Source organism: Mixophyes fleayi, chromosome 2 (assembly GCF_038048845.1).
Source record: "Mixophyes fleayi isolate aMixFle1 chromosome 2, aMixFle1.hap1, whole genome shotgun sequence".
NCBI lineage: Eukaryota > Metazoa > Chordata > Amphibia > Anura > Limnodynastidae > Mixophyes > Mixophyes fleayi.
This window is the reverse complement of record NC_134403.1, coordinates 251,430,215-251,574,393: the sequence shown is the minus strand read 5'-3', so window position 1 is coordinate 251,574,393 and position 144,179 is coordinate 251,430,215. Positions and strand designations below refer to the sequence as shown.

The 144,179-nt window shown below is 40.6% G+C and overlaps 1 protein-coding gene across 2 annotated transcripts; it reads right to left on the bottom strand.

Annotated features, from left to right (window-relative positions):
* Positions 1-44,928: 44,928 nt before the first annotated feature.
* Positions 44,929-90,634, bottom strand: LOC142138838 (arf-GAP with SH3 domain, ANK repeat and PH domain-containing protein 3-like). 2 transcript variants are annotated; one of them, XM_075195845.1, is made up of 25 exons: positions 89,835-90,634; positions 88,586-88,658; positions 88,188-88,333; positions 87,391-87,465; positions 87,244-87,293; positions 85,691-85,787; positions 85,481-85,566; positions 85,096-85,171; positions 84,870-84,956; positions 84,557-84,660; positions 83,807-83,876; positions 74,796-74,883; positions 74,133-74,181; positions 73,510-73,670; positions 73,131-73,264; positions 72,954-73,045; positions 70,253-70,433; positions 70,068-70,153; positions 69,850-69,965; positions 62,853-62,920; positions 62,670-62,771; positions 54,752-54,947; positions 47,591-47,765; positions 47,392-47,513; positions 44,929-47,128 (listed from the first exon to the last, which is right to left on the bottom strand). In XM_075195845.1, the coding sequence occupies exons 1-25, from the start codon at positions 89,982-89,984 to the stop codon at positions 47,064-47,066; spliced, it is 2,649 nt and encodes an 882-aa protein (XP_075051946.1). In that variant the 5' UTR covers positions 89,985-90,634; the 3' UTR covers positions 44,929-47,063. The 2 variants fall into 2 exon arrangements, with proteins under 2 accessions (XP_075051946.1, XP_075051945.1); XM_075195844.1 differs by having other exon boundaries at positions 47,392-47,516; positions 89,835-90,633.
* Between the last annotated feature and the right edge of the window lie 53,545 nt (positions 90,635-144,179).

Sequence of the window (144,179 nt, the reverse complement as noted above, 5' to 3'; positions counted from 1 at the left end):
CATAGCTTGCACTTCCCTCCAGCCACCTACCATCCACCCTTACATAAAGTGTGCAACACTAACTGGTTCACACAGCATGTAAGTAAAGTGAAGAGTGGAAATACGTCCCAGCTGTTCCTCATGCTGGGACAAGCTCTAAAATCAGGGCTATCCTGATGGAATCAGTTGAGAGGTAAAGGTATGTTATTTTATTGACCATTGATGACAAAAATGCAATGGTGGATTATTTTTATTTATAAAGTGCTTTTTTTTCATCAATGATTTTTATTGAAGTTTTTGCTAAATATTTGGGGTACAGAAAAAAAAGGAAGGGAATCAACAAGGGGGATACAGGGGGAACCCCCTTGCAGAGGTGGGGGTGGAGGCTCAATGAGTATTACAACAAATATAAATCCACACATTTTGAAAATAGAAAAGTCACAACAAAATAAAAAAACCTATGCAAAACACATCATAGAAACATAGAACATCCAAAATGTGCCGTGGGGGGGGAACCACTAATCCTCCTGGCGGGAATTAGGTAAAGCCAGGAGCGAGTGGGTGGGAGAGGAGGAAGATTACCCACTACTCCCTCTGTAACGTATACATGTCACTTGAACCACTTAATGATAAGGTCCAAAGCAAAAGGGGAGTATGGCATGTCTATCATCTCTATTTCAAAGCTGTACTATATTTTAGAAATAATACGAGCCAGCGTAGGGAATTTATAAAGTACTTTAACAGAAACATACATGAAAAATGCTCATTTTCAGGTTTTTGACACTGAACAAAATACAGGGTGCTGAAAACTTAAGAAAATGAACAAGAAAATTAAACTTGAATCTAAGAATAAATATATATAAAAAAAACACTGTCTATTGTGAGAAATGTGATTTTGCTAAGCTGACACCATCTTGTTGCCTTATAGCCATTTTGTTCTGTTATAGCTTAAATACAATTAGATGCACCTATTTTGTAGGAGTAATTCATTATTTGCAAGCCTATGCTTATAACCTTGGACATACCAGACAGGAGATAAGCCAGCCCCCCCCCCCCCCCTGGGGAGTTCTAGTGTGGATAATGAGAAAATATACTAACATCTGTGTGAAGGGAACATGAGTGGTTAAAACCTTTTGGAGCGTAGTTTTCTGCAATACGTGATTTTTGCTATATAGATAGGAACTTGTAACTAATAAAGCAGAGTTTATTTGTACACTCAAACCATGCAGTGTATTTAATTCTCTCCAGCTGATGGGCTCATAACTGATAAACTGACACTTACAGGTGAACAATCTGATTTAGATTCGACAATTGTATATATCTATATTGATCACACGCTTTCTTTCTGCAAACAACCTATTGGATCCTCTTTAGTCAGGCTTTCGCTCTCAACACTCCACAGAGTGTTCACTCCACACTCCCTGACCAAGGTTGTCAATGATTTGATCACAGCTAAAACTAGGCCATTACTCTCTTCTAATTCTCCTGGATCTCTCTGCTGCATTTGACACTGTTGACCACTCTCTCCTCATACAAATGCTAAAATCCCTAGGTCTTCAAGACACTGTCCTATCCTGGTTCTCATCCTACCTATTTAATCGCTCTTTCAGTGTTAATTTCTCTGGATCCACCACCGCTCCACTTCCTTTATCAGTTGGAGTACCACAAGGTTCAGTCCTAGGTCCTCTGCTATTCTCTATCTATACCACTTCTCTTGAAAAACTAATAATATAATTTCAGTATCATCTCTATGCAGATGATACACAAATTTATCTATCCTCTCCTGATCTCTCACCATCTGTGTCTTGCGTTACTGACTGTCTTTCTGTCATTTCATCTTGGATGTCCTCACGCTAACTCAAACTCAATCTTTTGAAAACAGAATTGATAATATTCCCACACACCAACATAAACGTCTTGCCTGACATTTCTATCTCTGTTGATAATACGACCATAAATCCCACCCCGCAAGCTCGCTGCCCAGGTGTAATCCTTGACTCGCAACTATCCTTTGTTTCCCACATCAACTCTATATCTAAATCATGTTACATACATCTAAAAAACATTTCCAAAAAACATACATATCTCACATAGAACACTGCAAAAACTTTAATTCATGCACTCATCATCTCCTGCATTGACTATTACAATTCCCTCCTTACTGATCTTCCCAAAATCAGACTGAAACCCCTGCAACCTATTTTGGATGCAGCGGATAGATTGATTGACCTTGCAAACAGTCCTTCCTCTGCTGAACCACTCTGTCAATCTCTACATGGTTGCCTGTACTTCAATGAATCCAATATAAAATTCTTCTCTTAGCATTTAAGGCATCAACAAAATTGCACCAACATACATCCCCTCACTTGTCTCAAAATATTTCCCAACTTGACACCTCTGTTCTGCACAAGATCTGCGTCTCTCTTCCACTCTCATCACATCCTCCCATTCTCGATTACAGGACTTTTTCGTGCTGCACTCACCTCTACACTTCAAACCTTCAAGTGTTTTCTGTAAACCTATCTCTTCAGACAAACATATAATATTCCTCAATTACCCTCTTGATCTCCCTAGGTTACCATATTACCACCCTCTACACAGCTAACACAAGATGAAAAACCTATGACCAACATAGTTGTGTGACTGATCATACAGCCCACTAAATAATTTTCACCTCTGCATTCTAGCTGGACCAATATGCAATATGATGATGGAGCACTTACCCATGTGTATCAAACTCCCATTGTCCCATAGATTGTAAGCTTGCGAGCAGGGTCCTCTTACCTCTGTATATATGAACCAGTAATGTAGTAATGTGTTATTACTGATTGTTCCCAATTTTAAAGTGCTACGGAATCTGCTGGTGGTAAATAATTATTATATATATATATATATATATATATATATATATATATATATATTAGAGATGAGTGCACTCGGATTTTGTGAATCCGAGCCCACCCGAACCTTTCCGATCCGAGTCGGATCCAAGACAGATCCGGGTATTGGCGCCAAATGAAAACTTGAAACCGAGGCTCTGAGTCATAATCCTGCTGTCGGATCTCGCGATACTCGGATCCTATAAATTCCCCGCTAGTCGCCGCCATCTTCACTCGGGCATTGATCAGGGTAGAGGGAGGGTGTGTTAGGTGGTCCTCTGTCCTGCTATATCTCGTGCTGTGCTGTTTAGTTCTGTGCTGTGCTGTGTTCTGCAGTATCAGTCCAGTGGTGCTGGTGCTGTGTGCTGTGCTCTGTCAATTTTGAGTTCAGTGGTGCTGCTGGGTCCTGTGCTGTGTCCTGTTCAGTCCAGTGGTGCTGTGTCCTGTGCTCTGTGCTTCTAAGGGCATAGTTATTATTTCCCCATTATTCCCAAGTGTTTTAAAAAATAAAAAAAAGTTATAAAAAAATACAAAAAAATAATTACAAAAAAAATTAATTACAACAAAATTTGCAAAACCAATCCTGCAGTATAAGCCCATTGGTACTGCAATATTAAATTACAAAGTTCACTTATTCAGCAGTGTATAAGTCTAGTGGTACTGCTATTACAAAGTTCACTGATTCAGAAGTGTATAAGTCCAGTGGTACTGCTATTACAAAGTTCACTGATTCAGTAGTGTATAAGTCCAGTGGTACTGCTATTACAAAGTTCACTGATTCAGCAGTATAAGTCCAGTGGTACTGCTATTACAAAGTTCACTGATTCAGCAGTGTATAAGTCCAGTGGTACTGCTATTACAAAGTTCACTGATTCAGCAGTGTATAAGTCCAGTGGTACTGCTATTACAAAGTTCACTGATTCAGCAGTGTATAAGTCCAGTGGTACTGCTATTACAAAGTTCACTGATTCAGCAGTGTATAAGTCCAGTGGTACTGCTATTACAAAGTTCACTGATTCAGCAGTGTATAAGTCCAGTGGTACTGCTATTACAAAGTTCACTGATTCAGCAGTGTATAAGTCCAGTGGTACTGCTATTACAAAGTTCACTGATTCAGCAGTGTATAAGTCCAGTGGTACTGCTATTACAAAGTTCACTGATTCAGCAGTATAAGTCCAGTGGTACTGCTTTTACAAAGTTCACTGATTCAGCAGTATAAGTCCAGTGGTACTGCTATTACAAAGTTCACTGATTCAGCAGTATAAGTCCAGTGGTACTGCTATTACAAAGTTCACTGATTCAGCAGTATAAGTCCAGTGGTACTGCTATTACAAAGTTCACTGATTCAGCAGTATAAGTCCAATGCTACTCTCCTGTGCCGCATATAATTTTTAAAGGCTTTGCCGAGTGTGTGTGGCTTAGGGGTACGCTCTCTTGTGCTACATATAATGGAAAACCAAAATTTGGAGGATAAAGTAGGGAAAGATCAAGACCCACTTCCTCCTAATGCTGAAGCTGCTGCCACTAGTCATGACATAGACGATGAAATGCCATCAACATCGTCTGGCAAGCCTGATGCCCAATCTCCTAGTACAGGGCATGTAAAATCCAAAAAGCCCAAGTTCTCAAAAAATAGCAAAAAGAGAAACTTAAAATCATCTGAGGAGAAACATAAAGTTAGCAATATGCCATTTACAGCCCGTGTTCATGACTAGTGGTCCAGCTTCACCCAAGGATCTAAGCCAGGGGTAGGCAACCTGCGGCTCTCCAGGTGTTGTGAAACTACAAGTCCTAGCATGCTTTGCCAGTAGATAACCAGCAGAGAGGTGGCAAGGCATGCTGGGATTTGTAGTTTCACAACACCTGGAGAGCCACAGGTTCCCTACCCCGATCTAAGCCCTCCTCCTCCACAGTCTGTGCAGCCTGCTTTTTTTATCTTCAAAGTATTTATATTTACAAGCCTTGCAATCTAAATTAACTAGAGGTAGTGACGTGGTAGAACTCCAAAAGGCAGTTTGGAAGCCCCTGTACAAACTGGCTCTATTTTTTAACTGAGTTGTCCCCCCTCCAGTGTGTACTCAGAAAGAGTTTTTAGTGCAGCGGGGAACCTGGTCAGTGAGCGGCGAAGGAGGTTGCTTCCTCACAACGTTGAAAAAATGATGTTTATAAAAATGAATAATCAATTCCTCAATGAAGTACAGCACTGCCCTCCAGACAGTACAGAGGGACCTGTGGTTGTGGAGTCCAGCGGGGACGAATTGATAATGTGTGAGGAGGAGGAAGTACACACTGTAGGGGGAGAGGATTCAGAGGTTGAGGATGAGGACAACATCTTTCCTCAGTAGAGCCTGTTTAGTTTGTACAGGGAGAGATGAATTGTTTTATTGGTGTGGGGGCCCAAACAAACCAATCATTTCAGCCACAGTTATTTGGTAGGCCCTGTCGCTGAAATGATTGGTTTGTTAAAGTGTGCATGTCCTATTTCAACAACATAAGGGTGGGTGGGAGGGCCCAAGGACAATTCCATCTTGCAACTTTTTTTTTGGCATTATGTGACCATTCAACAGTCGTTTGCCATGTTCAAAAAGTAAAAGAAAATGCCAACAAATTCAATAAATTAAATAAAAAGTTAAATGCCCTGTCATTATTTAAAACAAGAGGTTTTGACGTGCTAGAATTAGTGTAGTGTTAATATGTTATAAACACTACACTTGGAACTTGGAGGAGGTATTGTGGCCCCGGTATCAAATTGGGTACCGGGGCCACCCCACTACGCAGCCCAGATACTTGTTTGGTGGAATTCAGACCAGTTGAGGGTGTATTTATTTTATTGTGGCCCCGGTATCAAATTGGGTACCGGGGCCACCCCACTACGCAGTCCAGATACTTGTTTGGTGGAATTCAGACCAGTTGAGGGTGTATTTATTTGATTGTGGCCCCGGTATTTAATTGGGTACCGGGGCCACCCCACTACGCAGTCCAGATACTTGTTTGGTGGAATTCAGACCAGTTGAGGGTGTATTTATTTTATTGTGGCCCCGGTACCAAATTGGGTACCGGGGCCACTCCAATATGCAGTCCAGATAGAGGTGTATCAGATATTAAACAACATTGACTGTTGCTGCAAAATTTTTAAATAATATTGTGGGGAACACTACACTACGCAGTCCATAAACTTTTTGGGTGGAATTCAGACCCGTGTAGGGTTTTTTAATAATATTGTGGTGACCCACTCCTCTACGCAGTCCAGGTACATTATTCGGTGCGAAACATACAAGTTCAGGGTTTTTAATTCATATTGTGGTGACCTACTCCTCTACGCAGTCCAGGTACATTTTTTGGTGCGATTAAGACCAGTTGATGGTTTTCTTATTATATTGTGGGGACCACTCCACTACGCAGTCCAGAAACATACCTCGTTGCAACGTTTTGGACTAATAACTATATTGTGAGGTGTTCAGAATACACGGTAAATTAGTGGAAATGCTTGTTATTGAATGTTATTGAGGTTAATAATAGCATAGGAGTGAAAATAAGCCCAAAAACTTGATTTTTGAACTTTTTATGCTTTTTTCAAAAAAAATCCGAATCCAAAACCTTAAATCCGAACCAAAACCCTTCGGCAGGTGTTTTGCGAAACAAATCCGAACCCAAAACATTGCGGAAATCCGAATCCAAAACACAAAACACGAGACACCAAAAGTCGCCAGTGCACATCCCTAATATATATATATATATATATATATATATATATATATATATATATATATATATATATATATCCCAATTGTAAAGTGCTACGGAATTTGCTGGAGCTATATAAATAAATGTTGATGATATATATATATATATATATATATATATATATATATATATATATACACATATACATTCACTGTTTACTTAGGTTTACCTGCTAGTTAATGCAAATATCTAATCAGCCGTTTATGTGGAAAAAAACATGCAGGCATGGTCAAAAATTGCAAATATTGCAGACCAAACACCAGAATAGAGGAGAAATGTGATCTAAGTGACTTTTACTGTGGAATGATTGTTAGTGCCATATGAGTTGTTTAAGTACCTCAGAAACTGTTGATCTCTTGGGATTTTTTCAAACAACAGTCTCTACAGTTTACAGACAACGATGCTCAAAAACAAAACACTTACCATCCAGTGAGCGTCAGTTCAGTGGGTGGAAACACCTTAATGAGAGACGTCAGAAGAGAATGGCCAGCCTGGTTCCAGCTGATAGGAAGGTGACAGTAACTCAATTAACCATGGGTGGTATAAAGAAGAGCATCTCTGAATTCACAGCACATCTAACCTTGAAGTGGATGTGCTACAGCAGCAGAAAACCACACAGCACCCTTGTGGCCGCCACACAATACACAGCACCCTTGTGACCGCTATACAACACATAGCACCTTTGTCACGGCCACACAATACAGAGGGCAACCTTGTGACTGCTAAACAATACATTGGGAAGCCATGAGACCGCCACCCAATAAAGAAAACAAAGTATGATATTTATTGATGCAAACAAACTGTGCAATTAATATGTGAGAATGTGATTATCAGTTGTTGTCATTTTTATACCTCCTAACACTTCAAATGGCCAAAGGGGAATGTATAAGATTTGTTAGATAGAACTATTCTTTCTTCAAGTGTTTATACATCTGAGCAGACTTCAAAATACAAATAGTCAAACACAGTTAACTATTAGTGGCACCAGGGCATAATCTCCATTGAGAAAGTTGATAATTTTGTTGTAGGAAAGGGAACTGATCCCTATGTTAATGTCACAACCATATTGCGTACCTGCTATTGTTGGTGCAACTCAGAGGAAGGTGCGGAATCTAACGTACCCCTGGTATTCAACAAGGACCCCTGCAAGGAGTTATGGACTCCGCTGCAGAGACACACAGGTCGTGGTCCTTCCACGAGTCAACAGCGAGATACAAGAAGAGGGTGTCAGACAGGTCGGGTTGGTAACGTTCTGGTAATAAGAAGTACACAGGGATATCCGGAGGGATGGTGAGACAAGCCGGGTCTGTAAGGTTCAGGTAGCGCAGTACAAGGGGAGATTCGAAAAGGAGTGGTCAAACGGTCCAGGTCAGAAAGGTCACAGGCAAACGAGCAAAGTCAGGAACAATGCTGGAACTGGTAACACAGAAAACGCTGGAGGCAATAAGACCTGATACTCTGGCACTGGTGAGGTAACAGGTAGTGCCTTATAAAGTTTAGGGAGCCAATAGGAAATGTTGTGGGCGGCAGAGCTGTTCTTAGCTGACGCCGAGACTATGAGCAACGTCCAGTTGCCTAGCAACAGGACGCGCATGCGCAGAAGGCCGCGCCTGTGCGGCCGGAACTTCCGCGTCTGGTTGCCAGGCAACCAGATGCGCTGGGCAGAGACACAGGCAGCCATCCCAAGGAGACAGCGGGACAGCACCTGACAGTTAATACACATGGGCCATTGACACAGGCATATTATATTTTCACATATTCCTTGTTGGGCCTGTTTTCACATATCCCCTGTTGTCATATATCCCCTGATAAAAACAAATTGTTCCTACCTGTTTTGTTGAATGCCACTGACCTCCGTCTGGGACTGGGTGAAAGTTGGTACAACACGAATCACACAGCACGAGTCACAAACAGCCTCTGTAGACGCAGCCCCCACCCCACTCAGCAACACGAAGCCTTGTGATTGGCTGCCTGTTGATTTCCAAAGTCAGGACTGCCCCCAACCAGGGAAGCATCACCACCCTCCCCACACCAGGTACCCTCACAAAAAAAATTTTTTTTTACTCCTGGCTGGCCTGAGTTTATTTCTGTGGAGAGGCCTGGCGCTGCAGCCCCATCAGGCCCATTGTTAATCTGGCCCTGCCTGTTACAGTGCTCCTGTGTGCTAGTGATTTAAATTTCTGTGTATCTATGTCATCCTGTTACTGATATTTCTTGAGTTCTACTTCTCCTGCCCTACAAAAGATTTGTACTGCTGACTATCACTCAATATTTTCTCCCTTTTCCATGCTTCAGTTTTCTTTGTCTACTCTCTCTTGTAAATATCTGGAACTATGTGCACTAAACTATTTATATATACACTACATGGACAAAAATATTTGGACCCTTGACCATTACACCAACAGGGACTGTAATGACATTGTATTCAAATACATATACTTTTATATGGAGTATTTCCCCCTTTTGCAGCACGGTGGCGAAGTGGTTAGCACTTCTGCCTCACACCGCAGGGGTCATGAGTTTAATTCCCGACCATGGCCTTATCTGTGTGGAGTTTGTATGTTCTCCCCGTGTTTGCGTGGGTTTCCTTTTTCTGTTTGTTTAGTTTCAGGTCTCTTTTGTGTGTGTCCCCTTTCAATTTTTCTCCCCTCTCTCCTGCTTCTTTTGTCCTCCCCTTTCTCTCATTTCCCGGCACGGCCTCCGTGCTTTCCCATACCCCCCCAACCCCCACCCCTTTTATCCTTCTTTATTCTTTTTCCCCAGGCTTTCTTACCTGGTAGTAGAATTATGTCCCGTCCTAGCCGGGTACGGAGCGCCCAGGTGAGATACAGGGAGACGGCCACAGAAGTCCGGTCTTGTCCGGCTGATGCTTCTTCCCCTTTGGCGCCTGTGCGTCCCCGCATGTCAGCGGTCTGCATGCTGGGGGGATCCGCAGAGCGTCTCTGTCCCCTGGTCCCCGCGCCTCCCCTTCATCCAGGGGCCGTTGTGTGAAGAGCACCGCTGTTGGTACTAAAGTTTCTAGGGTAGCTTCGGTGGCGGCAGCTAAGCAGGCCGCCGCGGGGGGGGGGGGGGGCCAGCGGAGGTGATCCGGAAGTGGTCGCGCGTAGGTCCTCTCCTCACTTAGCGGCAGCTCATCCTTCTCTTCCAGTCCCGGAGGGCGGAGGCATTTTTAGGGCCCGGGAGTCTCAGGCCCGGAGTGATTCAGCATCAGGGATGGGGCAGAGGGTAGTACCCCCGTATAGAGGGTTGGGGCCAATTATATGGGACTTTTTTTGTGCCGGGGAGGGGGCTTACCCATCAGCAGAATAGTAAGCGCTCTGGGGGGAGGGGTGTTGGTTTGTTTGGGCCCGATCAGTGTTTCATTCCGGGTGCTAGGGGCGGGAGTGGGGCGATCGAGGCAGTGGCCAGTAGGGGTAGTTGGCAGTTTAACTCTGCGGTGCCTCCGGTCCGAGGCGGGGTGAGTATGGAGCTTGGTAGAGATGCGGCGCCCTTGTTGTGGGGGTCTGATGTTAGCTCTCACGCTGCCTTTCAGGTAGGCGGGGGGCCCATGTCATATGTGTTATATTCCTCCAATCCAGGATGGGGTGGATCTGTGGCAGATTTCGGGTTATCGCAGTCGGGCATCCGCATGTCGGTTGGGGAGACTTGGAATTTGCCCTACCCTCCCTCAGGGGGGAGTTCATCCCTGGTTGGCACGTGGGGGGCCGCTACTCCTTACCCCACCCCGTCGGGTACTTATATGCATTCGTATCCGGTCCCTTTCCTACAGGGTGATGGTCGTAGTACTGGGTCAAGTCTATACCCCCCTCCCAGGTTTAGTCAGCCCTTGGCAGGGGCAAGCGGACGGTGGGGCGGTGGGTGCAGGGGTAGGACTCCCTAGGGGTGGTATTCAGGTTTGTTCTGTTTCTAACGTGCCTCTGTTTGCAGATACACAAGTGCCTTTGGACAGGTCTTCAGCGCAGGCATCGCTCCCGGTCATGATCAGGTCAGGGTCCGAGGGCCGACCAGACGGTAGGTATAGTCCCGAAAAAAGTGCCAGGTAAATTTCGGTTAATACAGCACATGTCACATCCCACAGGCAATTCGGTCAATGATGCCATAGACCAGGACATAAGTCCTGTCGTTTATCAATCATTCGAGGAGGCTTTAATGCTCATACGGCAGTTTGGGGCTGGGGCACTTATGGCCAAATTGGATATTGAATCAGCGTTCAGGCTGCTTCCCCTTCACCCAGACTCATTTCGCTACATGGGATTTAAGATCAAGGACAAATATTACATCGGCAGATGCCTTTCCATGGGGTGTTCCCTCTCATGTGCCTTCTTTGAATCCTTTAGCTCTTTTCTACACTGGGCTATTCAGGCGGGGTACAGGTCACGAGGGCATCGCGCATTATCTGGATGATTTTCTGTTGGTAGGACCGGCTAGCTCCACATTGTGCTCGGATACGCTGTATTCGGCGCAAGCACTTTTCTTGGTTATGGGGGTACCGGTAGCCAAAGATAAAACGGAGGGCCCAACAACTTGCTTGATAGAAATAGATTCGGTCGCAGGCTGTTGTCGTTTGCCAGCGGATAAAAAAGCAAAAATGGAGAGTTTGATATCCAGCACTCTGGCCTCTCCTTCTCGTACGCTTAGGCAGGTTCAAGCTTTGCTAGGATCGTTTAATTTTGTATGTAGGGTCATACCCATGGGTAGAATTTTTTGTAGGAAATTACAGTTGGCCACAGCGCATAAGAGCAGACCCCACGCTTTAATTAAGCTAAGTGACGAGATAAGGGAGGACTTGGCAGTATGGCTAACATTCCTCAAGAGATTTAATGGTTCCAGGATTTGGCCTTCCCCGCCCATTTCCACGTTAGAGTTAGATCTGTTCACTGACGCCGCAGGTGCTAGAGGATTTGGTGCTTTTTTTCAGGGACAGTGGTGCGCTTCCCCGTGGCCTCAGTCTTGGATTGAGAATGGTCTGACAAAGAATTTATTGGTTCTAGAGCTTTTTCCCATCATCGAGTCTCTAGAGTTGTGGGCCCCTCAGCTTAGTGGACGCAATGTGTCCTTTTGGTGTGATAATTTGGGTGTGGTTCAGGCAATAAACCGTCAGAGCGCTTCCTCTAAACCGGCAGTAAATCTGTCGCGCGTTCTGCTGCTTCGTTGCTTGGATTATGACATAAATTTTCGCAACAAATATGTTCCAGGTATAGACAATTGTATAGCAGACTTTCTTTCCTGATTTGAGTGGGAGCGCTTTAGGTCTCTTGCTCCCCTTGCTGACTCCGTGGGTACAGCCTGTCCATCTTATGTTTGGCAGATGGTCGGGCCGGCTTAAGATTCTTGGCAGAAGCTTCTCTAGCTCTGTCCACATGGAAGGCCTATCGGTCAGCTTGGAAAAGATGGGAAAGCTTTCTGTTGTCCGGTTCCGCTCGTGCCCTGGGGGACTCTCACAGTATTGTCGATTTTATGTGGGGGTGTTATCAGGAAGGGATTAGTAAAGCATCGATGGCAGCTACACTAGCGGGTATATCATTCATGGCTAGATTACAAGGTCTCCCGGACCCCACTAAATCATTCATTAGCAAAGCTTTAAAAGGGTGGTCAAGGATGCACCCCTCCACTAAAGATAACAGAAGGCCTATAAATCCCGCATTATTGTCCCGTATGATTTTAATTTTGCCAGAAGTGACATTAAACCATTTCGAAGCTTCATTGTTTGCTACAGCGTTTTTTATGGCTTTTCACAGCGCTCTGCAAGTTAGTGAGATAGTTGCGCAGTCCAAAAACAGGTTGGAGTCAGCTATTTTAGCTAAGCATGTGGTATTTTCGGACGACAACATTCAAGTTAAAATTAGACGTTCCAAAACAGATCAAACAGGAGTGGGGCACTGGTTTACCCTTAATAAGCAGCAAGATCAATTTATATGTCCGGTTAGGCTTTGTCATCATTTAGCCGTGTGCCACCACATAAAGCAGAAATTTGGCTAGTTCATTATGATGGCTCCCCCCTTACCAAATTTCAATTTCATTCGGTTATGTGCAGCGCTTTGAATGCTCTAGGCTTACCAGCATCAGAATTGGGTACACATTCTTTTCAGATTGGAGCGGCCACGGCGGCTGCAACAAGTGGGGCTTCCGTAGCTTCAATACAGTTGCTAGGAAGATGGAAGTCAGACTGTTATAAATCTTATATACGTTCTGATGTTTAATTATGTTTTTTCCCTTTACGCAGCCCTTCTTTACCTTTTTCTTTCTCTCCTAAGCTAGTTAACCCACGTCGCTTTGCTGCTCGCCACTATTTGCGGGGGCGTGAAGGGATTTTTTTCCTCATGGGTTTTTACCTTCACTTGGGTTGCTGCTTTTCCTTTTCGTTCTGTTAGGTTTAAGGTTGGAATTAATGTTATATACCCCAACCCCCCCCCCCTCCCTCCCTCTTTTCATTCAGCATGGTTCTAGTTATGTTAGGGATAGGCATGTTCCTTTTAGTTTGGTTGACATTGTGTAAAGGGTTAGGAGTAGCATAAGGTATTTGTGTTCCTTGGTAGTTGTTTGTAGTTTGTTTCGGTGGTCCTCTGTTACGTTGTTGACTCATATTTTTATTTTGTTGTAGGAGTGAAAAATTCGAAGATTGCTGTTTGGGTGTTGGGTCACTCTTACGTTTATTGGGTGAATAGACATGCATTATCACGAAGATGCCCCTGGTTAGCCGAGATCATTTCCATGAGATGGATAGGGAAGAGAGGCTTGAAGTGGGAAGAGTTTTTTCCTTTTCTTTCTGAAGAAATTGCTCGACTTGGTGTTCCTGACGTTCTGGTTGTTCACATTGGTGGTAATGATGTGGGTAAATCCCTAGAGCTTATCATTAGAAATCGGGAAGACATGACAGTTGTTTCAAGTAGATGGCCAAACCTGAAGTTGTACTGGTCTTACATTGTTCCTAGACGGCAGTGAAGATCTTCTATTTCTGCTGTTAACATAGCGGTGGTTGTCCAAAAATTAAATCAGGTAGCTAGTAAACTTTTTCGAGCGCTAGGTGGTTCTGTGATAAATCACCATTTGTTGAAGGCAGAGTTTGCTTACTTGTACAGAGTAGACGGTTTTCACTTGTCGGATGAAGGTGTTTTTTACTTTATAGACCAGTTATGTTGGAGATTAAGAGGTGCTGTTAGGTCTGTAGTTGGCGGGCCACATGTATAGTTATGCATGCGGGGTGGTAGGAGATCAGTGCAGTCGGTAACTGTGCATATGGTGCTCGGCTGATCTTGTCATAGGTCACTACCCCTCTGTGGTTATGGTGTCATACTATGGTTGGTCCGCCTGTGAGGAGGATCCTTGGGCCGGTATTGTCTGGTTTATACTGGCGGTTATAAAAGGGGGCGTATTCTTGCCGTTGGACTTGATTTTAGCGCCGGCCAATAGCTAAGGTATGATCCTGGGTTGGTGGTAATATGGTCTGACCTTTCCACCTTTATTGGTTTTGCGTTTGCCGACTGCCCTGCTCTCGTCTGCCTTACAGTCCTCTTTAGTTTAAAGTTCATATTCCAAATTAATAAATACTGTCATTCATCCCAACTTTAATTTTGGTGTCTGTGTCGTTATTGGGTATGGTAAAAGGTTATGTCACATGGTGTTGTGATTTAGGGGAAAACTTCCCCGCTATGCATTTTAAGTGACCTGTGAGTTTCTTATACTCTTAAATGCTAAGGAAGAGTGGAACTCATACTTAGCACTGTAGGTGTTCATGTGGAGTCCCACTTGTGTGTCATGTGTTTTATTTGTGTATGAACAACACGCAAATCATTAATGCCTAATATTACATAACATAACTGCTTTGGGTCTTATCTCTTAGTTATATTTGGTATTTATAATTAACATACCATCTGGTGATAATGCACAATTATTATTATTATTATCATTGATTTGTTAAGCATCACAGTGCTTCACCACCCTGGATAGTGGGGAAAACATAATGTGAATAAACTAGGATAAACCACGTTCAAAACTCAGTTTAGTAGAGCAGCAAAAAATTCACAAGGTATCTCTCCTTTATTAAACACTTATATGATAGAACGAACTGCGCTCATACTAAACATAATTAAGTAATAATTATAATATATGATGCATTAAAAACCATATAATAATAATATCTATAAATGTCAGATTAAGGCTTGTAATCTATGATAAATACATACATGGAAAGATAAATATCAAATGAAATAAGATGGACCATCCATCATGTAACATACATGACCAAATATATGAGAAGGGTTAAAGAAATTATGCCAATGGTTTAAAGAAAAAAACATGGCCTTATCTAGCTAAATAAATCCTAGAACAGTCTCAAGTAAATCTGTATACACAGTGTCTGTGTCTCACAATTAATTGACATACCAATCAATGGTTATACCAAAAATGTTCAATATCTTGTTATGCCTTTTATCAAGAGTTCGTTTGCAGTAATGTAAGACATTTCGAGTCTTGAACGGCTGGGGTTGATCAAAATACTACCACAATTGTTGTACTTAAACTTTGTATAGCAAACCAGGCCTAAATGTTCATATTATCAATCCTAGATTTATGTCTTGTTGTATTCCTGCAGTCTTTTTTTCTATCAGAAAGGTTTCTATAGGTGATGTTCCAAGTATTGTCACTGCTATTATTCACTGTGTAGTTTCAGGTAAGTGCCTGTGGGTGTCCTTCCCCATAGTATCTCAAACTATTTATTTATTTATTCTTGTTTTTAAATAATAAATTGAGCCAGGAAAGATTTGAAATGTTTTACATCCGTCAAGAACACAAACAAACTCTTACCAGGGCTTATTCTCTAGACAACTGAGTGACAATTAATGGAACGGCAAGTAGCCATTCTGAAGGAGGCTTACCAGGACTTACCTAACTTGAGACAGCTAGAGGCATTAACCCCATAGTGCAAAAGCTACCTTACAATCTGCATGAACAGTGGATCACCCAGGGCTCCAAATACAAACAGCGGACCAAGGTTCCATTTCCCCCATTCTCTGTTTTTGCAGACTTTGTACACCAGCTAGCCAAGAGCAGGAATGATCCTTGTTTTGCCTTTACCATGTCAGGTGCTACCCCAATGCTACCTAACTTATACAAAATGTCAGTTACAGTTCACAAGACTAATGTATATCCTCCAGATTTCTTCCACAGGTCTGCCAGACATATCAACCAATAGACTTGAACAAAGATCCTGGCAAACAGTATCCCCTGCATTGGAGACCACATTCTCTCCTGAAATGCAGATCCTTTAGAAAGAAGTCTCTGGAGAACTGCAAAGTCTTCCTACGAGAAAATGACATCTGCTACAAGTGCTGCTCTTCAACATCTCACTTTGCCAAGGACTGTAAGGTCAGTGTCAACTGCACAGAGTGCAACAGCACAAATCACAACACAGCTTTACACCTTGGGCCTCACTAACGGACTTTAGTTCACAGTCACAGTGACACAGAGCATTGTGGGGAGCACAGTGGAGAGGGAAGAAACTCTACTGCAGTCAACCCAGAGATTACTTCCCAATGTACTGAATATTGTAAAGAAGCCATAAGTGGCATATCTTGTTCCAAAATCTGTTGTTTTCTCAGAGTCTATGCAGAGAACCAGCTAGACAAAGCTGTAAAACTTTATGCAATCCTAGACGAAAGTAACAAGTCTCTAGCTAGATCAACCTTTTATGAGATCTTTAGTATCAAAGATCCCAACATTCGTTGCTCCTTAAAGACTTGCACAGGGAGTTTCAAGACAACTGGGAGGAGACCTAGAAGCCAGCCTAGTATCAGCTTAACTGAACACTCCAGTCTCTGTAGTTAGTTCTCAATGCACCTTGGGTAAATGACAGGAGGTCACCATCTTAGTTCTAATATGGTAAGCTAGAAATGCCGTATATTCTTCTCCTTAGCACAGCATCGATGGTAAGATTTCTGTCAAGTTATGCAGTTATGCCATGTTTTCATGTTTGCATTGCATTATATCTGTACATATTGCGATGGCATTCTATTATTTCTTTATTACAGTTTTACCACTTGAATTCACATGATCTTTACTACTAAAATAAGCACAATTCTTCAGATCTTCACATCTAGACTGGATTATTAAAGCGGTGGTAGTCACTTCGGCCACTACAGTAAATCCAAAATTAAGGTGGTCAGTTAAGGAAGCTCCGCCTCTACAATGTTTAGTCTACATTGTAGAGGCAGCAGTTCCTTAACTGACCACCTTAATAGCAAGAATGTCTAGGTCGCACTTTAACCTGACATGATTTGCAGGCGCCGGGATGTTCATTCGGCATAATTGTTTGTAACAGTCATTTTAAGCAGTCGTTCTCTCCTCCAGGTAGGACACCTGAAAACACCTTTCCTATTGCTCAAACTGTTGTCGGATTTACTACAGCCAATAATTGGTACCAAACCCTATTAAAGTAGAAGTGGCTATGCAGGCTGTCTGATTATATATATATATATATATATATATATATATATATATATATATATATATATATATATATATGAGATGAGCTGTTCAGGTTATGTGAAATCTGATGAAATCCAACGTTGGGGATTGCACTTCCGGGTGTCGCAGCGCGCGCATGTGCAGTATGCCCACATCCAGTTGCTAGGGACACCTCACTCCTCCGACATGTCAGCGGTCAGGTGCATCTGACCGCCGAAATCTCCCTTATGGTATATCATCATCATTATCATTTATTTATATAGCGCCAACATATTCCGTAACGCTTTACAATTGGGACAAACATAATAAACTGGGTAAAACAGACAAAGAGGTGAGAAGGCCCTGCTTGCAAGCTTACAATCTATGGGACAATGGGAGATTGACACATGAGGTTAAGTCTACATTTTGCATTTTGGCCCAGCCAGACTGCAAAGGTAAAAGTGACTCATAAGCTAAATGATCCCGTCACACAACAATGTTGGTCAGGGGGTGGTTGTCTTGTGTGAAATTGTGTAACAGGCTAAAGGTAGCGAGGTTAAGAGAGTGGCTGAGGAATATTATAAGCTTGTCTGAAGAGGTAGGTTTTCAGAGAACGCTTGAAAGTTTGTAGACCAGAGGAGAGTCTTACTGTGCGAGGAAGAGAATTCCATAGAGTGGGTGCAGCCCAAAAAAAGTCCTGTAACCGGGAATGGGAGGATATCTCCTCCCAACAATCTGGTGCCAGAGTATTGGTTCTCCAGTCTCCAGCATTCCAGTGTTCTGTTTGCTTATTTCCATTGCTGACTTTTGGCTTGTTTCCTGACTATCCCTTGGCTTTGTGATTCGGTACCTCTAGTTCAGCAAGTTCCTGACCTCGGCTTTCCCTGACCATTCTCCTTGCAATTCCCTTTTGTACCTCGTCTCGGCTGTCTTCCACTCGCTAACCTGCCATCCTGTGTGCTCTCCATTGCACTGGTGACTATTTGGGAGAACCACGACCTCACACCTCATGCAGCCAAGCCCATACTTCCTTGCGGGGGTCCCTGGTGAATACCAGGAGTGTGTTAGACTCTGCGCCTCCCAATCTATTTGTGTCAGTGGCTTCTTCAGTGCTACTAAAGTGACAGGCAGTTCAGAAGAGACAGTGAATAGGGAGGAGGTTAGCTGCAGTGCTCTGCTCAGAAAATTGCGTTCAGGGTAAACCAGGGACATAGGAAAGCAACAGAGTCTGGTCATCATTGTAAAGCAGTTCTGTAGAGAATAGTCATCTACAATAGTTTGCTGATCTATTGCTATTAATTTCAATCTTAATACACTTTATATAGACTAGTGGCTACTGGCTGCTGTTAATGCATTGCATATATCTAATAGTAATAGACAGTATATACAAACCGAGTTAGATAGATATCATTCTGAACTAACTAGTATATTCTTTGACAAAAACAGTGCTTTTGCTGTCAGACTATTAGCAGCAGGATCCAAAAAACAAACAGGTTTCTTTCTTTTAAGAGTTTTTCTAGTGAAAGTAATCTTCTGTGGGGCAGTGAATTCAATTTAATAGCAGCCTTATGTGCTGTAATGCTGCCCTTCTGAATTAAACTCGGGGACTTGTAAACATTTATGTGGGAGGGAGGGTGGAAAAATCATTGCCCTGGGGTAAGCTTCGTCCAACCCCGAGGTAATGGGGACTACCCAAGATTTGCAGGCGAGGCGGTCCCCAAGAAGGGGTGTACTCAATCTGACATCAGGGCAACCAGGAAGCCCGACACTGCTGCTGCATTGCATCCCGGGTAGTGACAGACACCCGGGGCGTGCAGCTTTAATTAAATTATTGTTGCCTCTTGAGTGGAAGTGGGGGGCGTGCTGTTGGCCCCATTTCTCTGTGCTACCAATTCCTGCTCATAAGCTTTTACTACATTGAGTTAAGTCCTGGGGTATCCGAGTACCTGTGAGTGCCTCCAACTCTATGGGAAAGGCGGCTGCTATAAGTGAAGACCTCCCCTGCTAGTTCTAAAAGCTTATGACAGTTACTTGGAAGCTGTAACATTGTAAAGGTTTATATCCTGGGACCAGTGGTGTAATAGCAATCTGACGTTCCACTGTTTGGTTTTGCTATTAGTTCTTAGCTGACTCGCATTGCTCTCTATGTCACCATTTTTGTTTAAATAAAAACTGTGATCTTTTGCCAAATTTACATTGCTGCCCCTGTGGTTATTTATTTACTCTATTACAGTAATAGTAAGTCTGAAAATGTGAAAGGGGTTTGGGTGCAATAAAAGGGAAATGTTAACACTATTCAGATTATTATTTTTTTAATTGAATCAGAGAAAGTAAATTCAATGAGACAAAGTTTCAAAATCCTTCATTAAGACAGCTCACTATAGACTTTTTCAAACATTGGTGAAAATTTGGAATGTTGTGAAGGGATCATTAGAAAATAGACTGTAAATGACTGGACATGAATGTTAATGCTATAAATAGTAATAAAGGAGAAAAAAAAAAAAAATGACCTCATTTTACCTATTTTTCACAATTTTCAATTAAATCCAGATACAAAACCAAAATCTTTCACGTATGTTCCACTAAACTAGTAGGAAAGGCAAAACACAAAGTTGGGATAAAACCGACACTGGTTTTGAAAATCCATTTTAATTGCACTTAAGAAGTTCTCCAAACACTTAGGAAAAAAGGTTTGGGAATGGCAGGGGAATGGGCAGAGATCTGTACTGAGTTAAGAAGAGTAGGTGTTTACCTCCGGATTCGTCAGTGAGTTAAGAAGAAATGCTCAGAGTTTCTTAACTTCCTGCTTAAAGTTAAGGAAGCTCAGGGTCATATTTAAGTCCAAAGCAGCTATAGCAGCAGCACTGAATAACAACACTAAACTCTTCCAAAAGCATTGTTCGTTTAAAACACTCACAACGAAATACAAAATGTTATATTTTTATTAAACATTAAACAATGTGTACTTTTTTTAAAAAAAACAACCTTTTTTTATTACACCCACAGTCGTAATAAATTGCAATATAAAGTGGTTGATGTGTCTAATACTTTGTAGATATTTGTTAAAAACGGCTAATAATATGCTAATAATAATATGAAAGCACGACAGCTTAATTTGTAAAAATTGTACGGATAAATTTGGCAAACTTAAACCAAGCGTGCTCTTGCATAAGGGAAATGCACACAAACATGGAGGAGGATATAAAATCCAGAGGATTCGAACTCAGGTCTCCACTGTTGAAAGGTGGATCATCTAACCACTAAGCCAACGTGCAAGTGGAAACAATATGTGCATGATATAGACTAGAAGGAAAAGCTGAGCATGAACTTCTCTCATAACAAACTTTTTTACTTTTGTAATTTTTATTATTGTCAATAATTATCCAATGATATATTATACCCCTAAATCTTTGGTAGATGCAGAGTTTAAATAATTTGCTATGAAAATTCATTTATGTATTATATAATAATAATAATAATAATAATAATAATAATAATAAGACTTAAAATTGTCATTTTTGCTTTCTGTTTTTTTGGGGGGGTACTTAGGTTTTTTCTTTTATTTGTGTTTTTTTCTATTTGTTTGGATTCACTTTCACTTTATTTGGAACAGGTGTTTGTCTGTGTTGAAGCTTAGCACAAATTTCAGCATGCAATATAGGCATATTCCACAAAATGGGTCAGGAATCGAACTCATGACCCCACTGATGAAAAGTGGATTGTCTAACTACATAACTTAACACATACAAGCCGTAGATGGAGAAAAATCAAGTTTTCAAGACAATTCTGCATTTTAGTTCAAGAAAGTCCCTTCAACATCAAGGCAACCCCCTCTGAGTCTTAGGCCATTCATAGTAATAGATGTCAGCATGCACATAATAATGTGAATGTGACCTGTGGGGCATAATCCGTTTTGAAAGTAAAACATTGTATGAAATAAAAAATACATCTTGCTCTAAGAAAGTTGCATTTGAGGGGGATATGCATCTAAAATCTGAGGACAGATTTATCATTGTGGTAGAGCGTGTAGTCGATAACGTTTGAATGATACAGTAAAAATCAAGCTAACAAGTGTTTCTGTGATACTAAAAAATAAACCATTACTTTCTTTACTAACTAAATACTATCCTAATACTAGCCTTTGCAAAAAGCAAAACATAGGCTGGTTTGGTCAAAGTTGCTCGTGTTCCTTTCATTAATGAATAAAGGCCACATGCTGCACACAGTCGCTATGGCCATGCTTATTATAAGCATTTGAACTCCTGACACTAGTGTTGTGAGCCAGAAGTGCTAACCACTAAGGTACTCATGCAGATCTTAACTGGTATATATTTGTAGGTAATAAGGAAGAGTACTATTGTGTAGCACACATGCTGTATTGTTGTGCTTCTCGCTGTATTCTATAGAATGTATTTATATTTTCAACTGAATGTTGCCTTAGTGGTTAGCCAATCCACCTTCCAAGAATGGAGTCATGCGCTCGATTCCTGACTCATATCTTTACTTGTGTGGAGGTTGTATGTAATCGATAATGGAAAAGTACGCTACGCATTATTTATTTATTTTTTAACGTCAATGATATAAATTTTAAAAATACACTAATATTTATTGTATTATGCATGATTAGGTATGCTAGCGAATTATTCAGAGATGATATTGCATCCAAATTCTTAGTTCAAATCTTATTAACTTTTATATAGGTGTATTACTTTAGCAGATTAAACTGCAAACTCATTTGTCCCAGGTTATATCAATATGTAAGTCTTACAAGGAATAAAAAAGTAACAACAGTACTGCATAATACACTCCGAATGTGTTTTTACATTTGTAAACAAACCGTTCGCACCTCCCACATTAGCCGCTGCGCAATACTTTCATATTTAATTAAGCAGCCGATCTTAAGAAGCTAATCTTAAAATGGACTTAACAGCTTAAGATCCGTTGCATCTTATATTCCGTTACATAAAATACTAAAGGTGGGCGTGTTTTTCAACTTTCCGCTACTTATTGAATTGCAAATTCCTTATCTCCCCATTTGTTCTTAAAATATGCATTGCAACTTCCGCAACAGATCCATTCGCTAATGAATCAGGCCCAGTTCAACAGAATATTCTGTTGAACAGCCCCTGTTCAACAGAATATTTTCAAACTGTTTGAATTTACCATGTTGTATCTTCTTAGGCAGTTGAGCTGAGACTACACAAGTTATGTCCTTCCGATTGTTGATAACAAGTGATTTCTGATCTTTGCTAAACATGCTTGTGTTCCCTGTTGTGGAGGTCCTCCCCCTCCCCTTATATGTATTCATCCTTAACTAAGGGTCTCGCTCTCATTGACATAACATGATGCTACCCTGGTGTAAACAACTACCATTCCTTCACTATTCCGTTAATATCCCCTTATCCCTGTGACAGGATGGCCTGCCTAAGCCATCCTGTCTGTTGTTGCTGGGAACCGGCTGGGCATACTGTGCCACCGTTCCCTTTCTTTATCCCAAATGCGCCATCTAACTGCTGTAGGAGGGGCTTAAGCTGCTGCCACCACTAGACTCCTTACTGGCATCCAGAACCAGGTTCCTTCTGGGTAACTGTTGCTGCTAGTGTACTTGGGCTGGTACCCCTGACTTCTTACTATGGATCAGGGTTGCTGTGGATGGATCCCCCCGGCCTCTCACACTGGCCAGAGCTGCTGGGTAGCGGGCAGAGCGATGGTACCAGAAAGCTGGGTCCAAACCTCAGAACAGCCGGGAACTAATTAGAGTTCGGTCTAATCTGTAGGTCACAGGAATTTCAGCATGGAAAAGTTGTCAAGCAGGTCTTTGAAGCAAGTGATGTTTATTTGCTCAAGAAGTCCTAAGAAGGACAGATCACATGCCAGTCTGTGATACTAGCTATCTTTCCAGAAGTATAGATGGTACAAGAATGATACATTGCATGCTCAAACAACTCACTTTTTATACAGTCCTGACCTAACTCCTGGCAGGGGGTAAACCAGCCCCCTGATTTGAGATGGTTCTGCAATGTCTGAGCTATTTTTATTATTAGGATACGATATATGTTTCCCAAACATGAATTTACATGCAATGCAAAGATAACAATATTTACACTTATCTGTGATATCCTAAAACTTGCTGTTAGATGTATAAAACAGGATACAGGAAATAACAGCAAGTCTAATTAAACCTTCCTGTGCCTTCAGGGGTGTTGGACACTCACATATCAAAAGGTCTAATAAACATGAGATTAACATGGGTCCTTTCTTCAGACAGTTGCAGAATACACAGTTTCTCCAATCAATTGCTAACTTGAGAATTCCCAAGAATAGTTACAAAACCCCAAACAAGTCATTTCCCTACAGAACACATCCCACTGTAACATTTCTAGAATAAATTATTATCTACATGTGCAGTAGGTGTGCGTCCTCGTTGCTAGGCAACGGGACACTGGCTGTTTGGCGGCCAGCTGTTCTGCCCTATTCACTGTCACCATTCTGTTATAGTATAGTCTTCCAAATGTTTTAGAGGCTTAAACTTGTCCTGGATGAGGTCAATTTCTTCCTCAATGTTTTTCAAAGAGTTTTCTCTATCTGAAATGATTAGTTTCATAAGTGATACTGAACAGGATTCTAAAGTGTTGTTCTATGCTTTCATAAATTGTGTGTTGTCTTGATTAAATGTGGGGGGTTTCTTAATCCGTAGTCCTCTAGGGATAATTTTTCTTTCTATGTATTAGTTTTTGGACAAGCCTTAGCCTCGGCCTCCCCTCTCTGGGAATGAGTTGATCCCCTAAAAACAAAAACAAAAAAAAAACCCTATATGGCGCCAATGTATAAAAACTGCTGAATAAATAAATAATCTGGACAGAGGTTAAGCTGCTGCAAATACACAGGTGGCTGCAACCACCCGAAAACACAGAAATGTAAAAAACAAAAAAATGCAGCGCTATAAACCTATCTGACACAATGGAAAAATATGGTCTGGGTCACGAATAATCTGACAATATATTTATTCATTTAATAAAACATATAAAAACCTATAATGCTACACGTCATAAAATATAAATGAAACTACCCCACAATAGATAAATCACAGTGCACTGTGATATATATAAATATATATAGAGCTCATAAAATAAGATGGTAGCGCTACTATATCACCGAATGTATACGACAGCTGTCTCCAATGTAGCTAAATATATCAAAATGAGCATATGGAGTAGTTCCGTGTTGTAGAATCAATCCAATGCCACAGATATCCGTGGTGGATATAGAGCCACACTGAAAATAGTCAATGGTATCCAAATGTCCGGATAAAAGTATTACAATCCTGTGGTTCACAGATAAATGATATGCATAAATGTTCAGACTTGTTTATCAATGTGCAAGAGCAAATATCTTATAAATTCGCATCTATATTCTCTAAGGGGCGTATTCAATTGTTAGCGTTAACAAACGAGCGCTCGAAAAATCTTACCGTTAATACAGTAATTACTCGCGGAATTTCAGCTCGCCGCTCCCTGAACGGCGAGATGAAATTCCGTGAGTAAACTACCGTATTAATGCTTTTCGCGCGCAATATTACCGTATAAACGGTAATATTTTACGAGCGCTCGTTTTGCAGCGTTAACGCTCACAATTGAATACGCCCCTAAGATTCTTATAGTATGCAGCTCCCACGTAGGCATCAATATAACATATATTCGCTGTTGTTAATTGTATAGTAAAGGAATAACCGGAACCATTCCCCACGGCTATAATCTTTCACCTGCCGTTAGATCAATAATGGAGAATATGGAACCTCAATGTTATTTATTGTAACTATAGGGATATCCGTATTATCCCATATAAAAAGGCAGACTTATCTGTATGTAGGCGAAGTATAGGAATTGTGGAGCCGGCGTACTCAAGGTCTTCGGCTGTATGTGAGGCCGTCCCTGTATGTAGCTCTTGGTAAGACCGAAGTATTTAAAATCGTAAAGCCGACGTGATCCGCGGCTCTCAGCTGCAAGTACGGTCGTCCTTGTGTGCCGCTCTCAGTGGAATGCTAACTCGTGTCAAGCAATCAGTTGCACAGATACTATGTATCGCTTTTGAAGCTCCCCCCCTTCAGAGTATGAGCTTGATAATTATAGCGGCTTCTATATCCTTCCAAGGAATCCACAATAGGCAAAGTTATAAATTGTCCATGTAGCCATTAGCAAAGGTTGATAATAAAAACAATTAGATACTTGTCATAATACCTCTAACGCGTTTCGTTACTGAGTGTAACTTCATCAGAGGGAAATATTAGGATCTCTTTGGGAGCTCTTGAAAGCCTTATATTTAACTTTTAATTAACCAATCAAGGGTAATAACACACACTCCCGGTTATTCTTAACCACTCTTCTATGACCCTTGATTATTCGTGACCACATAAATCAGAGTATACTCAGAGGCAAATTCCACCATAGAAAAATCACATTAAAACCATATATAAACTTTATAAACATATCTTGAGATGATCCACTGTTGCGAAACTCCTCCTCCTTCATTGAAGCCATTCACAAGAGCAACTGTTAGCCGTTTTTCCCCACATCTGGCTCCTCATTTTCACAACCCGCCTTTACTGCCTGAGGAACCTAGGCAAATTGGGTGGTCTAGTCTGTCTCTTGAAGAACGTGAGAGACTTATCAACAAAACCTTTGTTTGTTCTGTGGGGAATCTGGTCATCCGATTTCCAAATGTGTTAAGAGATCGGGAAACGCTTCCTCCAAGCTGGTGTCAGGGAGGCCAATCTAGGAGTCAAATGTATCACTCTCTACACTTCCACCAGACCTGACTTTTCCATGGCTATTTCTTTGAAGTGCCCTAGTGGGCATTTTTAGACCTATGTCTTTGTGGATTCCAGCTCTGCCGGAAATTTCTTCTCTGCCACTCTGACATCACAACTCCATATGTCTACCAGGACCCTGTCACGACCCCTATTGCTATCTGCGGTAGATGGCAATCGCATCTCTAGCGGTACTATATCCCAGGTTACTGTTCTTCTTCGACTGACTGTTGGTGTATTAAATTCTGATTGGTTTGAATTCCTGGTCCTTCCGGAATCTGTAAATTCAGTCATCTTGGGACTTCCCTGGCTCAGAATTCATGCAGTTTGATTGGGAGTTTGTGGGGCCCACAATGTCACAAAGGATGTCTGTCCTCCATGAAACCTGTTTCTACAGCTGTTCCCTGCCACATGCTCTCCTTTCATCCATCTCTTCCTGCATCCTATGCTGCTTTTTAAGATGTTTTTTGTAAATCTGCTTCCAAGGTTCTGCCTCTTCATTGGCCCTGGGATTGTTCCATTAATCTAATTCCAGGTAAACCTATTCCTAAAGGCAGGATTTATTCTCTCTTTGTTCCAGAGAACCGTGCCATGTCTCAATACATCTCAGAAAACCTGCAACGAGGGTTCATTAGGAAGTCATCTTCGCCAGCAGGGGCTGGATTTCTTTTTGTGAAGAAGGCTGTGGCTGCCTTTCAGGCTCTAAAGAAGGCTTTTATGTGAGCTCCAGTTCTTATTCAACCCGATCAGGACAAACCCTTCTTTGTGGAGGTAGATGCCTCCTCTGTCGGAGTAGGAGCTGTAATTTCCCATGAGTCGGCCTCTGGAGACCTTTGCCCCTACGGAATTTTCTCTAAAAGTTTGCTCTCCTGAATACAACTATGGGATCGGAGACAAAGAATTACTGGCGATCAAACTGGCTTAAGAAGAATGGTGTCACCGCTTGGAGTGTGCAGTCCATCCTGTTACCATTTTTACTGATCACAAAAATCTTATTTATCTCAGAGACGCCCGTCGTCTTAAGCCACACCAGGCCTGGTGGTTATCTTTCTTTTCTTGGTTTGATCTTAGACTCCCCTATCAATTCGGCTCCAAGAATGTCCGGGCTGATGCTCTATCTCGATCTTTTGAGGACTCCAATTTATGTCTCACTCCGGTGCCTCTACCTATGTTTGAGCCATCCAGCATTGTCACTTTAACCAGAACCTCTTCCAGGACTCCTCCAGTTGGCTGCTCCTGTCTTGATCCTCCTTTTCTTCTCAAGACACTTTGCTGGTGCCATAGTACCAAATGTGCGGGATATGCCGGGGTTAAAAAAACCTATGCTCTTCTCTCTCAGTATTTTTGGTAGCCCACACTTGTGCCGATATTCAATAGTATGTAACCTCTTACTGGTCTGTGCTCAGAATAAGACGGCTAGGAGTTCTCCTGCTGGGTTACTCATGCCTCTTCCCGTCCTGGAACGCCCTTGGCTTAGTGTTTCTATGGATTTTGTCACCAACCTACCTCCCAGTAATGAATTCAATACTATCTCGGTGGTTGTGGACAGAAAAATTGTTCACTTTGTTCCATTAAAAGGGCTCCCTTCGGCACCAAAACTGATTCAAGTCTTTATTAAAGAGATTGGGTGACTCCAGGAAATTATTTCGGATCACGGTGCCCAATTTGTCTCACGCTTTTGGAAATCTACCTGTAAAGATTTGGGAATAGGCCTAAAATTCTCATTGCGCCCGATTTTAAATTTTCTCCTCCTTCTTCAGTTCCGGCTGCCAATGCCCTTGATCTGTCCCATATGTGGAATTCTACCAAAGACAAATTACTAAAATCTGCTCAACAATACAAATGGGCTGCTGACCTCCACCTTAGGACTGTTCCTATTCTCCAACCTGGAGCCAAGGTATGGCTTTCCACCAGGAATCAGGCTTCAAGTACCGTCCATGAATTTGGCTCCAAGATTTATTGGTCCTTTTCCTATTACCCAAGTCACCAACTCCGTGACCTACAGGCTCCGTCTTCTCCCCACTTAAGATTCATAATACATTTCCTATATCACTACTCAAACCTTTGGTACTTAACACAGTTTCAAGTACCATCCATCCACCTGCTGCAGTATCCGCCTCTGACGAGTTTGAGATTAGTCACATCCTGGACACTCACCAGTTTCATGGTCGCCCCCAATATCTTGTTCATTGGAAAGGATATGGTCCTGAAGAGAGATCATGGGTTTATGAGGAAGATATCCATGCCCCTCGGCTACTAGCCCACTTTCTTAAGGAGCGATCATCGAGTGAACATTCTTCCAGAAGAGAGGAGGGGTTCTGTCAGGCGCCGTCCTCGCACATTTACCCAGTGCCAGGGATGGACACCTTCCTCTGTTGCAGCCTCGATGCTAGGCAACGGGACGCTGGCTCTTCGGTCAGCTGTTCTGCCACCCCATTCACTGCCACCAATAAGAGAGCAGTATGGTCTATTTAAAGGAGGCTGTGGTGCCATTCTGGTGCCAGAGTATCAAGGTCGCCTTATGCTCCAGCATTCCTGTTTGCTCCCTAGCATCCTGCCCTACTCCTCAACTTCAGACTTGGCTTTCCCTGACCTCCCTTTTGGATCTCCTTCTGGCATTGATAGATTCCCTGGCTTGTCCTCCAGCTTCTTGACTACGCTCCTGTCTGACCCTGTTGTACCTTTCTGCTCGCAGCACCTGACCTTGGATTGCTTGATTGCACTTATTCTCCTATTACTTCACTGGTGGCTAACTAGGAGGGCCGCGACCTGCGTGTCTTCTGCAGCTACCCCTAAACTTCCTTGTGGGGGTCCCTGGCGAAGACCAAAGGCACGTTTAGACTCCGCGCCTCCTTGTATAGTATTGCTAATACCAGTAAGTAGGCCTCAGTTTTCTTCTATCCGTGACAGTGAGAATGTGAGCATGGGTTGGACAATAGAGCATGTGTTTGAGGAGGAGTGTGTGTTTGCATGTGTTTGAGGAGGAGCATGTGTATTTGTGAAGGAAAGAATGTTAGCAAGTGTTAGACATGAGAGCATATGCGAGGAGAACATGGAGAGAGTTGCCAGATTTGCCTCCAAAACATGAGGGGTATGGTTAATATAAATAGTACATTAAAACAATTGCAGAATTAGGGCTATTGTTGTAGGCGTAGCAATTGTAGACATTGGAAAGTTAAAATAGTTTACTGCAGCTCAGATAGTGTAGATATAGTTTATGGTTAATAAATATATAGCTGTGGTTAAATAGTATTAATAGATAATAGTTTGCAGGGCAATATAGTGAAATACTTCATGCAGAGTACCTGGACGATAACGGGGCAGCCTGGAAACAGGTAGGTGTTTCTGTAATGTAGTGGCAGAGAGATGGAATTAGATTGGCTTAAGTAGCTTAGAACCATTTTCCCAGCATGCCCTGTAACCATGTGTGGACAGTGACCTTGACCTGTTCCCATAACTGCACACTACCAGAAGAGATTATTCATTATTCCTGCCTGTGATAATGTATCCTTTTATGTATGGGCTTACGGCCTGTGAACAGGTTTCTGGTGTATGCACAGGCCACGCCATTATGGGAATATCTCTGGGATTCCCATGGCATAAGCTTTGCCCCCCAAAAAACATAATTGCAGGGTGGTTGACGAGACACAGGAGCAAGTTATTCAGAGCTCCTTCACATCCTTTCATTGTATTCCACAGTGGCGGAACCAGGGACAGGGGGAGGTCATGATTGAGGCAATCACATCCCCTAACAGGGGATGTACGTGCAGCCTGCCAACGTACAGTGTTAGCAGTTCCGTGTCTGCAAACATGCAGAGCGGCCGAGCAGCATACTCTGCCTGTCTGCTGACACAAACCTGCTTATACTGTGCAGCCGCAGGCAGCCCTTTTCTGACAGATATAAAAAAGGGGCAGAGACTAAATCACCCATCCCCCTAATAAAATATAGATCCGCCACTGGTATTTCATATTGCTATATTTTCTTGCACTTACAGACAGACCTTGCGGATCACCAGGTATGTTATCCAGCCTTAGTTGTTTCTGGGTCCATGGGAAATATCATTGATTGATTTCATTGATAGATTTGTTCAACAACATCAGAGAGACTGTGTATTTGTTGCTGAAAATTTCAGAGAGGCATAAAGAATTACTAGTGTTCTAAATATCAAGGGGTCCTTGGAAATCCTTAGCTCACCACAAATAACCCACCTATCAATTGGGTTACTAAAAAATGATTATTTACATCGGAATTTTACAGACGTTTGGCGTTCAATTCCGCAGGAAAGGATGTCATTGTAAGTTTTATTTCTCCAAGTACCTTGGAAATTCCTTACCAACATCAAGAATTTAAAAGACATATTTGAAAAAAAGACCAACTGTTTCTGTCTCCACAGTTTTTATGATTTTCCTTTTGATCTTGTGCTTAAGGGTGTCAGTTACTTTTGGACATATATACTATTTGTTGGAACCTGAAATTGTCACATTAAAGCATTCATCTGACCTTCTACCGCACCAGCTGGTGTTCTCTTTTTCTTTGTGGGCAAGAGAGATGGAGGTCTTCATCTATGTGTGGACTATCAGGCTTTAAATCAGGGTTGTCCAACACGCGGCTCAGCACGCCTGCAAATGTGGCCCAGAAGGAGTTTTGGTTGTGGCAAGGGGGCAGCGCTCTTAATGGAAAAAAAATATCCTGCAAAAAAAAAAAAGAAAAAAAAGAAAAGAAACTACTTACCTTGCGGTCACATCAGCTGGTACTCCGGCTCCCTCCCTTGTCTCCTCCTCCGTGCGGCACTCGCAGAGAATATCATCACGCCCAACATCCATTGCGGAGCGCAGCACAGAGCAGACACCCGTGCGAGAAGAACAATAAGCAGCACAGAATTGGAGAAAAGAAGAGGACAGGAGAACAAGCCGATTAAAAGGTAAGTTAAGGGGGATTTTTTTTATTATTTCAAGAGACGCTGACAAGTGAATAAAAGTCACCTGGTCCTGGAGCATCATGGACCTTATCTCCCTGCTACATACTTCTACTTGTAATACTAATGGGGCATTATATATTATTCTCTTTGGCCCATTATAAGTTGTTATCCCTTAACTAACATAGTGGTGTAATTATCAAAACGGGTCACAATTTGGGGTCACAGTGGTGTAAATGTCAGGTACCGCAGGCTTGGTCAGGGCACCCTGATATACAATGCATGGCTTAAATGATATTGCATCGAAACAATACAAAAAGTGATTATAGTATAATAACTAGAGAGGATTTTTTGAACAGGGCGATTGAAAGGTAAGTATAATGGGATTTGAAAAAAAAGTGATGTTGTTTTCTATGGTTTTTTGGATGATCAGCTATCGTTATTGTTAGCGTATCTTATGTGCGGCCCAAACTAACTCGTCGTCTGCCAATGTGGCCCAGGGAAGCTAAAAGGTTGGACACCCCTACTTTAAATGCTGTGAGGAAACCATAGATCAGATTAATGGACTTATAAAGCCCTCCACTCCTCCACTACCATTGGACTTTGATTTAAATGGTGCCTCTAAGCACAGGACTTTTGGCCATAACTAGTGCCCACATTATAGAATGGTTCAATGTGGTTTAATGCTGCACATGTTTTAAAATTGCATTACGAATGTTATAATTATTATCTTTTATTTGTATGGCACCACAAAGGGTCCACCGTGCCATACATAGAGCTTAGCGTAACAGTACAGGGTGACAAAACATGGCATACAGGTAGTACAAAACAGAGTGCAGTAAGCAAAGTGTAATAAATATAGACAAAGAGCAATATGTATAAACAAGTACCAATTTAGCAGAGAGAAGTACATAGGGCAAAGAGGTAAAGTGAATTTCAATGTATAGATAGGAAGGGAAGGAGAGAGGTGGGGGAGTGAATAAAGGGATGCGCCTGTGCCCTGTAGAGTGGGCAACACTTACAGGATCAGGGCAGAGATGAAGAGGAGGCACAGAAGAAGTTGGGGCAGAAGTCAAGTGACAAAATGGAGAGAAGGGGCAGAGGGCTAAGGGCAATGGAAAACAAGAGCAGGACACGAGGAAAGAGAGCCCTGCTCAAGGGAGCTTACAATCCAAACGTTGCTATATATTGTTAATATACATTAGGCCAATGTTATGATATATTTCTAAGGTAATTACTAACAGTTATGTCATACTTGCCTACTCTCCTGGAATGTCCAGGAGACTCCCAAAATGACGCGTTTCAGTCATTGGGTCATGGGGAAGGGGCCAAAATAACACAATTCATCTGACCCCGCCTCCACCCGGATCTCCTGCAGACCAACTTTAAAAGTTGGCAAGTAAGAATTATGTACTTGAAAAAATGTATTCAAAACTTTGCTAGTGTAGTAGTTATGGTATTTTCCTTTTATTAAAAAACAATATGGAGTCTATAATTGATTTCTATGTGTCTCTTTATGAACAGATACTAAGGCTTGGTACACACTGGAACATTATCGTCCAATAATCAGGCAAATCAGTCGAAATGCGACCGTTCGGTCATTAGTTGGGTTAGTGTGTATAGTGACACGATGGTCTAATGTTGTTCCAAAGGATCGATTGTTGGCACATTTGGTTGGTCGCACTGTTTAATAAGATGGATTGGTCGGAAAATATTATTTTGTTTCCAATCGATCCACGAACAACTGCCGATAGTTCCTTGAGCTGCAACTCCTTTGGGGGCCTGTGTATGTTAATTGCTGATGTCTGTACCAGTCACACGTGGTGCGGTGTCCGCACGTCACTCATTTGGTAATTAAGTGCTTCTAGCGGTAAAGCAATAGCAGGTGTTTACTGCATTAATGCGCACAGCATATTGCTGCTACTTTAATTAGAAACCTTTGTCAGTGTAGTGTTGTAAAAAAACATTTAATTTATGTGTATTGCTTATGTCTGCCTCCTTAATTATAGCTACGTGTCACTTTATTCAACACTCAATACCCATTAATAAAAATGCACAATATGTTTATTACATTTGTCTGCATGAATAATTATATACATTTATGGATATAACACGGTTTTGTGTTGTTCCCGTATCTACTGCATCAAGGACATATGAGATAATAAGTCTCTCCTCTTGAACCACTCTTTGGTCCATCAAGATCTATTCTTTCTACTTCTTTCCCTTTGGGTCTGTACTTGAAGTCTTCTTGCCACAGCGAGCAGAAAAAGAGCAGTTGCTGGTTGTTCTTCACCCGTATCCATATTAGTAAAAAAAATATTGCTTATTTGTGGTTGCGAACAAACATACACTGTACACATGCTAACGAATGTATGAAGAAAATGTGTTACCTTTGCTTTTTTAGGAGGTTTGGGGTGGGTACTATTGAACATGCTCTGCCCTTTTTTTAAATTTATTGGGGATATTGTTACATGGACCTCAGAAGTCGCTTCAGTCTGTACAAAATTCTAATCTTTGCTCACGACAATATGTATGTGAAAACTCGCTGCCCGGATGGTCAGTTTTTCGTTAATCGTCTAAACGTGACTAGTGTGTACACATTAATCGTCCGAGCGATCAGACCTTCGGTCTAAAGGTAAAGTCATTGTAGACAACATGTCGGTCGAAAAATTCTTCAGTGTGTACCTAGCCTAGGTTTGTGATGTTTCTTCACATTATTTACTTGTCTTTTATGACCATGTTATCCCTAAAACAGTGCAGTGGACTATGTCCTGCAAACTCAGCTCTTTAAGTAATTTAGAAATCAGAGTGACAATGATTATTTACCAACACAAGGTATTGTTGATTTTACAACAGGCAGAGATAGAAGTGTTTGTGTATTCTTAACTATACTTTGTAATGTTTGTTTATAATCCAACAGTCCACAACCACCAGGAGGAAGGACACTTATCATTTCCCACCTATCACAAATTGGTTACTGCCCCTAATCCGTCCAACACTGTGGGAATATTGAAGGGGAGATACTTGGGTTTTTAACTATTTGAAGAAGCCTTTGATTAGTGACTAGGAACTGCTCTTCCGTTACATGGCTATGATCTGCTCGTGGATTAGTGACTAAGAACTAGAGATGAGCGGCCTCGGATATCTGAAATCAGAGCCCACCCGAACATTGCCGATCCGAGCCGGATCCGAGACAGATCCGGGTATTCCCGCCAATTGCAAAACTAAAACCGAGGCTCTGAGTCATAATCCCGCTGTCGGATCTCGCGATACTCGGATCCTATAAATTCCCCGCTAGTCGCCGCCATCTTCACTCGGGCATTGATCAGGGTAGAGGGAGGTTGTGTTAGGTGGTCCTCTGTCCTGCTTTATCTCGTGCTGTGCTGTGCGGTGTTCTGCTCAGTCCAGTGGTGCTGTGTCCTGTGCTCTGTCCTTCTGAGTTCAGTGGTGCTGCTGGGTCCTGTGCTCTGTCCTTCTAAGGGCATTGTAATTTCCCCATTATTCCCAAATTAAATTTTTTTTTAAAAAAAGTTATAAAAAAAAAAATTAAAAATAAAAAAAATATCCAAAAACAATCCTGCAGTATAAGTCCATTGGTACTGCAATATTACAAAGTTCACTGATTCAGCAGTATAATTCCAGTGGTACTGCTATATTACAAAGTTCACTGATTCAGCAGTATAAGTCCAGTGGTACTGCCATATTACAAAGTTCACTTATTCAGCAGTATAAGTCCAGTGGTACTGCTATATTACAAAGTTCACTGATTCAGCAATATAAGTCCAGTGGCACTGCTATATTACAAAGTTCACTGATTCAGCAGTATAAGTCCAGTGGTACTCTCCTGTGCCGCATATAATTGTTAAAGGCTTTGCCGAGTGTGTGTGGCTTAGGGGTACGCTCTCTTGTGCTACATATAATGGAAAACCAAAATTTGGAGGATAAAGTAGGGAAAGATCAAGACCCACTTCCTCCTAATGCTGAAGCTGCTGCCACTAGTCATGACATAGACGATGAAATGCCATCAACATCGTCTGGCAAGCCTGATGCCCAATCTCCTAGTACAGGGCATGTAAAATCCAAAAAGCCCAAGTTCTCAAAAAATAGCAAAAAGAGAAACTTAAAATCATCTGAGGAGAAACATAAAGTTGGCAATATGCCATTTACAGCCCGTGTTCATGACTAGTGGTCCAGCTTCACCCAAGGATCTAAGCCCTCCTCCTCCACAGTCTGTGCAGCCTGCTTTTTTTTTATCTTCAAAGTATCAAAACGTAGCAAAAAGAGAAACTTAAAAACATCTGAGGAGAAACGTAAAGTTGGCAATATACCATTTACGACACGTAGTGGCAAGGAACGGCTTAGGCCCTGGCCCGTGTTCATGACTAGTGGTCCAGCTTCACCCAAGGATCTAAGCCCTCCTCCTCCCCCCCTACAAAAAATTTAAGAGAGTTATGCTGTCAGCAACAACAACAAAACAGCAAAGAACTCTGCCTTCTAAACAGATGACATCACAAATCCCCAAGGCGAGTCCAAGGGTGTTGGTGGTTGTGAAGCCTGACCTTCCCATCACTGTACGGGAAGAGGTGACTCCATCCAGCATTTGCAGCACACCCTCTGCATATGTTGGAAGGATCACCCACAGTGTAAATCCAGATTTGGATAATCAAGGTGTCAATGTTGCACACTGGGAGGTGGCTATTGATGTAGCTGGCGCTGTGGAGGAACTTGATGATGATGGAGTTATTTTTATCCAAATCCGGACAACCAATGTATGGCCATATGTAGCTTATGTAAAGCTCAAATAAGCAGGGGTAAGGATCTTGCCCACCTAGGGACATCCTCCCTTATACGTCACCTGAATAACCTTCATAGTTCAGTGGTTAGTTCAGGAACTGGGCCTAGGACCGTCATCAGTACAGGGACACCTAAATCCCTTGGTCCTATTGGATACACACCACCAACACCCTTCTCGTCAACTTCCTCCACGATCTCCATCAGATTTAGAACTGCAGGCCATGTCACCAGCCAGACTGAGTCCTCTTCAATACGGGATTCATCCAAGGAATCCTGCAGCGGTACGCCTACTACTGCCACTGCTGCCGTTGCTGCTGTTAGTCGGTCATCTTCCCAGAGGGGAAGTCGTAAGGCCGCTACGTCTTTCAAAAAACAATTTACCGTCCAACAGTCATTTGCCATGACCACAAAATACGATAGTAGTCACCCTATTGCAAAGCGTATAACTGCGGCTGTAACTGCTATGTTGGCGTTAGACGTGCGTCCGGTGTCCGCCATCAGTGGAGTGGGATTTAGAGGGTTGATGGAGGTATTGTGTCCCCGGTACCAAATCCCGTCGAGATTCCACTTCACTAGGCAGGCGATACCAAAGATGTACAGAGAAGTACGAGCAAGTGTCCTCAGTTCTCTTAAAAATGCGGTTGTACCCACTGTCCACTTAACCACGGACATGTGGACAAGTGGTTCTGGGCAAACAAAGGACTATATGACTGACAGCCCACTGGGTAGATGCATCCCCTTCCGCAGCAACAGCAGCAGCTGCATAAGTAGCAGCATCTACACAACATCTGCTCCTGCCAAGGCAGGCAACATTGTGTATTACAGGCTTTAATAAGAGGCACAACGCTGACAACCTATTAGAGAAAATGAGGGAAATTATTTCGCAGTGGCTTACCCCACTTAGACTTTCCTGGGGATTTCTGGTGTCAGACAACGCCAGTAACATTGTGCGGGCATTGCATATGGGCAATTTCCAGCACGTCCCATGTTTTGCCCACACCGTTAATTTGGTGGTGCAGCATTACCTCAAGAGTGACAGGGGTGTGCAGGAGATGCTTGCGGTGGCCCACAAAATTGCTGGACACTTTCGGCATTCTGCCAGTGCCTACCGCAGGCTCGAGGCACATCAAAAAAGCATGAACCTGCCCTGCCATCACCTCAAACAAGAGGTTGTGACGTGCTGGAACTCCACCCTCTATATGCTGCAGAGGATGGAGGAGCAGCAAAAGGCCATTCAGGCCTACACCGCCACCTACGACATAGGCAAAGGAGTGGGGATGCGCCTGAGTCAAGCGCAGTGGAGACTGATTTGCGTGTTGTGCAAGGTTCTCCAGACGTTTGAACTTGCCACACGAGAAGTCAGTTCCGACACTGCCAGCTTGAGTCAGGTCATTCCCCTGATCAGGCTGTTGCAGAAGCAGCTGGAGAAAGTGAGGGAGGAGCTGGTAAACCATTGCGATTCCACCAAGCATGTAGCTCTTGTGGATGAAGCCCTTTGTACGCTTTGCCAGGATCCGAGGGTGGTCATTCTTTTAAAGTCAGAGGAATACATTCTGGCCACCGTTCTCGATCCTCGGTTTAAAGCGTATGTTTTGTCTCTGTTTCCGGCGGACACAAGTCTGCAGCGGTGCAAAGACCTGCTGGTCAGGAGATTGTCCTCTGAAGAGGACCGTGACATGCCAACAGCTCCATCCTCATTTTCTTCCACATCTGTGGCTGCGAGGGAAAAGTTCAGTTTTCCTAAAAGAGCCGCTGGCGGGGATGCTGATAACATCTGGGCCGGACTGAAGGACCTGCCAACCATTGCAGACATGTCTACTGTTGCTGCATTGGATGCTGTCACAATAGAAAAAATGGTGGAGGATTATTTTGCTGACACCATCCAAATAGACATGTCAGACAGTCCATATTGTTACTGGCAGGAAAAAAAGGCAGTTTGGAAGCCCCTGTACAAACTGGCTCTATTTTACCTGAGTTGTCCCCCCTCCAGTGTGTACTCGGAAAGAGTTTTTAGTGCAGCGGGGAACCTGGTCAGTGAGCGGCGAAGGAGGTTGCTTCCTCAAAACGTTGAAAAAATTATGTTCATAAAAATGAATTATCAATTCCTCAATCAAGTACAGCACTGCCCTCCAGATAGTACAGAGGGACCTGTGGTTGTGGAGTCCAGCGGGGACGAATTGATAATGTGTGAGGAGGAGGAAGTACACACTGTAGGGGGAGAGGAATCAGAGGTTGAGGATGAGGACGACATCTTGCCTCAGTAGAGCCTGTTTATTTTGTACAGGGAGAGATGAATAGCTTTTTTGGTGTGGGGGCCCAAACAAACCAATCATTTCAGCCACAGTTGTTTGGTAGGCCCTGTCGCTGAAATGATTGGTTTGTTAAAGTGTGCATGTCCTATTTCAACAACATAAGGGTGGGTGGGAGGGCCCAAGGACAATTCCATCTTGCAACTCTTTTTTTGGCATTATGTGACCATTCAACAGTCGTTTGCCATGAGCACAAAGTAAAACAAAATTAAAACAAATTCAACAAATTAAACCAAAAGTAAAATGCCCTGTCATAATCAAAAACAAGAGGTATTGACTGTAGTGTTTATAAGTTATAAACACTACACTTGAAAGCTTGAACCTTTAATAGAAAAAGTCACTCTTCATTGCACCAATATTTGCAACAGGAACAGTTTTTTGGTTAACAAAGTCAACAAATAACACTTCGACCCTGTCTGTCTTTCACATACTTGATGGGATCTCAATGATGAATGCTTTGTACAATGGTCGTCTAAAACAAGAGGTATTGACGTGCTTGAACTACTGTAGTTTTTATAAATTATAAACACTACACTTGAAAGTTGGAGGAGGTATTGTGGCCCCGGTACCAAATTGGGTACCGGGGCCACTCCACTATGCAGTCCAGATAGAGGCGTATCAGATATTAAACAACGTTGACTGTTGCTGCCAAATCATAAATTAATGAAAATGACCTGTCATCGTCAAAAACAAAAAAGGTATTGACACGCTCGAACTACACCCTGTATATGCTGCAGAGGATGTAGGAGCAGGCAGCGGAATTCAGACCATTTGAAGGCGGAAGTATTGTGGCCCCGGTACCAAATTGTGTACCGGGACCACTGCACTATGCAGTCCAGAAAGCTACCTCTGTGAAATGTTTTGGACTAAAAACAATATTGTGAGGTGTGAGGTGTTCAGAAATTGATATAGGCACTTTGCATATTTAGTCATTTGGGCTTGTTAATGCCCTAGCCACATTCCTGCATTTTGTTAGTGTATTTTGAACCTAATACTTTAATTAGATGACATACTCATGAACCTGTATGTGCTCAAACAAAGCTACCACATTTGGGTGCAGCCGGTCCTTCTACCTATACCTTCAGACCCTTGGAAAGAGATTCCCATGGATTAAATAACCCTATTCACAAAGCTTTACTACACTAGCAGTTGTGGATTATTTTATAAAAATGGCACAGCACATACCCCCTTTTTGTTTGCACCTCAAACAGTTAATCGGGTATAGAACTAGTATTTAACTAACTGCAGTATCTAACTACTATACGGCCACAAGCCACTAGGTTCCACCTTTATGCATAAGTATACTACTACTATGTTGCAATGACCATGACAGTAGCTTTCAAAGTCAGGTCTATGAGGGAGAAAGATAAGAACACAGTTGATGGCAAAGTGGTGTGAGGGGTTAGAATACAGGATGAATATTACAGAAGTGAAGTAGGTTTGCTTGTCATGTAAAAGGGCAGTGTTGTAAAAGTGGAAGATGATTTTATAGTGAAGGAATGCAAGACCTTTTGCAGCACTATTGAAGGCAGCCAGTGTGCCAGGTTTGAGGTGAGAAGTAGTGAAAGGGAAATAATGAGTGAGGGATATCTAGGGTGGTGGATAGAAGATGAGTTTGGAGAGAATTATTGTGAAAGTGAGTAGAACAGATAAGGTGAAGTGAGCAGGTATACAGTGGAGTGATGTGTGAAAGATGTGAATGAAGTTGGATTTGTTGGCTATGTATTAAAAGAGTGGAGAGAAGAAACTGATCCATATCGTGCAGGGCAGTGGACGTTCCTCCTCTAGTTAGGATAATGGCATAGGCACCCTCCTTTGCTTGATTTGCGGCCCAGGACACTCAGATGGGCTCAGCAGATGCATTAGCTAAACAGAGACAGGAACAGCAATGACAGTTTTGGATGTTGCAGCGTTTTCAACCTAACTCACCTCTCCAAAGGAGCTTAATCAATATTGAATTTTAATAGAGTGTAAAATATGAAGTTAACAAGAGTATTCGTGAACACATTCTATTGTATATTTTTTTTTAAATTTTTAACATAAGAGTTAATTTGTTGCACAAAAAAATTTCCGCAAAACAAAAAAAATAAAAATCTATATTGTTGCCAATTAACTTTGTGTTACAAAAATCTGTTTTGCTATACATAAGTTTTATGTGGTACAATATACATTTTGAATCTCACAAATTGATTTTGCGGTCAACATAACTTTGTAGTACACAAAATTAAATTTGTACCAAAAATGAATTCCAACATCACTGTCACAAGTGGTCCGGGTGACATGTATGTTTACTGTGAATGGTTCCACAGGATTTTAGCTCCCAATCTTGAACTCACATCACACAGGTTACAGATCTCACTGTCCCCCTAAACAGTTCTCTCACATCACAAACCTAATCACTGTAATCACCTATGGTATTAGGGATAATACATAAAACACTGTATATGTTAGCACACTATGCTCCTCTTTAGCAAAAGCTTTAACAATTCACACACCAGCAATCAAAGACATAACACAGGTAAGCACTCGGAAGATTAACGGTTAATACAATGCTTCTCTTCATAAAAGGCTTATGGTTACGTTTAAAATTTTATATTTAATATAAAAAAAAAAAAAAAAAAAGTACAGGACATTGGGTATACAAAACACATAATAAATGTCATACAAAAATAAATGCATTAACAGTTATAATACACATGGTATAAAAATTACAGAAGATATTACTCTTACACAGTATAATCTATATGCTGGAAAAAGATCAAAAGTAGGTCAGTTCTCATTTGTAATGATCCCGAAGAAGACTGACAATTTTTCATAACATGAAGGGGTTTTATGGACCTGTTCTCCTGGAAGGTCCCTCAGAGGGGCATTCTATATGCTAAGTGGGGAGGAGATACCCCCCTGAGTGTGAATCATAACTTGTTTAGAAAACAGTCCAAAATCTTTATCCTTCCACGGCTTTCTCTTGGCATGTCACATATCATACGTAATTCCAGAGACAGGTCATTACCTACCACACAAATATATATCATATATGATAGTATTGACAGACGCAAGTCTCATTCCATAAGATATGAATGCTTTACGATTTCTTTAGTATTTAATATAAAATCTGAATATGTGTCTACACATTTGATTTTGTGCTACAAAATCATGCTATATTAATTTCACAAAATTGATTTCATAGCTAAAAAATTATTCTGGATACAGTTAATATAATTATAAAAATGAGCTGTTATCTGCCATAATGTTTTCTTTATATAACGGATTTAGTAGATGCAATATACTGTTCACAAATGGCATCCCATATTCCTGTATCTCCACACAGCTTGTCTCATCCCAACTCCAATTTCATTTCTCACTGTAGGTTTTGTGCATTTCTGTTCTCCCCCCCCCCCCCCCCCCCTTCCCCCTTCCCCCTTCCCTTCTTTACCTTTGGATGGCCCTCAATTTATGCCGTCTGCTTGACATTAAACTTTGGCTAACATTCAACTCTTTCATTAACCACACCGATGCAGGCAGTAAAGGCCTCTCACACAAATCCTTTCCCAGTGTTTTTAAGACACCAATGTGGTTTTGTGTACGTAATGTGGTCTAGTTTTTCAACCCTCTAGGACCCTATATAGGAATAGTCTAGAGAAACACATTTTAAGGGAGGTTCTAACTTTTGATAAATTGCTTTGTAGTAAATAGCTTTTTCTTTACAGCCCCCCCCCCCCCCCCCATCCCCCAGAGCTTATCAGTCCTCTCTATTATATGTGCAGACAGAAATGTTTTTTTTTCATTGCCCTGTGAATTGACACATCTCTGCTATGCTCTCTGCAATGTAAATAGCAGTTTTGTTCTCTATTGCAGCACTACCAAAGTAAGGCCATCTGATAACAAAGATATGGCTGAAGGAAGCTAAACAGACAAAGAATGTATGTGGTAAAAGTTGCAAGAAAGGCTCTGTAAATCAGTAGATTTTTTACATAATTGCCTATTGTCCCAAAACAAAGTGGGGCAGGACCGTGATGACACAAATCACATCCCCACAGCCCTGCACTTTCAACTGAGGCCTCCCCTCCTGGGTCTCCCAGAGCGGAGGTAACAAAAAAGTTGTCCAGTATTTTTTAGCACTAGCTCTAGCAATGGCATCTCTGTTACACAGGGCAGCTGTTATCAGTTATGTTTAGTCTTATTTCTAGGTTTTGCTTATCCATTATTACATTTTCCTGAGTATGTGAGGTATTTTATGTACTTCAAATATAGTTGACAACTGTCCCCAATTTCCAGGGACAATCCCAGGTTGTAAATATTTGTATCCAGAACAGTTTGACCTTTTTGTACAAGATCTTATTTTTCTGAAGGGCTGATGCAATTCTTACCATTTATGCTCGGGGCTTTAGGAATGAACTTTTCTTGAAAATGAGTGTTCAAGGGGCCAAATAAAACTTAGGAGTGGTACTGAATTACCTTTTACACAATATATACAGAAGCCTAGTGCTGGATGCTCTAATTTTTGCCCCATATCTTCTGCTCAATTGTCACACACACACTTACTAAGACGGTCCACATACTGCAACACTGTAAATACAATAAAGGATTATTAACCAAGCTGCAAACATGTGGATGCATAATGCACAAATGCTACTTTTTATCTGCACACACATAAGTGCACATACATAAGTGCAGGTGCCCTCTCTATGGTCACCTCCTCTCCTCTCTGTGAATGAGGGCTAATAGTAAGGTAGGATTTGAGCTAGTAAGTAATAATTTATAATAGGCTGTTTGGAGAGATAATGGTAAAAAGATGATCGGTATTAGTGTGGATCAGTTACAGCAACATTATGTTATTTTCTGTAAAGTAAGGATACTAATACAGTCTTAATTGAGCAAAGGCTAAATTACTATAAGTGCAACCAACCTGCCCTTAGAGGCAATACCATGTGCTGCCAGCCATTAAGGGATCAAATCTCTGTTGCAAAAGTTATGCTCTGCTGTGATAATATAGGCTGCAATTTAGATACTGGAACACTATATGCTGTTGGAAGCTATCTATCTTGTATTAATCTATCTTCTATCTACCTACCAAACTAACCTAACCTAATAACTAAGTATTAGTGCATCCGCATTAAGTTCAGCAGCTACCTGCCAACCAGGGACTGCCCCTGTAAATTTGCCCTCTCTATCCCTTGAGTTTCATTTAAACATTTTATTCCAAAAAATAAAACTCATTTTTACATTTGGGTGTAATACAAACAGAATTCATGCACACTGCCTGCATTTAACTTGAAATGTCCCACTGTACAGATCTTCCTCTAGAAGATGTAAGATGTGGCCAAATTGATGCACAGATCCATATGCTTCCCATAGAATAGCAGAAAACCACAAAACAGGCACATGACATCACAAGTGGCCTATGCTTAACGGGGATGTATTTTTGCAGTTTCCTAATATCTTAAACGCTCATATTTACCCTCTACACTGATCCCTCCCTCAATTTACACAAACCAATTATCACTGTGTAAGAACTTCATATTTGGCTGTAAAAAAAAAACTGGCTTATTCAGAAATCATTACTGTATATGTAATCCTAATCTACAATATGAACTTTTTCTTCTACACAAACAATACACACCATTTCTAACATATAATAGTTTTACCTATTTATATTTGTTTGTGAAATGCTATATTCAGTTACACAAATAATATTTAAAAAGCCATACATGTTACATGTCAACAGTTACAATAAAATAGTACCACAGAACTGCAAGTCTAACCTTGGGTTGTGTCAGAAAGATAGCGTGCTACACAAGTACACAAATATAAGTGATTCTATAGCAAAATAAATGTTTTGGTAGAGATTTCATGTGCAAAGAAGTAAAAAAAAGTCCTATGGAGTTACACAACATTGAGAAAATGGCAGTAATTGACAAAATTCAATGACAGTCATTTCAAATAAACATTGAGCAACTGTCACAAAAGAGGTCCAACAAATGTCATTACAACTTCAAAAGTGTCCTTTTCATATTTGCCTATACTTTTATATACCTTTAGTACCTCAGTATGACAAGTGATAAGACACTACTGACTGGTAATGTTGCAATTAATAAAAGTTCACTCACATTACCTGCAAAGTGGGAGATCCTTCTGGGGAATTCCCTGATGAAATCAGGCCTACAAGTATTTTGTTTGCAGGGCTAAAAAGTATTCATGATAACCAACCTATCAATACAATAGTGGCTACTTCATATTAGTCAGCCCACATGAATAAATGCTTCTTTCAGATGTATGTATCAATATGTAGTTGAATATGTAGTGTTTCTGCTCGTCATTGCAGTAAGGTTTGCCACGCATTAGAATGTGGACAAACAACAGGATTTGCCATAGGAAATGAGGTTTAAGTAAGGCAAGAATGTGCTAAGCATACATCCAGCCACATATACACATTGGCTACATTTTTATGAAGATTGATTCAGTCCACAAAATTTCTGCCTCCGGTATTTATGAGCGAAAAGTGCTCTGTGATATTTCTCTACAAACTGGCATACACAATAAACCATGAGCAATAACAAAATACATTTTATTACAAACATCCCCATTCAACCAATATTCAATATACTCACATGCTCCAAAGTTTGTCAAGAATACAGACATGTAATTTTGTATAGAAATGACCCTGTGCCCAAAAAATGGTAAAATGAATAGAATAGTTCACATACATGATAAATAGCACTGTTTTTTGAGCTGATGCATATGTGCACGGTTTAGATAGAAAAATGACCTTGTACGACTGCCAGCTCTGTGGCATTTCAAGCTTCCTTGACTTTCTGCAAATGTTTGTGGCTAGTCTGTAAAGGCCATATGTTTGCTCATTTATCAAATTGTAGACAACCTTGTATAAACATTGTCTGCCATTGTACATTCCACTTTGCCTGAACCTGCAGTGGCAGAATTTAGAAGGGGAGGATAATGGACAGGGAAGGGTTCATAAACACTCCCTAAGTTACCACATGAGCTTAAAGTAATCAGGCAATTTGAGCATTTCTAAAAAGTACAGTATTTTGCAAATTAATAACAACAAAAAATTGCACATTTATTAAATAGAGTGCAAAGCAATTGTTTACGTACTGGCCCCTGTGATTTGGCGAGACAAACAGATGGAGCTAAATTACACGTGGCACATAAAATTTTGGACTTGTAAGAATATGTTGAAGACACTAATTGGGGGACAGTAGTTTCTTTTCTTATATTTGTAGGGTAATACGTCGCTCCTGCACTATTCTTGCAGTTTTTCTCTGCAACTATTTTTCTAAAGTTCCCTCAGCCTTTTCCAAACCCCCTACTTAAGTGGATTACTTTTTCAGTTCAATGCACCCTTAGTGCCTCCATAATTTTTTCAAGGTACCCCTAATCCAAAATAATTACCAAGTAGTCCCCCGCCTTGCTTACCACTGGCCCTGGCCGAGGCACCCTTGTGAGATCACCGAGAGTCCCCAGGGAGCCTAGGCACACAGTTTGGGAACCACTGCCCTACTTTATAACCATAACCCCAGTGCATACACCCCAAATGTCCCGATTTAGGCAAGGCTTTCTTAATTTGAAGGGGTTCATCCTGTCTTGACCATCAGCCCTTTTGTCACAAGGGTCATAATGTTGGAAGATATGTTCAATTCACTGCTGTTCTGCTGCACAATAAAACATGGGAGTATTTAGGGCAGGGCTGTAAGGGACGGTCTAGCAGATCAGAAGCGTTACACATGCACCCATTGGGACTTGATAATGCCCTATTATGACTAAATGTGTGCGCTGCCATGCAGTACTATATCTCTATTCGATAAGTACAAAAGCTGGGTGTGTGATTGTGTGGTCGGTCTTAGCCGCAGTCTACTTGGATACCAAAAGTTTGATATTGTCAGTCAACTAATGTTTGTTACTCTTACAACCACGCACTTAGAGAAAACTAACAGTGGTGGTGTTAGGTATTACTGTGACAAATATACCAAAACCAGTCAGAACGAGCCACGCCCCCAGCTGTTGTTGTGTATTACTGTGATGTTAATCACTGCTTCTGACAATCATTGGCGAGTCAGAAAGTAGTTACCATCCGTGGCCAGGTATATGAGAGCCCCACTAAGACAAAACTGTGTGGGTCCACTGGCGATAGGATTTCTGAGGAAAAACAACAGCCCAACGGAAGATAAAAGAATGGTAAAATAGGCAATATAAAAACAAGCTACAGGAAAACTAGCTGCAAAAGAATATGAAATTATTGGAGAATTGTTGTGTCAACTATGTTCACAAAGAAAAAGCCTTGTAATGAAGCAAAAAGCCATTTTGAATGTTAAGAGAACATGACTCACACACAACTAAAGTGTTAACCAACATGTTACATACAATTTACACTAAACAGCAATTGTGCAAACATTCCTATAAAGGTGAGAAAGGAAGCATATTCTACGCTATGGGTTGCTTTATTTCTGTACACTTAACTTGTCATATTGCCAACACATGTCATTGAGCTCTAGTACTAATAATAACAATGAAAAAAATAGATTTTTCTAAAATATACTTTTCCCCACAAAGAAAGCACAAGCCAGCAGAAACATCTCCATTTCTGCCAATGAGACAAGTTCATTGTGTGTTTGTGGTTTTCAGTTATGGCAGCTACCAAACAATGTAATGGCAGCAGTGGGTCCAATGTAGTCTAAATGAGTAGTTTTCATGTTGTAGGACATAAAGGTCATATTTTTAATATATATTAATGTATAACATAAAAAGTCTAGGTGACCGCTTCATTGATTCCTTCATTCAATTGACTAGTGGGGCACACTTGGTAAATCCAATGGGCAGTCTAAACTAATAGAAACCATGCACACCACAGATGACACCCTACTCAATTATGAACATATTTAGGATCCTGTATTGACCACCTTAAGCCCAGTAAAAGATCCGTCTGCGATTGCATTAAGTTACAATCACGAGTTTCAACCACAGTAAAGTAACACAAAGGCCCTGATATTGCGTCTTCCATGCACATTTAAAAACAATAGGGGAATGCATGATAATGGAGGAAAAATAGAATAGTATTATAAATTTTATGAGTCTACTGAGCAATCCTTATCCAATGGCTGATAAATATTTTGGCAATATATAAAAAGGATAATAACTGATATTTTTACTCTGTTTTGGAGCAAAGTCTGTTGGTGGAATATTACTGTGGGGAAGGTGAGTGCTGCTGATTATCTTCACGATGAAATCTAGCTCTAGAAATTCCACCTAAAATCAGAGAGAAAAAAAAAAGAAGGTTGTTAAAAGGACTAGAAAAACAAAGAAAGATGCAGTAATGTTGTAATATATCCTGTCTAATTATGGTTTCATCCCAAAATTCCTTTCCACTGTAAATTCTTCCATTACTTCTCCACTGCAGATGTTTCCGATATTCAAAGTTTCCTTTCTATACAATTGCTATTCGCTTTCTTTCTTTGATTTTCTAAATGCCTGACCCCCTCCTCCTCTATTCTTTTTTTTACTCCACACACCTGGGATATTCTCCAAGGTACTGGGAGCAGATGACGCCCAGAGTAACGGAGGTCTTCCTGGTGTTGAACTTTCCATATTTTGGGAATATCTTACCCTCCTATAGGACCGCACTCCATCCATGCTGCTAAAAAAAGAAGCGTGGAATTACTTTGAAATCGTACAATAATCAAATCAGGATCCTTAACCGTATCAGCTTACCTATACTGTGCCTGAGTGGGATAATGGTCAGCTGTATAGCGAGGGGGCTCAGATGCCCGACGCTGTAGTCCCACTTCACAAACTCCCTCCCATTCCTGTCCAGTAGGAGAGCATGAGGATGTACTGAGCGGTCGGTCCAGAGTGACAGGTGGGTGAGAACAAGAGTCATGACCTCCTGGACAGAACGGAAGAAAATAATCATTAGTTGTGAGGAAACATACAATTCGAAGGAATGTAAAATTATATTATATATATATATATATATATATATATATATATATATATATATATATATATATATATATATATATATATATATATATATATATATATATAGTGGCAAGCGCCCGCTACTGACCGTTAATTTAAAATGAAGGATTGAGTCTGGGGGGATTTTCACAATTGAAACAGATTGGCGGTTGCTTACTCTGGATTAATTTCAAATATAAGTGCAGGATCGCAGGAGATCCAAAATAGGTTGAACTTGATGGACTGGTGTCTTTTTTTAACCTTATCAACTATGTTACTGCAGAAGCACACGCGTACAACTTCTTCCTTTTTATGGTTCTTTATTGTCAGGATGGTAATAATTGTTTGACACCGTATACTTGCACAGCAATTATGGAGACCCTAAACGCTTACTATAAATAATCCAGCTCTCTGTCAAGATCAGCCAGCTATCCCAGCGTTGATCTCCCTGAACAATAAAACAAGCAGGGTTTTATACCTGACACTCCTCCCACCTTGATGGACAGGTGACACACCCATCCCTGGCTCTGTTTAGACTTTCAGATACACCCTGTCTGTTTGCTGAGAGGAAGCAGCTTTTTAAATTTTGTATGTAAACCAACTTTTACTACACATATGTTTTTACCTGGTTTAATCTCCACCTAGGCACATAACTGTGCCAATGTTTTACTCTACTTCCCTGCTTTCTCTGCATATTGCCAGCTAAATGCCTCCTTTTGTTTATATATATATATATATATATATATATATATATATATATATATATATATATATACACATATATATATATATATATACATATATATATACATATATATATATACATACATATATACATACATATATACATACATACACATATATACATACATACACACACACACACACACTGAGTGATTGAGTGACTGGGTTGATGCTGAATGGCAGATATCCATGTTTTGAATGGTGGTAGTCTCTTTGCCGATGCTGATAAATCCGACGCTGAGGGCACCTAGAAAAGGAAACCGATTTGAGAAGAAAACGACAAGAATATACACAGACTTACCTGATCAGCGACTGTCCACATATCCGATCTTCGAGAACGCTGATAGGAGCTTCTTCCGAATGCACAGGTGTCTGCCAGTAGTGTCTGACGTCAGTGCACCCTCAATGAATCTTTATTTAAAGCGGCAATGTCGGGACCACGCAGGTTAACTGTTAAGAGAGGGGTCCCGACATTGCCGCTTTAAATAAAAATTCATTGAGGGCGCACGGACGTCGGACACTACTGCCAGACAACTGTGCATTCTGAAGAAGCTCCTGTCAGAGTTCTGCTAGGATCGGATATGTGGACAGTCGCTGATCAGGTAAGTCTGTGTATATTCTTGTCGTTTTCTTCTCAAATCGGTTTCCTTTTCTAGGTGCCCTCAGCGTCGGATTTATCAGCAACGCATACCCCACCCATTTTGAAGGCAAAGGGTGGTCACACCAAATATTGGTTTTATTTAGATTTCTCTTCTGTTCATTAACTTTGCATTTTGTTAAGTGATAAAAGTAAAACTATTAACACTTCTATATTTGAAAACATTCTTTGTTTTTAAAATCAAATAATTTTATTTAATTTTTAGACAATACAGAAAGAAAAAACAAAAAAAACAAACAAAAGTAAAACAAGACATTTACCAAGTGCGGTTTGAACTGTACAACAAGACATATCAATCAATATAAAATAGGCTACTATCCACAGATCAGTGATGCAATGCATTAAATGACCTATATAGGTTTACCACACTTGTCCTCATCTCTCTAGGGGAAGGCAGTAAACCGTTGGAAAGTTAGTGAAGTAAGTGTCTCCGATCAGCGGCTGCTAAGAATCAACACTCAGTTATATGTGAAGGGAAGGAGAGGGGGAGAGACTCCTCAGCCAGGATCAAAATCAGCAGCTAAGGACTGCACTGCATATTGCGACTTCGCCCATTTGGACCACACCTTGAAGCATTTAGGCATAGCATCTCAAGATTAATATGTGAATCTCTGATGCTCCACAGCCTCAATAACCAGGACCACCCATCTATTAAAGTCAGGACCTTAGCCAATGCAAGGAGATTGAGAACATCTGGTCGCACTCCTCCCCAAAAGCAGATCAACTGCCAAAACAAACAAGTCTTGGGAAACAATAGTGGAACCCCAATAACCATAACTTGTATGCCCGACACCACCAGTGACCTAAAATTCTCGACTACAGGATAGCTCCACAGCAGGTGCGAGAAGGTAGCAGGCCACCTTTACATTTTGGGCAATTAGCATCTGATCTGGCACCCATCCGGAACAGCCTGTGTAGAGAAAAATATACTCTCTGCAGGATATATAGCTTAATTTGTTTATAGCAGGTACCGGAGGTAGCCTCTCTAGTACTGCCCAACATAAAACTCCAGACCTCAGTCACAGGACCCAGGTCCGACCCCCAACCCAGGCGTATACTTTCCAAATTATCAGGGCTGAGAAGAGAGAGAACATTAGCATAAAGTATGGATATGTTGGAGAAGCGAGCGAAGAGGGTCCGGCATAAAAATAAGGGGAGTGCTGCCAAACTGTGCAAATAAAGCATGGAGAAGCTGGAGGCAAGTACAAAAGATGTAGGTCGTTATAGGGAAGTCCATCTGTAGCTGAGCAGAATATTTGAGGATACCGTTAAAATATACCTGTCCGAGAAAGGTAATCCACGTAGCTCGCCAATTGCTTTAGCTTAAAGAGCTCAGGGAGGGCAGAATTAACACAAAGCAGAGTGTTAGAGACTGCAGGTCTGGAACCTAACATCCCACTCACTATATTCCATACCAACAAGGCCTGTCTAAGCAACGGTGGGACTGTTCTCGTAGCCCAGGTACCCAACAGGGCTTGTATGGGGTGGTCTATAAAATCCCATCCATCTTGCTAAGAGGCCCAGCAAATTAGGCATTGGGGAACCTCCCAACCATCATCATAGATGTGCCAACTGTGCAGCAAAGTAATAGGCTTTTAAGTCTGGCAGAACTAGGCCCCCAGACACACGGGAGCAGCAAAACGATGACAACCTAATTCTAGCCCACTGCTCCCCCCAGACCAGAGAGGACAGATGCCTGTTAATTTTAGTAAAAAGGCATCTCAGGAGGTAGGGGAGTGTTGCAGTGTGTACAGGAATTTGGGTTGGAGGATCAATTTAATGAGGTTCACCCTGCCCAACATGGGCCAAGATCTCTTCTCTTGTCTGAGGGTAACTGATCACTGGGTCTATATTCAGTGAAACATAAATCAGTGACGGAATTTTTGACCCATATTCCAAAGTATTTAAAATTTCAGCGTTCACTGAAGTGGTTGGGTTTCCACCAGCAATTGCCGGAAGACCCCTACCAATAGGGAAAATATTATACTTACACCAGTTAATCTTTAACCTAACAGCAGACAGCCGTGCTGCCAAATTAACACTCTCCAAATATTGACTCCTCTGCCCTGGAAAATCTTTTTTGCCCCTCCACCCTATGAACCAGGGTACCCTGGAGGAATGCCTTAAAGGCGACCCAAAAGGACTGGTGGTTGGACTGTAGTGACATTATCTGAGAAAAATTCCTCCCAGTCAGTTACCCGATCACTACTTGCTCACATAAGCACCAACCAAAACAAGTTAAGCTTCCAAAACCAGATTCCGGCGTTCGGGACAAGGTCAGCGACCAGCAGCAATGGAGTGATCAGATATTCCCCTAGGAAGATAACTGGTCTCCCGAACTAGTGGGGTGAGTCTAATAGAAATCAATGCTAAATCAATTCTGGAGAAGGTATGGCGGGATGTAGAAAAATAGGAAAATAGCCCCTGTAAAGGGAATCACGCTCTCCAAATATCAATTAACACCATGTCAGCTACCAATTTAGCGAAGGCCTTTTTAAGCACCTCAGCGGTATATATCTCCCATGCTTTCAACTCGAAGAATAATATAGGAGAGTTGTCAATCAAAGCCCTAAGAAATACATAGCGACCATATGGGTCCAGCTGAACCTCAAGTAGATTCCACAAACCGTAGATTCTTCTTAACCAGCATGAAACGCCCATCCCACCCAATTTTTCAGGCCCAACACACGGCCCCCCACCATCTGAGTCTCCATCAGACACGCTATATCAGGATTATACTTTATAGTTTGCTTAAGTACTAAGGAACTGTTAACCCGGTCATTGAGCCCCCATACATTCCAGTCCATTGCCTCCCTGGGTGTAGGAAAAAAAAATAAAAAATGAGTGCGGTCATCCACCACCACACGGAATCGAGCAAAAAACTGCATGGCATACGGGAGCTGCAGATCTCGAAGCTGACCTTATAACTTGTACAAATTGGGCTCTACTTTCCTGAACTTTCAGAGCAAAAATCGGGGAAAACTGATACAGGTTTGTTTTCATACTGTAGCGCAGGGGTAGGGAACCTGTGGCTCTCCAGGTGTTGTGAAACTACAAATCCCAGCATGCCTTGCCACCTATCTGCTGGTTATCTACTGGCAAAGCATGCTGGGACTTGTAGTTTCACAACACCTGGAGAGCCACAGGTTCCCTACCCCTGCTGTAGCGGGTCCTTGATCCGAGCCAATCGACACTACATCTTTATCACAATAACAGCAGCTTGGCGATAAAAGTCTGAGCCGGAACCCTCAGCTGCGGAGACTGAGGAGGGAATCAGTGAGTCCGCACAAACGTGAACTACACAGTAAAGGCCTCTTTCCCAAACACAGATGATAGTCAGGATTCAAGGAAAGCCTCCGGGACCCTCCGCTCTTTCAGGGAGAACAAAGCATAGACTATTTTGGCACAAGCACCCTTCCAAATCAGACCTTTTTTGCTTACAGATGTTAACTTGGGTAGTCAATACGGCCATATCCCAGTTCATGGGTGCGGTAGTGTCCTCTATCGTAGACATTCACTGCTCAGCTTCACCCACCTGCTTCCTCATCTTTTGCATGTTCTGGCGGATGAGAGACCTCTCAAATACAATCTGCAAGTCTTTTTTCTTAGGGTGTAATGGCTTGCAGGATCTGCTGAATAGGGGGAGGGGAGTTAGTGCTGCAAGGGGCCTGCGGGCTCCAGCAGCCTCCATAGATGCAGAAGTAGAGGAGCCACAAACGTATTTCTCAAGTTTTGCAGCTGCAGCAGCGGTGTTCGTTTTCCCCATGACCGCAACTTCGAGGAATAAAATAAGAAGGCACCAAAAAGGCTGGAGAGCTTTATGTAGAGGACTGGGCAGAGATTTGTGCAACAGTCCACAAGTCCAGCAATGAGCAACACACCCGCAGCCCAGATGAAAAGGTGAGTAGGACTATATGCAGCAATCTCAGACACTGGTACCGCAATTCCACAATGCACCAGCAGGGGGTAGCACAACTCCTCGCCCACGATGCAGAGGGAATTTACAGAAAGGCAACTGAGGCCAGTGATGTCGACAGCAATGGTAGTTAAGCACTATAGGATTAAAACCATAGCATTCCTGTAGCTACCAATCCAGCTCCACATCCCCATCCCTAAGGAGCTTACATTTGTAGAAAATGAAAGTGTCCAGGAACCTCCCAGTGTCAACAGGGTTTTAGGTGCAATGTAGTAGAATGCTGTATTATCAATATATCTGGGGAGTGACAGCCTGTAAACGATCAGAGCCTGAAGCACCACAATATATGTCAGAGATCACAGCTCACACTCACAGCCCGGCAACGGTGGTGTAAACAGGGCATCTTTGCTCAATATGAGTCACGGAGAGGGCACAGTCAATCATGAGGCAGGATTACAATGGTGTGGGCAGTAACTTCCGACTCACAGCCCATGGAGGCAGTCACCCACCACACACCTAATCTAATGAATGAAGGGGAAGTGTTCACGGTTAGGACCACAGTGGGAAGCTGAGCAAGACACTGGTAACCAAATTTAGTGTAAGCACAGAGTACACAAACTAGTCTGTGCACCTCCGGTCACTTCCAGGTCCTTCTCTCCGGAAAGAAGGTAAGATGGCCGCTTCCCACCACACAGCGCTCTGGACACCGGGAGAATGGGGGAGGGACGGGGAGAGACGTGCCCCCAGGAAAATGTCAGATCCCCGACCAGGACTCCTCCACTGCAAGGTACAGCTGCAACCACCAACAGCGGGTCACACTGCACCGGGGCCTTAGAGGGTGAGCAACAGTCAAGATCTGCTCCCAAGGGAGCTCAACAGCAGTCGCGGGTCTTCTCTCGGTCACGCTCCACAACAGACAGTCCAAGCCAGATATCAGCTAGTGTAGGGTTACCGGGATTTGTAGCAAGTTATACGTTTTTTCAGTGCGGGAGGAAGCGATAGATAGATATATGAATGACATGCCATATTAACAAGGATGCAGGATGAGCAAGTCTTTGGAAATAAAAAGTGTCAAAGCGCCCACTGTCTAAAATTAAAGGTAAATACTAGTATCTGTAGGAGAGAAACAGAAAAGACAACTATCAGGACTGTTGCTAACATTCAGCCTGATGAGAATCTTATCTTGTGCGGTAGAATTGTAGGAATGACTTATTTCACCATCCCACAGCAACTCCTGCTTCCCCTCCCTGTTCCTTCCTTTCAAGTGATGACTTATCACAGTGTTCTTCCTCCTATAGTGACCCAAATGGAAGCATGCTGGCCATTGACTGAATACAGGAGGTACAAAGAGGCAAATATCTCCCCACCCTATACATCCTACACCCACCATCAGTCACTGGCATACTCCTCAATCACTGAAGAAGTCCCCCATAAATGATAAGTGGAAATAAGGTTCAATGACAGTAGGTATATGGATGAAAGGAAACAGCTTCCCTTACAGAAGATTAACAATCTAGTATAAGAGTAAGTACTGCAGTTTTTACAGATGGACACTAGCTTTGACACTTTTATAATGATATTCATCTTTACTCACTGCGACTGTGTGTTTTGGCAGGTAGAGGAGGTGGCATGTCTTCACTAGGCAATCTCTGCATAGGTGGTGCTTTTGAGGGCATTACAAATGTCTCGTATGTCCTGTTGCTGATGTCCAGACCCAAGGAAGTTTGCCTGTGGAAGGACTTCAATGAGGAGGGTAACAAATGATTCTGGGAGAGTGACAATGGGCTCACCTGAAAGGAGTAATGACAGACTCATAAGTGTGCAAATCAATTCCCAAATCATAGCATCCACACAACATCGGTTTCCAGACCGTTACACACAAGACCATTTAAAACACAGCAATTTCTAATTCCCCACTCATTTTACTGCACAACATTCAACTAGAAATACTTGTTGATATTTTTCTCTTTTTATAATTAGGACATCTGCAAGGTAAACAAGCTAGAGCCAAAACTAAAAGTAAGAGTTTATGGAATTATAGAACTGGGGGTGTGGACTGGTTGTTATACTGATAATGCAGTGCTTTTTAGAGTTAAGATGACAGAACCACCTCAATAGTCGGATGAATCCCTGTCTCTTGTCCTAAAGCAGGGGCTGAATAACCTTTTTCAGGCAACAGTGGCAGACTGCAGTCACTTGAAGGTGCCGCAATAAAAATTGCGTAAAAAAAATGTAAACCATGAGAGCAACCTTAGTATTTAGAGATCCTTAAAACATGATGCTGTTAGCAGTAAAATATATTATCTCTATTTATCAATTACAATGCTGGTAATGCATCAGAAACTTAAGGCAGTGCGGTAACTTAGTGGTTAGCACTTCTGCCTCAGCACTGGGGTCACGAGTTAAATTCCCAAGCATGGCTTTATCTGTGTATAGTTTGTAGGTTCTCCCTGTGTTTGTGTGGGTTTCCTCTGGGTGCTCAGGTTTCCTCCCACACTACAAAAACATACTGGTGGGTTAATTGGCTGCAATTAAATTGACCTTAGTCTCTCTTGGTCTGTGTGTGTATGTTAGGGAATTATGACTGTAGGCTCCAATGGGGCAGGGACTGATGTGAGTTTGCTGTACAGCACTGCATAATTAGTCGCTATATAAATAAATGATGATTATGAAATACACAAACCTGCCAAATACAATTGTACATAAAGTCTACATTTATTGCTATTATACCAATTTATTAAAATAATTACAGTTGTTCTACATACTGAGTTTACCCTGGAAGCAGTGACTTGGAAAGTATTGCAAAACTCCCAATAAAAAATACTTTTTATCTTATAAATAAGTATGTTTTAACAATAAAAACATATAACAATGCAAATTTTATACTGCTCTAAACTAGAGATGAGCAGGCTCGGATATCTGAAATCCGAGCCCACCCGAACGTTGCCGATCCGAGCCAGATCCGGGTATTCCCGCCAATTGCAAAACTGAAACCGAGGCTCTGAGTCATAATCCCGCTGTCGGATCTCGCGATACTCGTATTCTATAAATTCCCCGCTAGCCGCCGCCATCTTCACACGGGCATTGATCAGGGTAGAGGGAGGTTGTGTTAGGTGGTCCTCTGTCCTGCTATATCTCGTGCTGTGCTGTGCTGTGCCGTGTCCTTCTGAGTTCAGTGGTGCTGCTGGGTCCTGTGCTGTGTCCTTCTAAGGGCATTGTTATTTCCCCATTATTCCCAAGTCATAAAAAATGTAAAAAAAAATTATAAAAAAAGAAATAAAAAAAAAATATCCAAAAACAATCCTGCAGTATAAGTCCAGTGGTACTGCTATATTACTGCAGGCAGCTGTGCAGTGGAATTCAGACCATTTGAACGCAGAGGTATTGTGGCCCCGGTACCAAATTGTGTACCAGGACCACTGCACTATGCAGTCCAGAAAGCTACCTCGGTGAAACGTATTGGACTAAAAACAATATTGTGAGGTGTGAGGTGTTCAGAATAGACTGGGAATTAGTGGAAATGATTGTTATTGAATGTTATTGAGGTTAATAATAGCGTAGGAGTGAAAATAAACAAAAAAAAAACTTGATTTTAACACTTTTTATGTTTTTTTCAAAATAAATCCGAATCCAAAACCTTAAATCCGAACCAAAACCTTTTCGTCAGGTGTTTTGCGAAAGAAATCCGAACCCAAAACCTCAAGCAAATCCGAATCCAAAACACGAGACACCAAAAGTGTCCGGTGCACATACCTACTCTAAACTACTTAGTACAGCCTGCAGCTCAATTCTATTGTCTCACATGACGACTACTGTGACCCTCTACATTTCTCTTCTCCCAAATTAAAAATAAAGTAGTGTGTGTGTGAAGAGTTGAGGGAGTCAATTGCAAATGGATCTGATTGGAACTAGTGTATGAATCCTAGCACAGAGGTAGGGGAGATATAGATACTCCTCTCAGCTAATCTTATTCCCTACTTACAGAAAAACTCATAGGTTTATTCACATGTGCCAAGTACAATTTAACACAAAAAAAAGTGATGTTATTAGAATTTTAGCATATTTTGTGCTGATTTAACAGTTTTTATTATTGCAATTGGGGAAAATATGACCAACTCTGTTCAGAGAGACTGACTTGTCTTGGAATGTGGCTTACATCTGGTTCTAGTAAGCTCAGCTTTATGAGGTCTTAGCTTTATTCATATTAAACATTCACAGAGATTCAATGGTGCCTTTTAATATCATAATATTATTCTTATTATCATCATCAGTTATTTATATAGCGCCACTAATTCCGCAGCGCTGTACAGAGAATTCACTTACCCATTGGAGCTTTCAGTCTAAATTCCCTAACATACACACACACACACACACACACACAGACACACAGACACAGACTAGGGTCAATTTTTTATAGCAGCCAATTAACCTAGTAGTATGTTTTTGGAGTGTGGGAGGAAACCGGAGCACTCGGAGGAAACCTACGAAAACACGGGGAGAACATACAAACTCCACACAGATAAGGCTATGGTCAGGAATCGAACTCATGACCCCAGTGCTATGAGGCAGAAGTGCTAACCACTAGGCCACTATTCATTAAAGGAGCTGTCCATCCAAAGAATATTAGACATATTTAATTTGTGTGTGGCAGAAGACTCAATAGGCTGTAGTTACCTTCTATCTCCCTGTGTTCTCAGTAGCTGTACGTTATTTAGTAGTCCCCTGTTATGGTGCAGGGGAGATGTTTTGGTTACTATGTATGGCAACCTAACAAAGATTATAGATCACATGTGGCATGTAGAGTCGTTGTTAGTAGCAGAGTGTGAAACCACAATGAATAGAAAGCCAAGGCATGCTACAGGTGACATCTAGTTTTTTTGCAAGTTGCTTTGCAGGCCCTTCTGAAAAGTACTCCAGCTATTCTCCATGACAGGAGGACCACTGGGGGGGCAAGTGACTGAAAAGCTGCAAAAAACAGGTGAATACAATAGAAGTATCTTGAAACAATAAAAACACCCCACATCTGATAGGTATTGGTGGAGATCCTCTTTAAAGAGATGTGATAATAATATAGGGTGACTACTTACTCTCTATGCTATTACGGCAGATATATCTGGTGGATTCGTGTTTAAAGTGAGATTGCTAAACATGAGGCCTACTTATTCCACACAGATGAGGAAAAAATATGGAAAATTACAAAGACTACATTGACCCCTCTGTGAGAATCCCAGAGTTGCTGGAAGTGAGAAGCAACATATCAATTTTAACAATTCTTTTCAGAGACAAAATAGACTTTCCAAAGCTGTTAATTCACGTTATAATTTGTGAGCTGTTTCTCCTGTCCAGTACACAGGTTGGTTCACACACATATCGTTCACCAACTGAGGTGCCTATGCATCCCTACTGTTGGCTGCACATTTTCCAATACAATGAAATTAAATTGACCAACATGCAAGAATGCAGCGTGTTTCCAAAGTTCAAGATTTCATGAACATAGACCATCCTCTACTAATGCACACATAGAAATTTATATAGCAACTTCAATCGAAAGGTTCAATTATGTACTAAACTATAGCACCCAAATAAGACATTTGTTTTCCTTGTCTAACTTGTCAATGTCAGATAAAAGTAAATTGCTAATTTGTTCATATAGATTACTGTACATTTACACACCTCTGAGCAACGTTGGCAAATAATTACTCAGGGAGTTGCTTAAAAGTCAACCAAAATAAATAAATAAAAATATAGACAAAAGTAAAGAAATACCCACACCTTTACATTATTTGCACAAGGAAACTAAAAATGAAGTGAAGAAATATACACATATTAGACCTGGGCTCATTAAATATTTTCTATGAGCCAACCTTAAATATTAGGAGCCATGTAAAATTTGAAAAGATTTTTATATGGTATCGGCGAACACAGAGGAGAATATAAACATAGACGTCACTCTCACTCAGTCTCCTACGTCTTGTCACAGCAGTGCACGGCTCCCCAAGAGTTAAGCAAAACTGTACAATTTTTAGGTAACATGGTGACCTAGCACCTGGGGCTTGTCAAATCCTGTAGAAGACATAAAATAGCAGTTCCTTGAAAAAGTAGTCACTAACCACCCTTTTTCATCATTCATCTTCAACGAGGCCTCCCAAAAACAAAGATAATGGCAAACCATAAAGCAATAAAGAAAAAAATTCATATTAAATATTGATATTTTAATTTAAGTATTCATCCTTGGCCAATAGTTGACTTTCCTCTGGCAGCTATTACAGCCAGTAATGATTTTGGATAAGTTTTTATTAAAACTTATCCAAAGTATAAGTCACTGTATAAGAAGCTAATTCTGCAGTGTCATGTCACTACCATGGCGACCAGTCACATAGCACACAATGTAATGAACAGGCCTTGTACGCCCCTCTACATTGTGCCCTGTAAAATCCTCCTCCTCCCCCATCTGCCATCATATGACATACTGAAAGGTGCCCTACAAAAATCATCATCAAGTACAGAATGGCTACAACACAAGCAATTAGTATCCCATTAAATTAGGAACCATAATTGTCCCACTGTTATCAGGGCCTGATCAACCATTAGGCTGATCAGGCTGCAGCCTGGGGTGCTGGGTCCCTAATGGGCGCTTTGCCGGCAATCTTTTACAAGATTGTTCCGCCCCCCCCCCCATCCGATGCTGTTAGCTGCCCTGTCAGTGGAGCTGCGATGCGAGATGATCACATGACCACACTAGTCACTGTGCCCATGCTGCACTGATAGGGCAGCTATCAGTGCATCGTGGGTCATGTGATTAAGTCCCAGAGCCTGGAGAGAAGAGGAGCAGAGCAAGGTAAGTGCAGTTTGTTAAATATCCAGGAGGAGGTGACTGGGGGAGGGTTAATGAATTGGCTAGAGTGAAGGAGTTAATTGGCTAGGGGGGGGGGGATTAATGAATTGGGTGGTGGGGGGAGGTGATAAAATAGGTTGTGGGGGACATTATCTCTGTATTGTGTAGCAGTGACATGGATGTTTTCTGTGGTCTCAGCGGTCACGAGAATGTTAAATACTAGACAGACGGGGATGATAGATGGTAGTATATGATTAGAAATAATTTTTATATATTTTATTGTCTATATATGCCTGTACTAGGGGTTTGTTTTATTTCGTCACAATGGAGTTTTGTGCATGTACCATTCAAGGTTTGTCAACAATTTGCATTTAAATAAAATTTTTGCACATTTTCAATTCAGGACCCCAAGTGTGTGTGGTTTTTTTTTAAGCGATCGATTGGAAGCGATGATGGACAGCATGTCTGAAGTCTTGCAATATATATTTGATTGGTTTAAGAGCAACACTCCGAGATCGTGCTGTTGAAAGAAACTTAGCCCTCAGTGTCAGCATAACGTAGCAGTGCTTTGTATATAATGTGTACCATTAATGTTAGTATAAATCATGTGGCTTAAAAGCACCCTGCCATACTTTATAGTGGGAATGGTGTAAAAATGTTGCTGTGCAGTGTTTCATTTGTGAGTTACACCTTCATATAGAGGTAAAATGTTCCACTCTAGCTTTAGTCAGACCACCCATTAGGTTTGAAATAGTAATTTGTAAAATTCTTTGCAGGCAAGGATAGGTTTGGTTTTTTTTAAGCCATGGCTTCTTCCTTTAGACACTGTCATGAAGGCCCTTTATGTTGCATGTCTTAGAAATTGTTGACCCATATATATTATTTTCCATGGCAGTCACTGAATTTTGTAGTTTAATGTCACAGTTGCCCTGTAGCCTCTTTGAAATGCACTCTTCTTCTCTGGCAACAGAGCCGAGGAGGGTATGACCTAATTTAGAATGTGTGGCTGTAGTTTTAAACGTCTGTACAATTGACTGCACTAAGCTCTGAGAAATGTTCAATGCCTTGGCCTGTAGCCATCCCCAGATTCGTAGCTCTCTAATAATCTCTGAGCTGGTTGGAATGCGCCATTTAAAAATATTTATTTTAGGAAAGTCTACCACTTTCTTTGGGCTTCATGATTAAGTGATCAAATTTTTTAGGAAGTGTATAGTGTCTGTGCAAAATTAAGCTAGTAATTACCGTATATACTAGAGTATAAGCCGAGTTTTTCAGCACATTTTTTGTGCTGAAAAAGCCCCCCTCGGCTTATACTCGAGTGATGCTTGGGGTGAGGTAGCTGAGCGGCATCCCTAGTGGGGAGAGAAGGTGCCGTACTTAGTGCAAGGCAGGCTGCAGCAGAGCGGGCAAGGTGGGTGGTGCAGGAAAAGCTGAGCACTCACTCAGACGCTGCCCGGCATTAGACTGTGCATGCGCAGAAGTTCTCCCGGGTCCCGTTGCAGACTGCTGTGCCTGATAGTCTGCGTCTTGGGCTCCGGGTGGTGCCAGGAAAATGTCCACCTTTCACTGCAACTGCGGCTTCCAGATAGACCCAAAAGGTGAGTGCAGTGCCTGGGACACATCATCCTTTATTCCCCAGGCACGGAGCGCTTACTTATACGGGGGGAGGGGGGGGGGGGCTTAACAAACTTTATTCACTCACACTTTTATTTGGATTCATACTTTTTGCAATTGAATACAGATAAGGGACTGCAATGTATGGATTTACATTACCATTTACTCTAGAGATGGTTCTCTCTCAGTATAACTAAACTTAGGAAGACACTTTATAAAGGAATTACAGAACAATTCCTGTGTTCTCATAATAACGTCCCCTCTTTATGTATGATGTCCAGACACTATTAAGGGCAGAATTCTGTAAGCTGTCATGGAGGCATTTATCAGGTGTAGAGAACTTGTAGCACCTGTTGTACAAGTTTCAGCCTGTGGCAGCTGCTTATGGTCCAGAAGAACTGGAGAGCTGAAGGTTGCCCAAACCTGGAACATAGGCTACAGCTCATTGATTAGCAAATTGGCATAATAATGGTGTACCAGGTAGCCATTAGCCTAATGTGGTGCAATCTAGGTAAAGTTACACAGTATAAAAAAAAAATATAAAAAGTAATCAAAATGGAACTGTTAATTCTATTTTTATTTTTGAAATTTACCAGTAGCCGCTGCATTTCCCACCCTAGGCTTATACTCGAGTCAATACGTTTTCCCAGTTTTTTGAGGTAAAATTAGGTGCCTCGGCTTATATTCGGGTCGACTTATACTCGAGTATATACGGTATATTAATTCATCAATTGTGCAAGTTCTTTTAGCGATTAATAATTCAGTTTTTTCAATTTTAGTAATTTGTGGAAACGTTTTGTAATATTAACTTTGATTTAATAGATAGTCAGTGCTTGGTGAACCAGTGCCAAAAAAACAGACTTCAACCTAACAAACCATAAATAATAGAAATAAATTCATGTTTTGGGACGGATTACTCTTTCCAGGTAGTGTGTATACATTTTGTATTAACTTAACTGATTAATCAATTAAAAAACACAACAAAAAAAAAAAACCACACATTTAAAAATTTACCATGTATTGAATTTGGTGCATAGCAGCAAACCTCCGCACTACTCCTTACCTTTTCTCCATCCTCCTCATCACTATTGCTTACTTCTTCCTCTAGATGGAACCAGTCAAAATCAAATTCGGGGCCAAAAATTCCATCTCCTGCTTTTTCCAGCTGTGACCAATTAAAAATAAGACACTGTAAGGCGAGCCACATCCCAGGACATATTAAGGAATCAGCTTTGTGACAACTTACCAGCTCTTCACATTCTATATGCTTAAGACTCTGAGCCAACATCAAAGGGGTTAATCCTGCATGGTTAACTGCCAAGAGACAGGACACAACTGTTTTAACTGGAGTGGTTAAGGGTACATCAATACTGATGCCTATATATTATTAGTATGCGAGATGTGCATTAACAGAAGCCAGCATATTAACAGGTATTCCTTAGTCGCCCCTCTTTTTTATGGCCTACAATCCCACCAGCACTATAATTACACTAATAACCAAGCCATCACCAGTTCTGAGCGTAAAATCACAACAGAGGTTCAGAGGTGGTACAAGTCATTAGCTACCCACCACTAGGGCTATACCTGATCACCCACAAATCCCTCAGCTCTCCAATTATAGTTACTGACCGATCACACCTATAAATATATACTTTATAAGATAGATATATACACTTATGTACTATATACCCATTGGAGCTATAGGCCAGCAGGTCTATAGCTCAATCTCCACCACTATATTTGCTTGAACTGGCTGGAGAACAATTCTTGAACTGTTCGATGAATCAATACCAAAATTGAGTCACCGGCACTTCAAAAGGTTTGATCGGTTGGCTTTTGTTTGAAAAACAGGTTCAAACATGTTTACGCCAGGTTGAATATGTTTGACCCAGTTTGAACATGTGCAAACCGGCTTGAACTCATTTGAGCTTAAATTGAAATTTTTAATTGATTTTAGTGAACGCAAAGTCTAAATCAGTACAAATTGGAAAAAATATGTAAAAAAATAAAAATAAAATAAAAAAAGTTTACAATTTTAAATATTGTGTTTCCAAATAGAGATATTTAAAAACACAAGTTTTAACGTGAATAGCAGACTTTAAAGCCCAGACAACAAGCAGCAAACCTTTTAGCTGAGCTGCAAGTTTCGTACTGCAAGAATGAGCAGTCTATAGATGATTGAACATGTTCTGGGCCTTCGAACCAATGAAGTTTGATTGAATTTTGAACTGGTTTCAAATTTTCGAGCATCTCTACCCACCACTAAATGATGGATCATCTATCCATCATTTGAACTCATCAGTTACACACCAAGATATATAGTAAATGGCACACCCACTATTAAAAGACTGTTCACCAAAACACCTGACCACTACAAGGACAGCATCTAAGACTAACTCTGTCCCCACTGAGCAAGAAATATAAACATCGTCCATTAATACACCAATTGTCTACCACCACTCTCATTATAGCAATGAGTCGTTAAGGAAAGTAAGGCAAAAAACAAAACAGGGAGTAAATGTTCTCTGGAACAAACCATGTTATAACACATGGGGTGCAAATTAGTTTATTATTTTGCACATAAGTTAAATACTGGCTGTTTTCATCTAGCACACAAATACTTAATAGCTGTAAGTTTACACTGAAATTTAAAGTTGATCTAGGACATGCCTTACACAAACTATAAATCTCCCCCTCCAATGCAACATGGTTTTGGCAAGGTGCAAAGTTACTCATTTTTATGCTTTGCTCTCCTTAATGACTCAGGTGCTATATGTCTATTGGGGTCTGTACTTACTGACTGTACCAAAAGGTGGCAGAAACACAGCTAAGCAAGATCTGGAACTCTTCAGATGGTACAATTGCTACACCTGTTCCCTGGATTGCCATCTATTTTTTGTACATTATATTTCTCTAGACTCATTACCACTACCACCCAGTAGTGTAATTTCTCTAGGTTCTTTCATCATTCCTACATACTGCATGTCCCTCCTTGTTCCGTAATATTTTGACTTGTTCTCTAATCTTTTATTGTTTATGTTTCCCACGGTTTATTTGCTTATATAGAGTTCCATTAAACACTTATTTTCACTTCTTTCCTGTTTTTGTTGCTGTGTGCGAATCTGTTTCGCTCAGTCCTGGGTTCTAATAGTGACGCTAACTGGTTTATTTTCCATAATACTTGACACATACTAGAACCATTTGTAGCAGTGCAGATTGCTCAGAGACAATATTTTCTTGTTAGTCCTTGCCCTATTTGCACGTTCTGTGATTCTGTATGACTTGTTCTGTCAACCCCAATCCATCCCTGGTTATTTTGTTTGTACATAATTTCCAGAGTGATTATTATGGCTTGTAATTATACTACACGTATACTTTTTATTTCCTCAATATTCTATCTGCTCCCTTTTTTATCACCTTAGAGAAACAAATGTTTTGAAACATATCTATAAGATTGCAAGAATCTTGCAATAAAGTATGGTCTATATGGCATTGGGCTGAGAAGTTGTCAAATATTATGAAAATCTTCATAAAAGGATCCCATAAAATTCCTCCGCTATTTGGGATGTGTTTGGGCTGGATGTTTACAGTAACAGTATAACTGAACCTTCTGCTACAGTGATTTATTCAGAGATTTCAATTTCTGCACAACAACTTAAGCCCTTATGAACTGCCCTGTTCACTAAACTTTCAGTTAAACATGCTTTCCAACACCTAAAGCCTGCAAGCAAAAGGCTTCTGGTACAACGTAAAGTCCTGTCTAATCTAAGCCTAATATTACAAGCTTATTATAGTCACTTAAACAGAAATATCCTAAGAATTTGTACCTAAAATTTCTTCACTAAATCATGAATTTTGACCTATTTCCTGTTTACCACAAAATTTCAGTTGTGAATGAAAAATAAAAAAAACAAAAAAAACTTTTCAAAGTTTCTCAAATCCTGTGAGTATCCAATCAGAATTTCTTTGCCAACAGATTTTACAATCTTACTAAAGTAAACCGTTTCCTTTATTCTTAGAAGTTGGAATGAGTTAAGAGATTAGTCTTTAGATCTCTTGGATTGCAATACTTATGTGAGAATTCCTCAGATTTTTGGGAATTGTTCAAGCTTGCTGTTCCAAACCCATTTTTTCAAGCCTACAGACTGATATACTTTCTGCAATTGCTTATGCTGTCTTTTTAACTTCTATGGCCTAGAATCTACTTCCACAGCCTAGTACATGCTGTCTGCTGGGTTTGCTACTTCAAGAGTCATGTGAGCGAGGTGGAACTTGTCCTTCTTTATCATTGAGTTTTGCTGAAATTTCACAAGAAACTGTTTATAATGCAGTGATTTCGAAGGTGTCCAGTTTTCAAATCAGCCCTGCCGCAAGGGTCCACTATTGCCAAACTTGCTGCAGGAGTGGTCTTGGTCAGTTTAACTCGTCTCAAAGATTGTGTGGTTGCCAGCCTGGCTAAGGACCCATCTACCAGTGGCCCAACATCTGCCGAGTCGCCCAGCTAGGCCATCTATGGCTCAGACCGTTCTGAACCAAATCCATAGATTTTGGAGCATTCAGAATTTGCTCCTAGGGAAAAAGTAAAGGTGCTTTTAGTCAGTAACAGAAGGTGGAAGCATCGGTGCAGCAATCAGCCCAGCTTTTATATTCCAAGATAGCCAAAAATACCAGCATCCAGCAGTGCTTGTGTGGGTGTAGGCCTCTTGATCTTAACTCCTGTCTAGCCTTGGAATTCTTTAATGCCCTGTTTGGATCCCAGCTCATATGTTCCCAATTGATTTCTGTCTGCTTTTCGACATTACTTTATTCTGTATTAATTACCTCTACCTCTCAGTACAGTTTGTTTCATGATTCTTTCCCATTACCGGTTACTTCTTGTTACATAATATTTGCCTTGTGTCTTTGTCTTATTACCTTGTTCTTATTTTATATTAGTCATTGTTTATTCACAAATTAATACTTCATTCCATTAAACAACTCTTAGCACAACGTAGGTTTACAGTTTTCTTTCACGGTCTGTATATCTGTTCTGCGCTCGTCATACATGAGTTCTAGTGGTTTCTCTTTTAGGTGGCACATCCATGGCTCTGATTACAGCACATCCCACATGCTCAATCGGCTTGAAATATGGGGAATTTGGAAGCCAAGTCAACACCTTGAACCACCTCCTCAAAACGTTCCTGAACAATTTTTGCAGTGTGGCAGGGCGCATTAACCTGCTGTAAGAAGCCACTGCCATCAAGGAATATCATTGCCATGGATTGGTATACTTGGTCTGCAAAAATGTTTAGGGAGGTAGTTCATGTCAAAGTAACATCCACGTGCATGCCAGGACCCATGGTTTCCCAGCAGAACATTGCCCAGAGCATCATATTGCCTCCTCTTGTTTGTCTTCTTCCCATAGTGAATCCTGGTGCCATCTCTTCCCCAGGTAAACGATGCACACACACCCAGCTGTCCACATGTTGTAAAAGAAAATGTGATTTACCAGACCAGGCCATCTTCTTCTATAGCTCCATGGTCCAGTTCTGGCGCTCGCGTGCCTATTGTAGGTGCTTGGAAAGCGGTCAGCATGGGCACTCTGACCAGTTTACCTTTCTATCATGGCCAGCATTAACTTTTTCAGCAATTTGTGTTACAGTAGTTCTTCTGTGGGTTTGGACCAGAAGGGCTAGTCTTCGCTCCCCACTCGCATTAATGATCGCCAGTTGTCCTTCCTAGGACCACTTTTGAGGAACACCCCACAAGACCTGTCATTTTGGAGATGCACTGACCCAGTCATCTAGCAATCACAATTTGGCCATTGTCATAGTCGCTCAGATCCTTACACTTGTCTGTTTTTCCTGCTTCCAACACATCAACTTCAAAAACAGACTGTTCACTTGCTTCCTAATATTTCCCACCCTTGACAAGTGCCATTGTACCAAGAAAATCAATATTATTCACTTCATTTATCAGTGGTTTTAATGTTGTGATTGATCTGTGTATATATAACTATAGCACATCTGAATGCTTTTGTTACATTGATAGAAATTGTCTAAAGCACTTGCCGATATCAAGTAAATCTCAACCCCTTGAATCTCATTTAAATATCTTGCACTTGCACAGGGAAAAGGCATCGACTTGGCTCTAAGAAAGGGGTCACAATTTTATTGCACTGCATTGTCACAAACTTATTTACACATGCACCTCTGCTTTCGCTAAACTCTGGTGGTGGGGGTGTTTAGACTAAGGATGAGCGGGCTCGGATTCCGCTAATCCGAGCCCACTCGAACAGTGCGGATCCGACGGGATCCGAGCACTGTTCGGGTACTTCCGGCCGCCAAATCAATCCAAAACGAGGCTATGACATCCAAGTCTCGCGTCGGATCTCGCGAGACTCGGATGTCATAAATACTCACCTTGCGGCCGCCATCTTCATTTCGCCTGACATCATGGAAGAGGGAGGGTGTATAGTGTAGTGGTGCTCTTTACTTGTGTCTAGTGGTGCATCAGTCCAGTGCTCTGTCCTTGCCGAGTCCAGTGGTGCATCAGTCCAGTGCTCTGTCCTTGCTGAGTCCAGTGGTGCATCAGTCCAGTGCTCTGTCCTTGCTGAGTATAGTGGTGCTTTTGTCCTGTGCTTAGTTCTGCTAAGTGCATAGTTATTTTAAATCTATTAAAAAATCTTCAAATAAATTAAACAAAAAAAAAAAAATTCTACAAAGATCCTTTTAAAAAAATATAAAAAAAAATTCAAAACCGTCAAAATAAAATTCTTGCAGTCCAGAAACATTAATACTGCAATCTATTAAAAATTGTTCACTGTTCCAGTAGTATTTAAAAAAATAGTACTGTAATACAACATGTGCTGCATATAATGGAGTACCAAAATTTGGAGGATAAAGTAGGGAAAGATCAAGACCCACTTCCTTCTAATGCTGAACCTGCTGCCACTAGTCATAACATAGACGATGAAATGCCATCAACGTCGTCTGCCAAGGGCGATGCCCAATCTTCAACACTTGTGGCTGCGAGGAAAAAGCTCAGTTTTCCTAAAAGCCCCACTGGCGGGGATGCCGAGAACATCTGGTCCGGACTAAAGGACCTGCCAACCATTGCAGACATGTCTACTGTCGCTATTCAAGCCTACACAGCCACCTACGATGGGCCACGCGTTTGTGCCGCCCATTTATGTCGCTTAGCTTAGACATCCAGCTACCTCGGTGCAACGTTTTGGACTAAAAACAATATTGTGAGGTGTGAGGTGTTCTGAATAGACTAGAAATTAGTGAAAATGATTGTTATTGAATGTTATTGAGGTTAATAATAGCGTAGGAGTGAAAAAAAAAAACCAAAAAATGGATTTTAGCACTTTTTATGCTTTTTTAAAAATAAATCAGAACCCAAAACCCTAAATCAGAACCAAAACCTTTCGTCAGGTGTTTTGGCAAAACAAATCAGAACCCAAAACACAAAACGTGGCCGGTGCACACCCCTAGTTTAGACCCACCACACCTTTGGCTGCTGCCTAACAGGCAAAATTGGTCCTCAAATCTAGGTATGTCAAGCGACTGTTTGCAGCCTTTTGCCATTTCTAGGACTTAAATTCAAAAGCCTGGATTAAATTCAAATTTTTAAGTGCAGTTACCAGTTGGACTGGCGGCTACATTTTCTGATTGATATATTTTCCAAAACAAAACAAACTGAATTACTTTAAATTACAAATGCAGTTATTAAAATCTACACTGACATTAAGAAGATAGTAAAAAGACTAGTTTACCCCCTTAAATAACTTGTGTAGCAAATACTCCAATGGGGGGTTGCTATGCTTGTAACAAATTCAGCATTTACTGGGTTATAACTACTCAAGATGGATAGTGGTTGTGTCACTTGCGGTCTTATTTTTTGTTTGTTTTTTTAAAAGGAGTTTCTCACTATCCTATGATCCTAAGGAAGCCAATGACTTTTACCTCTCAATATTGGGTACCATAATCACATGGCGTTTCCAATAGACTACATCTAATGACATTTAGTTAATGTTCCAAGCTGTTCTCAATGCAAACATTTGATGAGAACTTTGGAAACACAATGCTAGGGACACCTCAAAATTAACACTCTTTAGCTGAAAATGCTTATTGTACAATGTTAAGATACGTTCATTAAAAAAAACAGTATTAAAAAGTGAGAGATAGAGGCGAGAGTTTCATTAGAAAGTGTAAATGCTGTAGCTAGGCATTAGGAGAAAGTGAGAGACATGTGGTTACCAGTATTCACAGATGCCTTTGCTCTCAGGAGAAGCCGTATACAATCTGGTTTGTTATATTTGACAGCATAATGCAGAGCTGTTTGCCCATCTGCTGTAACTTTTTCTTGAGCTCCCCTGTGAAAACAGAGTCACCCATCCAGTAAAACACATATCTTAATTTATACATAAGTATCTCTGTCCATGTTCTACTCGGTCTCCTTGTGAAAAGGTACATACCCATTCTGGATGAGGAAATCGACCAATGGGAGGGTGTTTCTGTCACACAGACAGACAGCCAGGTGAAGGGGATACTCGTTGAGATACTTTGGAAAAAGGAAGTAAGAAATGTATCAGATGGAAGGGAGAGACACGTATTTGCATATGGAGCACTATCCTGGGCTTCTAATTAAAAAGGCAAATACCTGATTGTCATCGGGTGGAAGTGGATTGCACAGATCTGTTCCATTTGCCATGCTCTGTAGCAGCGCTATCAGGTCCTGCCTCTGAATAGCATCTCTGAGTCCATGCACAGCAATGTTCTTTTCTCTGTCCACAAAGTTGCGCTCCACATATTTGGCAGTGATATAATCCTTCCTGGCAGTCCTATTGACACAGTGATCCTTATAGAATTCATCCCCTTCCAAGAAAGAGACTGAGTACTTTTATATTAAATCACTGTAATGCATTCTTCCCAAAGGACCGCTTTATATCTGCTTATTTATGACTAATTTAATTAAACAAGGACAAAAATGTTCAATTAAACACCTAACATATTAATTATTTTATTTTTTAAACACATTACTTTTCAGTGTGCACCAATGTCAGTGAGGCCCAAACAGTTCCCCATTATTTTCTGCTTTTTTCTACTTGTTGCTCTCAAAATCTCTACAGTCCATTGCCAAGTTTTGTCTACCCTCCTGTTAAAATTAAATATGGTAACTTCTCAATTACTAACGGAACCCGACAGGGTTGTCCCATGTCCCCCATTATCTATTTGATGGCTATAGAACCCCTGGCACAAATAAGACTTGAGCAAAGGTGCACAGGACTAGAAGTGAGAGAGATATCCCATAAAGTGTGCTTATTCGCCGACGATGTACTCCTATTTGTGACTAACCCGGAGACCTCGCTGCCAGCGATACATGACCTGCTGTTTCACTTCGGTAGAGCTTCTCTTTATAAATTGAATACCTCAAAGACAGAAGTACTTCCCTATAAATGTCCCAAAGGCCAGATTGCAGGCCTTAAAAGACAAATGTATGTACTCTTAGAAAATTACTGGTCTTATCTTGAGATTCAAATAACTCCCCACTTAGATTCAATTATAGATCATAATTTTTCTCTACTGCACCAACTATTATTGAAGCTCATAGGGTTGTGGATGTGCTTCAAGGTCTCTTGGTTAGGCAGGATCTCAGCATTTAAAATGATGCTACTCCCTAAACTAATGTACCTATTCCGTATGCTTCCGTTCTGCCTTTCCCCGGGGTTATTAGTCAAATTGACCTCTCTGATGAAAACATATGTATGGAAGGCCAAACCCCCACGTATTGCTATGCAGCGCATGACTAGAGGGAAACGACAAGGGGGACTGACCCTTCCTCACTTGACAAAATATCATGAGGCTTGCATTCTGTCCCAAGTGCAAGATTGGTACCTTCCAAGGGGTGAGAAACCCTGGCTAGATCTGTAAATAGCGTGTAACTCAGAGTTCCCTTTGCCGGACCTTTTATGGGTACCTGGTCAATGGAGACCTCCTGCAGAGACTTTGCCGACCCTTACTAGAGACACCTTGACTGTGTGGGACCGTCTGTGCCGGGACACTGAGTGCTTGTACGCCCCACGACGGGTGTATCATTGCAGGGGGTCGCCAAAAAACATATTTAAATCTCTCTGGTTGGGTCAGTAGGGGTATTCAGACCCTAGGACGCTTGTTGGACTTGGGCGAGCTTTTCACCTCCTCACATCTTAGTGCCCTGTATTCACTGCCCAAAAGCGATTTCTATAAATATCTCCAAATTAGGCATCTATTAACCTCTCCGCCGTTGAGAAATCTGCTGATAGGACCTCCTCTGGCCAGATATTACTCCCCATTAACTAAAGGTAGTAGTAAAGCCAGCATTACCCTCTGGTATAATACCCAATTGTGCCTAAACACTGTACCTAAGTCTAAACCTCAGATCCAATGGGAAACAGACCTCCAGTTAGAATTGTCAGAAGAAGACTGGGAACATATCTTTGTTAACTCTTTCAAAATGTCTAATTGCCTTAACCATACGGAGATGTTGGTAAAACTATTGAATAGAACGTATGCCACCCCAGACAAACTCCATAAAATTTGGCTATCCGTATCCTTATTATGTTGGCGCAATTGTTCAGAACGTGGTGACATTCTTCATATATTTTGGTCATGTCCTGTGGTGCGTCCGTTATGGATCAAGGTTTTCCAATTGATAAACTCAGTCCTTGGTCAATCGATTTCCCCTACGCCAGAGTTAGCTCAATTACAACTCTATTCCCCTGCTCTCCCACGTTGGGATAGATATGTGACAGGCCAGGTGTTGATAGCAACCAGAGCAGCTATCGCTCAGGCATGGAAACAATCTTTCCCCCCACCACTGGCCAAAGTGATCTCTAAAATTAACTAACTTTGAAATGGAAACCCTAGGTGTCCCATACTCTATGTCAACATCATCCCCACTGGTTAAGTGGAGAGCTTGGCATATTTATGTTACCGAAGGAGAAGGAGCCCAGTCATGTTCTCTACTCTCGCCCACTAATGATACTGGTGAATGAGCTTCTATATGGAGGTTGTTAGCTGGGTTTACCATATATGGCAAATAGTCAGGTAGATAGTGCTCTGATTTTTGTTCCAACCCCATTATGTACCCCCCCCCCCTTTTTGTTTCCTTTCTGTGCCCTTTAAAAAAAAAAAAAAAAATCAATAAAAATTTTATTTGTTAAAAAAATAATAATTAAATATGGTATGTACATGCACTATTTTGGAATGTCACTTTTCTGCTGTACCAGGCTTATAACCTGCAATCCACCTTAAACCCTACATCATCCCGTGCACACATTCTATTGCATAACCTTTGCCCACAAAGAGTCAGCAGCACTTACATGTCACTGTTGGGTGTGGGCTTAAGATTTGGTGTCGGAACGATGGCTTCAAAAACTTCATTGAATTTGTTATTCCCAATTGAAACTGCAAGCTGAAGAAAACACAGGGCGATAGAGGGATATGTTGACATTTGGGAACAGATTCATAGGGTGAAATATAGACAGAGTGGCACCTACCAAGAGTTCAGAAGTGCTCAATAAATCAAGTGTTAAAGACTGGACCCGTGAGTAGCGCACGCCGAGATCACGGTGAATCCCAGAACACTCAATGCAGATAAGAATTCCCAAGTTTGTGGAGACCCAGGAGGGTTCTGTGGACATATGTTAGGATCAGCATAAAACCCACCAGTGTAAAAGGAGAGAAGAGGGATTAAGAGAGTCAAATATTAAAGGTTAGAGACTGACAGATTAGAAAACATGGAAGATGGAAAAAGATAAGCGAATGTGAATAGGGCATTTAGAAAGACAATAGATGGAAACCTTACAGCGAAATAGACGAGGAAGTGATATGAAAGTATGGAAGAAGCCTGAGCAGGAGTGAAGGAAGGCAGCTCACCAGGTGCTCCACAATCACAGCATACTTGGTTGCCAGGTAAGGACCTGATCTCATTAATGATCTGCTTTGTTAGTTGGTGGGAGTTGTCGCTTGATGCTCCGTCCCCACCAAACGCTGCATTCAAGGACTCATCTTTGCTATTCTGCAGCACAGATATCCATCTTCAAGAAGAAAGAAAAATATTTTGGATTATCAATATTGCGTCAAAGAAAGGCACATTCTGTGCCGCTTATTATATGCACAATCAAACGCTCAGAATGTGGGTTACCCCTCTTCTCATCATGACACTGGCTCTGTTCTCCCTAACAATCACATGAATGAACAGGTCACTGCCTCTCACAAATCAGCACATTTGTCTCCTGAAATACTCTGTGTGGCTGTGAACATTTAAATAATCTGGCTGGTTGCAGGTCGTTCTGTCGCCACTAACTTCATAACTGGGGCCATATGGAAAAATAGGAAGTACAGATCAAAAAAGTGCTCTCAAAACTAGTCAAACACACCAAATTGGTAATGTTCAAGGAGATCGCAAAGGAGGGAAAGAAGATTTCAGCATTTGTGAAGGAGTGAAAGTTAGGATGAAGTAGGAAAATGCAGGCTAAGATTAGCCCATTATTACTCACACAAATGCCTCTGGCTCATCCTCGGCCTGAAAGTTATATGTTCTGTTATCTAAAAGAGAAAAAACAGCGATCGCTAAACTCAGGTGCAGGAAGAAACAGAAGATTATCCATTACTCATTGCTAATACTGTAGGAAAGAGCTGGCAAAACAGTTTATATCGATCCACTTGGAGTTGTTGGATTGCGGCATTAGAGTTACCACATTTATATATCAAACTACTCCCCTAAATCTACCCCAGAGAGAGAGAGTATGTGAAAGATAGACAACACAGTGAGCATGTGCAGTCTGGGATCTCTGCTTTGTTACACGATTCTGAAGAAATCGAACATGTAAGGCAAGTAACCACAGCCTAAAGTGTTGTTAGAATGAGATTGTTATTAGCAGAGAAAAACAGACAACACTGGGCAAGTCCGCAGGTGGAACCAGTGATATTACCTGCTGTCGAAAGAAACTGTACACTATCCATAACTTGGAAAATTATTAGAAACCACTTATATTAGACATATTTTTCACTGTAATTTAGCTTCTATATGAAATGATTCTAGTGGGAATATAAATTCTTCTTTCCTGCTACATTACCACAAAGTCTCCAGACATTGAGTTTACACGGTCATACACAAGTCTAGACATGTTTTCATGAACATACATTACCCTATGACTCACGTGTGATTAAGTAGAAGCTGCGTTTGTCCTCAAGATTTGGCCGAACTTGACATGTGAGTAATTTAATTTTAGTGGGAGGTCGATTAATCTGAAAGTAAAAATCATAACACTGAATTCCAAACTGGCACCAGTCCAATCATAAACATGAAAAGTACCAGTGTTCCAGATTTTCTCCTGGATGATACAGTACATTACATATTTTCTATGGAATTACCAGTGCACACGTCAGCTTGTATGTTCTGACTTTTTCTGTTCTATACTTTTTATAAATTTTCACCTACGTTATCTTGGCTAACGCATGCAATACACCCACTTATTAACAGCAGATTAAAAACTACAAGCAGCTTCATTCAAACTAAATGATGTAGATTATCGTGTCACTATTACTTTCTTATATACAACTTTGAATTCTACTGGCTATATTTCATAAAAATAAAATAAACATATTGCTAAAACTATGAAAATTGGTCAATCGGCCAACTCAAGTACTGTGTCAAATTAAATAATCTCTGGTCATAATTTTCTTAGCCCTGTCAATCTGCTGAATAGTCATAACCTACCACAAAAATTACTAAACCCAATTGTATAAACCATAACAATCGTCTCTGCTGCCCACCCCAGGCATCAAAATAATGTGCATCCACATTTTAGATAAGATATATCATACCCATAACTTTTACGTTCTATTTAGAAATATACTTTACAAGCAATGCTATGAAGAAGGTGGTAACCTGTGAAGACATCAGGGGGTAAATGTATTATACTACGATTTTTTCAAATCGACGGAAATCGTAGAGTTTACAGCTAAAATTTAAAGCGGCACTGGCTTGTAAATTTCCGGCGAGTTGAAAAAAAATCGGAGTATAATACATTTACCCCTAGATCCTGCACAGTGCTATGAGTCAGCTCCTCAGTGGGTGAAATAATGTATTATCAGCAAACAAGTTAGTCCTTTAAATCACAGGTCATTTCAACAAAACCCACACACATTGCTATGCAATACACCAACATATATACAGCTGTGTGCAAATGTCAACACAAAGTGTTAACCGTTTGCTTCAATGAATTGGTAAGTTTAAAGTGTGCAGTTTGTTTTAGTTTCTGCCGAAATATAAACCATACTTGCCTACTCCCCCGAAATGTCCGGGAGAATCCCTAATTTTTGGAGGCACTCTCCCAGGTGAGCAGGCAGCTTCCTGGATCAAATCAGAGGTGGGTCTTAATGACGTGATTTGTGCCATCAGGCCCCCACCCCTACTGCCGTGAAGCGCAGCATTACATAGCAGGGAGCACAAGCCTCGGTCGTGCGACCGTGTCATCACACCCCCTCCCGCATATGCCACCAGACCTCATGGAGGGGAGGTACTAAAATTTGGCAAATATCAGGTAAATACATCTTTCTACAAATTGTAATATAGACAGCCTTAACAGATTAAATGTAATAAATTATAATATGGCGTGTATGAAAGTTTAATTTTTGCTATAATATACTACTGGATGTCAACTTGTCAGGAGAATGTAATTTCACAGTATTACAGACTGACCATTCCAACCTCTCAGGGCGTAATTCTTATTTTTGAAGAACTGGGGGCTCCTAAAACTTACATCTTAGATCGATCAGACAGGAAGTGAATACTCCTGTCTGAGCGCACCGTGTTCTGGCAGCCACGCGATTGGCTGCCTGCTGCTGTACGCTGTCCACGGACCACGCACCCCGCCGCAGCCCCTGCCTGGTCACAAAGTAATAATAAAAAGAAATTAAATTGTTAAAAACGTGATGCAGTAGTTCCGCCTCTGCCTTTAAATATGGGCATTCATTTTATGTGTTTAACTCCTCTTCTTAAACCATATTCAGCGGGCTTTAAATGTTGACAGTCACAAAATTATATACGCAAACGGAAATGTAGACAAATTTTTTCACAATCATTTGCTTTATAATTACAAATGTTCGTAAAATATTCTAGTTATATGGGAATACTTATTAAGTAAATAGTACACAATGCTGCAAGCACATGCTTCGAAAAAACGTGAGGACTTGGTACAAGAATTTGTCTACACTTTCTATGCATTGTTTTTCATGAGCTCTTAGAAAGCCAACAAGGTGAGACACGTTTTTTTTGTTTTTTTTAAAACACTAGGCCCAAGACGCAGTTTATGAGAGTATCATGTTGTTGGCTTTCAAATCACACGTAGCTAAATGTGTAGGTGACCGTGGTTAGTTAATCCCTCATCCAACTCCCCAAAATAAATATTGATTGTAACTTTCTGGTGTTCTACTGGTGATAATTTGTGTGACTATTTACAGCAGTGTTAAGTCTTGAGGCTTAGCTGGCCCCGGAGAAGATAGGTAAAATTCTAATTAACTTTAAAGCTAGTTTTGACCAATTCATTCAATTAACACAGTAAATATAAAAGGATACAGTAGGTTAACTTTTTCTTAATTACTACATCATAACTGAAAATTATTTACGCTCCGTTCATGAGCGATACAAATTTAAAGCTGAACATGTTCTGAAAATAAAATCTTTTTACACTTGTGTAGAAAAATGGGAATAAGCCTGGAACTGCTAGTCCAGGAATTTTCCTAAACCCCTGGCACTAAAAGGGTTTCAAATTCAACGAGAGCTTTATAAAACAAGAAAAAGCAATTAACCATTTCAGCTCTTAAGAAATAGACGTTACACTGAGGTGCTAAAGTCATAGAAGGCTATGAAACTTCTCTGAGCAAGCTGCTCAAAAAAGGATTTAAATGTGTAAACGACTGAGAATGATCCCAACTAACGACCTTCTGAAAACTTTAGCTGCCACTTACACAGCTGTTACAGGTCCACACAGGAAGATTTTGCATTAGGCTCAGCAAACAGGCTGAGAGACAGCTCTTTCCCTGTGAGTGTACGTCAAACTTTTTCGCTTAATCAGCAAAGGAAAATGTGCTGAGGGAATAAGAAAATAAACTCTGACAAGTCTACCGAAGCTAAAGAAAAATGCTCTGAACATAAGAGGTGTGGTTATTGGGCACGATAGGGAACCGAGAATTGTGTCCACAAATTTCTATGATGAAATATAGGCCCCTAAATCACTCCACAGAAGGGATTAAGAAAGTAGGATAAAAACGATATAAAACTTTATTGAAGATCTACCTGTGTCTAATGACACATACAGCTAAGGTCATTCACAATTACATGACCACTATTTTCAATAAGTTGGTTTTACAGCTGGCTGCTGTTGTACATTCAATGATACCAAATATACTTTAGATCACACAATTATTGAATAAATGTGAGGAGGAATAGGAGATTAGGTTTAGCAGGGATTTGTGATAATTCAGTGGAAAGCAAGAAATCTGCCTGCATGGAGGAAGAAGGGAATTCTTCAAGGCGGTGGGTAAAGGGAGATAAATGAGTGGTAATGTGCTGTAAACTGTGATGAGGGGTAAAAGTAATGTACAACCTGTTTTTTTGACCTCACCACTACACTGCATCATTCTAATATTTTAAAAGTTTGCCCTTTTCTCCCAACGTACTGCTATGTCCAGGCTTATTAAGATATTAGATAAGTTATGATATATAGGAACATTCAGGCTGACTTTACTGTCAGGGGGAAAACTTCCATCTCCGGAACATCTATCTGCTCAATTATTTCCATGCACCCTCTGGCACTTTCTCTTCATTTAATCCCACAAACAAAGATGAAGGGCTAGATTTACTAAACTGCAGGTTTGAGAAAAAAAAAAAAAGGAGATGTTGCCTATAGCAACCAGATTCAACTCATCATTTATTTATTACATTCTACAAAATTATAGCTAGAATATGATTGGTTGCTATAGGCAATATCTCCACTTTTTCAAACCCGTAGCTATAACCCGAAGTCTCTACCTTCTTTTGCTCCCACTCTACGACTTGTCCTTTCAACCCTAAACCCTCAAAAACAAAATAATTTGCTGCCCATTATACTCATCTCTTATATTACCATCCCTGAACTCCCATGTGCCTCCAAACATCACAAGAGGCATGTCTACACATGACTCACAAGCCCTATTAGACTCCCTTCAGGCTTCCGTTCCCAACACTTCACAGAGACCACACTGAGGGTGATCAGTGATTTGATCAATGCCAAATGTAAAGTACACCACTAACTTCAAATTCTCCTTGACCTGTCTGCTGCATTTGACACAGATTACCATTCATGGTTTTTATACGTGGATCCACCTCCTCGCCATTTTCTTTATGATTTGAAGTGACAAAAGGCTGTCCTCTAGAGATAGCACTTGGAAAAAGAATATGTTTTTTTGGGTTTCAGTATCAGTAATATTTGAATGACATACAGTCAAGTCCATAAATATTGGGACATCGGCACAATTCTCATATTTTGGGCTCTATACACCACCACAATGGATCTGAAATGAAACAAACAAGATGTGCTTTAACTGCAGACTTTCAGCTTTAATTTGAGGGAATTTACATCCAAATCAGGTGAACAGTGTAGGAATTACAACGGTTTCTATATGTGCCTCCCACTTTTTAAGGGGTGCTGGAAAATAAGTTCACTTAAAAACATCTCTATATGCACAGATATCTACTTGCATTCAAGCTCTTGTATTGCCTATTGAAATTCCCTTCTTTCTAGTCTCCACTTAGTCAAGAATTTTACCCCTATAATCTATTTTAAATAAAAGTCTAGATCCACCCCTGCTGTTTTTTACTAAACATAATTGTAATAGTTAAATACATTCAACTCATATCTTTAAAATTAAGAGGTCTATTTATTATGCTAATCTTTTCTTAAAATCCCACAAAAACAGCAAGTTTTCTGGGATAGCCGCATTTTGAAGGATCATATCACTTTATACCCATCGCAGTAGATATCAGAGATATATCTTCAAAAGCAAAAGCAGTCCAACGCCATACGTTTTAAAGATTTTTGGAACTTGTGGCTGATGACAAACGCAATCTGAAGAGAGAGCACTGCGATAGAGAGATCTTCGGATCCCTCCCCGCGTCTTACTTCTCCCTCCTCCAGTCAGTATCGTAAAGGTAGATACAGTGGGAGAAGGATGCACTAGACAGAAAGTGGTATAGTATGAGCTGCGATAAGGGCGGGGTTAACCACTCCCCTTAGTATTATAGAGATTATGGGATGGCCCAGATGCGCTCAAATACTTGAAAATATAGGGTATGGCAATCACTTGTGACAAGTGTGGTGTAGAAGTATGCTGGCAAACAGATATACAATGTATTGCAAATCGGTTGCATGGTGTTAAACAAGTGATAACATAAACATATTGCATACAAGTGGAGAGGAGATCAAATGAAGAGATCTAGTATCGTAAAGGTGGCCACTTTGCGATAGTGACCACAGTGATGATAGGAAATAGGTACACTTGTGTGTTTGTAGGGACAGCAGTTAATCAAGATTACTGTTCCTGCGGAACACTTAATAAATGCTCACAATCTTTCATTCCTTATCACTGCAATAAGGAATGGAAATGATTGTGTCAATCATGTGAAAGTTAATAAATAGGCCTCTTTACCCACCCAATCATTACTAGCAATATAGCATATATATATATATATATATATATATATATATATATATATATATATATATATATATATATATATATATATATATATATATACATACATACATACATATACATACACACACAATATTTAAGAAACCATTTATAACAAGATAATATTACACAAATAGTGGCTTAATATAACGTAAACCTAAAAACGTCCACACTATATACACCATATCCACCACACCACATACTTAAAAATCATTCTTAAATATCCACACTCCATAATTAAAACTAAAGAATAGAAAATAAATAATAGATATAAGCTCTCCACCCTATACACCCCCCCCCCCAATTCCACCCCCTATAAATAGTTATAAGTTCCCATCCTATATTTCCACTTCACCCCCCTAATAACATAGCCATATGTCTGGATATTGGCATCCTATCAAATTGACATACTTAGAGCTTTGACCTATCCCTCTCACACCCGCCTCCTCCACTCCGTACATATTGCCCCGCCTGCATCCATAGGCATCCAGCCACACACCAATAATACCAAGAAATACGAAACCCACTATTTCCTATCCCCACCCTTACTGTAAACCTCACTTATATTAATCTCCCCCCCCCCCCCACCCAAACAAACTGCCCAACTTCAACCTAAGCAAAATATAAGATAAGATAAAATATTTAATAATTAAACAATTCGAAATTAAAAATTAAATACATAAATAAGAATACAACCTAAATTAGATTAATTTTAATACTATAAACCAGTGCCCACGTAACCATCACCACGCCGGCCAGACACGATACTCATTTGAGAGAGATCAGAGCAAAAATCCCGCTTACGTGAACCCCCTCCCCCCCCCCCATTCAAACAGCCCAATTACTTTAAAAGCACTACCCATCCAGTGCCGTGTCCCACCCATCACTTAGCTTTATCTCACTCATATAAAGTAATCAATAACCATAATAAAAATCTATTAATATACAACCTTTAACCCCCAAGTCACACCCCCCTCCCCTTCCCCCTCCCCTCACGCTCCCCATTGGAGGAAACATGTACACACATGTATAAGAAGACTCACTTGCACATACAAGGAACATCCCTGACGAAGTCCGCCCAGACGAAACGCGTTGGAGTGAACACTTCACGAGAAACTTGCCCACAACCCGGAAAGCGTTTACAAAGCACTAAGCTCAGCGAAAACCGGCACACCTTACAGCAAACAAGAAAAAGCACGAACAGAGGACTCAGCTCTGCAGTGGAACGCACAGGCGCCTGTGCGTTCCAAACCTACAAACCGGAAGTAAGGACACAGGAAGAGAGTCGCAGAACCGCAGCCACCCCGACTGTCCGTCCTACGCTACTTCTCAACACCTACTACATCATCCACCCACCAACAAACTACAAGATAACAAGGTTAATACAATAACTGCCCTTTTTAGAGCAAAAAGCAAATAACGCTATTTCTACAAAAAGATCCACCCACTTACAAGGCACACACACCACATTTATTCCTTTAACACTCCCCTCAGGTATCCACGTATTTCTCCTTAAGAGACACCACTCCCTCCCCACATACCCTATTTAACGAAATTAGTCGCTACACATTATCCCTATAAAGGGAACCATACAAATTTATACTCTAAGGAGATCAAGTTTGCTTATTCACCCCACAACCATATACACAAATATATTTTTAAGGAAAGCAGGCATAGTCACAATTAGCAGACTTTCTGCAAAGCTTCTACTACAAGCTTTAGACAGGGCAATTTAATCCCCTTGCCCACCCAAGCCCAACCACCCCTAGTATCCCCACAGTATACACGGCACCAGAGCTATAAACAAGGCAAAAGAGCTATGGACCAAAACTGACAAAGGAGCTATAAACAATTCCCGGCCGCAATCGTGTATACTGCCTCCCCTGTTCTCTCTCTCTCTCTTTCTCCCTCCCCCCTCCCCTATTTTTCTCCTCACAGGTCGCGCCACGGAAACAACAAGGAGACAACCAACAAAAACCGGAACTGGAACATCCGGACCATCCGTCAAGGCAGCACCCTCACAACAACAAAAAACAAAGCGCAGACGTCCTAGGTAAGCCCTCCCAAAAGGGTCTCTACCACCCATCTCAGGCCTCTTTACCTTGCCTACTATGAGGCCTCCTGTCCATATCACAAGTCTTAACAACTCTACAATTCAGCCTCACTCAACTCTTCTCTGCTATAAGCTCTGCTCAGCTTGCCCCTAGCGTCCAGATCAACATTCTTCCTCACAGCACAAAGAGCAACCCCCAAGTAAGTCTCACAGATAGCGCCACTAGTCAACTATGCCCCATAGGATGTCTAAGGTTGGCTGCTTCATAACCACAAACTGCCATTGAGGTAAAGGAAATAAATAAGGCAGTGCACTAAACCTTGAAAGAAAACAAAAATCAAAAAAAAATCAAAATCCCTTGGGGATTAGATGTAATCCAGAAGCAATTATCAGGTTATGAATGAATGTCCTCTTCAGCCTTAGAGAAGAGCCTGTGTGTTCTTAATAAACCTTAGTGAAGCAATCAGAGAAACTACAGTCATTCCAACCCCCACAATTATGAGTTCATGGAAAATTACTAGTAAAAATAGTATACTTTAATAAAATTCAATTAACACATAAAAATAACATCACACATAGCTTTTTAATCCAATAAATAAATATATATGATATATTAATACACATTCCTAAATCAGTGCACTGATATTTAGATTTAGAGAAACATTCCTCTATGCATAGCTGAAAAGAAGCTCGTAGCTTAATAAGTGCACTAAACCTAACTACTAAAGGTGCCAGCAAACTAGAAGACGTGACACTGCAAAAATCATAGATGAAAACTTCTTATCCAGCAGTAAATGAAGCTGAAAGACAAATGATTCTTCACAGGAAAGGCTGTACTTGTCACAAAACTCACTCACTCCCTCTGACTTGGGTATATACTACGATGAATACCAATAATCCAGATGCATCAGGAGTGTGAGTGAAGTCCAGAAGTAAAACATTCTCAGATTTCAAATGATGAAAACTGTTAATGTCCTGGGAGCCCCAGCCAGCTAATGTGCAGATGAATTTCAAGGGTCAGAAGTTCTAAATTATGGCAATATTTAGTAACATCTAAATTGATGAAACACAAGGGAAATAGAAATGAATATTTGCAACAAAACCAAAGACCATTTCGCATTAGGATTACACGGAAAACGCCCTGAACTAGAAAACAAAGCATGAGCTCAGAGCTACACGTCTCATATTTCAGGAATATAGTAATGCAGGATTACACAGATATTAAACACTGCTGTTACAGAGACGTGGTCATACTGAGGTTGTGTCAGCCTTCTTATAGGACACATATCTGCAATATACACATACACGTATCACTTAAGGATTCTACAGTATGCACAATAGCATTTATCTATCTAAACCAATAAAAACAAACCCATCACTTACCGTACTGTGAGATATAGTTAGGTACCCATATTTTACACCACACTTTCTTTTCTGCCAAACCTTCCGAATGCTAAAATAAAATAAATAAAAAATTAACCAATCAAATGGGACATTAAATAGTATTTTGCATAGTATTAGGCAAAACTTTTATGGAGAAACAGGAGAAATTCCATAAAAGTAGATCTATAGAGAGACAAGAGGAAGTCCACAAAGCAGTTCTACCGTTAGACAGGAGGAGTTCCATGAAGCAGCTCTATGGAGAATTAGGAGAAGGTACTTTGAGCAGTTCTTCAGAGAAATAGAAGAAGGTACATGGGACAGTTCTATCGAGTAATAGAAGGTACACAGAGCAGTTCTATGGAGGTATAGGAGAAGGTACATGGGACAGTTTTATGGAGATACAGGAGTTCCATGCAGCAGTTTTATGAAGAGATAGGTGGAATTATAGGGAATGATGATATAGTAGGTTCACAGGCAATAAATGCAGCGCTCATAGGGTAAGTTATGGAGAAACAGGAGGTTATAGGGAACAGTTATACAGATGGTGTGGATGATTTATAGGTAGTAGCAATATACAGATAAGAAGAGTAATATGGGGGAAGGTATTTGGAGAGGTAACTGAAGATAGAACAGTTATATATATATATAGCTATAAGTAGATGCAATATATATATGAATTATATTGCACAGTAATAGTTATAAGGGGAGTTTATATGAAAGTATTATATAGAGGGCAATTATGAGTCCCACCCATCACTCTTCTTATAAAGAAATCCAGATTTCTCTGTTCCATGCTGTTTATCTCCTTGATGTTGATGTAAACTATATCCAGAATCCTTTCTGTTCAGTCCATCCTGAGACAACAAGTTAAAGATGGAACTCAGAGCAGCACAACTGTGTAATGTACCCTTACCAACATGGGTGCAAATGGACAGCCAGTATATTACGCTTTTAATTTAATTGCTTATCTTGTTTCTTTTTTTTTTTTTTTAAGGGGGGCTAGTCTTTACCAGCCACCCAATGATTTAGTCACAGTATTAGAGGCAAGACTTAACGCTCTCACCTCTTTAGTTTCTATCTGCAGTTGTCTCTGCAGGTTCTCTCTAAATTCTGAAAGTTGTTTAAGCTCTTCATCTTGGGTCTGATGCATCTTGAATCAAATGACAAAACAAATTTAATACACAATGCAGTGACATCTCTCCAAGGCAACATAAATCACTAAAAACACCTTGGGACAGTAAAGTCAAGATTCAGGTAATATGTAGCAGGATAGAGGGAGTGGCACTCACAGTATGCAAGGAAGAGGATAATTTCTCGATGAAAGGAAGGAGACTCTGTGTAGCTGTTAATCCATCCTGAAAAAAACTAAAACACACAGGTTGAGGTGGCGTCGCACCAATGCTTTAGATGCTAGATAGCAGGTGGGAAAGCACTCACAATCACACTACAGAATCTCTCCTGTGGCGAGACACTTACGTTTCTTGTCTGTATGGGACTGAACCAGCCCCATGTACAATAGCACTTTTAAGGCTGGAAAAGCATGAGCGCTCAAAGCGCCCATGTGACACAACCGTTAAAGTAGAGAAGGCGTAGAAGATACACAAAGAAGAGGTAAACAGGATTGAAGTTAGGTTAGATACAAGTGCATATATGGTGAGAGAAATAAATACATACGTGTGCTGAGCATGGAAAGCTTTAATGAGACACTCCAAGAAATCTGGACCTTTCCTTACTTGCAGCTCTCCTAATTTCAGAAGGTACTGGTGAGAGAGAGTACAACAGTAAAAACAGTACTGGCGGACTAGAAAATATACTTGGAGTATAGAGAGAGGTTTAATTTTTGTTGTTGCATTTATAACCATTGTCATTTTCTGCATTACTCACCTCACACAAGTGAAGTTCAAACACTTTCCTCTCCCTTTCGGCATCCTCAGTGCTCTCCAATTCTGCACGAGGGGCCCCCGAACGAGCCCTTTTTGTCCTGTAGGGAGGGAGTACAATCTGCAGAGCTTACTCAGACCTCATCATTCCTATTACATAGAGTTATTTTATACTAGGACTCAAGCTGTGTTGGGTTATTACAACATCATACAAGAAAGTGAAAGTTCTATTCTTCAACTGCCTTTACGCTCAGAAGTAGTACAGCACTCTAAACCTAGAATTTATTCTTGATTTTTACACTGCTATCTACAAACATTGCTCTTATATATCTAAATCACAGCATGTACTGTACCTTTAGATTGCTAGGCAACTGAGGAATTGAACTTGACACCCATAGCTCCCATTGAGACACTATCGAAACTGTATGCATTAAAATTATATCTAATACATAACTTTAAAGAAGTATATAGTTAATCACTTTGTACTAGTAAACTTTTGTGCAACATTAAAAATGTTTATTTTATTGCTTTTACATAGTATAGTTAAAAGATTAGAGCAGTGTTCTTAAAGTACAATCTATAGTCAGTGTTCTCACTATACCCACTATCGCTGTCACGGCCACTGCAGCGGTGATCACGCTAAAAAAAAAACAAACCTTTAGATGCACAGTTGAACTTACTGAATGTAAGTTAATTTCTTATTGTTTTATCCAATAAATGTTTTTATGTTATAACGCCATTGGAGCCTCTTGTTTCTTCTTATTCCTCTCCATGCACGAGGTAATCGGAAGCAAGGGAATCCATCAATAATGTCATCACAGCCAAAGTGTTAAGGAGATTACCCTTACTAACTATACGTGACATATACATTGACTTTTAGTATTGGTTTGTTGGCAATGTGTGATCATTGCTAATTGTTTTATTTTATGAAGTCTGCAATCACCATTTTTTCATACCATTTCAAGATTGGCTTTCTGGTAGTGTGCTATCATTTCTAATCACTTGCTTTTATGAGTTTACATTTACCATTTATGCATATTATTTCAAGTTGGTTTTGATATATATTGCTGACACAGTGCATTACCCTCCCTTGTCTTTTTCCTGAACCCTTTTGCGCCTCTCCCCATAAACACTTGTCACAATGTTCTCACTCTGCACTCCATTGGTACTTGATGCTCTCTGCATTTAGATATCTTCAACTGCATTTTCAGCCAAAGCATTTCAACCACAATTTACATTAATATGCCTTGGTTGCATGCTACATCCAGGTTTGTTTGTTTCTTTTACAGTGCTTTCTGCACCCAAGGCTTGTACTATGCACTATACATTTACCAGGGATCATACAATGAGATTGACATGTATAGGTCTTAAACAGTACTGCAACCAAAACATACACTGCCAAAATAGGTGATTAAAATGCAGAAGGAAGCTACACAGAAAAATCAATGCACAAGTAAAATTTACAAGAGGCAATGGACAAGCTAATAAGTCATTTGAAGCTCTTTTCCTGCTTGAACCCACAACACAATGCTCCCCCTAAACAAACAGTAGTTTTACACTCTTATCTCGCATTCCTTCCAGCTCCGATCTGCCTGTTTCTTCAGCTCCTGCAGTGACAAACAAATAAGTGTTATGCAGTTATGAGACAGCCAACTACAATTTGCCAGGTTAAAAAATGAAAAAGGTAAAAAGGCTCAAACTCACCAACCGCCCATCTTTTAAATCCCCACGTAATAATGTCTCCACAGGAAACGAGAGCATGCTGTTGAGGTTATGTATCTAAAAGAAAAAAAAAGAATCAGAGTTAAATAAAAACTCAGACATCAGTAAAGACATTTAAAATAACATTTACTAATGTGGTAATAACAAAATATATCCTAACTGCACCTACACTTTCCTTCTTCCCAACATTCTGCAGCTACACCATATCTGCCCCTTCATGTAATAGCTGCATGTTCTGAATGGTTGTCAAAGTCGTCTCTCATCTTGAGCTTTGATTTTGAACTTGCTAGAGGAATAATGTGCATAGGTGCATTGACATGACAACCACATGCCTGGCTAAGAAAGATGATATCCCTTGGTAACCAAAGGACTACAGTTCATTAAACAATATATTTGGGCATATGGAAACTATTAGAAGGATTTATCTGAAAGTTTTCTTCAGCCTTTACAGAAACTCCAGTGTGTTCCAACTTATCTACTTGGTTTGTAACACTTTCCTTTCAACGCACTCATGTAAGACTTTCCCTTTTTATGCATTCTTGCAATTTTTTTTTTCATTTGTATGCATTCTTATAGCTTCTATTCACACACTGACAAGTTCTCTACATGTTTCTCTTTAATTAGAGCCACATGAAGAAGAAAATATGCTGTCAGAGCGCTGGAGTTACATACAGTCAGCGACACAGAAGGGTGGAGAGCAAAAGGAAATACTTAAGAAAGAGATTGATAGAGAGAGAACTAATGGGAGTAGTGTCAGAATGCCATAAAACTACACTCACCATGTTGCTGAAGAGTGCACCCAATTCTCTTGAGAGAACAGACAAGTTCAAAAAGCCAGTGGTCAGTTCATGGTTGTTGGAAGAGAGCTGATTAGAGCCCAAAGACTGCAGAGCTTCCACATAGCTCTCCTGAGCATCCACAAAAGCTGGTTGAAGAAAGAAAGGATAAAGTCTTAATATTTACTTCAAGACAGTGACCGACCACTCAATGTAAAAAGTAGTCTCTTACAATGGCAACACATTTATGGCTCAAAATAAAGATCTTCAGAAGATGACTGAACCTCAAACTATTTTAGCACAGCTAAATGTAATAGCCTAAAGATTTGCACTATTAGTGAGTATTATCACATCTGTTCTTATAGGCATTGCTTTATTCTGTCTATTTCCTTTATACTCACAGAGGCCTGAAGCATAGATGGATCGAATACTCTTCCGGATCCTGCTCAGAACCTGTAGGTCAGTTTCTAAACTCTAGAGAGATAAATTAAACACAGTTAATGAAAATTAAGAGGGATATGCGGGAGGGAAGAATTCAGAGATAGTATAAAGAGAGGGTAAAAATCAATGTAGAGCAGGGTAGGAAATTCAAAAGACGACAAAAGTACAAAACAGGAATAAGAATCACAGAATTTCGATCATGGATACTGCTACTGCAATTTTGAAACAGAATGCCAGGACATCAATGAGACATGACATTCAGTCAGTCAACAAAAGCTGCCCCCCATGTCCCTATTTGCTAATCAGATACTAAAAAACAATTATGCTAGCAAAAAGTATGTAAGCAGCCAAACTACTAGTACTCTTTTCCAATATAGCAACACACATTTGTGGCCAAATTAGACAACCTGGCTCAGTGGTCAGACCACACTTGCTAGTGTGGTTGACAGCAAAAGCAAGCTGGCAGCAATTATATGCCAACTATATTTTTCAATCTGGTTAATTGGATTATTCTAGGGCATCAAGTTCACTTTGGGATCACCAGCATTTTCAGGCAATTTGCAAATACCTAAGAATACTTTTAAAAAAAAAAAAAAAACAAAAAAAAAAACAAACAAACAAACATCATTAAGAAACACAAGGAGAAATGCTAGGATATGGGAATTTTGGTCAATAATTTAAGGATAACGAGTTCTCAATTGTAGAAACAAAAATGAAAAAATGAAGAGCTAGTGAGGGAGGTCAGTAGGAATATAGGGAATACAGCAAAACATGGGAGGGGGTATATAACATAATATGAGGGGAGGGGAGTTATGGGAATGAAAGATGTAAACTTCTTTATAGCTGCTGGAATGCGGAACAAAATCCCCTGCATTCATTCCCAGCATCTCACCTACAGCTCTTATTCCTGCCCTTCCCCTTTTAACAAAAACATACGCCTTCTTTCCCACAAGGTGTGACATAATAACACACAAAGATATGGACACCAGAAATAAACAAATGAAAAGTACAGAAAAGTACACAAATAAAGAAGCAGGAAGCATAAACCTACTAAATATAAATAAGAATCTTAAGTCTCCAGGGAGCGCTTAATAACGTCTACAAATGCATAAAAGGACACATCAATAATGTACAGTTGAATGTGAAGCACATATACTGTAAATACACTGAAAGCACAAGCATGTTTACTTGTTTCCACAATGCACCCACCTCTTCCAGGGCACTCACTCCTTGTCTGCACGTCTGTACTTTGCTCACAAAGTTGGATATGGGTCCATGTAAGCGTTCAGAAGTGACCCCCTGAAAGAGGGTCAGTGGTGTTGAGTCTGGCATGATATTACCACCGAGTTCCGTCTTCATTACTTTAACTACAGGCTGGTATTAATAGTTGTAAAATGTTTAACATTGATGAATTCCTTTTTTTATCTAAGCACAATAATAGACTGCTGATAAATCTAGATGGTCTATATTTTCTGCAAATTTCTGGTTGATCCGAAGCCACTGTGTAATTCCTAGAACAGACCAACAAATGAAACCTTCATTGAACTTCAGATTAGCGGACACCTATTAGTGCAGAAATATCAAATATTCCAGATCCAGATTTTGCTTTGGTGGTCCGAACTCACTCCGAATACCTTTCTAACGCCAGATAAATGTTGTAAACGCATTAAAAAAAAGGCGTCATTCTATTATTTTTGGGCCCCTAATTCACATAAATCCTTTGATTTTGGAAAGAATTCTTGAATATGTGCTTTACATTGTGATTAGCTTCAAAACCTGAAAGTTTTCGTAAGTGCATAATTAATCAGTAATTACGCCACGTTGTAAATTTGAGTTTGCACATCTGCGCCTCTTTTTCCGGGTCTCCGCTATATTGGAAGGCTTCTCTTTGAACCTGTTTACTTTTAGTGAACTTCTCCCTGAATCCGGATTAGTTACGTACCCATCCGAGTGTCCTCCAGATTCACTAGCCAGCAGAGGGGGTGCTCCTCCCTCTCCCTCCCCCAGCCTATCCCAATCACATGACCTGCCGGTCTACATAGAGCAGAGTCTGAGCACGTTCTCTACAAATCTGTCCTACACACATATGAGAGGGTGCTAGCTTACCTCTGCGAGGTGGCAGCTATATAACAATTGCATGGGGCGAATGGTCCTCTGTGCATTTGCAGGGAAAAAAAGTTTAAGGGAAATAATACGCTATCTTATTCTTAAATCACGTGTGGATCACTTTCTATATGTCTTGTGTGCATAGTGTTGTACAGGTCCTGTAGCGTGCTAGAAAAGTCCTGAGGCTATAAAGCCAATATAGTACTTTACCTTGGTATGTGATCTGGGTAATTGGAGGGATAGGGGGAGGCTCTCTAATTATGTCCTGTAGCATATTAACACACGTTAGCTCATTCGGACAAATCACTTCAACCTTCCGTAAGAAAACTATTTTTGTGTGTAAGAACTAGTTTTCGCTAGTTTTTTTTTTGCCCCAGGCATCAAAGCATCCAAAATATGAAGCATGTTGCTGGGCAATATTCGGGCTACTAACATATTATAATCTTATGGTTCCCAATGTGGTTGCAATAGGGCAATAGGACAGGATTTCTAAAATGTAGTATAATGGAAAGAAAACTGTATTTTTATAGTTGCCACGTAATATTTTTGCTATTTTTATAACAAATAACAAGTATAGTATAGACTGCCCTAGTGTAGTCTAAACAACGTACAAAAATTTATGGTTTGAATTAGTAGAAGTGATGTGCATTTAGTCATCCTTAAAGCCATTGCAGTTTATTTGTTTCTTATTTAAAGCAATTTTCACCTTTAGATGACCTTAAGTTATTAGTTTCTTTATGCCCTCTTGCGCATTTTACTGAGTGCATTGCTTTCCCTATGAAGCTTCCTTCTGCATTTTTTAGCCAAATCTCTATCATTAGCCAATTTGTCTATGTTTCGTTTTCCTGAAATTCAAAATGAAGGTGGTTTTTAAATACAGCTATTTCCAATGCAGAGATCACAGCCAAACTGTGTATTCAGGAGCACATAAACTAAACATATCTGCATAACATCATAAAAAAAACACTGAAGGAAAGTTGAAAGATGAAGCAATATTTACTAGAGGGTGTGTGCAAAGCAACCCATTAAACTTTTTTAGCCTCTTTCAAACTATATTTGGTGTAAGGGTATACCAGACACCTGTTCCAGACAACATGGAATTCTGTGTGCGCTAGGCTGGCCTTTTAAAGCACAGCACTTTATCTCTTACACATTACAAACAGTAACAACTCTCTCTTGGTGCTCTGATGCAATCCATAATAGACATTTCTGCCCACTCACTATCAACGGGGATGATCTGCATATAAGGAAGCACATAAAACTATTGGAAGACGGAAGACAGTATACATACAAAGGAAGCAAAGAAGAAAAGTTACTCCAAGGAAAACAAAATAAGATTATAGCAACATAGTTAAATATAAGCACACATAGAATACATGGCCAAAAGTATAAGGACACCCCTTCTAACTAGTGTGGCCATTTTAGCCACACCCATTGCTAACTGGTGCATACAATCTCACATACAGACATGCAATCTATATAGTCAAACATCAGTAGAATGGGTTGTACTGAAGAGCTCATCAACTTTCAACATGGTACTTCCATAGGATGACATCTTTTCATAAAGTTGCAACCACAGAGTGCTGTAGAGTGTAAAAAAAGTCTGTCCTTGGCGGCAAAACTCACAAACGATTTCCAAACTGTATCTGAAAGCAATGTCAGCACAAGAACTGTTCTCTGGGAGCTTCATGAATTGGGTTTCCATAGTCAAACTGCACAAAAGCCTCAGATAACCATACGCAATGCCAAACGTCAACTGGAGTAGTGTAAAGCACACTGCCATTAGACTCTGGAGCAGTGGAAATGCATTCTGCGGAGTGACAAATCGCACTTCACCATCTGGCAGTCTGCTACTGTAAAGTTTGGTGGTCAGGGAATATTGGTCTGGGGCTGTTTTTCATGGTTTGGCCTGGGCCCCTTAATTCCAGTGAAAGCAATTCCTAACGCTGCAATGACATTCTACACAATTGTGTAACAGTTTGGGGAAGCCTCTTTCCTGTCCAGCATGACACCTTTTTGATGAATTGGAACGCCGACTACCAGCCAAGCCTTATCACCCGATATCAGTGCACAATCTCCCTAATGCTCTTGCTCTCATATTAATGCCCATGGTTTTTAAATGAGAAGTTCAACAAGTACATTTCGATGTGATGTGATTTTCAGGTGTCCACATACATATGACCATGTTTCGTACATAAACACAAGGAACATTACCTACTTGGATGCTATTGTCTGCGAGTGCTTCATTGACATTGTATTGCAAGAGTGCTAAAAGTCTGGATGCCCACAAGCAATAGGCTGCTAGAAATAGGGAACAGGCAAACAGCTTATAGACCCTGTCGAAGTTAGAAATGGAGAGGGATTGGGGAGATTAAAACAGAGGGATGATGAAAGGAAGTTGAAAATGCAAGGAGGCAGTTGAAACAGAGGTATTATTAAAGTAATTTTATTGTTTTCCAATAAGCATTGTCTAAGCGATTTCTTGTGTTTCCAAAGCACAAACAATTTATTTAGCAAATGCAAAAGTTTTAGCAGTTCAATACATAATAATAATACAGTACAGCCGATACCAAATACATACATACTGCTGCGCCCGCTGTGCACTCTGCTGGATCCAGCTAGAACAATACTTCAGTCCAGAAGACTGGTCAGAGATGACTGGGGTAGCTGATCCCAGGGAGCTTGTATATATACACCCAGTGCTACAGAGAAAACAATACAGATGATGTGGCTTGCTTCTATAGGCCCAGACATCAGGAGGGTCCAGTGTAATGCAGGTCATAGGCCAGTTCAAACAACCCCCTCCAAGGTGAGGGTCAACATTCCAGATGATTCTCCCGCCCAAAAACCAGTTTAAGCTAGTCTATTCACAATACACAGTCAGTAACATTTTAAACAGTTATTTCCTAACATCGCTAACTAGAGTATGCAATGTGCGATCCCTTCGGCGAATGAACCGGACAACTGCGGATGAATAGGGGATTAAAATGATACTAAACATGACATGTTTCATGTAACCCGAACCTTAAATATCACTAAAGTGTACATATAGCCTTAATATATATAACTATAAACTAGTCTGCTCATAAATCACTGTGGAATGGAACCCTTATAAATATGAAATATATATATAACTAAATGTGAGAGTGCGAGTGTATGCATGCGTATTTTACCGTGTGATCGCGCCGTGCCACGTTTTACGCGGGGTACTGATCGCAATCGAACGGTAAAACAATATTAACCAATATACTTTCGATCGTCCAATTATACAACTTCGACAGGATTTAACAAGAAGGGAGGCAAATAATGTTAAAACTGAGCTAAAAGGAGACAATGAAAAGTGGAAGAGTGTAAAAACAAGAATTGAAGGAGACAACAAAAAGGGGAGGATGAAAACAGGGTTGGAAGGATACTGACAGCATAAATGAGGGAGAGAACACAGCATGGATGTTTCAGGATCTGCTCCAAATGGGTGCATTCCCAGCCGGGTATTATATGCTACGCATGCTGATCTATCTTTGAGGGAGCTAACTAGTGGGTGGGTGGGACTTGTCCCTGCAGTAACTACCTGTTATAGGTTCAATTTGAAGCAGATTAGGTAGTGGGAATTACTAGTTCATGTTGGGCGTTACTGAGTATTTTTATTATTATTATTATTAATTTTTATTTATAAGGCGCCACAAGGCGTCCGCAGCGCCGTACAGGCACAAACAAATTACAATACTATGGGAGACAGCACAGTACAGTAAACAGTAAGCACATTAACTCAGTAAGCTCAATGCACAGCTAGAGAGGGCGGGGAAGGGGGAGGGAGGATCCGCAAATGACGGGGCCCAAGAAGGGGGGCGCGGAAGACAGGGAGACCCCCAGGGGGGAGGAGGGAGCGAGAGTGGATGTGGGGTGGAGGACCCTCGAGTAGGAGGGCTAAGTAGCTGGAGAGCAGAGTTAGAAGTGGTGGAAACAGGAGGAGAGATGGCCCTGCTCAGAGAAGCGTACAATCTAAGGGGAGGGGTAGACAGACAGAGAGACGCAGGGGAGAGAGGGAGAGTAGGGGGACGGAGGCAGAAGATAAGGTAGGAAGTTAAGTAGGAGACAGAAAGGCTTTAAGAAAAAGGTGGGTTTTTAGGGCCCGTTTGAAACTGGACAGATTAGGGGAAGTTCTGATGGAGGGAGGGAGCTTGTTCCAGTGGAGGGGGGCAGCGCACTGAGTACTGTTGGAAAGTGTTGGACAAATCCACCCTTCTTCCTAACAGTTTTGTACATCACGCTCTGCATGGCATAAGATTTTTTTTACAAGTATGCTAGCTCGTAACTTTTGGCTCTGACACTTCGTCCAGTCCTTGTCACACCTGAGAATCTGTCTGTACCCAGACTGGGTTGTGTCTCTAGAGCTCAGCTGGTGACTAAATACACAAAGCTGGGTGGCCTGATCATGCATGCATGTAAGTAAGTGAAAGCACTGGTGCTGATGGTGATTATACTAGCAGAGGAGACCAGACAGGAAACGGATTGCTGGACTGGACTGGAACCGGAATGGAACCAGAGTGCTGGAATGCAGACTGCAATGTCTGAGCAAGAATAAGAGTGAAGACTGCAGACTGCTGGGGACCAAGTTGCCATCTGGAGAATCAACGTTGCACCGGCAACAGGTTAGGGCTCCAGGAAGTCCGTTTATACTAGTTGTTACCTGATTGGAGACTGCTGTCAGCTGGGTTGAAGCAGAACTCTGATTGGCTGAGAGAGAGCAGGTGACTGAATCCAAAATGGCAGCGACCATTTACTGGGTTTGGAGGGTTGAGAGATCTGAGATCAGCAGATCCTGTAGACCACAGGAACAGCTTAGAAAGACAGTGAAGGGGTAAGTAACATGACCTGAGAGCAGTGTCGGGCTGGAACATGAAGGGACCACCGGGGGATGTCATGGTAGGAGCCCACCAGAGGGAGTATGGCCAGCCATCTGAGTGTGTAACTAGGGGGGGCATGGTCATCCCACCAAAGACATGGCTAGTGCCATATTGTAGCATATAAAAATGCAGTATATGTAAAAAGTGCACAGTCTTTGCCCCAGCCTATAGGTCGGTACAAAGAGGAATAGTCACCCAAGGTCACAACTGTCCCACCAGAATCAGAACAGTTGGTAGCTATCCTGCTCTCTCCTACACGTTCTTTCAATTTTCACTTTCTATTGTCTTAGGCTCAGTAGATGCTTGTCTCGATTCTGGAATGTTGGGCTCATATTTGGGAAAAAATGATAGGCACAAGAAATATGAAGAGACGAGCCATGAGTGAAAACTCTGGCCTCCCCTTCCCAACCAGCCCAGATGTTAAATCAATAGCAACACACAGAAACACACATTAATGTGGATTTTTATATATTCTGAGTGCACCTTCTTCCACAAATACTACTGCCAGAAAAAAAATCTTCCCTTTTCTAATAGTCACACTAATGATGAATCAACAGCGCAACAGTACACCGATGTGAAATGTTATGACATCTGGTCAGGCTTAAAAAAAAAAATCACAAATATATCAACACCTCTACGTTGTCTCAATCGGATATACCTTGTCTTAGTAGATGGTGGATGATTACTTTAATGATAATGCAGAACTTGACATCTCAGACAGTCCATTTTAAATTTGGGAGGGAAAAAAGCAATTTGAAGCACCTTGTACAAGCTAGCTATGGTGTAGTTCAGCTGCCCACCCTCCAGTGTGAACTTGGAAAGAGTGCTTAGTGCAGCCAGGAACATTGTGAATGATCATTGGAGTAGACTACTTTCCAAATATGTTGAAAAACTTGTATGAAGAATACCGTTCTTGCTGCCAATTACAAACAGAATATGTAGATTACAGTGGGGATGAATTAATATTGTGTGATGACATTGTCAACAAAGAGGAAGATGAGCACTGTTAGCCAAATTAGTAATTTGTTAAAATCCATATCTATTCGGTCAAGTTCATCAGCCAACAACCAAAACGTTCTCTTTTGTGGGGGCCCAAACAAATCAAACACTTCAGCCACAAAAGTGACAGTCCCTGTCACTGTAGTGCTTGGTTTGTTAAACTATATTCATGTCCTTTTTAACATAAGGCAACAGAAGGCACTCCTTCAATTATATCATGACCTTCACCAATCAAATGCACAACTTCAAAACACTACACAGGAGATGAGCACTACCCTCACCCATAGTGAGCAAAAATTGGACACTTCCCTCACCACAATGAATTCCATGATCACAGACATCTGCAATATACTTACCCTCTCCAACCCAAGTGTATTCTTTTGACCCAAACCCATGCAGGAAGGAGGAGTGTGTGATATAGCAACAAGAAAGGGGAAGCTGACATGAGAGACTGAGACTGCTGTTGGAACTGATGACATTGCCAGCACACACGGCTGGAGTACGGCTGGGGACACACAGTGGGACGTCCAAGACAGTTTCCACGAACTGCAAAACCTTTTCAAGGTAAAATCCTAGCCTGCAGTGTACTGCACACACACCAGCGTCAGAGGGAAGAGAGAACAGCGCCATCTTGTAACTGAATTGAGCAACAGTCCTGTGTTTTGTTATAATCTTTAACACTGCCTACAGTTTAACATCTACCCTTTAGAGAGAAAGTACAGGGACTTAATCGGGATTGTTAACCCTTCTGGAAAACCTCTGCAGGACATTTAAACACTACAAAATAGCTGTGCACAGGTCAGCCAAGGAATGAGTGTAAAATATGGTAACGTTACCAGGGATAATATTGGTGCACCAAATGTTTTAGATGGATGTAATGTTATGTGATTTACCTAAGAATTGATTTGTTGATATTGAAAATGTTATATGTTAAATGTTATTGTACTCTATGCTGATCAAACGATTATTTTGTCATTACCATTGAGCTGAAGGGGTCAGTGGCGCGGTGGCTTACCAAAACTATCCTTACCGCATATATAATAAACCCAAGTTGTTTGACCAATCCTTGTCCCTTTCATTGAAGTACTTATCTCCTGACCACCGGATATCCGAAGAGAAAAGAACCTGACTCGTGTCTGAAGGACAAGGTAAGGGAAGGATTTCCCATCAGTCTCGACCACCACATAAACTTTGGCGTCAAACCAAACAGGATCCGAGTGCATCAAGAGAGAAGTACCCTCAGTGAAAAATGGATCAGCAACCGGCAGAGCCCATAACCCTACCATAATATTTTGTGGCCCCATGGCTACCGAAGTACAGCGGGGGGGGACAAGCTACAGAAGACTTCATTCACAGAATTTGAGAACAAACTGGAATCCATTTTCCGGCTATACCCGTTGAATGAACAGCAGAAAGTGGAGATCTTAATAGGACAACTCACAGGGTCGGCGCTCAGAGAAGTAATCTCATGGCCGATGGATGACAAGAAAGAAGCGGCACAAGTTTTAAAAAAAATTTCCACAAAGTTTGAGACAAGAACTCTTCCGGAGCTGAAGATGAAACTATATGCTCGCAAGCAACAATCTAACGAGACACTGCGGGACTATGCCCTGAGCCTACAAGAGATGCTAAGAGCCATTCAGGCAGTGGACAAAGAGGAAGTACGAAACGCGGACGAAGCCCTGACCGTACAGTTCGTAGAAGGAGTCGCCCAAGAAAGCGTTAAGATTCAGCTACGACTGATGAAAGCACAGATGCCAGGCAAAACCTTTCGAGAGTTTAAAGAGACCGCCATCGCCATTGTCGGTAACCAACGGGGAAGGAAAGAAGAATACCCAGAATTGGTGGGCTTCAGAGAAAGCGCAAGCTCGACGGGAGTCAAAGCAAGCAGCATAGAAAAATCAACACAGGCCCAAGAATCGGTAATACAGAGCGTTCAGTATCCCACTGGAGACCCAATGCAAACGCTCAAAAAGCAAATGGAGGAGCTGGCCGTCGGAATGGTAGAAATCCAGCGAGAGATGCGCCAAATGGCGAGACCATCGGCACCCACATACGGGGAACCAGAGTGGAGGCCCGAAAGACAAAGACCAGCCCGAGGCAGGTGGGAACCACCTCACGAGTATGTACGGCGATCGCCCAACCAATTTGATGGTCAAGGGCGCCCGATATGCCGCCGGTGCCATGGGATAGGACACATAGAACGAAACTGCGACCAAAACGAACATTTAAACTCCGACACCCCGTGATTGAGGGCCAAATCTCGGGGCGAGCCCCGGGAATAGATCCAGATCCAGAAAACTGGAGGCCCCAGTTCATCGGACAATGTCCCACTTTACCCGTTACAATTAATGGAGTGGAGACACTGGCTATGCTTGACACGGGGTCGCAGATTACGACCATCCGACTCCCTACATTCCACAAGTATTGGGGCAAAGAGCAGCTGTTATCACCACCCCCAACATGGCTGCAGCTGACCACCAGTAACGGCCTTGAGATTGCATGTGAAGGGTATTGGGAAGCGGACATCCAGATCGGAGCGACCTTGTTGCCAAGACAAGGCTGTCTTGTCACCGCCCCCTGTGAAGGGAACATAGCCCCCATCATCCTGGGGATGAATGTGCTGCAAAGATGCCCGGATGAGCTAGTGGCGACTTTGAAGGGTAAATTAACCCAAGCGGCTTCCCCCGGTCATCAGGCCTTTCAACATGCTGTTCGGCTCCTGCAAGGTTATCAAAAGTCCGCTGGTCCCCATGTAAAGGTTTTGGGCACTGTCAAGTGGTTTAATGTGCGGAATGGATATGGCTTCATCAACAGAAATGACACCAAAGAAGATGTCTTTGTCCACCAGACAGCAATAAAGCGAAATAACCCACGGAAGTTTCTGCGCAGTGTTGGAGACGGGGAGACTGTGTAATTTGATGTTGTGGAGGGAGAGAAGGGTGCCGAGGCAGCAAACGTGACTGGCCCTAGTGGTGTACCAGTAAAAGGAAGCAGATTTGCACCCTACCGACAAAGGTTCCGCAGACGTTTTTACTGGCCAAGAGGAGAGAATGCTGCAGAATCTGGTGGGGAAGTAAGTACAGAGCAAGTGAGCGACGGAGATAGAGCAGAGGAAGTGTCGTCTCAGCAGAGACCTGTCCAACGCAGGCGCCCTCCTCCGTTCTTCTACAAACGGCAGCAGAAAGACTACGACTGGGATGCGCAGGCCTGTCGGCTGCCAGAAGGAAGCATCGTCCTCAAGAAGAATAATCGACCCCGGAGTAAGCTGAATCCCAAGTGGGAGTTGAACCCGTATGTGATTACGGCCGAACCCATATCAAGCTCCGCCCAAGGCCAGACCAAGGGCCAGAAGAAACATCAAGGGATGACTGGGACAAAGAGCCAGATGATAGAAAAGGGACTTTGCCTCAGCTGCCCACTGACCCTTTCGAACTACTATTGGCGGTATCAGGATTAGAGATCTTTCTCACTGAAACTGTTGTATATAATGTATATTAAAATTGCTGTCATTGAAAATGTTCGCCATTATAAATGTTGTAGATGTGTGATTTGAGTTGATAAAGAACAGCCACCTTTATGTCTTAATGCGTGAGGACACACACCTGAAAAAGCGGGGGTGAATGTGGTGCCCCAAAGCCCTGTTAAACAGCACAGAGGAAGTGCATAAACCTTTTAAAAAGCAGGGCTACAAGGGGCTACTAGAGGCTGAGAAAGACACAGTGGGAATGACAGTTGGCAGTTGAACTGAAAAGTACGTACCCAGGGGGATGTGCAGGAAGGAGGAGTGTGTGATATAGCAACAAGAAAGGGGAAGCTGACATGAGAGACTGATCTGCTGCTGGAACTGATGACATTGCCAGCACACACGGCTGGGGACACACAGTGGGGCGTCCAAGACAGTTTCCACGAACTGCAGAACCTTTTCAAGGTAAAATCCTAGCCTGCAGTGTACTGCACACACACCAGCGTCAGAGGGAAGAGTGATGAGAGAACAGCGCCATCTTGTGACTGAATTGAGCAACAGTCCTGTGTTTTGTTATAATCTTTAACACTGCCTACAGTTTAACATCTACCCTTTAGAGAGAAAGTACAGGGACTTAATCGGGATTGTTAACCCTTCTGGAAAACCTCTGCAGGACATTTAAACACTACAAAATAGCTGTGCACAGGTCAGCCAAGGAATGAGTGTAAAATATGGTAACGTTACCAGGGATAATATTGGTGCACCAAATGTTTTAGATGGATGTAATGTTATGTGATTTACCTAAGAATTGATTTGTTGATATTGAAAATGTTATATGTTAAATGCTATTGTACTCTATGCTGATCAAACGATTATTTTGTCATTACCATTGAGCTAAAGGGGTCAGTGGCGCGGTGGCTTACCAAAACTATCCTTACCGCATATATAATAAACCCAAGTTGTTTGACCAATCCTTGTCCCTTTCATTGAAGTACTTATCTCCTGACCACCGGATATCGGAACGGAAAAGAACCTGACTCGTGTCTGGAGGACAAGGTAAGGGAAGGATTTCCCATCAGTCTCGACCACCACACCTACCCCCCAACCACTTCTCCATTCCTCCCAGACCCTCTTCCTCCCTCCCTAGCTTGGTCTTTCTCCCAAGCCCAATCTGCCTAACCCCTAGCCCAATATGGCAAAACCCCAGCCACTTCTGCCTACCCCCAGCCACGTCAGCACACCCCCCTAGCTACTTTAGTATACTACCCAGTCACTTCTGTATCCCCCCATTCACTTCTTCATACCCCCCAGCCACATCAGCACACCCCCTAGCCACTTCAGCACACTACCCAGCCACTTCTGCATCCCCTCAGCCACTTCTGCATACCCCAAGACACTTCTGCACACCCCACAGCCCTGTCTCTCCCCCATCCCATTCTTTCTTCCAAGCCCCTTCTGTCTAGCTCCCAGCCACTACTGCCTACCCACAGTGATGTCAGTACACCCCCCAGCCACTTCAGTACACACCCCAGCCACCTCTACATTGTCTCTCATACCCTCACTCTCTGCTGCCTCAATGACCTCTGCTTCTTCTGCACTGTTGTCTTCCACATTACTGGTAACCATAAGCTAGCTCCAAAAACCCACTACCATGCATCCAAGGGCCAAGCGGTGTAGAAACAAAATATATATATATTTTTTTATTTGTTTTGGATGACATGTGTTTGTTGATGTTTACAAAGCAAAAAGACAGTTGTCAGCACTTGTCCTTAACACTGTATATCTGTGTGTATCTAGCAAAATGAAAACGAGGTATTAGTTCATATTTTGATCAAAACATTTAAGCCTGCATTCCAGCGTCAAGTAGCATCAAGACTATTTAAGGCACATTTGGGTATATACAATATACAATATGGGATATACCAAATGTGGGCTTACTGCCATGCAGCTGGTACTATATATAATATGGGATATACCAAGCTTGGGCTTGTTTTTTCTCTGGTTTTGTTTTTTGATTAATACACTTGTTTGATAATGCACAAAACCAAGTCTCTTTTTTTATCTAATAGACGTTAAAAGTGACATTTATATAAGATTGTAACAAATACTTACATAAAAAGTAGGAGGTGGATAACACATATTGCTTGTAGCAATTTAAACCATTTACATTAGTATGCAGTGCATGACAAACATATATAAAACATAATATAAATATACTTCTTAGAATTGGGAGGGCTCCAAAAATGTAAACTAGACCCTGAGGTGGCGCATGCTTTACGTCTGAACATATGTGAATTTCTGCGTGTGCTTGAGTACAGCTCACACGTATGTGCAGGTAAATGCCATCATTACACATTTCTTCCGGTCTCCGCCCCTTTTACACTCCTATTTACTCCCAAAGTGTAGTAAGCTCTCTATACGCCCCCAGGTGCATGGAACAGGGCTGCGTTCACAGCTATAGCTCTCTTTTCTGGACATGCACAGTGTGATTTTGCATACGATGTGGGCAAAATCGCCAGATACATGCCTTGATGAATCAGGCCCGGGGTTTTCTTTGACGCTGAGCAGTACATCCCAAAAACTATTAAATATTGCTTTAAAATCCCAAGTGCTTCAATATTAATACAATTGTGTGAGGAGCAGTACCAGTGACATCTTTAGTAAGCAGCCAAAAAACAGGGTGCTCTTTGACTCTGAGCAGCACATCCCCAAAAAATTAAACATATACTTCTAGCTTTTAAAATCCTAAATGTTTCAATCTGAAAGCAACTGTTTGAGAGGCTGTATTAGTGACATCTGGATTATTTAGTGGACCAAAAACAGGGTTTTCTTTGACTGGGCAGAACACACATCCAAAAATTCTATGACCGGCAAACTGGATTTGTTCTCGGGAAAAGGATTGCCACCTAGCAACAGCAGGTGGGTTACACAGCAAGCCTTCTGAGTATGCTGAGGTAGAGGGAAGTGAAAGTATTTTTTAACTGATGTCAATTTGAAGTGCAGGAATTTTCTTTAGTCGCAAGTCATAGAAGACGAGTAAAAGGCATTCCAGAAATCTTCTCTGTCTATTACTTTGTAAGTCTATATTTTGCTTATGTCGCTGCCATACTGTTCGTTTTTATGTAGGTTTTGTGTGTGTCAGTGTTATGCACATTGATGAAACATATCACAACCCTAATAGCTACATGGTCATCAGCTTTGCTAAGCATTATTGGAGACCAACCAATCTACAAGAGATCAAGTTTCTCAGAGCAACCATCAGGTATGTGGTAGTCTGCCCACCTGCTGTTGCTGGGTGACAAGCCTCCCGAAGAACAAAACACCAGTTTGCAGGAATCTATGACTTGCAAACTGGATTTGTTCTAGGGAAAAGGATTGCCACCTAGCAAGCCTCCTGACAAACAAAATATATATTTCTTGCTTTCAACATCCACTGGTTAGAGGTACAAGGTGATCACTCAAGTCAGATGAAATCAGAAGAACAAGTTTACAATACAAGCTAGTGCCTTTATACAGTTTAGACACAGGCTATTTTTAGCATCAGGATATAACCTGTTTACACAAACATGGATTTACATGCATTGCAAAGCCAATAATATTTACATTTAGCTTTGAAATTCTTAAAAACCTTGCTGTGATATGCTGCTTATTTCAGAGGCAGGAGACCCACTAGTGAGTCAAAAGGTCTAATTGGCATGACTATTTCAGAAAGTCACCAAATGCACATTCCCCCAAAAAAAATACAAACCTTAAAACAAGCCATTTCCTCACATCACAATACACAAAAGGCTACGTAAACAAAGACTCATTGTATCAGATATACACATCAGAAAAGGCATTTGCTTTAGAAAGGTTAAACAGAAAAAATGAATTTTCTACCCTGGTCTCAGAAATTAAAGCTTTCCCTTACCAAAATATACACAATATTAAAAATAAGTGCATTGGCAATTTATATAAATAAGCACCCTGCGCTATTTTCTTTATATAAATTTATACCATAAGTTATTTATATGTGATCCAGTCACACCAAGTATTTTAATCTAAATGCAACTGTGTGAGGTACAGTATCAGTGACATCTGTAGTAAGAGATCAAATAACAGGGTTTTCATTGACTCTGAGCAGCACACCACCCGAAAAAAAAACCAATATATTTTTGGCTTGTAAATTTCCATGTATTTAAATCGAAATGCAATTGTGTGAGAGGCACTGTCTCTGAAAATTTAGTAAGCGGACAAAAAAAAAGGGTGTTCTTCAACTCTGAGCAGACTCCCCCTGTCCTATAAAAAAATAGGTTTTTAAAGATCCAATTGTCTAAATTTGAAATATATTGTGGAGCAGTGTCAGAAGAAAGGTAGAGTAACATTCCCTCCTTTCCCTATCTCATTGGGAATTCACCTGGTATAGCTCCAACTTCAAGTAGCATTACTCCTCTTATCAACCGTGGATCAGTCTACAGATCACGAGCATCCCAGTTTCAGTACTGGCAGTAGTAGTACTTTTTCAACCTTGACTAGTAAAAATGGGCATTAGGGAACAAAGTGCATGTTCAAAATTCATACACTGTTTTTCAATCAAAAAGAAAACATAAATTATTGATGTAAGGAATCAGGAGAGAGGTGTCTACACCATCCGAAGTAACAAGAGACAAGAAAAGACCATGCCAACTTTTTGCTAGTAGGGCTCCATCTACTGCTGGTACACGTACTAGAATGCCCATTGCAAAAGAGAGTATCCAAGATGAACATGCATCTTCCTTAACTTCCCATACCCCACCTTCTAACTCAGAGTGTCTGTCACCTCCAAAAACAGCCACATCAGTGCATGAGAAGAACACTGAGGCTGAAGAACAACATGGACACTCAAAGAATCCTGAGGAGAGTCTAAGGGGATCTATGAGTGCTACATGTGAGGCTGATGTTTCAGATTCTGACACTGTAATAGAGCAGCCTCCTATCAAAATTCCTCAACCATTTGGAAATGTGAGGATGAAGTAATGATGATGATTTAAACCTATAAAGTGAGAAGATAATTGTGGAACTGAAAATGAATGTGTTGTACTTGAACAAGATAATGAGAATGATGTTTGTGTTGAAGTAAAGCAGCCACCAGTGGTACCACATCATGCAAGTAGTTTTTCAAAAGCTGGAAAACTGTGCATAGTATCAAGTAGCCTAGCATCAGCTAGCAGCCAAATGGATAGACACCTCATGCAATCTTTACCGTCAACACCTTCATCATCATCCTCCTTATTATTAGTACGAAGAACAGCAACCAATTTTCCAATTCAAACTGACTCGCATAATGCTTCCAGTTTCCAACATCAATGCATCAGATTTTAGCTGATTAGTTAAGGTCATGTCTCCAAGCTACCAAATTCCATCTCAATTACATTTCTCCTGAACAACAATTTCCCCAGCTGTACCGGAAGGTTTATGAAAAAATAATTCAGTCCCTAGAAAATGCCATTGTACCGACTATCCACTTAACTATGGATATGTGTGCAAGTGGTACTGGTCAAACAAAGACTACATGACCATGACAACCCAATGGGTAGGTGTATCACCATTAGCAGCAAAAGCAGCAGCAGCGCTGGCTTCATTATCCTCCTCCTCCTCATTCCAGCATAGCAGTGATACCACACAATGCCAGGTCATTCACAGGCAAGCTAATCTATGTATTGCTGTTTTCACAAACAAACCTACCGGTGTTGTAAGAAATCAGGAATGTCATAGCAAAATGGTTCACTCCGCTAAGACTTTCCTTAGGACTCCTCATTGCCGATAACAGAGCAAACATTGTGTGTAGACTACGGCTAAGTGAGGTTCAACACATACCAGGGTTTTCACACACAATAAACTTGATAGTGAAGAATTTTATACAAAAATGAGAGGTAGTGCAGAAGATGCTGTTCTTGGCATGTAAAACATTTTTGGGAATTTTCGACATTCAGAGACTGCATGTAGAACATTGCAGAGCTGCAAAAATTATCATCTTCCTTGCCACCAACTGAAACAAGAGGTGGAATTCCACACTTTATATGCTTCAGCGACTAGAGCAGTGTTTCCCACACCCAGTCCTCAGGGACCCCTAACAGTGCATGTTTTCCGGGTCACAAGTAGAATAATTAGTACCACCTGTACATCTATCAAGTTGTATCAGTCAGTAATGAATACACCTGCGCTCCAGCAAAGAGATATGGAAAACAAGCACTGTAAGAGGTCCCTGGGGACCAGGATTAGAAAACACAGGACTAGCGGAACAGAAATTAGCCATCACAACCTATACTTCAAGTCATGAAATAGTGACAGAAGGGACATGTTACCTTACTCCAGAACATTGGAGAATCTTTTCTGTTTTATGCAATTTCAAACCTTTGAAATTGTAACAAATGAAGCAAGTTTAGACAGCATGAGTGAAGTCATTCGCCTAATTAAACTACTGGAAAAGCAGCTAGAGAAGGTGAATGAGAAGATGAAAGTTAGCAACTGTGCTTAGTATTTTAACCTTGTAGATAAAGTTCTTTATTCACTTCGCCAGGACCCAAGGGTTTGCAGCATTTTGAAATTGGATCACTACATTTTGGAAATCATGCTTAATCCTAGGTTTAAGTCATATGTAATGTCTTTTGTTCCAACTGCCACAAATGTTCACAGTTGCAAACAGCTCCTTGTCAGCACGCTGTTGGCTCAAGTCGCACATGATACGTTCTCTGTTCCAGCTTCTCCTGCAAATACTACTGCCAGATAAAAACTTCCCTTTTCTAAAAGTCACAATGATGATGAGTCAACACCGCACACCATTGTAAAAGGTTCATTTGACATCAGGTGAGGCTTAAAAGAATTGCCCAAATGCTACCCACTTCACTGTGGCTGGCCACTCACAGGTACATTCTTAAGCCAGGGAAGCCTAATCAGTACCTTTTAACATTTTTATTAGTCACTCATGCAGTTAGAAAGAAAGTAAAACAATACATTTATTTTAACAAAAACAATCACTAGATTATTATATACACACAGTAAATAAATGCCAGGCAGGTTTGCCACATTATCTGTCCCTTACCCCACTAGCTTAAGGAGTTACAGTCACCTGGCTGTCCGGACTTGACGACCCATGGATCTGCCGATGTATTTCACTGGTAGAGAATGGCAATTCTAAAACCAGCCACCCTGTAGCTTACAGTCACAGAATGAATATCTCCTTGCCCTCTGGAGTGGCTCCTAATATCTAGGTTCTTATTTCCACAGTGTTTTCCCCTCCCTGGGCAAATCCCTGGGTCTATCCTTCTTAACCATTGGTGGTTGCTGTATCAGGGGGTTGGAGGGGGAGTGGAGACGAGCTGTACTTCCATAGAAGGCAAAAGCACGGGCTATAAAAAGTACATGCTATAATCCATATTTTGCGAGAAACGAGTGATACCCTGGTTAGGGTGATATTAATACCTTGTTTTACCACATTATTGATGATGAGGATGATGATGAGGGTGATAACATTGTCAAAGTAGAAGAAGTTGACCACAGTTAGGCAAATGTCCATTAGTAAATTGTTAAAATCCCTATTTAGTCTCCAGTTCAGCAACCAACAACCAATATGTTCTCTTTTGTGGGGCTCAAACAAATCAAACACTTCAGGAACAAAACTGACATTCCCTGTCACTGAAGCGCTTGGGCCCAAAGACAATTCCATTTTGCTCTATTTTACATTATTGCCTTGCTTGTGTTAAATGCTACACTGTCAAAAGCTAAGCATTCATTTGGTCGATTTTCAGAAGTCAACAATCTTAGGTCGACAGTTCAGGTGTCCACAGTATTATTAGGTTGACAATTCAAATGTCAACAGTATTATTGGGTTAGGGATACTATTATCAACCTAATAATGCTGGGCCTGATTCATTAAGGATCTTAAATTAAGAAGTTTCTTATTTCAGTCTCCTGGACAAAACCATGTTACAATGCAAGGGGTGCAAATTAGTTTTCTGTTTTGCACATAAGTTAAATACTGGCTGTTTTTTCATGTAGCACACAAATATCAACTTTAAATTTCAGTGTACAAATAAGCTATCAACTGTTTGTGTGCTACATGAAAAAACAGCCAGTATTTAACATATGTGCAAAACAGAAAACTAATTTACACCCCTTGCATTGTAACATGGTTTTGATTTAAGATCCTTAATAATTCAGGCCCACTGTCTATATTTGAACTTTCGACCTAATAATACTTTCAAAATCATTATTGTCGACTCTCCAACTCTGTTTATATTGGGGTGTCTACCATGTAAATGTTGATCATGTAACTGTCGAACATATGTATCACACTCAGGTGGGAGGGACCAAGGACAATGCCCTTTTGCACTATTTTACATTATAGCCTTGGTCTATCATCTAGTGTAAAATGTCTACTGATGCATAGTAGTGATGTTACTGTCCATCTAATTACTGCCACTGCTATCCTACTTGGTCTATCTTCTTTTCTAAAATGACAAATTAATTGATCTAGACATCTGGGATGAGGATGATAATGAGGCTAATGGCATTGTCACCAGTGAGATAGATGACCACTGGTAGCCAAATGCCCATTAGTACATTTTTTAAAACCCTATTTATTCTCCAGTTGAACAAATGAATGATTTTACCTATTTTTCACACAATTTATAATTAAATCCAAAACCAAATTCAAAACACATGAGAATTTTTGGGCAAAACCAAAACAAGAAAATAGTTTCAGAACCAAAGCCAAAACCAAAATATAGGAGTCTGCTCAGATCTCTAAAATTAGCATAGTAACATAGTTGATGAGGTTGAAAAAAGACACCAGTCCATCAATCAAGTTCACCGTATTACGGATCTCCTGCGATCCTGCACTTATATTTGAAATTGATCCAGAGTAAGCAACCGCCAATCTGTTTCAATTGTGAAAATCCCCCCAGACTCAATATTGCAGTCCTAATTTTTCCCTATATCCACTACTATCCTTCATTTTTATTAACGGTCATATCCCTGGATACACCTTTCCGCTAAAAATTTGTCTAACCCTTTCTTAAACATATCTATTGAATCTGCAATCACAACCTTCCTTGGCAATGAATTCTTGACTGCCCTTACTGTAAAGAACCCCTTTCTTTGCTGGTTGTAAAATTTCCTCTCCTCTAACCTTAGGGGGTGACCACGTGTCCTGTGTATAGTCCTTGGGGTAAAAAGTTCCCATGAAAGTTCTCTGTATTGACGCCTAATGTATTTGTACATAGTAATCATATCTCCCCTTAGACGCCTCTTTTCTAAAGTAAACATGCCTAAACTGGCTAACCTTTCCTTATAACTTAATGACTCCATACCCTTTATCAATTTTGTCACCCTTCTCTGAACCCTTTCTAGTTCCAAATTATCTTTTTTATAGAGTGGTGCCCAGAACTGTACTGCATATTCAAGATGAGGTCTTACCAACGATTTATACAGTGGCAAAATTACACTGTCTTCCCTTGCATCTATGCCCCTTTTTATGCATGCCAATACTTTGTTTGCCCTTGCAACTGCTGCTTAATATTGAGCACTATTGCTAAGTCTACTGTCTACGAGCACTCCCAAATCCTTTTCCATTACAAATTCTCCTAAATTAATTCCATTTAATTCATAGATTGCGTTCTTGTTTTTGATCCCAGAATGCATAACCTTACATTTATCTGTGTTAAACCTCATATTCCATTTGGCCGCCCAATCCTCCAGTTTATTTAAGTCCCTCTGTAGAGAATCTACATCTTGCCCTGATTTTATTACCTTACAGAGTTTAGTGTCATCTGCAAAAATAGAAACTTTACTCTCTAAACCATCACCAAGGTCATTAATAAATATATTAAAAAGGAGTGGCCCCAGCACTGAACCTTGAGGTACTCCACTTAAGACTTTTGACCAATTATAAAATGTTCCATTTATCACAACTCTCTGCTCTCTATTCTCTAACCAGTTTTCGATCCAAGTACAAATGTTGATTCCTAGACCCAGTTCCCTTATTTTGTAAACCAACCTCTTGTGTGGCACTGTATCAAAGGCCTTTGCAAAAGCTAAGTAGACCACATCTACTGTGCTGCCCTGGTCTAAGTTCCCGCTAACTTCCTCGTAGAAACTAATTAGATTAGTTTGACATGACCTATCCCTCACAAATCCTTGTTGATTCCCACTAATAATTTTATTGCGTCCAAGTAATCCTGAATACTATTCCTTAAAATACCTTCCAGTAGTTTCCCCACTATTGATGTCAGGCTTACAGCACTATAATTTGCTGGTTGTGATCTCGTCCTCTTTTTAAACAACGGCACCACATCTGCTATTTGCCAATCCCTTGGTACTGAGCCTGATGAGATTGAATCTCTGAAAATTAAGAATAGCGGTCTAGCTATTTCCGAGTTTAACTCCATAAGCACACTTGGGTGTATGCCATCTGGACCTGGAGCTTTATTTATCTTAATATTCTTCAGTCACCTTTGGACTTCTTCCTCTGACAACCAAGTATTAATTAATGTCATGGTTTCATTTCCATTTTTATGTATTACTCCTACCATTTGTTCCTTTCTGGTAAATACTGAAGAAAAGAAAGTGTTTAATACCTGCTTTTTCCTTAGTATCATTTATCAATTCGCCCATCTCACTTCTTAGGGGTCCTATGTTATCTTTTTTAATCCTTTTTAATTTATATACTTAAAAAACTTTTTGGGGTTTGTCTTACTTTCTTTTACAACGTGCCTTTCATTTTCTAATTTAGCAAATCTAATTTCCTTTTTGCATGTTTTATTACATTCCTTGTACCTACGGAAGGACTCCTCTGACCCTTCAGACTTAAACAATTCAAATGCTCGCTTCTTCCTTTGCATTTCTTCCCTTACCTTTTTATTTAGCCACATTGGTTTAGACTTAATTCTTTTACATTTATTTCCCATAGGAATGAACTTATACGTGTATGTTTCCAACAACATTTTAAAGACAGCCCACTTTTCTTCCGTATTTTTTCCTTGAAAGGCTTTGTCCCAGTCTATGCTCTTTATATACTCCTTTAGCATATTAAAATTTGCCTTTCTAAAGTTTAAAGTCCTAGTTGATCCCTTATACCGTTGCTTCTGGAAACTAATTTCAAATGAGACAATATTATGATCACTGTTTCCCAAGTGCTCTCTTACTTGAATATTTGATATTACGTCTACATTGTTTGTTATTACTAGGTCCAGTATAGTCCACTTCTTAGTTGGTTCCTCTACTAATTGGGACATGTAATGGTCTTTTAGCGTGCTCAGAAACCTATTTCCCCTAGTTGTACCGCAGGTCTCAGTACTCCAATCAATGTCCGGATAATTAAAATCCCCCATAATTAAAATTTGACCTAGTTGTGTAGTCTTTTCAATTTGCTGTAGAAGTTGGGCTTCCTCAATCGTACTAATATCTGGCGGATTATAGCATATCCCTATCAGCAACTTCTCTGAACTTTTTCCTCGCTTCTCTGAACTTTTTATACTGAAAGGCATAATGAAAGCAAGTATGAGAGAATGGAAATAGTTTATTTTATATGATTTTTTTTCAAGCAAACTGATTTACATTAAGGAGACATGTAATTACAAAATTAAAGGGTATTCTTAGTAAACAAGCATAGTTTAAGAGAATATATGCCAGCAATAGCATTTAGTGATGAAGGGGTGGACAGGTCACCCAGGAATACATAAGAATGTGAGCAAGTGTTTCTGGAGAAAGGTACTATGCTGGTGCTAGTTGTTTTTCTACCATATTTATATTGATGTGATCCATATGCTGCTTTTATTCAACTAGGTGAAAAGAGTTGAAGAGATGCACCATTATCACACAATTGCATATTTTTGACCAAAAGATTATTAAGCCTGCCACCACGTCAAGGTAGACTCTTGCAGCAGGGCCCTAACCTAGCCAACCTAACACTATTCTTTATCTTCTAAGGGGCACATTTATCATTAATCGGCAAAAGTGAGAAATAGTTATCAATCCTTATCGCAAGGATAAGGATTGAACTATTTCTCACATTTATTAAAAAGGTAACACAGAAACAGCAGTTCCGAAAAACTGCTGTTTCTGTGATAGAAAAAATCACACTTACCCCCCTCTTCGGACGCGCTGTCTCGGGATCTCCTCTTCGTTCCTCTTCTTCCTTCAATTGCGCATGTGCAGTGCACATGCGCACAAAGTCCCCACTCTGTCTCTGCAACTATCGTTGCAGAGTGAGCGCGCTGAGTGACAGGGAGGGATCATGTGATCCCTCCACACATGCGCTGTCCAGCTCTGCTCCTCGTAGCAGAGCTGACAGCAGTGGATGTCTTCAATTCGGATGATGTACGCCAGCTTCAGCTGGCGTACATTATCAAGACAAGTTCCCGGAATTTTTTTTTTACGGGACTTGTTAGATTGCGGCCAGAGCAGTCACCATTCTGTTGAATGGTGACTGCTCGCAAAAACGATCAGGAGTGCAAAGCAGCAGATATCCATGATATCTGCTGCGATGCACCTTTAATAAATTTACGGAGGACTTTAATACTCTAATATATTTTATTCTGTTTAGTTCAATCTACTTACATTGTCTTCTTCTGATGTATCCTAACATATACTTACATTACAGCTACGTATAACTTTATTTCTATCAATTCATTTGATATATGAATATACCTTACTTCAGTTGCTGCTTGCTATTTTAATCATCTTTTTTCTACCTTACTGTATGCCATATTATACTATAATATATTATCTATCCTATATATGGCTTTATATTGTTCCTATCATATATGATCTTATTATATCTGAGTATTTGTGAAATAAGAGTCATTTAGTTTAATCGTTTGGCCAAAAATACATCTGAAAAATCTAGAAAACTCCCTGCAATCACCGCTGGGCATTGTGTATGACTATTTAATTTTAACACAGTGCTCTCAGTATCTCTAGGATGTATTTACTCTTATAATGTTGTATGTTGAGTCAACATGTTTAGCTTTATACTCTATTTCTAATAATAATTTTCTGATTAATTAACTTTGATTATTTTTGATTGGTATTGCTGAAATATTTTGTTATGATTTTGTAATAATGTGTTACTCTAGAGTAGGCAAAAAGGAAATTGAAGGGCTGAGGCGGGTTACAGAGATGACACTGTTTTCTGGCATATCTCCTGATCGCTTCGCCATGATGGTCTTTACGTTTTCTTTGCCAAGCCCAGTGGTCTTCGGCTCTCATCACCTAATAAGAAACAAAACAAAAAAACTGTGATTCATTTGGCTCACAGTCTGCTAGTTGGACATCCATGCTCTAGAATAGAGGTGCACATCTTGTGGGGTTCAAAATCTGTTTTCAAGGACTGGAGGATATGCAAAACATGCTATCGGGAATCACATTTTTGTTGACCACCATTGCTCTGGAATACAATGCTTTTACTTCATACTGAAAAATAGAAAAATGTTGAAAAAAGCTTTCCATGAACAATGAGGAAAATGTTCCCTTTTTAATTTAATATCCCTGAAAAATGTTTGACCTTTTTCCAAGTGACAATATGCACAGCCCTGTGAGTCAATACTTTACCCTTTAGATATTCAGAGCATAATACTAGGAAATACTAAGAGACACCCTGACCTACATAGGAACAATTTCATTTAGTTCCTTAATGTTGGGTAGTTTACTGTTTTCACTTGCTGAGAATCCCCTAGAAAGACCAGTATCCCACTTGTCTTCATGCTCATATGTAATTGTTTTTACCTCAAATAATCATAATTTATTATTTACCACTAAATGCCCATCAGTAGCTATCTAACTGTCAACTATCAATGTTCATCAGTAAATATACAGTACAGTATCGTCACATTATTGCTACCTCCTGGTTCTCTACTACAGCCGCCTCAGTCTCTGCTGTGTCCCAGTCTTTTCTTAGAAACTCTTCCTGCACAGCTTTCTGTGTCACATAATGTGTACTCTTCATAGGCATTCTAATTGAGCAACGTCAATAGCAATTTAGAAAGTGAGAGAACTCACACTTATCTTGGATTGATATTAAGCACTACTAGGTAGGTCAGAGCCGTAACTTAGAATTCTAGTGCCCTGGGCGAGAAAGACAAATGCCGCCCCCCTAGCCCTCAATTTTAACCAAATTAACATAAAATATTCCTAAATTGCGCCCCCCTTCAGCGTTGCGCCCTGGGCGGTCGCCCCTATCGCACAGCCCTAGTTACGGCCCTGAGGTAGGTATTACAATTAATCCACCACTGTGCCAGCTTATCCCATATACTATAACTGTGTCTCTCATCCACCTTCATTACATCCTCCCATTCCCGGTTACAGGACTTTTTTCGGGCTGCGCCCATTCTATGGAATTCTCTCTTTTACACAATAAGACTCCTCTGGTCTACAAACTTTCAAGCGTTCTCTGAAAACCCGCCTATTCAGACAAGCTTATAATATTCCTCAACCACCCTCTTAATCTCACTACATTACCCTATTACCACCCATTACACAAATTCACACAAGACAACTGACAGGATCATTTAGCTTATGATTCACTTTTATCTTTGCAGTCTGGCTGGGCCGAAATGCAAAATGTAGACTTAACCTAATGTATCAAACAGCCATTGTCCCATAGGTTATAAGCTTGCGAGCAGGGTATTCTCATCTCTTTGTCTGTTTTACCCAGTTTGTTTATTAGTTTACTATGTTTGTCCCCAATTGTAAAGCGCTACGGAATATATGGCGCTATATAAATTGATGATGATGAGAACCCAAATACATTACACAGTACAGTGCATACAAGAAGTGTTTTTCCGCTGAACCCCATAGTGGTCCATGAATTTCTTCTACTTCTACTATTTTACACACCTCTTCACATTGCTCCAGAGTTACAAGTGTTTGGAGCTGCATTCTGTTCCACAAGGCGTCAGTATTGTTCAGGAACATCTTCAATGGTATAAGTCTTGCAGCATAGGAACAGATTGTGTGGTACCAGCGCTCTTCCTCCTCCATTTTATTTGCAAGCAACCTACAGAAACAGAAGACCATAAGGAGTAGATATGTTTGTATCATAGAGTCACCAGGTTTACAAAACATGTTTTAAATGCCAAGCTTATACAAGAACTGCCATATATTTCACAGTTTCTTTTCTATTAAGTGCAGGCTATGAATAGACCTTGGTGTGGAAGAGACAGAAAGTGTATTTATCATAGAGGTAGAGCCCTTTTCTGGTGGAAATGTTCTAAAGAGATCTTTTTACTCTGCTTAATGTATTAATGAGATTCCCACCAACAATAACCACTCCAGTGCTAGTCTAATTTATAATGTATCCAAGTATCAAACATGATCCCTGTTCTGTTAGAACAACGCAGGTTGGCATTAACAGAAAGAATGCATTGAAAAATATCAATTACAAATAGACTTTTACTGAAAATAGGACTGAAAGCTATCTATATTTCTTTTATAGCAAATTAGGTAGAGTGAAGGGAAATCTTTCTCATTATATTTTAAATAGCCTGTACATAGCTGTGCCCTGAAATCAAACCCATAGTTCCTGTGTCATTTGGATTTAGTTTAGTTCAATATCTTCGATATGTTTCACAATATCCTTTATTGTCTGGGCATACTGTAAATGATTTGCTTGGTGACTATAATCCGTGACCAGGGCTAATTTGTTCTTCTGGGACATATTTCAGTTGTATATGACTAGTTAGCAATGGTTAATACTTACAGTGCGGAGTAAAAATTGACACCGGTGTATTTCCTCACAGATAGGCCGGCTCTCCAGAAGTACACCAACACCATTGCCAGTAAGTACTAGAATACAAATACCAGTTACATAGTCAGAATGGAGAAATGCATGTGTACATACTCTATCAGACCTATTTTCCGCTGGCTCTGTTTCATTTCCTTCAGTAAAAGGGTGTGTTTCCAAGAATTGAGAGCATGGTTGTAGGATTTGGGGACACCACCTCCAAACAATCAGACATTACCTTTCACTATTTCTGTTTGCACTACCCTGGTGAAAGCTAATACCAGACTGATCACTATATATTACACACTATTGAGTACAAATATAAGAAAACAGTAAATGCTTAAGTAACATTGAAAGAAATACCTTGTCCGACATTCTCAGGCATGAATCCATTTCCAGAAAGCTGTAGAGGGCAGGTGCCTCTGCAATGATAAGTAGGAAATGTTCAGACGTTATATGATATAGTGGGGAATATTTATATCAACTTTTTGCAGGTAACTGTGAAGAAGAGTTGATGTTGCCAATAGCTGCCATTCAGACATTTTATTTCATGTATAAACTAATAGGAAATTACAGCATCTCAATGATTGATATGGACATCTGCTTTTCTACACAGTTACCTATAAAATAGTATTCAATATGTTATAAGTTTAGTAATGTTGGAATTTTGTCATACTAAAGTTGAAATCACATTGTGATGTGATGGGTTTACTCTGCCACCTTACTTTTATAGGGTTTTGCTGGTTGTCAGAAGCTAGTTATCACTCACTACTCTGACTGGCACGAATTGGCCAAAACAGAAACTCACCAACTTTGAGTGCTAACTAGATACCAACATGATATCCCCAGTTGTAGGAGGGTATAGCTGTCACCACCAGGCTGCTTTAAAGGCACCTTGAGCCTCTCATGCTTCTTGTGATTGTGTAGCTGCTGCCGCACCTCTTTACTGGTTGTGCTGACTGAATCCTTTCTGACCGCCTACTGGGAATCAAGACTGCAGGGTAGCAGACAGTGCTGACTCAGGACTCTGGGCTCCATGCAGGATAGCCCAGGATGGATTAAATGGGCTCTTTCATCTGTTATCCCACAACACAGCAGGGACAGGTGCCTCAAAGGAACTAGCAGCCTCTTACTTGTAATGGTATTTATTGGGTCAAATACCTCCTATAATTGCATTCATACACCACAAGAATGTAGGGATGTTTGCCCCCTCTCTGCACTGCAAACTTTTAGCCTGGGCCCATAAATATAAACTCTAGATACCCCACCCAAAGATTGTCCTTAAGAACTAAGACCCCCTCCCAGCCAAATTTGACTTTAGGAACGTTGAATCTCAAGCTAGATAATTATATTTATTTTTACCCACAAGTACTTAGTGCGCCTAATGGACTGACCCAACAAATCATTTCTTCTGGTATTATTTTTGGAAAGTGTGATATTATTTGAAGATTTAGCTATTGTATTTATATTTCATCATTATGTTGACAATTCTGCTATTTTGTTTTGTTGTTTCCCTATATATCTATTGTATCATTTCTCCATGTTCATCTTTATTCTAAAATATAATGAATAGTTGAAATGTTTCTCCTTCTAAACAAGAAGCTTTGTGGACTCCATTGTCTTGAATTTGGCTTCCAATCAAAATATTTCATTATGAAACATATAGGGGGGTATTCAATTGACGGTGGGATCGCCGAAAATCATAAATACGGTAATTTACTCGCTGCTCAGGGAGCTGCGAGCTGAAATCCAGCGAGATATTACCGTATTAACGGTAATATTTTTCGAGCGCAGGATTTTCGGCGATCCCGCCGTCAATTGAATATGCCCCATAATGTGATTTTGAAGCGAAAATCTCAATTTGCCACAGACAAGATATTAGATATAGAAGCATTCCTAGAATGTTCCAATTGAAATCCCTTGAATGGCGCATACAGATGATGGACACCATGGTTTATCAAGGGACTTGTGTACTGCAACCTGAATATGGGGCATTCTCATTAGAGGCGCATTTGGTTTTTAAAAACAGCGTCTGTCAATACCTAAGGTGTTATTGTGTGATAAGCTGATAGTTGTACACGGTCTACTTCACACTTTAAAATTAGTTGTTTTTGCAAATTAATGCATAAATATCCCCCCATCGGTGCTTGTCCTACTGCTTACATTTTTCTGCCAGATTTCCCATGTTCCATAGCATCAGTGTGGATGCATTGTACATATACAAACTTATTATTTGCCAAGTGTCTATTATGGTCCTAATAAATGTTTGTTTTGTTAATAAATATTAATACATGTTAAGACAATAAGTCATACCCAGCAATATGTAAAGTGCAGCTTTCTCCACTTGTCCCAGGCTAGGAGAATGGTCAGCGGAGCAATGTGGGCTCTGGTCTCCCTGTAGTTTTCTTCTCTTTGCAGAGTTCAGGTTGTCTTCTGTTGTCCTGTTATGATAAATTCTTCTCTTTTATATAGAGTAATAATGAATGAATACTTATTTACAAATTAATTATAAGGGAAGTGATTTGAAATCATAAATACACTCTGTAATTCAATGCTTTTATGCAGAATTGCACCTATCTCTTCACCTAGCACATAAGGGCCACATGCTGCTTTTGTGAACTGCAGATGTAAATTGGACATGGAGCTACATTGCAAGATGGCACCAAGGAAATACACATGGTGAGAAGAATAAATATGTCACTTCAAAATCCTGCTACTAACATTTTAGAGCCTCTTCCTTTAATTTTAACTTTTCAATTGTTCTTCCAGAATACTACTTGTCCCATCCTAATTTATGTTTTAAATTAATTATGAGAAATGTTTATATATAGCTAACACAAGACAACAACCCACTGACCAACATTGCTGTGTGACTGATCACACAGCCCACTGAATATTTTTTACCTTTGCATTCTAGCTGGTTCAATGGGCAATATGTATTACTCAGTATTGTTTTATTAATGTTTGTTTCCAGTTGTAAAGCGCTACAGAATTTGCTGGCGCTAAATAAATAAATGTTGATAATGATGATGATACAATTGGTGGAAAATGAGAATGGGGAAAAGAGTAAAAATTTAATTTCACAATTCTGCTACTAAACCTTTAAAACCTTCTCCTTTAATTTTAACATTTTCGTCCCAAAGTACTACTTGTTCCAGTTTTATTAATGTTGTAAATGATTAATGAGAGTGAGAGGGCACTAGACTGTCAGTATTTCATGTGTTATTTTTGTGTATTTATATCACATGGGTATTGGGTCATATAATGCACATACCAACATCAAATGCACCTGGATGGTTATAAAGATGTCCCAGTGAAAGTATAGCAGCAACTCCCAATTACTGGCACCTTCTGAGAACCCATAAATATCCAATAGTTTTGCAGGTGGAAAGAAACTCTGAAGCAACCCGCAAGTCAGGTAATTCCCCCATTAATATGTAGTATGCTTCTTCCTTTCACTCTTATTTAAATATTTTATACCACAAAATGAAAGCTAATTTCTGCATATGGACGCATTTTGAGGGTCATATAGGCTGAGTGCATGGATGCATGTTTTATATATACTTACATTTTTATGGACAATATTTGATCTATATCTGTCTATACCAAACTTAATCGCACATCTATCACTCAGTTAGTGATATTGGGCCTGATTCATTAAGGAAAGTAAAGCAAAAATTTAGTAACTTTGGACCTTGGCAAAACCATGTTGAAATGCAAGGGGTGAAATGAGTTTATTATTTTGCACATAAGAAAAATACTGGCTGTTATTTCATGTAGCACACAAATACTTGATAGCTTTATTTTTACACTGACATTTAAAGTTGATCTAGGACATGGCCTACTCTAATTATAAATCTGCCATTTTTTACATTTACATCCCCCTCCAATGCAACATGGTTTTTCCAAGGTGCAGATACTAATATTTTTGCTTTACTTTGCTTAATGAATCAGGCTCATTGTGTGTCTGCATAATATTTGGCACAACTATACTCACAGCTTCCATCATAATATTTTTAGCCTCTTACCAACGCGACCCCTTTTATTTAGAGATGAGCGCACTCGGATTTATGAAATCTGAGCCCACCCGAACGTTGCCGATCCGAGTCGGATCCGAGACAGATCCGGGTATTGGCGCCAAATTCAAATCTGAAACTGAGGCTCTGACTCATAATCCCGTTGTCGGATCTCGCGATACTCGGATCCTATAAATTCCCCACTAGTCGCCGCCATCTTCACTCGGGCATTGATCAGGGTAGAGGGAGGGTGTGTTAGGTGGTCCTCTGTCCTGCTATATCTCGTGCTGTTCAGTTAAATTCTGTGCTGTTCAGTTGTTCTGTGCTGTGCTGTGCTGTGCTCAGTCCAGTGGTGCTGTGTCCTGTGCTCTGTCCTTCTGAGGTCAGTGGTGCTGCTGGGTTCTGTTCAGTCCAGTGGTGCTGTGTCCTGTGCTCTGTGCTTCTAAGGGCATAGTTATTTCCCCAATATTCCAAAGTGTTTCAAAAAATAAAAAAAAGTTATTTAAAAAAAATACAAAAAACTAATTACATTTTTTTTTAATTACAACAAAATTTGCACAACCAATCCTGCAGTATAAGCCCATTGGTACTGCAATATTACCAAGTTCACACATTCAGCAGTAAAAGTCCAGTGGTTCTGCAATATTACAAAGTTCACACATTCTGCAGTATCAGTCCAGTGGTGCTGTGTCCTGTGCTCTGTCCTGCTGAGTTCAGTAGTGCTGCTGGGTCCTGCGCTGTGTCCTGTTCAGTCCAGTGGTGCTGTGTCCTGTGCTCTGTGCTTCTAAGGGCATAGTTATTTCCCCAATATTCCAAAGTGTTTCAAAAAATAAAAAAAAGTTATTTAAAAAAATACAAAAAACTAATTACATTTTTTTTTAATTACAACAAAATTTGCACAACCAATCCTGCAGTATAAGCCCATTGGTACTGCAATATTACCAAGTTCACACATTCAGCAGTAAAAGTCCAGTGGTTCTGCAATATTACAAAGTTCACACATTCTGCAGTATCAGTCCAGTGGTGCTGTGTCCTGTGCTCTGTCCTGCTAAGTTCCGTAGTGCTGCTGGGTCCTGTGCTGTGTCCTGTTCAGTCCAGTGGTGCTGTGTCCTGTGCTCTGTGCTTCTAAGGGCATAGTTATTTCCCCATTATTCACAAGTTTTTAAAAAATTAAAAGTTATAAAAAATATTAAAATAAAAAATTAAAAAAAAAAGTAATTATAACCAAATTTGCAAAACCAATCCAGCAGTATAAGTCCATTGGTACTGCAATATTACCAAGTTCACACATTCTGCAGTATCTTGTGCTACATATAATGGAGACCAAAAATTTGGAGGATAAAGTAGGGAAAGATCAAGACCCACTTCCTCCTAATGCTGAAGCTGCTGCCACTAGTCATGACATAGATGATGAAATGCCATCAACGTCGTCTGGCAAGCCCGATGCCCAATCTCCTAGTAACGGGCATGTAAAATCCAAAAAGCCCAAGTTCTCCAAAAATAGCAAAAAGAGAAACTTAAAATCATCTGAGGAGAAACGTAAAGTTGGCAATATGCCATTTACGACACATAGTGGCAAGGAATGGCTTAGGCCCTGGCCCGTGTTCATGACTAGTGGTCCAGCTTCACCCAAGGATCTAAGCCCTCCTCCCCCCCCCTACAAAAAATTTAAGAGAGTTATGCTGTCAGCAACAACAACAAAACAGCAAAGAACTCTGCCTTCTAAACAGATGACATCACAAATCCCCAAGGCAAGTCAAAGGGTGTTGTTGGTTGTGAACCCTGACCTTCCCATCACTGTACGGGAAGAGGTGACTCCATCCAGCATTTGCAGCACACCCTCTGCATATGCTGGAAGGATCACCCACAGTCCAGTTACAGATTTGGCTAATGAAGGTGTGAATGTTGTACACTGGGAGGAGGATATTGATGTAGCTGGCGCTGAGGAGGATGTTGATGATTATGATGCAGACAGATACCAAATTGCCTTTTTCAATTTCTATTTATATTCTAGATTATATAACGGCTGAAAAGTTTTCTGTTTTACTCCTAGTGGAGAGGGGATCTGATGCAGACAGATACCAAACTGCCTTTGCCCATTTCTTTGTATATTTGAATTTCTAGTTCTACAGTCTATGCAGGCTGCTTTATTTATATTCAACTACAAGTGTAGGGCGGGGGGGCAAAGATAGCCACCAAAGTAACGTGGTCCATTTAATTTCACTTTCTAGCTTCACAGTCTGTGCAGCCTGCTTTTTTTATCTTCAAAGTTTTTATATTTACAAGCCTTGCAATCTAAATTAACTAGAGGTAGTGACGTGTTAGAACTCCAAAAGGCAGTTTGGAAGCCCCTGTACAAACTGGCTCTATTTTTTAACTGAGTTGTCCCCCCTCCAGTGTGTACTCGGAAAGAGTTTTTAGTGCAGCGGGGAACCTGGTCAGTGAGCGGCGAAGGAGGTTGCTTCCTCACAACGTTGAAAAAATGATGTTTATAAAAATGAATAATCAATTACTCAATGAAGTACAGCACTGCCCTCCAGACAGTACAGAGGGACTGTGGTTGTGGAGTCCAGCGGGGACGAATTGATAATGTGTGAGGAGGAGGAAGTACACACTGTAGGGGGAGAGGAATCAGAGGTTGAGGATGAGGACGACATCTTTCCTCAGTAGAGCCTGTTTAGTTTGTACAGGGAGAGATGAATTGTTTTATTGGTGTGGGGGCCCAAACAAACCAATCATTTCAGCCACAGTTGTTTGGTAGGCCCTGTCGCTGAAATGATTGGTTTGTTAAAGTGTGCATGTCCTATTTCAACAACATAAGGGTGGGTGGGAGGGCCCAAGGACAATTCCATCTTGCAACTTTTTTTTTGGCATTATGTGACCATTCAACAGTCGTTTGCCATGTTCAAAAAGTAAAAGAAAATGCCAACAAATTCAATAAATTAAATCAAAAGTAAAATGCCCTGTCATTATTTAAAACAAGAGGTTTTGACGTGCTAGAATTAGTGTAGTGTTAAGATGTTATAAACACTACACTTGGAAATTGGAGGAGGTATTGTGGCCCCGGTATCAAATTGGGTACCGGGGCCACCCCACTACGCAGTCCAAATACTTGTTTGGTGGAATTCAGACCAGTTGAGGGTGTATTTATTTTATTATGGCCCCGGTATCAAATTGGGTACCGGGGCCACCCCACTACGCAGTCCAGATACTTGTTTGGTGGAATTCAGACCAGTTGAGGGTGTATTTATTTTATTGTGGCCCCGGTATGAAATTGGGTACCGGGGCCACCCCACTACGCAGTCCAGATACTTGTTTGGTGGAATTCAGACCAGTTGAGGGTTTTATTATTATATTGTGGGGACCACTCTATACCACACTACCACTCTATACCACTCTATTTAATACTTTAATTCTATTACTAATTCCCATAAAGAGGAACTGCCGCTTCTATTTAATACTTTAATTCTATTAGTAGTTACCATAAAGAGGAACAAAATAAACCAATTTTACCAAAAGTATAATATGACTTACAAACACTACACTTGAAAGATGGTGCCTTTAAATGAAAAAGTCAGTCTTCATTGCACGACTATGTGCAACAGGGACAGTTTTTTGGTTTACAAAGTCAACCAATAACACTTCGACCCTGTCTGTCTTTAACATACTTGATGGGATCTCAATGACGAATGGTCTGTACCATGTTTGGAGGAGGTATTGTGGCCCCGGTACCAAATTGGGTACCGGGGCCACTCCACTATGCAGTCCAGATAGAGGTGTATCAGATATTAAACAACGTTGACTGTTGCTGCAAAAATTTTAAATAATATTGTGGGGAACACTACACTACGCAGTCCATAAACTTTTTGGGTGGAATTCAGACCTGTGTAGGGTTTTTTAATAATATTGTGGTGACCCACTCCTCTACGCAGTCCAGGTACATTATTGGTGCGAATCATACAAGTTCAGGGTTTTTAATTTATATTGTGGTGACCCACTCCTCTACGCAGTCCAGGTACATTATTGGAGCGAATCATACAAGTTCAGGGTTTTTAATTTATATTGTGGTGACCCACTCCTCTACGCAGTCCAGGTATATTATTGGTGCGAATCATACAAGTTCAGGGTTTTTAATTTATATTGTGGTGACCCACTCCTCTACGCAGCCCAGGTACATGTTTTGGTGCGATTAAGACCAGTTGATGGTTTTCTTATTATATTGTGGGGACCACTCCACTACGCAGTCCAGAAAGATAGCTCGTTGCAACGTTTTGGACTAAGAACTATATTGTGAGGTGTTCAGAATACATGGTAAATTAGTGGAAATGCTTGTTATTGAATGTTATTGAGGTCGATAATAGCGTAGGAGTGAAAATAAGCCCAAAAAATTGATTTTTTTAACTTTTTATGCTTTTTTCAAAAAAAATCCGAATCCAAAACCTTAAATCCGAACCAAAACCTTTCGGCAGGTGTTTTGCGAAACAAATCCGAACCCAAAACATCGAGAAAATCCGGATCCAAAACACAAAACACGAGACCTCAAAAGTCGCCCGTGCACATCCCTACTTTTATTACTCCTCCCATAACCTACAATTTGTAGTGACTGACTCATTGCACTTACCTCCTGTCCATTCTCAGCAATAAACTGAGAAATTAAGGGAAAATCAGGAAGGTACACAATACTATACAAGACTTAAGACTTAACAACTAAAATAAATTAAACTACAATATTTCTTATAAATAAATGTTATACTACAGATAACTAATCTAAATACAAATATACTATGTAATAAAATCTAAATAAAGATATATATAAATGTATGTATAAAATAAGTTATGTAGTATACAATACGTCACCTTGACCACCTGCCATGCAGTGATGATGACTGAGGTTCTAATGCTGTTGTCATGGTGTCAGCTAGACTTATAGGGCCACCAGAGCTAAATTGCTGCATTATATAAAGGAACTAATAGTAACATTTACACATATATATCTATCTAATCTATTATCTCTATTTGGGAACCTATCACAAATTTCACACGAGGAAGTAGTTACAGTTGAAGACTTTGTTATATGCACACCAGTCTTTCTGTTGTGAGCACTATTAAAAGGTACTGCAGCTAATCTACTGTTATCTAAACAAGTTAAGTTAACAGTATTAAATCATCTATTTTATGTCCCTGACTATGGGCACTTTTGCATGATTCATAAATGGTATCAGCAGTGGTTGAACTAATGCCACTGCAGAGGGTATGGCTGCTACGGGCAGGACCAGTTTAAGGGTCACATCAGCCTGGAACTGATAAGTCTAAAGGGTCTATTGAGAGAAGTGTCGTCCAACCAGAGAGGGTCTGGCCATGGAGTGCGTAGTTAACGCCTCCCTCCAGCCACCTGCATCTCCCTCCCATCTTCCCTAACAGGAAGTGTACAGCACTAACTGGTTCACTCAGCATTTAAGGAAAATGAAAAGTGAGAAATACGTCACAACTGCCCCTCATGTAGGCACAATACATTGTTTACAGAAAAACTAATAAAACAAGCAAAATATAATATGGGGAACACTTTTCACCTTAATAGTTGTGTAACCTTACCTTTTATTCAGAATTCTTGTCTACACAATGAGAATAACATAATTGTATATTATTTAATGGTTTTATGGTAACAGTATTGCATTCAAATAATATAATTGATTCCTTGTTGCAGTGTTTAGTCTGATTCCTGTATCACTTCTCAGAAAATATATCTCATTTTCATTCCTTATTGAAGAGGTGATGCTTTATAATTCACCTGCAACAATTCAAAACTGTGACAGTCAATCTGGATATAAACTACAGTAAAATTCTCCCAATGCAATATCATTATCGATTTTACCAACGACTGAAAGTCCCAATCAGCATGTCCATTCATGAGTACACACTATACATATCTTACATGATTTACCGTCAGATCTGTGATTTTCGTCTATCATACCCATCGTCTCAAACTATGTTGTCGCCATACACACTGTACAGATATCTGCTGTCCCTGCAGCAATATGCAAACATTAGTTAAATAAAGGGCTGAACCTCAGTAAACACAAACATATATCCAGAAACAGGAAATACCATCACCGACAATCATTTCTTGCTTCTGCTTTGTTTATAGTGTACTTCTGGCAACTCCATTCACAACTGTACACTGTACACGTGATTTCTAACTTGGTGCAAGATGAGTAATTGCTAGTAGCCCAGGAGTCATTAGCGTATATATTTATAATAAGGCAGTAGCAAAAGAAAATTAAATACACATAAAAATATATGAAACAACATAAAATAAATGTGTAAATAACACGCCAATAAATAAAGATACAAAAAAAGAAAGTAACAAGGGCACCTGATAGTGTAGAATTTCCAAGTCAATAATCCCAAAAACCTAAGGTGTATATGTTAAGCATACCGGATATATGTATCATACAAGCTCATCAAAGTATGAATCCTGGATCGTTCCACTCTAAACTGCATATGTTTTTTCCAGGTTCGTGTACTCAAAAGGATAAGATAAGAGAAATCAGACTATCGCAGTATAGTCAGACCATCAAACCATTTATAGTGCACTCAACAACCCAGTGCCGTAACTAGACATTTTGGTGCCCTGGGCGAGACAGGGCACCGGCGCCCCCATGTAAGTGGGAGTGTCATTTTCTGAGTGGGCGTGTCCAACCTCCTGTGGGGTGTGGCTAGTGCTTTACCAGTGCTAGACAGCACTGAAACCCCCTCCCTCCCCATTCTTCACATTCTGGCTTTGTAAGGATATTTATGTAATAAGCATTCATAGAATCACAGTACTTTCAATGCAGCTATCGCATGCTAGCTGTGTAAAAAAAAATTAATTGGTTATTGAAATAAAACTATGAAACAAATTGTAACAAATAAACTATATTTCTCTTTAGAACTTTGTAACTAAAATAAACATCTTAAATAAACAATACAATACAATAAATAAATGTTATATGTTTATAGAGGTGCCTTCCTAGCCTTCACACTTGCAAACTCTTCTATGATAGTGTCAAAGTTAATGGAACTTGTCAGTTTATGTTCAATGGAAAGAATTGCCAAGTTTGAAAGGCGTTGTTGTCCAATTGAAGACCTCAAGTAGTTCTTCACTAGTTTTAATTTACTGAAGCTGCGTTCACAAGATGCCACAGTAACAGGTATACTGAGGAAGATGCGCAGAGCTATCTTGATATTTGTATATGCCGAACTCAGGGACCACTCATGTATGAGGTTTAAAATATCCTGTGGTGTTGCTGTGCTGCAATCTGGGAGGATGGAAACTGCTTGGAATTTGAAGCTTTCGATCTCTGTCACAATTTCAGTGGCATTGAGATCATTAGAGTACTTCTGTGCCAGGTCAGAAGCACACTTCTTCAGATCAGTTAGTGGCATGTTGGAGAGGGCAGACCCAGTAAGAAACTCAAAGTCTGAAGATATTTCCATCAATGTTTCACAACGCCACTTCAGTTGTGCATTCACAGTGTCCAGTACATTACAGAATTCTTTTCTGAAAACCTGCTCAGTGGACATACTGGAACCCTCATCTTCAGCTTCATCATAGTCAATCCTTCGTATCTTCCTTTTCCTCTTCATATGAAATTCCATAGGAAGGTTCATAGACTGAGCATGAACAGCTGCATCTTTCAGTATAACATCAACACCTTCTTCACGCATGTGCTGTAGTCCATTCTGAAGTCCAATTATCAGTTTTGCAGCTCGGTCAACAGATAATCCTTTCTTTTGCAAAGCTTGGTTGACAAAATCAATATTGTTCAAAATTCTACCCCACATTAGAAGTAAGCAAATGAATTTAAAATTAATTTGCATCACAAGGCTCTCAGCTGAAGAACTTGTTTCTCCACATGTCTTCTGATCGTATATCTTGTGCAGTGCCTCAAGAACTCCTGGCAATTGGTTACTTAAGGACCTGATAGCACGTGCTTTTGAGGACCACCTGGTGTCACTGTGACTTTTGAGGGTAATTTTGAGAATGCCTGTTAAGGTTTCCCATCTGCGTGTTGAACTTACAAAAAAATTAAACAGTCTCTGAACAGTTCCAAAGAATAATGCCATATCAACAGAACAACTGGCTGCATGAACTCCTACTAAATTAAGGGAATGTGCAGCACATGGAACAAATCTAGCCAGATTGTTTACTTGTTTTATTCTTGCCTGCACACCATTATATTTTCCTGCCATATTTGCTCCGTTGTCATAACCCTGTCCACGAATATTATCAGGATCTAATCCATCCTTGCAGAGCTTCTCTTCTATTTCCACAGCAAGACCACTACCTGTCTTCTCAGTGGTTTCAATAAAGTCTATAAAACTCTCTTCAACACTGCATTGTCCATCTGCAATTCTAACATATCTGATAATTTCACAGAGCTGTTCCTTGTGTGAGGTGTCCGGAGTGCAGTCAAAGATAATGGAATAGTATTTTGCTTCTTTGATTCGGTTTATTATTTCTTTTCTCACAGTGTTACCAAGAAGGTTAATAAATTCATTTTGAATGACTGGTGAAAAATAGGAAACACTGCCTTTCCTATGCTTTTCAATATGACCAGCTAACTCAGCATTGTAATGGCTAATCAATTCCAGCGCATTAAGAAATATCCCTGAGTTGGGTTGGCCAATTTGGTCACATGAACCCCGAAGAGCAAGATTGTTTATGGCACAGAAAATAATTGCATCCAGAATTATTTTTAAAACAGTGCGCCACTTCTCCTTTTCTGAAGCTATAACGGTTTGCAGTTCATGGTCAATTCCATGACCAAGTTTTAAATGCATCGCTAAAGACCTCCAACTTAAATAATTTTGTAGATGCTCAGGTGAGTTTTCATGTTCTACAATCCTGGGATTTAAATGCCTCCAATTAGAGAAGCCTTTATGTGGGTTTGCAATGCTTGGAGTTAATGCAGATTTAATTCCAAAAAGCATACAGGGAAAACAAAATACAGCTCTCTGCATTTCAGAGTACATAAGCCAGGTTCTCTCTACTGTTTCTCCATTAGGTGCAGTTTTAATGAACCAATCCTGACTAAATCGCCTCCCGTCACTAGTGGTTGAGAGTGTAAAATTTGAATCTTTCTGTTGCTCTGGACCATGTCTCACTAAACAGCACCTCACATTGTCCGTTATGTTAGGCCAAGAATGTGGATCTTTAAACCTAAGGCCCAAAATTTCATTACTTGTGCTGTCAGTCTCATTTTCTACATTAGGGTCCACGTCAGTAGTACCAGTGACGGCAGGAACTTCTTCCCGACTCTCTGGCTCAGAATGAGAGATCTCTAGTGGTGCTGACTCCGCTCTAGAGCTCCCGGCACCTTCATCGCTGGCTGACTTTGTGAGCCAGTTCTGAAAATGATGGGAAAGCTTACGAGCTTCCTCTTCTCTACCTCTCCTCAGCTTTCGGAATTCTGCACCAGATGGCTTCTTTGGGGGCATCGTTTATTACTAAAAGATAAATTTGTCTTTAGTGGTGTGATGTAATACCATACAATACTCTGCACTCATCATGAAGATTAAAAATTAAATAAAGAGACAGTCCCAGAAGATATTAAGCTGTGAAGGGAACCTTCTACAATAAGGGAACAGAGGACAACACAGTGGACTGCAACACTGGTCGTGATGACCACACACAAAGTGCTTAACCTTAAATGTGTCTCACTAATATTCCTGAAAACTAAACCGAAACCCAACGATGCTCCAATAATAAGCTAGCTGTGAATCTCACTGAAAATTGTAATGTTCCTCCAGGATTAGGTGAAAAAACTTGTATCAAAGAGAAAGAAAGAGAGAGAAAGAGAGAGAGAGGGATCTCCCCCAGCAACACTACTACCAGTATAAGAGCTGCCTCTCCATTTGTATAATAGAGATGCAGAATTCTCAGTTACACACATTTGCAAATGCATAAAAAGCCTAATGCATCAAAATGCATATATATATATATATATATATATATATATATATATATATATATACACACATATACGCATCAAAATGCATATATATATATATATATATATATATATATATATATATATATATATAATATATACAATATATACACATATATGCATCAAAATGCATATATATATATATATATATATATATATATATATATATATATATAATATATACATATACACACACAAAACCTAATTATGTGTTATATATTAGAATTGGCCTTACCGTCCCTCTTTCAGTGATGGGGTGCAAATGAAACGACTGGTCTGTCCACGGTGCCGAGACAGGTCAGGTGGCGTGTTTCTTCTTCTCTAGTTGTTGTACCTGGTCAGGGACACAGGTGTAAGCCGTTCTAGAGAGGTGTTCCCGAAAAAAAATTGGCTTCAATCAAAAATACAAATAATATAGCAATCCCAGACAGTGTAATATTTTCCTGTACATGTTGCCCTTACAATCCCAAGCAAAATGTACAAACAACACTCTTGGCGGAGTGAAAGGTGATGGTATATTGTGAGAAATACAACTGATTGAATGGCGATGTCAGCCTTATATTTTCCTGCATATTAAAATATATGGAGTAAAAATCGTTATTTTTGATGCATTAATAAGCAGCAGACTCCACTAATAGGTCCAGCAGGTGACAGTGTTCTCATTCAAGTGTTTTGGCCATAAGAAAATATATGTTCTCTGATTTTAAAGATGTCCTTGCAGAAATAAATAAAATAATTCCTTGTATTTTTTTGAAACGTTTATAATAAATCTATTAATTGCAGAGGTGGAGAGGTGTTTGGTTGCATATGGAGAAAAAGCAGTAGCAGAAAGAAAGAAGTAATAATGCCCCTGTATAGGTCATTGGTACGGCCTCATCTAAAATACTGTGTCCATTTCTGGAGGCCATATCTCCAGAGGTATATAAATACATTACAGACTGTACAAAGAAGCCGGGACAGACTTTTCCTCATTCTGATCACAACCCGCGTTCAGTATTGTACACACTTATTTAGGCTTTGCGCACTCCCGAATTCAGCAAGGAACATGCCCCGTTGAATTTGGGTGCAGGGTTGCTGTGCTCTACTACACAGGACGCTGCAGGCAGGTACATATCTGTCAGCTCCTTCAGAGCCGGCTGGTCTGGTGGCATTACAGTTGGTCCCCCCCAATTTAACCATAACCAGCACTAGGCAAGCCAGGTAGATTTATAATGGTCAACGTCATTAATGCCCCTAAAACCATAGCCTTCTAATACCTAAAAACAGTCAATTCTTATATAACCCTCCTTAGGGTGTTTATATATATATATATATTCTTATATAACCCTCCTTAGGGAGAGACACTTTAAATCTCCTTACCCCTCATGGATGGGCACTTTTTTTTCATTGTGTTTCTGCTCATCTGCAGAAATCAACATCAATGGCATGGTGATAATTATAAACTGTAACATTAAAGTGTTAAAAGTCCCCCCCCCCCCTATCCCCCACCACCCCCTCTCTCCCTCTCTCCCTCTCTCCCTCTCTCCCTCTCTCCCTCTCATGTTACTTACATTTTCAGCTTCTTGTCAGTTTTTTTTCTTTCCTGCTTACTGATGATTTTTTCCTGTTCAGCCAGCCCAGGCAGTCCTTGCTGTTTGCGCGCCTGCAGTCAAGCCCAGCCCCCTGTGTAAATCTCTGCTCCTCTGCTCCCAGCAGCATCATGACCTCTGATGCTGCAGGGACAGAGGGCAGAGTTAAAAAGTAGGAGGAGCCGGGTGCCGGCCGCCATCTTGGATGCGCCGGGCGGCCGGCAGTCTGAATCTGAGGTCTGTTTATGTTTTTTTAAAAAAAATTTTTCATCCACACAGAGAGGTCGGTGCGGGCGGCCACTGCGCCCCCTTGGGACTGCGCTCGGGGCGGTGGCACCGGCCGCACCGGCCTCGTTACGGCTCTGCAACAACCTATATATGTGCATACCAACGCAACATAGATAATCAGCTTATCTGTTTAGGTCCTTGTGGTTCCAACACTATTTCATCCGTAGGGCTCTAGCTTTAAGAGGTACATCAGTAATTGGGACCCACAGGCCTCAAGGATGGCTACAGTGAATCCTCAGATGTATGTGCCAAACTCCTCACATTTCGCTCAATTGTGTTTTACAAATGAACAGAAATAAGGTTTATCACTTAGAATTTCTGAGAGTAACAATACTATAAAGTGCAATTCAATAACACCGTAAGAGAACTCATCCTGCGATATGTAAGAACTCTAGTTATACCTCCGGCTAGTGGCTATAGCACTCAGACTTATTATAAGAGGCAGAATTATTATACTATAAGTGGGGGGAATAATTTTGAAACAAATAAAAATGGCACATGAGTCCTTTTAGTGACATTGGGTATTAAGCGCATGGGGAAAAACTATATTAGTAGGTGATACTGGTGATATACAGTAATAAAATCAAATTAAGAGAAAGGTATTAAGTTTTGTAACACAAACTAATATACAGCAAAGTGACATGGGAAATTTGTTATAAATATAGTATTCTGCTCCCAATTTGAGGTGGTTATGCAAACAAGAGGTAAATGTGTTACAAACGCTTATAATATGAATTTAAGAACATACAATATGCTGACTCTCTTTCATAACAGATCCCTATAGGTAAACTCTCACAACCTGTTTAATTTCACTGTTCTAAATCTTATATTTACTCGTAATATTTTATTTTTAATCAAAACATAGGTAATTTGGATAGTTGTAAAGATTACAATAAAATCTGTAATTTTTAAACAATTAATGTGGACCTGTGAGAGTGCCACAACAGCAAATACTTTTTTCTTTGGTAGCTGCTGTGATATAATTTATGTTTAGCTCTGGGAGAGCACCCCGTCATCTGAATAAATGAGACAATCCATTTTTAATATAAACAGAGGTGCATCTGGAAGGGAGTGTGGTCCATTAGTATTTATATATCTTTTTTGTGCAGATAATCAATAAACTTCCTAGAATATATAATATTAATAATATCTAATATCCAAGTGGTTGGAAAAACCTACAGTATTTTTCTCTAATATATCAGATAGAAATTCAATGAAATGGTTTTGTTGAAAATTCTGTAACATTTGTTATTAAAAGCCATTCATCATAACAATTTTTAAGTTATATGTATAAACATGAAACATTAATCGGACCAATTGTGTTTTCTTATCTGTATAATTGACCGTCGAAGATTTAAATAGCAGTATATACTGAGGGTAAACAACCTGTGATTAGTGTTGGCGTACTGATCGATATTAATAAGTCCAAGAGAGCGTAAATTGGTAAATTGCGTAGTTAATAGAAATTAGAACTCATCCCATGTTCTACATCTGGTGGAGCTATCCCAAAACAGAGGGCCTATTGTCAGGAAGTATGTGACCTAATTTGAGTTTATCGGGGATAAAGAATTATTTGCCATCAAAACAGCCCTAGAGGAGTGGAGACATTTGCTAGAAGGGGCTAAGCATCTTGTTACTGTCTGCACGGACCATAAGAACTTAACGTACTTGCAAACAGCTCAGTGTCTGAACCCACGTCAGGCCCGCTGGTCCCTGCTTCTTGCCCGTTTTAATCTCATTTTGACCTTTCGACCTGAGGTTAAGAATATCAGGGCGAATGCTCTCTCCCGGTCATTTGATAATAAAGATCTTCAACCCGTCCCCACCCCCAGAACCATCTTGGATCCTACTACCATTGTGGCCCTCACTACAACCTCAACCAAGGTTCCTCCTCCTGGTCGTTCCTTTCTCACTTACAGGCTTCGGCCCAAGGCTCTCAAGTGGGCCCATAATTCTCTGTTTGCCGGGCATGTGGGTGTCAAGAAGACCCTCTCGTTGATTTCTAGGCATTATTGGTGGCCCTCTATCCAGGCGAACGTTAAGACCTATGTTGCCGCTTGTGGAATCTGTGCTAGACACAAGACTCCCAGGCAGTCTCCAGCAGGACCCTTGGTACCACTCCCTATTCCAGAGAGACCATGGACTAGTATTTCTATGGATTTCGTCACCGATTTACCAGCTAGCCATGGATTCAATACTATCTGGGTAGTAGTGGATAGATTTTCCAAGTTGGCACATTTCATACCTCTCAAGGGACTTCCTTCAGCTTCTATCCTTGCTAACCTCTTCATCAAGGAGATCTTCCGTCTTCACGGCTGTCCTCAGGATATTATCTCTGATAGAGGAGTACAGTTCATGTCCAAGTTCTGGAGATTATTCTGCAAAGAGTTAGGGGTCAATCAAAAGTTTTCCTCAGGGTCCCACCCTCAAACCAACAGCCAAACAGAGAGGGTCAACCAAGACTTAGATCAATTTCTCAGGACCTACTCTTCAAATAATCAGGCGGAATGGAGCCGTTTCTTGTGTTGGGCAGAATTTGCTCATAATAACTAGGTGCACATATCTACTGGTTCATCTCCATTTTTTCTTACCTATGGGTTTCACCGTCTCCTTCCTGAACTTTCCCAACCTGGTTCAGCGCTTCCGGACGTGCAGAATCTCATTCAGGACTTTTCTCAAATATGGTCTCAGGCGAAGTCCAAGTTATTAGAATCTTCCCAACGCTACAAAGCTAGCGACGATCGTCGCCGTAGACCAGTCCCCAGACTTCGAGTTGGGGACAAAGTGTGGTTATCCACAAGGAATTTAAGACTTCGAGTTCCCACCATGAAGCTCGCACCCCGTTATATCGGACCTTTTCAAATCACTCAAGTTATCAATCACGTGACATTCAAACTCCTTCCTCCTTCACTCAAGATTCACAATGTGTTTTATATTGCTCTACTAAAACCCCTCGTTCTCAACAGATTTGTCAAAAGAACCCCACCCCCGGTCCCAGTAAAGACTGATCATGGAGAGGAATATGAGATCAATCAGATTCTGGATTTGAGGATTTCCAGGGGTCGCCACCAATATCTTGTGGACTGGAGGGGTTATGGCCCCGAGGAGAGATCTTGGATCGATGTACAAGAGATACATGCCCCTTGCTTATTGGCCAAATTCAAGAAGGAGAGAGAGGCGACCTTGCAAGCCTTGAAAAAGAAGAAAAAGGAGAGTACTGTCAGGCGCCGTCTCCGCACTGACACTTGGTGCAGGAGACGGACGCCTGCACCTTCTCAGCAACCACATCCTGTTGCCTAGCAGCGGGACACTATCTCTGCTCACCTGTTTGCAGCCAGCATGTCTCACCGCCAAAATCTCCCTAACCCTATCAGGAGGCACCTTAGGGTATATAAAGCAGCCTCTGACACATGTCTAGTGCCAGAGTATTTGATCTTCAGCCTTGCTCCAGCGTTTGTTCCTGTGTTGCTGTTATTTGGATTCTGACCCCGGCTTGTTCCTGACTTCTCCTTTGGTTCCTGATTCTGGCTTAGAGTGATATTTGGTATTGACCCGGCTTCCTGACCATTCTCCTGCTTCTGATTTGGCTATATCCTTCTCTCTGGTTTTGATCCGGCTTGCTGACCACTCTTCCATCCTGAATCCCGCTGCCTCAATTGTTACCTCGCCAGCTGACTGATACTGAGGACCACGACCTGCGTGTTCCTTGCAGCAAAGTCCATACCTCCTTGCGGGGGTTCCTGGTGAAAACCAGGGGCGTGTTAGACTCCTCGCCTCAGTACTCAGTAGCACCAACTGCTGGCAGGTATCATCAATTCCACCTAGTGATTCTGACACCCTTCAGTGTAGAGAGGCACAGGCCTCAGTGGAATTCAGCATTAGAGATTCTGTAACTGTTGACAACAATGGTATTAACCATACAATTTGTAGTCATTGTTGATGAACATCAGCGCACAGAGTACACTTTTAAGGGTGGGGAGCTTAAGTACACCATAGCTAGTTTGTACAAAGGGCTTCCAATTGCCTTTTTTAACTTCCAAGAATTCGAAGGGACTGTCTGAGATGCTAATTTGTATATTATTATTAAAGTAATCCTCCATCACTGTGGTAATACAAACTGTATCAGATATAGACATGGTAGAAGTGTCAATATATTTGGGAATTATAAGCCTGACCAGATGTCATTATAATCTTTCACATTGGTGCGCTGTGTGGACTCATCAGTGTGATGATGTGTCATGGTGACTTGAGTCGACAACTTGCTCATAAGGAGATATGGAAATCGAGTTGGCTCTTCCAAATCACATAGATATATTATAGATGTAATATCATACTTGTGTTCATTCTTACAGTGCATTGATAGGGAATGTAATTCATATCCTTTTTTAATATTCCTATCATGTTCTCTCAACTTGCGTCCTGTTCTTCCAATGTATTGTTTTCCACAAATACATTCTACAATGTATATACAATTTTTTATATTACAAGTGATGAAGTCTTCTATCTTCATATCATTTCACCTCTCGATAAGGCCCACCTTGGTTTGTCTTCTTTTCTAAAATGACCTTTTATTATTGCTGCTATCCCTCTCCATGTCACACATGTAACGCCACCTAGTGGCGTTTTAGTAAACCCTGCACCCCAGTGAATACAGGATGGGTCACCTAGAGGGCAAGTTAGGAGTTTGTGAAAAGTGACACAAGCTGGTTGCAATGGTGATAACCCATACTGTCTGCTACAGACAGAGTGAGAGGAAGGAGAGGCTGTCAGCAAAGGGGGGGAGAGACGCCCAGGGAGAGACAGACAGGGACAGATACACGGACAGAGACAGAAGAGATAGGGACAGGACCAGTAGAGATGATGTGAAAGCTGGGGACCCTGGCACAGTAGAGATGGATATCCCAGGGTCCCCCGGCATTACCCAGGAGCAGGTGACTGAAGGCTGCTGCCTAGAGGCAATCACTACTGTCCCCTAAGCATGAGTGTGGGAGCCTATAAGGGGAGGGACCCCAAAAAAGAAATGGGGATTGCTGCATGCAATAGTGTAGCTGCATATACAGAGGGGAGGAATCCCAAATCCCAGTGAGGGGTGAGAACCCCATATATCACAAAAGAGAACCCCAGTAGAGAGAGGGGGACATTTTGCATGGAAGAGACCCTGGTAGAGAGGGTTGGTAGCTGAAGTGTCAGAGCCAGGGGCTGTGCGTACACAGAGAGAATTGTCAGAGCCCAAAGGAGAAATCATCCACGCAGAGGAGGGGGGAGCTGTAGTTGAGAGTTACACAGTGTGTGTCAGAACTGCATTGAGGAGAAGCTGCCTGCCTGTTAGCATCCATGTGAGTGCCCCTGCAGAGAAGGGGTGAACTGCAGTGAAGTATGGAGTACTGGAGTTTAAGAGACGTGTGAATTATGTAATATTACATGTAGATAAAATTAAGAACTGTGCAGGAGAAGTAAGGAGATATATATGCAACCATATTCGTATTGTTCATTAAGAACTGTGCTGGAGAGAGTAAGGAGCTGTATATATATTTCTTTATTGCTGCAACCATTATGATTATCGTGCTGTAGGAAGAGGAGTGTAAATAAAGAGTTCCGTTTGTCATAGAGATGATCTGGTGCCCAAATTATTCTGATTTTCATTGTACTGCATCACAAAGTGAAATCACCTGAGTCCCACTACTTACAAAGAAACACCTGCAGGGACCCCCTGGTCATTTACACTCATGCCCATCAGCTAGCCAGGGCTGAAGAAGAAGGTGCACTGTGTACCCTTTGCACCCCACACTACACATAGTGACAGGGGGTTACACACATGCTGTATAACATTGAGAATTAAATAGGATAATTTTTTTTCTCAAACCATTACACTTGTGGGGTGGGCCTTGAGATATCTTTCTTTTCTCTGTCTGTATGTTGTAAAGGTGTCCTTTACTTTATTAAACTGCCAACCTATCTGCCACTGCTGTGTTACTATGTTTCATAGGTATCATATATTTTTTTTAAACTGCCATATCCCGCTGCTCTGTCACTAGTTTTAGCCAGCCAACTCGCTGCAGCCAAGAGCCAATGTTGGCAAAAATATTGGGATTCGGGAGGTGACTGTAACTGAATGTTAATAATATAAATACTAATGTAGGAACAAAAACAACTCAAAATGACATGAATTTACCCGTTTTTGATCATTTTTAATGAAATCCTGATCCAAAAAGGAAACACATGAGAGTGGTTTTGCCAAAACATAATGATGGTTTTAGAACCAAAACCACATCTCTAATTGCAAGAAAAAAAGTTCTAAAACCATTAGTAAACCATGTGCTCCCTCCACCCCTAGAAAATATTCTTTAATGCAATGATCTTATATCATAATAGTGTAATTATTAAATTAAATAAAATGTTTATTGATATATGTAATAAATACATATGATATGTTATGTATTATATAAATATGTTTATAAAAAATATATAAATCCCCTACCGCACTTCATAAACCACTGCAGCAAGAATATTGAACCAACACACTAAAGTCACAAAATCTAAATACAAATAAAGGTCAATAACTCTGCACTGTGTCTCCACAGAAAAATAAAATCAAAAACCAAATAAAATATAAATTATAAAAGAAAAAGAATAAACAAAATACTGAAATATACTTAAATTCAATGATGGTGATGCATTCCGAGTTTCTTGTTGTTTTCTTTCTAATTAGTATCATTAAAGAAAAAGAAAAACAAATAGTGTAATACTGTATGCATATAAAACCAAAACATGAACTAAGGGAATTAAATTGTTCATAGAGTGATTGTATAGATCCAGATGAAAGCCTTCACCAAGTAGTAGGTCTCAATTGTGCACTTCTAAGGATCACTGCACCAGGTGTAATTATCGTATGGTCACACAGCGTGGGAAACCTCCTGCAGGAGATCCTACTTACAGACTTGATTCTTTCATAAGGCACTTCAAATGTATTTTTACTTCTTAGTAGTGGCGAATTCAGGGGGGGGGGGGGGGGGCGATCGCCCCCCCATACCAGGGGCTTGCTGCCGACAGCTGCACACTGTGCAGGTCCGTTCAGCAGTGAGAGTGTGCTGCCCGGCTGCTCTGATTGTGTTTTAAACACAATCAGAGCAGCGGGACAGCACACTTTCACTGCTGAACGGACCTGCACATACTGCCGCCGGCAGCCTTAGAACACAGAAAGGGGGCGGGGCCTAAATCGCCCCCCCCTAAAATCGCCCCGGGTCGGGCAAATGTCTGGGTCCGCCCCTGCTTCTCAGAATACGTAATCCCTGGATATATATAAAACAAAGAAGAATCTTCTAAGGTAGTAACACTAAAATCAGTTTTATTACATAAAACATAAAAATGTACAGTTACTCCTACCGGATCGTAAGAGACGGTCAGCATGTAGTTAAACCGTGGATAACATCTATGGTGAGCGTTCTTGGAAAGGGTAAGTCCAGATCGGTAGAGCTCCAAATTGACATATGAAACACCAACGCGTTTCAATCCTGCGTGTATGGATCTTTTTCAAGGTAATATGTCAGGTCATGTTCATCTTTATGGTAGTATCCGATCACGTGATCGGGTTCTAAAATAGGAATAATACCTCAATTGTGCACAATTTCAATATAATAGCAAGATGGTCGATACAGCTTGCAAAATGTAAAACATATTAGTATCAAATATAAGGTACAATGAAAATACAGCGTAACATCATCTTTTAATTAAAATCTGGTCACATGATCGGACTCCAAAATATAAAAAATGTAAAAATGTCTAGGATGTTAATTTTCTTAAGCTAAACATTATTATCGAATAAATAAATGATAATACTAGTACTAATAAAGGTTTAGACCTATTATCGGTATCATATATAATGAAAGATGTTCAAAGTTATACAAGCTTCTATTCATACAAAGAAAGATCTCATCATAAGGCTCTCATTAGATGTCATAAATATCAATTCCAAACTATAATCGGTCCAGAATGTAAATGCCCCTAATAAGATCTCAATATAACCTGGGACTTTAGTCTAAGACCGACGGATAATAGAAAAATGGAAACCGCCTAAAAGAGGTTCCATAGATTTCCGTAATCAAAACGGAATCGTACAAGTAGAATCAATATTGAAGGAATTTCATATTCGGACATAGGTTTATATACTGAAGACCTATAATAAAGGAAATCCGGTACCTACAAATAGATGGAATATATAATGACATATAATGCAACGTCCACTAGGATTTCTAAAATACAAAGGAAGTAAGGTAACTAATCCACATCAGAAACAAACACTGAAAAATTATACGCAGAAAACAATGCTACAATAATATTGAAACCCATCTATAAATAAATAAAATCATGAAATAAAACAAAATATAAACTGATGGAATATCCATAGCTTCTTTACTAAAGAGAAAAGGAGAAAGAAAAACCAGTTAGAATTATTCTAAAAAACATTTTAATTCAAACTCCTTAATTAAACCTGTAGGGAGCAGGGAATCAAGTTTAAAAATCCATGACATCTCTTTCTGTGATAGTTTGTTAGCTACGTCTCTCAATTTCCAATTTCCCTGAATTAGATCAATACCAATGAAATGTTTAATATCATTCGTGCAGCATTTGTGATGGTTTTTAAAATTCAGAGACAGGGAGTGTGATTCAAGTCCTATTCTGATATTACGGATATGTTCATATATCCGTTAAACGGATATATGAACATATCCGTAATATCAGAATATTGATATGTTTGAGGAAGATGTACACAATGATGAGGATGAATATGATGACAGTGTAGATTGCAGGTGATGAAATCTAGCTAAGAGAAGGGAGCTAGCTGATGCTGGTATGCCTGGTAATATTTTGGGTAGAATGGCATGTTGGCAATTTTATGTTTTTCTACAGTAAACTTTCACCTTTTTGGAGAGGTTTTTTTTCTTTAAAAAAGTACAAGCTTTTTATTTACATTTTGGCACCAGTCCTGATGATAGGATCTGCTAAAGCCTATGTTAAACACTGAGGTGCATAGTGTTTTTAATTTATACGGCGCTACGGATACCTAGTGGCGCCCTATAAATAAAAATTAATAATAATAATAATAATGTGAGGGAAACTAAAATGTAAAAAAACTCAATTTTCCTTGGTAAATTAAAAAACACCTGTAATCAAGGCAAAGTTAAATGGGGTAGGGACTGATGTGAGCTAACATAACTTATAACTATATCTTATAACTATCTACCTAACTAATACCCCATTCATACTGCACCAAAAACCCGGGTTTTTGCAGAGGCACTCTGAAAAACCCGGGTCTTGGTGCAGTATGAATAGTCCAACCACAAAATCCCGGGTCTAAAATCCCGGGACTTAGACCCGGGATTTTGCAAGGGGTAATTCCCAGGTTGGACCCCGCTCGCCTGCAGTATGAATGGCGCAACCCGTGTAATTCCCGGGTCTCACCATTCATACTGTAAAAAAAAAAAATGGCAAAGTAAAAAAAAATGATTTCAATTAATAAAAAATACATAACAAATGTTTACTTAACTTATTTTCAGCCAGCGGTGTCTCCGGTGCGTTGCCGGCTGTCAGGGGGACCTCTGGGTACTAAAATGACGTAATTTCTAATGGACTAGAAATGACATCATTTTAGTACCCAGAGGTCCCCCTGACAGCCGGCAACGCACCGGAGACACCGCTGGCTGAAAATAAGTTAAGTAAACATTTGTTATGTATTTTTTTTTAATTAAAACATTTTTTTACACTTTTTTTTTTCTAAAACCCGGGTCGGGCAGGTGCAGTATGAACCGGCCCGACCCGGGAATCTTCTTATCTATACTGCCCTGTGCCCCGGCAATATCCCGGGTTAACAACCCGGGATATTGCCGGGACGGCAGTATGAAAGTGGTATAACATAACTTATAACTATATCTTGTAACTATCTACATAACTAACATAACTTATAACTATATCTTATAACTATCTACATAACTAACATAACTTATAACTATATCTTATAACTATCTACATAACTAATATAGCTTATAATGGTTTCTGCTTAATTCTCATCTGCTCTGTACAGCGGAGCGCAATTACTGGCGCTATATAATTAGCTGCTGCTGATGAGGATGATGACAGGGACATTCAGGAGATGCTGTCTGTGGCTGGAAACATTTCTGGACTTTACCGCCATTCTCTAACAGCATGTAGGAGATTGCAGCTGCTACCACAATAATACAATTTTCCCTGTCACCAACTGAAGCAAGAGATGGTAACAACGTGGAATTCCTGTAGATTCCTGTAGATTGCAGGTGCTGTGATGTAGCGGAGAGAAGGAAGCTAGCTAGTTTTTTCTCCAATTTCCTCTGAATCTACTTCCCTCAGTACATAATATCATTGTGCTCTAGTACTTTTCTTCCTTTGAAGAATGTTACTCTGCTGTACCTTGTTAAAAACCCTTCATGATTATATATTTCAAAGTTTCTATTATGTCCCTCTATTCCCTTTTGTTTCTGTGTAGGCAATGCCACTGAGACTGAAGAGTGACAAGAACACTGTTGTTAACCCTTCTGTTTCTCTGTGAGCTCTGTGAACAACAATGGCAGCCTATCACATTCTCATTCTCCTATTTCTGGGTGAGCTCTGGCACAGTACAATGTGACTGAAGACTTGGAAGAACACTGCCAACACTTCTCTTTCACTTGCATTAATATCTCCATCTCCAGTTACCACTCAGTAATGGTCAGCTGCCTCTGTAATATTTATTCCTTATTTCCGCTAGGTATAAGTAGACAGCTTGGTTATGTACACCACTCATACACTCAGCTTTTTCCAACCAAATATGTACAATTTTGCACCCCACAAACGCCACAATTGGGACATTGTCACAGTCTATTTCCAAAGAGGTGGATTCCTGTTGTCAGACAGAATTTGCACTAGCAGTACGGAGGTAAGGAGTCTAATGAGCTATCTGATTTTTACCAGGAACAGCTGCACGGTGGTGTGGGTTTTGCTGCTGGGATCTCACGAAGTCGAAGCACTCTTTACTGCTTTCTGGCATGTTGAAAATGTAACCATATAGAAGGAAGCAGCAGGGAATGTCTACTCTCTGGGGTCTGGTGCATGAACGGTTATGCTAGGTGCCTAATCTGAATCCAGGAGAGTAGTCAATAACCAGCCGTAATCAAAACCAGAAGTTACAAAGAGAAGCACAGTGAAGGAATATAACAGCGACAAAGGGGGCCATAGTGGAAACGTAGGGAAACCTGTTCATCTGACACTGAGTGTTCAGAGCAGGTTTAAATAGTATTTTGAAAAAAACGCCTTCATAAACAGCCTCTAAAAACAGTCTGTAAACAGTGGGTGCATTCGAGAAAGGCATCACTGGTCCCCGGAGAAGCATGGATCATGCGGCACAGAGAAGGTAAACTGAGAAACACATGCATTCAATTTAATCAAGAGCATTTGTTGAAAAATTGGTGCAAACTGCTTTTCCACTGAGGGTTGTGCACTTTTATACATTACCTGTATTATCTTGCTTGTATAACAATTTGTTCCATGGAGTGCAGTGGAGGGAGAGCATGAATTTCCTCCAGTTGTAGCCATGATACAGTTATCTTAAAATGTATTTACTTCCCAGCTTTGCAGCTCTTTGAATCGGAAAGACTGTGATTGTGACCATAGCTTGGGGCATGACCATATTCTGAAGCTAGAGTTACAGAAGATGATGGCATAAATTGTGGGATAGCTGCACATGTTTTGAATCCTCTTAGAATTCTGTTTGCAGTTACATGCTCTGCACCGTCTCTGTTAGGGCAGATTGGGCTACTAATAACTGTCCTGTACTGGTTTCCAAAACCCCTGACAGACGACTGTGACTGTGTCATTCACTATTACAGCATTGGTCCCCTGGGCGTCCCATAGGACCAATGTTATGGTGAATGATGCAACCGCATATGGCATGTTAATACAACATGGAATGGAGGGGAAAGGACCAGCGCACCGCTGCCTTCCCCAGGAGTGAGTGGAGAGGAAATAAGAGGCTGATTAAACCTGAGTGGAAAGTGAGTAAAGAAAGTAAGTGAGAGGGATAGAGAGAGAGAACCAGCAAAGGGAGAAAGAATGGCTGAGAAAGGGATAAGTATACTGGGGAAAGTGAGAGAATAATAATAAGGGTAAGAGTGAGAGCAGGAGAAAAGGGGGGTAACAATTATAAAAGAAACGGGACTCAGCTGAAGTGTAAGTGGGGGAGAAGAGCAAGTGGAGTGAGAGGAACACAGCAAAGGGAGCAACAAAGGGAAGACAGGAAAAGACAACAAGGGAGTGGAAGACAGAAACGAAGACAGTGACAAGTCCTTTACTCTGAAGGAAATTCGAAAGAGTGATTTTTAGAAAAGATAAAGTTATTACAAAGTAGTAGAGGTCACAGCAAGAAAAATGAGGGTTAGGGTGAATGAGTAGTATTTCCTGAGTAGAGGTTT

Coding starts and splice junctions, on each gene's coding strand:
- LOC142138838 (XM_075195844.1), bottom strand. CDS start 89,984: ATGAAGACGGAACTCGGTGGTAATATCATGCCAGACTCAACACCACTG. Junction 85,172..85,480: donor GCTTTCCATGCTCAGCACAC/GTATGTATTTAT, acceptor TGTGTGTTTTAG/TTTTTTTCAGGATGGATTAA. Junction 62,772..62,852: donor ATATAGAATGTGAAGAGCTG/GTAAGTTGTCAC, acceptor AATTGGTCACAG/CTGGAAAAAGCAGGAGATGG.